General features: G+C 51.8%; 1 protein-coding gene across 2 annotated transcripts; it reads right to left on the reverse strand.

Moving 5' to 3' along the window:
* Positions 1-19,441: 19,441 nt before the first annotated feature.
* Positions 19,442-113,342, reverse strand: GRIK3 (glutamate ionotropic receptor kainate type subunit 3). Of its 2 annotated transcripts, none has more exons than XM_051770921.1 (16): positions 113,024-113,342; positions 65,490-65,666; positions 64,442-64,699; positions 62,795-62,976; positions 60,062-60,115; positions 55,840-56,013; positions 53,913-54,056; positions 51,455-51,562; positions 47,914-48,027; positions 44,560-44,763; positions 37,028-37,251; positions 32,969-33,087; positions 30,918-31,135; positions 25,217-25,439; positions 24,740-24,990; positions 19,442-23,377 (listed from the first exon to the last, which is right to left on the reverse strand). In XM_051770921.1, exons 1-16 carry the CDS (start codon positions 113,136-113,138, stop codon positions 23,183-23,185), a joined length of 2,760 nt encoding a protein of 919 aa, XP_051626881.1. In that variant the 5' UTR covers positions 113,139-113,342; the 3' UTR covers positions 19,442-23,182. The 2 variants fall into 2 exon arrangements, with proteins under 2 accessions (XP_051626881.1, XP_051626883.1); XM_051770923.1 differs by lacking the exon at positions 113,024-113,342 and adding an exon at positions 66,074-66,117.
* Positions 113,343-141,168: the final 27,826 nt, after the last annotated feature.

Below are 141,168 nucleotides of genomic sequence, written 5' to 3' on the forward strand. Positions count from 1 at the left end.
AATAACCCATGCCCCGGGGAGGTGCTCTGGAGCCACGGGCTGGGACCGTGCAGATGTGGCTCCTGTCACTGCCCTGGGTCCCCACTGACTCCCAGAGCCCCGGCGAGCACGGAACTGCTGCATCCTGCAGGCTGTAAAAATCCATGATGGGGAATATCTGAGAGAGCATCAATCTTGATGAGCGAGGAGAGGATGGAGCAGGGGAGTCACGAATGAGTTCTCCTGTCACTCCAGACAAATGGAGATAAATCGTGTGACACCGGCTATTTATTTATACACTTTGCTGGGTTTGCATATGGGTGTGAGCAGGAGGAACAGCTCCTGTCACACCTGTCACTGCTGCTGCTTGGGTCAGGGCACTTTTGGGTGCTTATTGCTGTGTATGGTCACAGCAGCCAAGGATGGGGCTCCGTGGAGAGAGATCAGAAGAGAGCTTCTCCAGCTGCTGCTGTCTGGGCTGGATCCCTTTGTCTCCTGAAGGCCACAGTGCTGTGAAGATTGAAATCTGTAATTCTGAGAGCTCTGTATTGTTGAACAAGGCCCTGATGGAGCGTAGTCCCCAATGTTTCCCAGTGCTTGCAGCACAGTCTGACCGGGGGAGTTGGGAAGCTGCGGGATGTGCATCAGGCACTTTGCATTAAGCATCTTTAGAGATGCAGATTTATTTTCAAATTAACCCTCAGCTCAGTGCAACCCCGCTAATCCTTTCACAAAGGCATGAACTGCTAATCCAAGCGCTGCACTGGGCTCACAGTGCTCTGAGCAGCTTCCCAGATCCCTCTCCATGTTTGTAAGGAAGCTTGTATTATTTGGATCAAGAGTGTGTTGAAATTGGGAGTGACTTTTGCTACTCTGGAGAGGTTTCCTGGGAGAGAGCTGGTATGAAACCGTCCTTCCGAGCTGCCTGAAACAGGGAATGCTGCAGCTGAGTCCTGCAGTTTGCTGGGATGGGGATTCCAGGTGGCTGCTGTGTGGAGCAGGAGGAGGAGGTGTGCTACCGCAGTACCGGGGCTCCTGCTGGGGCAGAGGCTGCAGGTGGGGTCAGGGCAGGGAGAGGCTGGAGTGGAATGGCCTGGAATCCCCGGCAGGGGCTGTGCCCGAGGAGCAGCTCACGGGGACACAGCCTGGCTCCGGGGGCTTGCGTTATCTTCCATCCCTGTGTCCATGAACTGCTCTCATCGGTTCTGCTCAGGCTGACACAGCTGCACGTGGGTCAGGGATGGAATCCAGCACTGCCTGTCACAGCACTTGGCCTGTGGAAGGAGCGCTGGTTCCTCCATTGAATTTTGGTTGGATACCTTTATCTGCTTTTCCTGGAACTCCCGATGGAATCAGGCTGATACAAAATAACGAAGGATCAGGAGATTGGCACTGAATTCGGGCTGCTGCAGGAGCCTGCTCTGCCCCTGCTTGGCCTTGTTAAGGAATGGGAAGTCTGAGTTAGTTTAAGGGTTTGTTTGTTCAGTGACTGATCCCATAAGCTGGTTTCTTTTCCTAAAAAGAAAAAAAAAGGTAATATTTGTTTTGGAATAAATTCAGTACACAAATGTCATCACAGAAAAATATTTACCATGACCAGCACAATCGCTTCCCTGAGCCCTTTGTCTTTATAAAATCACCCGGCCAGGCTGCTTTCTAATTTACTATTGTTTTATTATTTCTATATCATTGTTCTTGCAGCAGTCATTCCTGTCACAGTCAGGGATTTGTGATCCAAGCCAGCCAGCCAAAAACCCAAACCAGTTTGCAAACACCTTACCAGGGGCATTGATAGCCAGAGCTCAGTGCTGTATCCCAGCTGAGGGGGGTCCCTGGGTGCTGCTGGGGGTCGCCCCTCAGAGGCCCTGATCTCCTGTGAGTGATGCACTGAGGGTCCCATGAGGAGATGGTTGGGGAATCCTGCCTTTGGGAAGACCAGGGAAGGATCCCACTGTCTGCAGCACAGAAGTGCTGCCCCTCCTGGTGACCCTCCCCTCGCTCTGTGCATTGAGTATCTCTCTAACGTTTCTGGCTGGGGGGTAGGGGTGTCGCAGTTCAGATTTATTTATTTTTTTATATTCCATGGACACATGGGATGAGACCAAGCTGTATAATTTTCTTCCTACTCCCTGTGTGCAGCCACTGAATTCATCTTAATTTCCTGCACCAGTGCCCCCGGAGGGGGAGCTGGTTTCTGCCCCCCTGAAGTCAGTGATGCTGCTCAGGAGCTCAGGTGATTAAAAGGGGCAGACTCCAGCAAGGCACAGAAAAGGGCATTTTCTCCCCTGTGTTCTCAGTATAATGCAGCCAAAAGCTGTGGGGTTGTGGATTGATGCAGAGGGCTGGAGGGTGCCTTCACATGCCACCACTGTTCTGGTCTGTCACCACATGGAGCCCTGTGCCTCACCACCCTCACAGGGAGGAATTTTTCCCTAATATCTGATCTAAACCTGCTCTCTGTCAGTTTGAACCGTTCCCCCTCGTCCTGGCGCTGCACGCTCTTGTAAAACCATTTAATAGAAATAAATAAAGTGAACAAAGAGTGCTTCATGGGCAACTGAAAGGTCAGCACAGCTCACACCGTATCAGTGCTGCTCCTCCAACATCCTTTCCCGGGTTCTGTCACTCTCCAGAGGAGCCCCAAGTGCAGGCCCCGTGTCCCTGCCGGCCCCTCCGCCCCGGGGCCATCCCTGCCGTACCCTCCCGCCGCAGGGATTAAGTTTTGTTTATAGAAAAATCCATGGGGTTTGAGTTATCAAAAGCTGTGTGCACTAGTGGGAAGGACACAAAATCAATGCTGAAATATTGCCTGATTTAATGGCTGCTGTAAATAGCTCTGTTATGGTTCTGTGGTGGATCGTGGCAGTGCAGGACGGGCAGCGGGATGGGCGGGTTTGCAGAGCCTGGCCAGGGCCCTTCCAACCCCAACCATTCTGGGACTCTGGGACATCTTAGTCCATGGGTTTGCCCTCACCCACAGCCTACTGTCACCCCACGGTGACCCCCCACCACCTGCTTCACAGGGGTTTCCCTTTCCTAGGGAACAGCGCAGCCCTGGGAAGGAATTTCATAGAATCCCAGAATGGTTTGAGTAGGGAGGGACCTTAAAAGCTCATCCTGTTCCACCCCTGCCATGGACAGGGACACTTTCCATTAGCCCTGTCCAACCTGTCCCTGAACAGGGATGAGAATGGGGAGCAGGAATGCCCCAGGGATGGGGCATCCACAGCTTCCCTGGGCAACCTGTGCCAGGGCCTCACGTTTCTTCTCCCTTTCTCCTTTTGTAAGATATGCTTTTAGAAACATCATTGAGACTTATAAATGAGGCTTTTAAAACCGTTTAAATACCTATCATTTTTAATGGTTTGTTTCCATGTCATTGAATGCAATTATCTCCAGGAAAAGTTCTTTCTAGAATGTATTCGGGTACTTTGGAAAACACTGAAAAAAACTTTTGGAAAATTGAAAAAAATTTCCCCCCATTTCTGGAAAGCCCTGAGGTCTGGGTTGGGGTTACTGGGGTAACCCAACTGTGTTTCCATCAGCAACAGTAATTGCTATGGGCAAGAAAAAAAAATAGTATTCCAGGATGCCTGGCTTGAAAAGTCAGAGGAATTAGGAAATCCTGCTCTGCATCGCTCCTTGAAGGTCAGGCAGGCATTGCTCAGTCCAATCACATGAGCAAACTCCGGCGTCTGAGCGCTCACAGAAGCTGATAAAGAGTTTTCCCTGAAGTCCTGCTCAGCCTGGGGGATGGTGCAGCATCACCTCTGTCAATATTGAGCTCTGGGTCAATACAGCTTGATGTTTGGCCTCACAGAACTCAATATCTGCCCAATGCCAGCAGAGTTCTTGCAGCTGGAGGAGCTGCCTGGTGCTGGGGAAGGGGTTCTGGGCTGAGGAGCCACAGGGGTGGGTTCTGCTGCTCCTCAGGTGGGGGAAGCAGCCCCAGCTCTCTGCTCCCAGGTGAGGGCTCCAAAAGGCTGCAGACCAGGATGGGTTACTGGGCTGTGCTGGGAAGTGGGAGCTGAGTATCAGGGGTGAGCCTGAGTGCACGGCCTGAGTCACAGTGCAGGGCTGCAGCTCAGGGAGCAGCAGCTTCTCCAGTCACCTCACCTGTCCCTGCCTGTGCTGGGGCTCCTGGAGCTGCATGGGATGGGATCATGGAATGGTTTGGGATGGAAGGGACTCTAAAGCTCATCCAGTTCCAACCATGGGCAGGAACACCTCACACTAGATCTGGTTGCTCAAGGAGGGGTTTTCTGATCCTGTAAATGTCTGTGAACCTTGGAGGTGCTGCTGGCTTTTATCTGTTTTTCTGTTCTCATGAGGATTCTGCTTGTACCTGCCCGAGGCCCTGAGGCTGCTGGCAGCTACAGGAAGGGCATCACTTCCCCTGTGTCCTCCCAAGCCCAGAGCCATCCCCTCCTCCCCAACCCTCTCTTTGGGCAACAGTTTAGCCAGTGTCAGGGGTTTCTTTTTATTATGGTTTTAATATTCATGACACATGCAAATTAGGAAAAAAGGTAATTGTCCCAATTAACACTAAATAGGTTTTTCTCACATATCTTGAGTAATTTGATGCTTCTGCTTATCTCATAAAAAGTTTCCTGGTGGAACTGCCTATGACTCGATGCTCATACAAGAGCCTGCTGAGCCTTGGTAATTAAGCTGTGATTAGCCAGCTATAAATACACGGGGTGGAATTCAGCACTGCACTCGTAGGGCACCCAGAGATAATAAAGTGATCAGATCAGTGAACACCTCAGGTACCTCAGTAGTGCTGGGAAAAAGCTGAAAAGCTTTGGCTGTTGAGGGTGGGTCAGCTCCTGGGGGCTCTCAGCTGTGGTTGAGTGCTCCACCGAGGCTGTTGCTGGTCAGTCGATTCCACCAAGCTTGGCTCCCTGTCCCACAGGCATTTCTCCCTGGAAGGGGTGGTCAGGCATTGGAATGGGCTGCTCAGGGAGGTTTGGAATCCCCAGCCCTGGACCTGTCCCAGGAAGGCCTGGCCGTGGCACTCAGTGCTCTGGGCTGGGGGACAAGGTGGGCAGTGGGCACAGTTGGACTCGATGGGCTGGGAGGGCTTTTCCAGCCTCAGTGGTTCTGTGAGTGATGGTGAGTTGGCTTTGTGAGGGGGTGACTCACTGAGCCCCTGTGCCCCCTGGCATTTGGGCTCTGGAGGGCTGTGATGAGGGGTCCAACAAGTGAGATCCTCCCACCCAGAGCAGAGCTGGGCTGGAAACCAAGGGCTGTGAGGTTGTATTCCTCTGCTCTCCAGTGAATTCCAGCTGATACTTCATCACACACATTATTTGGGTGAAGAATGAACTGGAGGAAGCCGGGACAACTCGGAGAAGCAAGTGAGCTGTCAGTTCCTGAGCAAATGATTCATTATTCACTCAGCTCTGGCTGCTTAGTGCAATTGCCCCGACTCCTGAACAAAAGTTGGCTCGTCTCAAACCCTGCTGCATTCCCATTTCTCTGCTGTGACCTGACCCGACAGCTGAAATGTTCATGAACACACTTATCTTGTGAATTAGAAGTTCTGTCAAACCTGATTCTGTGAACCACTCACAGGAAATTCATATCAGCTGCTAATTTCCATCCCCTTACGTCTCAAATACCATTTGTGAGCTTTCTAACTCAATGCTATTTCAGATTCAAAAGCACTTCAGGAAAACAACGTGGGATTATTTGGCAGGAGGCAGTTGTCTAAAGCACTGTCAGAACAAGCACTTTCTCTTTAGCAGCCTCTTTCCTCACCATTGCAGCTCCTGCTGGGGCTGGTACAGACTCAGCCCCTTTGGGCCTGGCACTAGAGAAACAATGTGCACAAAATGCTGATGATTTTGTAGAGTTTGACATACTGTCCTGGAAGTGTTCCAGTGGTGTGGATGGGGAGGCAAACAGGGAAGTCTGAAACTTCAGAAGATTGTGCAAGAGCAAAGAGTTGGATGCAAGGAAGTGCAGCACCAGAAAGGGATTGGCAGAGCCCACGTCCGAGTGAGGGGAGAAACGTAATGAACAAGTTTGTGGATATTTTGTTCAGTTCTGATCTTACATAAAGATCCCCGACAAAATTCAGACAAAGGAAAAGAAAGATTCAGAAGGGGCCTGCCCTGTGGCCCGTGTTGTGTGGGCAGATGTGGCGTTTTCCAGGCCAGCCCTGGGAAGGAGTGTGAATAGCTGTGAGCAGTGAGACCCAGGCTGCCAGCAGGAAACTTCCCACAGAGGGCTGGGAATGCATCCCACGTCATCCAACAGCTCCTCCAGCAGCTGCCCTCTGCTCCAGCCCGAGGCAGCGGCAGGAGAACCACGGGGAGCACTAGCAGGCGTTAGCTTTGGCTTGGGCTGTTTGGCACGAAGAGCCGAGTCCCTGTACGTGCCTGTTGAGCCTGGGAGGGGAGATGGAAACGTTCCCTTGCAGTGCAGATTTCTCCATCTGTTTTGTGTCTCTCTCTGTTCGCCCGCAGCGCTGCGTGGGTGCTCGTCAGAGAAGGGCGTTCCAGAGCCCTTGCACACTTTTCCTGGTAAACACGATTTGATAGTCACTTCAAGTGGGGCTTTTGCAGTGTTCTCACATTTCATTCCTTTATGCTCTGCCAATCCAGCCTAGTCCTGCTGCTCCTTTTGTCCTCCTGCTATTCCAGCCCAGCTCTGCCCTCCCCCCATGCCCCCCTCCATAAATGCACCGAGAAGTATTTTTTCCAATTTAAAGCTGCCCATTTTTTGTGTAGCTGTAAATGGGTCCATTAGTGCTGGTCAGAGGAAAGCTGGAGAAAATTTGGCAGATAATTGGGCCTGGGTCCATCAGAAGGTGATGCAGAGCCCGCAGCGCTCTGTGCTGGTGGAACATTTGTGTAAATAGCTCTGCAGCTGAGGCTTCCTTAGAACTGCCCATCACCACAGTCCTCTTAAAGCTCTCAACGCACCAGGGACTGCTCTGGGTCTACCCAAAATAGCAGCTCTCCACTTGGCCAGCCCTGTGCTGAACCCGGGGTCGTCTCATTTAAATGTTCTCAGCTGAAGGATGACCTGAGCCTCTTTGTTGGGCCGTGCTGATGTGTCACAGCCTCCCTCCCCACAGCTCTCCTTAGTCCTGGCAGAGGTGGGGCTGGGGATGGCACCCAGCTGTGTCTCTGAGCTGAGTGTATAATTTTCCAGCCACATCTGGAAAGGGGCAGATGTGTAATTGGATGCAAATGGTCATCTGTCACAGTGAGAATGTCTTTTCCAGGAGGATTATCTTTGAAAAGAAGTGTACCTTTGGGTGAGGAGAGAGTATGTGTTTGGGTAGTGTTGGTGGAACTGAGTGACAATCAGATAAAATCTCTGACTCTTTGCCCAGCTCTGTTCAAACTCTGCTGTTCTCAGCCAGGCACACCCCTACAGCTGTTCTGGGCCCCTCACCACTGTCTCATGCCTGGCCTTGGTTTCCCTGTGAGTGTTCCAGCTGTGCCTGTGCCCAGCTCAGCTGCTGCTCTGGGCTGGACCTGCTGCTGGCTTGGGACACTTCTGCACCCTGACACGTGTCCAGGGCCTAACGCTCAGGGCAGCTCAGAACATGCCTCTAGAACCGATGTGGGGTTTATTTAAGTGACTGTCAGGGGATCACAGCCTTCTCTGAACCAAGAAAATGAACCTTCCATGGGTCCTTAAAGACATTTCACAGTGAGCAGAGATGCAGAACAGAAGAGAGCTGATGGAAGCCCTGAGGCCTCTCTGCCTCTCTTCTACAGGGCACAGTGAGTTCCTCCTGGGTCTCCATCCCCGCTCCATTAGAGCCTGGCCATGCCAGACTGTCCCTGATCTTCCAAAGGCATTGGCTCTCACAGTCACCCACCAGCTGGGCTGTTCTGCTGCTGTTGTCTGTCCCCCTGTCCTCTCCACAAACAGTGAGCTGTGCTGGTGGGTCTCCCTTCCTTGTCCATCACCAAACACTGCCCCGTGCCCGTGGTGCAGCCTGGGCTGTGGGGAGGAGCTGTGGGCTCCCATCCCTGCTGGGTGATCTCTAAGGGACATTGTTAAAGGCTCTGGTTGCACCACTGGGCTGAAGTCAGAGGATGCTGTTGGCTTGCTGGGATGCTGTGCAGGATGAATACCAGAGCAGGGAATTTTCAGACATGCAGATTTGTTTTGTGGATCATCATCTGTTCCTTCTCTGTGCTACTTAAACTGGCTGTTGTTATGCAAATCTCGTAATCTATTTAGGAGTGCTCTCCAGAGATTTCAAATGGCATCTAATCTGGTTAGCAGATCCATTCTGCAAGAGGCTTGGGTAATGTGTTCAGCTAAAGATGAGATATTGGTATTTTATGCATTTGACTAACGACAGAAGCTGTTTTATCCCATTCACAAAGTATTACAGCAGTCTGGCTGACCTGAAACCCGTGTAACTGCCAGGAAGCAGAATAAACACAAATAATGTGAACGAGCCTGTACAACATATTCACAGCTCCTGACAGTGCACTGGGGTCGCTGCAAACTGGGAAACTCAACTGTTCTCCCGAGTTCAGCAACGCTGGGCTGAGTCTGTGCCTGGATGAGAAAGGCAGGAGCGATCCCTGGTGCTCTTCCCTTCCTGAGCTAATCCATCCTCCATGTCCAGCAGCCTCCAGAGCCCAGCTGGCAGCACAGCCTGCTCATTCCTGATCCCGACAGCAGTTCCCAAAATTTGGGCTGGGCTTTCTCGCCAGGGAGTCGCATCCAGGCTGTGCAGAAGGGCTGGACACTCTGCTCAGCATCTCAAATCCGTTCCTCTCCACCTGCACAGCTGAACGTGCTCAGGCTGTGCCTGTACCTCCTGTCTGGGGTCACTCTCAGGGCACTCCTGCCCCGCAGGGCTGTTATTCCAGGCCCCACTGCAGGTTCCCTCTGCTCCTGTTTCCCTGGCAGAGCTCTGGGTACCGGCTGCAGGTTCTACTCTTGGCCCCATCCACTGGCAGCTCTTCCATAGGACACTGGATGTCATTGTGCCTGGTTTGGTTTGCAGACAGGGAGCTTTTCTTGGTACTGTGCCTATTGATGAGAGCTCCAGGCCTGGGCTCCTCCCTGATGTCCTCCCGAGTGTCCACTGCCTCCTTCTCGGGCTGTGGGATGTCCAACAGGAAAAAGATGCCTGTCTCTTCTGTGGCTGATTGCACAATTATTTTCTTGCAAATAAGTACTTCTGTGTTATTGGCTGAACTTAAAACCTACACATATCCACTTGGAATGTTCCACCAAAACCTCTCCTTTCTAGCCCAAATGACAGCCCAGACTTTTTGACCAAAGGGTACTTTAATTTCTGTCAGCTGATACAAACGTTTCTGATTTTTCTTTTAATGCTGCAGCAGAATTGCGTTGAGGGAAATTAACTCCAGAGTATGTCGTTGAAATAAAAAAAGTTAATTGAAAATGTTTTGGCTCTAAAATTAAATTTAAAAGGCAAATGTCTTCAACAAAGCAGAATGAGCGATTGAATAATTTTGATGTACACGAAACACTTTGTCAAATTAATCTTTCATTTAAAGACTATACATACAGTAACATTCATAACCCTGTATTCTGGAAGTGCAGGGTTTGGTGGAGTTCTTGTTCCTGGTTCCGTGCAGGACACGGCAGGGACAGAAGGAACCTTGTTCCCTTCCCCACCATCTGCTCCGTGTCCCTCCCACCCAGAACTGTCCCACGTGCCCTGTAATGTTCCTTGTCAGATGACAGATTTCGGGGAGCTTTAGTAATTAGGAACTCCACTCTCATCAAGGAAAATAATTAGTGTGAATGCACGTGGTTTACTAAAGCAGCTCAATTAAAGAGAGTAACAGGCTTTTTACAGCAACAAAGGAGGGACTAAGCAGGCCTTGGTGAGTAAATAAAGCTGTAATCAGTGTGATTAATTTAAAGTCTCAGGAAGGCATGAATTGGATTGATATTCCAGAAGTCCCATGTGTCCCATGGGATCTCAAAAGAAATCATTCCACATTTTAGGGAGAACATGAGGCCTCATTAATTGTGAACAAGAAGAAGTAAAACCTGACAAATGTAATTTGCTATAAATTTCTACTGGAACGCAGATTTTGGCAAGTATTTTCATGGGGCTTCTGAAAAAAAATCTGTGCATATTCCCTGGCTAAAACAAATTAAAGAAAGGTTTAGGAATGGACTGGCTGGCATTTTAACCATGTTTCTTAAAAACCTCCTTCATCTGCATTTTTTTTTGCCCTGGCACTGTAATGGGAACCCACCTTTGCTGTTTCTGTTGCTCAAGAAATTGGTGCTACTGATATTGCAGCTTCTATACCTGAAATCTGGCTTTCCTCCATAGTTAATTTTGGGATACAGCAAACCCTAAACAGCTGGACGAGAGCTTGGACTGTAAATCACAACCAGTGACTGATGGCTTTATGCCTCTTTACTGCACTTCATAATAATTTAAAGCAGATATTTAGTACATCTATAAAATCTCTTTCATGAGGTTCTGGGGAAAGGAAACTGTATAAATACTCTTCAGGTTTTTTGTTGAGTTACAAACTGTTGACAAGTCCATCTACAAAATAAGTCATTCCTGGTGGTGGAGGAGTTACTGAACCCCTCTGCTTACAGGGAACCTCTGTTTATAGGGCTTTCCCAGTTTTCTCTGATTAAATCCAGACAGGCTTAGTGCTGAAATCAGTCTCTGAACCTGGGAAACATCCTGATAATGTTTCAGTGTAGAAATGTTGTATCAGTCCTAAACCAGACAATCGTTGGCTCTCCTTTTGCTGCAGAACACAATGTTTTAATAAGTGTTGATAAATGTTTTTCATTCTTTCTCATTTTTCTACATGCTCAACTTTTCTCCTCAGTATATTTCAATGAAAAAAGGAAAATCATTTGAGTGTGTTATGACTGATGACCTGGGTGACAATTCCCAGTGGATCAGCACTGGAGGTTGCCGGGTGTTTCCCTGCAGGCAGGGTAGGGTGTCACAGCCCTGCTGTTCCCCTCAGCCAGCACTGAAACCCTGCTGCACCCAGCCAGGTGAGGAGGGGAAACCTCCTTCTTGAAACCCAGCTTGGGTTTGCTCCTTCAGTTGTTTTTCTCAGGGTTTCCTCTTGCTAAATGTGGTAAAATTGTGTCTGGGCTGATGAAAACAAATCCTCCAGCGCTGTGTCAGTCTGCTGGGGCACCCCGGGGAGAGACGCGGCATTTAGAGCAGACATCTGAGCAGGGGGAAGCAAAACAGACCCTAATTGAACATGCAGCTGGATAAAGAGAGTCCTGATGTGGTCCTGGCAGCCACCAGAGCCACGGCAATCCAGAGGTGCATGAACAGACTGTGGGCAGAGACAGGAGTGATGGTGTGTGGCAGGGCTTGGGTGTCCACCAGAGAGACTCTGCTTGGAACAAGGTCAGGCTCCCACGGGAAACCTGATAAAAACTTGCAGAAGAAGGATACTTCTAAATTCTACCTCTAAAACTGATGAAGGTTTTTTGTGGTGTTGGCTGGAGTGGAGGTGGCTCCTGAGATCAGCCTGGCTCTGTGGTGCCAGCTCGTCCTCTCTTGGATACGGATACACGGCACCCTCGTGCTCCTGAGAACAGCCCCCCCAGCTCGAGAGGGAATTTCAGTTTGTAATTCTTCAAGTTTTGGATTATCCCCCCCCAATTCCCTGTAGTGTTATGAATTATTTTAAAATTTGAGTGTTTCTGTGAGCCTTGCCTGAGAACTCTGCAGGAACTTGTATTCTAGTGGGAAAGGCAGCACAGCCTGGGAAGAACCTTTCCATAAATAAATGCTGAATGCTGGGGAGCACCTGCAGCAGGAATGAAAAATCAGAGGTGATGGGGCTATTTCAGCACGTTCAAATTCCAGCCAACCTCTCTGCAGCAGAGGGAAAGGCCGTTTCAGTGCCTCCTGTGCTGTTCATTTGCACTGGAGAAGGATCAGCGTTTGCATTCGGTTCTCCAAAGTTTTGATAACCTCATTTCCCCTGAGGGAGTTCTCGGGCAGGATAATGTATAGCCCCGTGTTGTATGTTCCAAATTCCATTTGCGAGAGATCAGGATTTTATTGCCAGAGCAGCATTTAAAAATTGCTCTCTCTTTTTTTGGCTTTGTGGGAATTTAAGGCCCCCAGAGCGGAAAGAAAAGGATTTTTTTTGATAAGAGGTTGGCTTGATTTTTATTTATTAGTTTCGATGGGAATCTTTATTTACCCCATGGATGAATCTTGCTGGTTACAAATAGTAGTTACTGAAAGTGTCCAACTCCTTCCTGCAGCAGGGCAGGAGCTGGTGTGAGGCCATTCCCTGGCACAGCAGGGCAGGAGCAGGAGCTGGTGTGGGGCTGTTCCCTGGCACAGCAGGGCAGGAGCAGGAGCTGGTGTGGGGCTGTTCCCTGGCACAGCAGGGCTGTGCTGGAGCTGGTGTGGGGCTGTTCCCTGGCACAGCAGGGCTGTGCTGGAGCTGGTGTGGGGCTGTTCCCTGGCACAGCAGGGCAGGAGCAGGAGCTGGTGTGGGGCTGTTCCCTGGCACAGCAGGGCAGGAGCTGGTGTGGGGCTGTTCCCTGGCACAGCAGGGCTGTGCTGGAGCTGGTGTGGGGCTGTTCCCTGGCACAGCAGGGCAGGAGCAGGAGCTGGTGTGGGGCTGTTCCCTGGCACAGCAGGGCAGGAGCAGGAGCTGGTGTGGGGCTGTTCCCTGGCACAGCAGGGCAGGAGCAGGAGCTGGTGTGGGGCTGTTCCCTGGCACAGCAGGGCTGTGCTGGAGCTGGTGTGGGGCTGTTCCCTGGCACAGCAGGGCAGGAGCAGGAGCTGGTGTGGGGCTGTTCCCTGGCACAGCAGGGCTGTGCTGGAGCTGGTGTGGGGCTGTTCCCTGGCACAGCAGGGCAGGAGCAGGAGCTGGTGTGGGGCTGTTCCCTGGCACAGCAGGGCTGTGCTGGAGCTGCAGCCACACGTCTGCACCGACCCCAGTGCAGGCCACCAGCACTGCCAGGCAGGCAGCTCCAGAGGCTGCTCCAAAGGCGAGTGCTCCTCTTTGCCTAAAAATAGCACTTCTTTGAGGTGTTTCAAGTCTTTCCCTTTATTCCTGCCTCTGTGCCGTGGCTGAGCAGCTGCTGGGGCAGCCAAGTGCTGTGCTCAGGACCTCCCTGCAGCTGCCTTCGCACTGCCAGGGCTGTGCCTGCAGGTCCCTGCTGCACCTCCTGCTCGTCCCGGTGTCCTGGCAGCCCCCCTTTGGCTGTTCCTGCAGGTGAATGATGTGTCCCAGAAGCTGGAACAACTCCTCCTCCTCCCAAGGCTCCTTGCCCCCAGCGCTCTCTTGGCTGTGCCCTGTTCCCTGGGACACCTGAATTCAAGGAGCAGGGGGTCTCCAGGAGCTGGTGAGGTCAGGGAGCCTGGGAGTGTGAGCAGACATGGTCCAACTGCTCCAGCTGGGCTCCTGCTCCAGGCCAGATCCATGCTGGGGTGTCTGGGTGCTCCCACTGCTGCTGGGCAGCTCCCTGTGGGCTCTGTCTCCAGCCTGGCAGGTGCATCACCTTGCCCACGGAGTTTCCACGTATTCTTTATTTACCCAGGCACCTCCCAGCACGTCTCCTGCTCACTGGTTTCCTGAAGGATTGAGGCATTGATGCAAATTGTGGGAATTATTTCTGGGATAGCGGTTTGGGCTGTTCACTCCAACCCAGCTGTGGGCTGAGATCCTTTAAATACATGCCTTCCTTTCCTGAAGCATTAACAGAGAAATTCGCTAATTGCTAATTGCTGCTAATTAATCCTTTGTATGGTTTCTCATGTTTATGAGCAGATGAAGTGGAACTTTCCCTCCTTGAGAACATTTAACATTGTGTGGCTTGTTACATCATCCCATTTCAAACTTCCCATTTACCAAAGTCCTCAGAAGCTAACTGGTATCCCTGTGGTGTGTGGTAACTGTATGTTAGTTTTCTAGTCCTGCTTTACTCCATATATTTTCATGTATATTCATGTCATATGGCAAATTAACTCCAATTTCCATATTCTTCTCTGAACGTTTTGAGAGTCACTGTCCCTGTGAGGCTGCTCTCTGAGGTCTCTCTGCCCACATGGGTGATCTTTTAAGAAGTCTTTAGCCCAGCCCTTCTCTCCCCAGAGCTCTGTTCTTCTAACCCAGCCATGGAATAGCAGCACTGGCCCCACAAATATCATCAAACTTGTTGCTTCTTGGTAGCAACACAAGATAAATGGATCTTCCCTCTGGTGGTAATGACAGTTTGAAACGCCCTGTCCTGCCTCCACTTCCTTCATTTGGCAGGTGTTTGGTAATTTATATAATATGGCAGTGATCCTCTGTCTAAACCATGTCCAGCATTTCATGCAATAAACTTAATGGACTTTTCCATCTTGGAACAGCTGAATTCTTTTGGAGCAGCTGCTCTGGTTTATTGATGGGCTCATTAGAGCTCTGCCACCAGCCCAGGAGGGACTCTGTACATATCTCAGTGTGTAACACAAACTGGCATTTCCAGATGATCCCGCTTAGAGGCCGGGATGGTTGGGATTGCAGCAGTGGGGGCTGGGGAGATGGAGGGAGGGTGCAGGAAAGCCAGAGGGCAGGGCTGACTGGAGGGCAGTGTGCTGAGCCCTGGCTGGCTGGCAGGAGTGCTGCTCCATAGCTTCCTGTGGGATCTGGGTCTTTTTGGGGTGGGGGGTTCTGTGCAGAGGCTGAGCTGTGGGTCTGATGGGCCCCACGGCCCTGCCAGGGAAAGGGGCATTCTCTCACTGCTGCATTTGGAGGAAATCTAAACAATTTGAGATTGTTGTTAAATTTTCTTTGGAGGCTTTGTGATGAAAATGATTCCCCCCAAAGCAAGCACATTGCCCTTTCCACCCAGCTCTGTTGTTTACTTCATCCATCATCCTTGCTCGGGAGCTCATTTCACAGGAGTGCCCTGACAGCTTGCTTGGGTGTGAAAATTGAAATTTTGGTTCTTGTCCTTTTCTACAGAAGTCACCTGGACTTTGTCCATCGGTGAGCTGGCCCAGACTGTCTCATCAGGCCTCGATTTTCAAGGCAATAAAAATCCCAGCTTTATTTCTGGGACTGCTCTGCAGCATCCACCTCAGCAACACTGCGATAGAAAACATTCAGGATTGCAATTTGTTTACAGGGCCCTCAAGGGGGACTGGGAACAAACTGAAAAGGTTTCCAAGTCTGGTATTTAACATCTGTGGTCATTTCAATAGTTCTTTAAGTCCCAGTTGGAGCGCTGGGACCCGCTGAACAGCCCTGTCTTTGCAGCTGAGCCTGGAGAAGATGAGAGGGAGAGGAAAAGCCTCGTGCAGCTGGTCTGCAAGGGTTGGGTCCTCCAAGGAGCATTTGGAGCACAGTCTTTGGGATAGTCCTGGAGTTGGGTTTGTTTGAGTAGGTACCAGAGGCTGCTCTGTCCAAACTGCCTCTAAACTCAATGCACCCATGGTGTGCCCTGAAAATCCTCTTGGAAAGAAACAACTGCACCCACCAAGCCGTGGCTCAGCCCTCAGAGTCTCTGACAGTTTTGTTTGCGTTAGTTTCATTTGCCTGGGTAATCGAATTTGTTGGAATTAGGGGTTTGTGCAGATAATAACATTTTCTCCCCCTCTGACAGGGGAGCAGGCTGTGGTGAATGCCGATGTGCTGCATTGATTGGAATAAACTGGCCCTCGATAGCATCAATTACCCACTCCTGATGGATGGCTGTGTGCTGCCAGCTCTGCACTGCACACCAGCAGCCACCACTTCTCTCTGCTAGAAACGCTCTGAAGAAAATGTGACTCCACTGTTGGTGGGGATCTGTGCCCGTGGAGGGGACCCCACGGCAGTGCTGGGGACCAGGACACCCTGTTAGAGCCCAGGGTCCCTGGGCACCTGGCCAACCACCCCTTGGTGGGGGATTGGCTTGCAGATCCTCAGAATTCCTGCTAACAGACAAGCTGTCCCGATTGTATCCCTTACTGTAGCTGTGTGATCTGCAGGATGGATTGGGATCAGCGCTGTAGGAACAACCTCCTGTGTAACCCCAGCGACTCCGGCCTCTGATGCTCTGGGAACTAAAGGAGGGGGGGGGTGTGTCCCCAGGCTCTGCCCCTGTCTGAGCAGACAAAAGTGGCAAAGCCATTAGCTCGGAGCACATTCCTTAATGTGGCATAAGCAGCTAAAGAAGATGTATTTATGCTCCTTCATTTGCAATTGATAATCTCAAGAGTGAGAACTGGTAATAAATTCCCTCTCTGGGGCTCCTTCCCTCCAGCCCCGCCGCAGAGGGGAAGAGCAGCTCATTTGCATGAGATAATGAAACTGCAGTGAAATAGTAAAATTGCAGAGCAACTTTGTTTTAATAATGACAGATGCTTCTTTAACACTTTAATTATGTCTCTCCGAGCTGTTTTAGCAAGGCCACAGAAAGGGAGAGCAGTATTTCTGAAATACTTGTAATAAAACTCCTTCCCTTTCTACAATGTCTCCAGCCCCAAACTGTTCTCTTTTGCTCAAATGAAAGCATTTGGCTTTTTCCTGGCTCAGGGAATGCCTGTTTTGGGTCCTGAGAGAGGACAGGTGAGTGTTCCCAGGGAGTCACCCCTCCCAGAGGTGTGTGGGGGGAGGCTGCAGGCTCTGGGGCCCTGGGAGCTGCCAGGCCTTGTGCTGTCCTATGGGAATTGTAAAAATGGTGCTGATCTCTGGGGTTAAAAACAGCCACAGTGACACAGTGTCAGCACCAGCCTGGATTTCCCCGAGCAAAACCTGCTGTGGAGGTGCTGCAGACACTTTGCTGTAAAGAAACAGCGAATGGGGCATCCAGCAAAGCATGGGGAGCAGGATAAACACATTAATGGAAAAAAAGCCATTATGTGAGTACACAGCATGTGTGGAAAACAGGGAGAGAGACTCTGGGCAGCAGGGGAGGATGAAAATAAGCCAACTAGTGCTGAAGGGTAAAACACCTGAGAGGGGGAGATGGTCTGTGCCTGAAATCTTTCTGCAGCACATCTTTGGTCTCTTCTGCAGTGATTCTCTCACTCTGTGCTCTGCCATGTGCCCCCTTTCCTTCTCTAATGGTGCCCTTTTCCCTTCTGCTGGGGATGGTGCTCTGGTTCCTCCCACCCCCCTTTCATGCCCACAAAGAGATGCCTCTCCAGTCCTGCTTCTCCCTTCAGCGTGTGCAGTCTGGGAGGTGTTACCTGTGTCACAGTCCCTTTGCTAATTTATGACAACCATTTCCAGGCACATTATATCCAGGGCCCATATGTTATTTCACCGCTGCCAGAAGAGTTCTTGTTTACTAAGCTGATGCTTTCAGTGGCGCTCAAAGTGTGCTAAATAGCACCATCCATACTACTTAAAATAAAAGGTGTCAGCACCCCGGCTGCCCCTGCAAATTGCTTGGCACTCTCAGCTCTGAAATGTCCCTGTGACGCCTCCAGCTCGCTCTGGTGCTGGGGCCTGATCCTGCTCTGGTCCTTACCCATCTGCTGTGTTCTAAAGACCCTCCCTGTGTACTCCCTGTCTCCCTCTGAGCCAGTCTGCAACAGGAGGGGGGTTCTTGTTTGAGGCGGGATAATGCACTTTTAATTTTTTAATTCTCCGAATATCTGGAGATGCTGAGGAAAGCCAGGGCCACTTGTCCGCAGCTGCTGGTGCTGGGGGTGTGCAGAGCCCACACAGAGCCTGTCCCTGTCACCCAGGGCACATCCCCGGGGTGTTCCCAGTGCAGCCTGTGCTGTCCCGGTGCTGCTGTGACCCTTCTGCTGATGGACCAGGCTCCTGCTCTGCTCCCCTTCCCTTCCCCTCTGCTCAGGACAACGGCTTTCGGTTTTCAGCTCTCCGAGCCACAGCACAACATTAGTGTACAATTCCAGTCCCGTGGCTGGTTGGATATTTCAGTTTCTGGCAGAAAACATCAGGTGCAGAAATTCCACCAAGATGTGGTGTGGTTTGGGGAGGAGGAGGGAGCTGGACTGGCAGGGAGCAGCAGTGCACGGAGGGGCTGTGGTGTCCCTGCGAGCGGGCACCTCTGACACCCAGGGTCAGGAAAACACCTGCTCACAGATGTACAATTACTGCTTTGAAATGGGATTTTGCTGGATGAAATCCATGTTAAAACCTGTTCTCTGCTGAGCTGGAAATCTAAAATGTCCGAAGGTGCCTGGATGGAACCAGGAGGTGGGAGAATGGGCAGACGCCTCTCACCGTTTCCTGACTTTCTCCCTTTAGCCCAGAGGGATTAATTGATGCTCAAAGGGAACCGAACTGCTGTTTTGTGAGTGGAATCTGTTGTCTCATTAATTATTCATTCGCAGGTGATTGGCAGCTTCGAGGCGGTGGGTCACAGTCAGTAAAGGGTGAGCTGCTGACTGACAAGGTTAATTGCTGCCTGGCGTTAGTGCTGATAACGATTTATGTTGACAATTCCTGGTATTCCTGGCGCAGCCGGAGGTTTGTCACAGGAGTCAGCCCCGTTCTGCCCCTGCTGTCCTGGGCAGCTGGGAGCAGCCATTCCCTTGGCAGTGGGAAGGGGCTTTGTTCCCAGAGCAGGTCTCTCATGATAAGTGATGCACAAGAAGCCTTGCAAAGGCATCCGTTGCTTTTCCCTTTTTCCCTTCTTCTTTTTGCCGTGTTCCCTGCATATTGATCAGGGTTCAGAGCACAGGAGTGAGGCTGGGCTGGGCTCTGCTGGTCCCCCCTCGGCGGGAGCCTCAAAGCTGCAGTTGTCCGGGGGCTCAAGTGAATAGAGATGAGAAAGATTTTTGAGGGTGACCCTTGAAAATAATGAAGATGGGAAGGAATTGCCTTTCTGTCTCCGTTGCAGGGTGGGCTGTGCCTCCGAAGCCCAGAGCCACCCCCGGGCTGTGCCTCTGCCCTGGGTTTGTTCTCCCGGCTGGAAGGGCACAGCTCAGCTCCCAGCCCGAAACCACAGGCGTTCCCTCGTTCCTCGTGCAAGAAAGCAGAGTCAGAGAGATTTCAGACTAATAAACGTTGGCCTTTAGGGTGCCCTCAGCTTTTATCGGGCTAATAAGATTTTTGACGTGCATGGCAGGAAGAGGTAAACAGAGCTTTTATGGCCCCGGCGTCCTGGTCGGGGCTCTCGCGCTCAGGCAGCCCCCAGGCAAACCCAGGGGGAGGGAGTTCTGGGGATGGCTCCTTATGGAATATCTGGGCTTAACTACCCGTCTGATATCAAACTGCTGTAGGTGTGCGAGGGCAGGGAGAGCTGTGCCATCTGAGCTTCGTCCCCTCTGCCCTCTCTCACCGTGGGTTGTGCCTCAGCCTGTTGTCACCACCACTTCCAACTGTGCCCCAACCCCCTCGGGGAGCAGCACCAGCAGCAATTCCCAGGTGTTGGGGTTCAGTTGGGAATTGCTTTTTTCATCACTGGCTTTTATGGCTGATAAAATTGGGGGTGTCATTAAACACTGAGTTTAGGGATAAAATTTGAACAAGAAGGGAGGTGTTGAGTATAAACAGGCATAAGCTTCATTATTTTCTAGAAATTATTTATTTAAAATTTAAAACCATATTACTTCATACAGCAAACTGTGCACTTTGATATATCACAGTGTCTTAAAAAGGAAAATAATCAGAATTTTTTCTTTTTTTTTATTTTTTGGAAATTGTATTTACATCAGCCTAGAATGATCAGCAAGTAACACAGTTACTATGAAACCAAAATTGTTACAAAATGTTTACAAAAAACTATATTCATAGAAATTCTGCATGTCCACAAAGGAAAATCCCCTGAATGTCACGGAGACCATTTTTCCTTTTTCCCACTCTTTTCGTTGTTTTTTTTTTTTATTATTATTTTTTTTATCTTTTTTTGAGAAACATGTCAAAGTCAGGTACAGAGCAGATGCCGATGCCTGGGAACGCTCCTGCCCTGCCAACCCCGAGCACCTCCAGGGACTGTCGTGCCCCACACACCGTGCTGGGCACCCTGGGGTGAGCAGGGGGTGACAGCCACTGAGATCCACAGGGGCCCTTTGCTGTGACCTCTGAGAGCCCCCTGTGCTGGCCCCCTGTGCTGGCCCCCTGTGCTGGCCCCCGGCCCAATCTGCTCCCAGCAGCCCCTCTGAAGGGGAGCAGTGGGTGCCCAGAGATGGAGCTGGTGCCCCTTTGCATATTCTGTCTCTCTGTGGGTCTGTCCCCTCGGCATCGGACCCAGCACACGCTGTTGGTTGACTCCAACAGAAAATCCACCCAGGAAAGCTGCTGGCTGTCCCTGCTCTGTCTCACGGGAGAGCTGGAGGGAAAAAGCAAGTGATGAGGGGATGGTGAGCCAAGGTGACAACAGTTTAGATACAGTTCAATAGCCCAAACCTGCTTTGTCTGTATTTCCTCCTGGATTTCTGTATTTTTCTGTATTTCCTTCTCACTTTTCCAGTCCCTCTGCCCAAGTGAAGAAAGGAACCGAGTTAAGCAGGGTTGGAAGTCAGATGAGTTGTAAGATGTGAGTCATCACTAGTCCCAGCTGGGTCACAGACCAGCAGAAGGCTTTGAGGCTTTGTCATCGGGTCTGTCCCTTCCCAAGTCTCCCAACACATTCTCCTCTGGGATTAACACACATGGCTTTGGGCCCCGGGAGGAGGAGCACACTGGGAGCACGGGAGAGGCTCTGGGCTCAGTGGCCCCTCCCAGGAGAGCTGCCCCAGGGCCACAGGAGGGCTGAGGGCTGAGGCCACCCCATCCCCTCAGGTCAGTGAGCAGGGTGGGCCTGGCAGCTCCCCTTGTTCTGGGTGGTGCAGAACGTTCCCTTGGCATGCTTGTCAAATGCTTTAGTGATCAAAATTTCAACAGAAAACCATAATGTAGATGCAGGAATTTGGCTGCTGTTCGTGGCTGATTTAGGGGTGTAGGGCAGGAAGGAAAAGGCTCATCTGCAGGGTTTGGTCTGGCTGGCAGTGACACCAGTAATTCCAGATGCTCACCTGTCACTGGGACGTCCGTGAGTCAAATCAAATCAGGCTGGTGTCAAAGAGGAATAAATGGAGTTTGTGGTATTACTGATATTTATTTATTTTTTAAAAAATCTGCCAAGAAGCAAAATGAATGCTGTTTTACTCTCTGGACATTTAAAGCCAGTTTCAGGCTTTGTTTTAATCTCTCCTTTAATTGTAAAAATCTCTTTCTAAGAGCTTAGGAATCTTCAAGGAAAACATGAAATCTACTCCTCTGACAAGCCTAGGATTTGCAAAGGAATACAGAAAGTATGTCCTTAGCTTTGGGAAGCTGCCCCACACTTCAGTCTGCCCTCCTAATAGCAAACTGTTAGGAATCTGGTGCTCACTGCGTTGGCAGCTTTCACCCCCAATTTTTCATGGTTTGCGTGAAAAGGTGAAAATGAACGTTGAATTCTTTGCATATCTTCACTTGAGTCAAAGTATGACAAATCACCTGGTTTTGTTTGGGGTCACTCTGTTGCTTCTTTACATCAGGGAAAAAGCAAAACAAGGACAAACTGTGTTCTGTGCTGGGGCGGGGGAGCAGCTCTCCCCCCTCGAGCTAATTTGCTAATTCTGCTCAGCTCAGACAACCTTCCCGACTGAGCACGGGCAGGAACAGGTGGGGAAAAATCCCAAATCAGCTACAAACAGGTTTGTTCCTCTGGGTAAACTCTCCAGAAGAGCCGTGTGGCTCGGGGAGGGCAGACGGGGTCAGTCCGTGGCCGGTTCCCGCGGTGGCCGTGGCACAGAGCTGGGCACTGGCTGCTCCACCCCTGCCCTACCTGCCCTCCACACGGGTGGGGTCCTGCAGGTCACTGTCCCCCTTGCCTGTGCAGGGGAAGGAGGTTCATGTTTTCTACACCAGCAGTGTTTCAGTCAGAGCTCTTAAGCACCTTTGCATCACCGTGTGACATTCTGGGTGACCACGGGCAGAGACATTTCCATTTGTTTAACTTTGAGAGTGAACCTGGAGTGTCCTGCTGGCCCCCACAGGCCCCCGGGAGCTGAGGGAGGTTTACTTGAGCGTTACTTTAGGTCAGCAGAGGGGTCTTTGGTAATTCTGCCTAAACTCATCTGCAGGACCAACCTTCTGGGTCGAGCAACCTGAAAATAAGAAGACAGTCCATGGAAGATTTTCTAAAAACATTTTAGCGTGTGTTTGCTTAAATCCCATGGAGAGGCTGCCCGAGGGGCAGCAGTTTGTGGTCAGAGCAGGAGGACACCAGGCTTGGCACTGGCATTGCTGCTCATCCCAGGCCAGCGCTGGCACCCCAGGCTGGGACTCCTTCAGGTCCGTGATGCCATGGAGAGCGTTCAGTCCTAAACCAGCCCCACAGTCCCCTCCTGGGCTGGAGCTGTGGCTCAGCACTGCTGAGTTCCTTGGAAATGGGTGCTTTTGGCTCTCAGAAGCAGCTCTGCTCCCACCACTGCCAGAGCCCGTGGGCTCAGCTGCTTCCTGCGCTCTCTGTGGGACAGCCTGAGCTCTGTGGGAAGAGCAGAGGAGGGGCTGGAGATCACAGTGTCACCCTGGGCTCGGCACGGGGCGTGGTGTCACTCGAAGATGCAGTATTCCCTGGCCAGGAATTCGGCTCTGTTCAGGCTCAGTCACCCCTTCCAGACAGCTCTCCTTCCCCAGCTGACCTGGGGAACGTGTGTTGCCTTCTCCCACCACGCTCCCACGTGGATATCCAGCCCTGGATGGCCACAGCCAGGACAGCCGCGGGGTGAGGGGCCACCACGAGCTGCTTCAGGAGCAGGCACAGCCTTGACCATCCCAGTGCTTCCCAGATGCCTCTCCCTTTCCCAGACAGTGTATCCAAAATGTGCTGTGAGTGTCGGTGTGGAACAGGTGCTCATTCCTGACCAAGTGTTCCTATTTATTGCCGTGCTGTGGGAGCCGTGCTCGGGGCTCCTCCTCACCCGCTCCGGGGCAGGTTGGCTCAATTCTGCTTCACCTCCTCGTGTTTTCAGTGTGTAAACATCAGACTCCTGGGTGGTGGTTGGATTCCATGAGGCCTGGAGGATTGAAGCTTTAAAAAAAAACAGAAATGAAAAGTAACAAAACCAAAAAACCCCAAGACCCACATTGCTGTCCGTGCTTGGAAGCTGTGGCTCCTCTGTGGTGATGGATGCAGCTGGGTTGCAAAGGCCTTGTTCTTGAAATGAACAAACCAGGCTTTTTTTTCTTTTTCTTTTTTTTCTGTTTCTTTAATCCTCTCTTCCCTAGTTAAGAGTGCATCCAGCCTCGTCTGCCACAGTTCCTTCCCTCCCGCCCCTCCCCGGTCCCGGTCCCTAGGGGAACACGGGTGCCAATCCGGTGTTGCAGGTCAGGTTGTCCTTGCCGGGCAGCCGGCGGTCGTTGAAGGTGTGCATGTTGATCACGGCGTCCGTCTTCACCAGCACGGGGGGCTGGGGCTTGTGCTTGACACGGCGCTGGCAGGTGAGGGACAGCCGGATCTCGTCGGCCACGGCGCTGCAGAAGGAGCGCTGGGGACAGGGACAGACACGGGTCAGTGTTTGCTGGGGACAGGGACAGACACGGGTCAGTGTTTGCTGGGGACAGGGACAGACACGAGTCAGTGTTTGCTGGGGACAGGGACAGACACGGGTCAGTGTTTGCTGGGGACAGGGACAGACACGGGTCAGTGTTTGCTGGGGACAGGGACAGACACGGGTCAGTGTTTGCTGGGGACAGGGACAGACACGGGTCAGTGTTTGCTGGGGACAGGGACAAACACGGGTCAGTGTTTGCTGGGGAAAGGGACAAACACGGGTCAGTGTTTGCTGGGGACAGGGACAAACACGGGTCAGTGTTTGCTGGGGACAGGGACAAACACGGGTCAGTGTTTGCTGGGGACAGGGACAAACACGGGTCAGTGTTTGCTGGGGACAGGGACAGACACGGGTCAGTGTTTGCTGGGGACAGGGACAAACACGGGTCAGTGTTTGCTGGGGACAGGGACAAACACGGGTCAGTCCCACGGGCTCTGCTCCCCCTCCCTGGGCAGCTCTGCAGGGCTGGTTTGGGGCATGGGCTGTGCTCGGCAGGGATGTGTGGGCACCGGGCTGACCCCTCTCCCTTGGCAGGGACTGTCCCTCTGGTGCGTTCAGTCCTGCACAAAGGCAGAGCTGGAGGCTGCTGGAGTGCCAGTGCCGTGTGATCCCTGCGGGGGCTGGCAAGGGTCTGACTCCCTCTGTGCTGGCAGTCAGAGGGCCATCAGATCCTGCTGGGCCTGCCAGTGGGCAGCTTTCCCTCCTCTGTCTAGTCCATCACGAGGGCAGCTCACTTTGATTTCTGGTCGTGCACATAACTGCACATTCCACTTACTGCACCCGAGGAAGAGGGAGGAACATAAAAGCAGTTCTGTTGTGTGCTGAGCACTGATCAGCCACTGTGGGCAGGGTGGCTGGGTCTATGAGGCTGGTGAAGAGTTGATGAGACAGTGTGAAGCTTCCTGGTGGGCCCTGACTTATTCCTTGGGGGTCTTTGAATGGGAGCGGGGAGAAGACACATGTATGTTATGCCTGGAATGCAACAAGATTGCATGTGATGGTGGTGAGTGGATGTAACACCTCAGGAAGGTCCTTCCCAGAGACCTCTGTTGGTATTTTCATGACTTAGGAGTCAGCTTGCTCAAAACTACCCTCCCAGTGTTTGCTGGCCTGGCTGCTGCAGCAGCAGGTGACCGTGTTCAGGGCAGACATGACCATCACAGGGACAGATCAACGAGCCTCAGGGGATGGTGGCTTGGCAGTGCTGGGTCTCTGCCCCCTCCCTGCCTGTCTCTGGGTCAGGGTGTGAAGCCCTCCCTGCTGGGCTCAGGGGGTGCAGGAGGGGACAGGCGGTACCTGCTCTCGCTCCGCCGTTTTGCGCAGCTTGTAGATGAACTCCACCATGGCCACGAAGACGGACAGCACCAGGCCTGCTGCCAGCACGATGAAGATCCCCCCAATGTTCTGGATGCCCAGAGCACTGGCCTCCTTGTTCTCATCCTCAGGGCAGCCATTCCCCCGCCACCACTTCTCCTTCATGACGTGGAGCTTGTCCTCCTCCTGGAGCTGGAGGATGGCGATGGTGATCTTGTCCCTGTACGGTGACCCTGGGGAGGGGAACACCATGGCACACAGGGGGAAGGTGGGACCAAAATCCCACCAGATAGGGAAGGTGTCTGTTAAGCAGGGCAGCTCAGACCTCTCTTCAGCAGGCAGACAGTGTAAACTTTGGCATTTGGAGCTTTGCTGTTGGGAGTGGCTCACATGAATCACCTCTGTTGTGTTGGTGGGAACCAGCCCCCTCGGGGTCCCTGCAGACCCCCCGTCACTTACCCATGGGCGTGCCGATGCCGTAGCCTTTGGTGTCGATGAGCCCCCCGATCTGGGTGAGGTTGCAGTTCCTCTGGGTGATGTACTCGATGGTGGTGGACTCCATCAGCAGGGCGTAATCGGCCGTCAGGGTTCGCTGGATCCCCTCCTCGTTGTTTTTAACCAGCGCCGTGGGTTTGCTGCTCATGAAAGCCCACATTTTTTCAAACGTGGAAATTTTGGATTTCTGCAAAAATGATATCCCCACCCCCCCAAAATAAGAATGAATCTTCAATTTGCTGAAACCTGGTATCTTTTCAGTAAATAATAATAACAGTAATAATAGCAGTTAAGAACGGGTCACAGAGCGGAGCCATCCCCAATCTGACCTTGTCTTAAATACCTCTGTGCTTTTACTGCCCAACGTTGTTTGGTTTCATGTTGTCATAACAAGAGACAAAGGTCCCAGCATATGTTCTGCTGTGCAGGTGCTTCAGGCCCTTGGGTGGAACTGAACCCTTTCCTGGCTTCCCTGCAGCCCCTCCTCGTGTCCCAGGCCAGCAGCAGATCTGCTGAAATGTATAAGTGTCCTAAAAAGGATTTGTTTACCCTTTAACATTTCTGCATGGTTTTCTCTGCCACACGTATTCTATGATATTTTTGTCTTTCCTCAAGCATGGCAAGGAAATATGTCTCCTCTGAGATATGTGCAACTGCCAAACAGATTTAACGTAACCACGTAAACAGAGGCACAGAGATACTCAAGATTGTCTTACGGCTAAAAATAAACATGGATATTCTTTCACTATCAGCAGACATTCTGTTGCAAAGATGGGGAATATGTTTTCTATCTTGCTATTCATGTGAATGTTGTTTTTTTCTTCTACAAAATGTGTTGGGTGAGAAGAAATATGGTTATTTTACATCTTGCCGTAACATTTGAAATGTACCATTTATCTACGAGCACCTTCTGAGTTGTCTCTGCCACTTGTCACAGAAGTCATAGAATCCCAGAATGGTTTGGGTTGGGAGAAACTCATCCAGTTCCACCCCCATGGGCAGGGACACCTTCCACTAGCCCAGCTGCTGGTCAGAAGTGGTTTTAGTTTTGGCAGATTCCTTGGACAGAGCAGTTCCCTCCTGCTGTACCCCTTTGCTGTCCCTCAGATCCGCTCTGTTCCTCAGGAACAGCACCTGGATGTCAAAGCCCGTGTTCCACTGCTGCCTCCTCCTTCAGGCACCGTTCTGCTTTCCTGCCCAGTTCCTTGTTTTTCCTCTTTTTGCCTTCTCATTTCATCAGAGGCAGCTTAGTCAGCCAGACCTGCTCCTGCACCACACTTCTGGTCGAGGCTGGAGCTGGCTGGTGAGTTGGAGGGCTGGGAAGTCCCTGTGCTGTGCCCTGGGCAAGGACAGCTCAGCAGCCACAGCGACTCAGACGCTTCAGCCGTCGCTGTTCTCCCTGCAGGTCTCTGTCCTTCCGTGAGGAAGCAGGAGATGGAGCCCCAGTCCAGCCCAACTGCTGCTGCCACAGCTCCCCCTCATTCTGTCAGTGTCACCCAAAATGTGCCAGCATAGGCTCTTCTGATGGAACCACTGTAATTCAGTGCATTATCTGAAGGTCCCTCGTAGTGCTTCATATTCCAAATGCCTTGCCCAGCCACTTCCTTTTTCCCAGCAAATTTAGCAAAAGTTAAACAAAGGCTCAGGGGGGTGCAGTGCAGTTCAAGCAAAGGCCGTTCCCCTGCCTTTAACCCTGCGGGCCCCTTCTCCTCTCCAAAATGCCCACGGGCTCATTTCTCCTCCATTAAAGCTCGTGCTTATTATAATCCACTTGATGAATGTGCAGCAGAGGATGTATCAGAGCAAACTTCATTCAAGAGGCAGGATAATCTCCCTCACTTGAAAATCTGGACCAGTGCCTGTAAGGTAGATTTGTGGCATCTATCAAACCTCAAAGAGCAGCAAGAAATGTAGCCTGCAAAAGGATTATTAAATACCTGTGCGTTACAATGGGTAATTGAAATGAATCTGGTGCTCGGTTGGCTGATAAGGACCTGTTTAACATTTATATTGTTCAAATCAGAGGCCTCTGGGTTTCCTGGCTCTCCCTTTGACACCTTCTCTTCCTGTGTTTAATGCTCCTTAGGTGTTGACACAGAGCTCTTAACATCAGTGTTCTCCCAGTTTAGAACATAGAGCAAAATAAACAGGCAAAAAATCAATAGGCTGCATTTAGTGAAGCAAATGGGACTTGCATGAGGCACTGGAGCTCTTCAGGCAACTGAAATTCTATGGAAGAGAAAAACCACTTTTCTCTTCTCCTCTTAAATCACCGCTCCTGACCAGCTTGAAAGGACTTGATTGTGTTTGGGAATGCCAGGAAGAGCCCAGATTTCTCCAAGAAGAGTCCAGCTACTTCGAGTCCAGCTCTGAGCATCCCCAGGGCCGAGCACCCCTCCAGCTGGGGCTCCCCTGGGTCAGGGCTGGCCACGAGGATGGAGCTGCTGGTCACTGCTCCCTCCTGCCAAAGGAACAGCCGGGACAGACCGCCGGACACAGGGCCTGGCTGTGCCTCATCCTGCTCACCCCTCTCATCCTGCCAGTGGAGCTCTCCTCGATTTGTTTGCGGTAAATAACACCAGGATCTGCTCTGCTGTGCTCTGCATCCCAATCAGCCCGGGCTGGTGCTAAATGAGATGTGTGTGAGAGCCGAGCACCAGCCCCTCCGATCGCACCAACGGCGCCTCCGACTTCATTCTTCAGAGTCACAGCTCAGGAGCCACCTTCAATAACCAGTGCTGCAGGGCCAGTCACCCACAGCAATTAATGGAATCGTTTAGAGGAGCCCCCATGAGGCACCTTGCCAAGACATATACGCTTTTTTATCAGCCAAATTGGCAAGAAAGGAACTATCAGGCTTAAGATTTTCAATTCCAGCCTGTATGAAAAAATAAATTGATTTTCACCGACTGAAGATACTCTCACTCTTGAGGATTGAACGTGTACAAGTGTCTCTGTGTACACACACACACACACACGGGTTCCAGACTGCACGTGAGACCTGTCGTTGGTTTGGAGCAGCAGCATCCTCTGTGGGATGGGAAGGATTTCTGGCATGAGTTATAATGAACTCGAGATGCTATTCCTAAATTAATTGATCCGTGTTTATTCCTGTAACTCAATCTGCATTGCCAGGGAATAAATAGCTTCTCAGAAGTTCTTTTCATGAAGTCAAAATCTGCCAATACGGTTGGTAAAACTTCTGCTTCCCGTCTGCCGTGGCCAGGTAGCTGGGCTGCCCAGGGAGAACCTTTGTGGGAGCAGGATCCCCCACCATGGAGATGCCCCAGGGGTGTCTCTTGGCTCTGTTCCGTCAGGACCTTCTGTGATGTCCCTGGTGAGCTCTGCACAAACACTCAGGCAGCCTGAACACAGAACTGGTCAGTGCTTTGGGAACCACCTCAGGGAACAGCGTGCAAGGCGTCTGCCTTCCTCTTCCTCCTGCTCTCCACTGCTCCCCGAGCTCAGCTCCCGGGATGGTGCTCTCCTCCTGCAGCCCGGGATGCCACAGGGCCCAGCTGTGCTCGGGGTCATGTGGGAGACTGCAGCTGGTTTAACAGGAGCAGTGCAGGAGCCATACAAGGAGCCAGGCAGCAGTTTGTGCTGGTGATGATCCACGGAGCAGGATTCCTGGTGTGCTGCCCTCAGCCTCTGTCCCGGCAGGGCCGGTGTGCTCGGAGCTGCTCCGTCCCCAGGGCCTCTCCAGGAGCCATGGTGCACAGGAGCCAGCAGGGCTGTGTCTGGGGTGCCCCCTTCAGCAGAGGAAGGGCAGGGAAGCCACGAGCCCTTTGCTGTTCCTCCAGTGCCACCCACCCGAGGGAACGCGGATCCTCAGCCGACTGCCAGCGCTCGCCCCCGGAGCTTTGTGCTGTGTGACAGGTGTCCCCGAGGGGGTGGCACTGCCACCCTGGCTGTGGGAATTGCCCAGGCACTGACAGAGACCGTCCTGGGGGTGGGAGAAATCCTGGCTCTCCTGTGCCCCTCTGGACATGAAGGACAAGCGAGCAGAACATCCCACCCGGGCGCTCCCACTGCTCTAGTAATGGAAACGCTTGTCAGAGGGGACATCCCTGAGAATTCATCTCCATACAACAGTGACAATAAAATACACTGCATCAATAAACCCTGCCAGGGCCATTGGAAGCCTGAAGTACGATTCTGATGGATAATGATATGAAGCAATAAATATACTGTGTCCTGATGATTGTTAAAAGAGACAGTTTCCTTTTATTCCCGTATAAAACTCGTCTTGGAAAGCGCAGTTAAAGCACACAGTTACAGCCTGTCTTTCCCTGCTGGCTCTTCCAAGTTTATATGGCTCTGGAAGGTACCCCTGTGCATCTGGCCCGTGCCACAGACAGAAGCCATGGACCAGCTCCATGGCAGGAGGCAAATGGGCCCTCGGTAGCAAGTGGGCATTCCCAGAATTCATTAAAGGACAAACCAAACTCCCAACCAACCTCTGCTGCTGCCTGTCACAGTAAGGGTGGAGATTCAGGAAGGGCAGTGGCTCCTCAGCAGGGTCAGAGCCCAGAGAAGTTGTGGGACAAGGAGGTTCTTTGTAATTAAAACCCAGCACATTGGCTTCCTCTAATGAGTCTTGCCAATTAAACTGGGGAGGCCTCCTCAAGCTGTGGCACCCTGTGCTGCTCAAACACTGCAGCACCAGGTCCAGCCTGCCTGGTGAAGCCTGGACTGTGCTTGTCACATATTTCCTTCTGCATTAGGGGGATGAGGGGAAGGAGTGTTTCCCAGTGGAGGTGTGCTGGAGCCAGTCTCATTCCTGAGCCAAGGGCTGGAATCTGCCCATGCTCCTCTTGCCTTGCCAGGGTGATAATTCCTTAATCACCCCTCATTTCTATCCCTTTTTTCTCTCTCTTGTTTTAAGTGGGTTTTTACAGGCCAGCAGTGGTTTTAAAGGTCTTTTTACACCTCTCAGTTTCTTTCCATTTTTGAGGCAACAGTGGAATCTTGACTGACTTCTGAATTTAATTAGGCTTTAAATAGAAGAAGTTAATGCAATTTGATTGTGATGTACTGGTGGTGTTACCTTGCCCTGGATCTCAGAGGTTAATAAAACTGGACTGCATTGATATGAATAACTGAAGGACAAGAAAGATATTTCAGCTGTAAAAGGTACTGGTCAGGGAGGGCACTTTGCAACATCTGTCCAGCTGCAGGTTCCATTTTGCTCCTCTGTCCCTGAGGGCTGGCTGGGTCAGCCTCGGGGCTCCCTGGGGCTGTGCTGGCAGAGGCACGGAAGGAGCTGGATGCAGCAGATGTGGAGATTGGGAAGATGCTTTAGGGAATGTAAGATTTTTCTGTAGGGCTTTAATACAAGCCACACCTGTCCCGTTGTGCCTGGCACGTGCTTTGTTTGAGGTGTCTGAGCCAATACTGGATACAGCCTCCAAAGCTGTAAAATCAGTGTCATTTTCTAACTGTGACTTCAGTTGGCAGCAGGGAGGGAGGATTTAGCCTTGCTGGGACTCAGGAAGGCTGCACTGCCAGTCTGCACGAGATGTGAGACTGAAAGAACCCGCCTGTGAGCAGCAGCAGTGGTGGCCTGGGAGGCTTTGTGTCTTTGTGTCTTTGTTCTCACTCCCGTTGGCCTCAGCGTGTTGCATCTCTGCCTGGAAGGTGGAAAGCCTCTGCCTGGTCTCACCTTGAAGAAGGTCATGGTAGCTCCATCCTTCACTGCCCCGTACTCTATTTTTGTCTGCTTTGCCAAGTCATCTGCCGAGTCGATGGGGGACTCCATCCTCTCCACCGTCAGGAAGGCGGCGAGGTTGGCCGTGTAGGACGAGATGATAATCAGGGTGAAGAACCACCATATGCCACCAATGATCCGTGTGGACAGGGCCTTGGGCATCAGCTCCGAGCCTGGGGCGGGAGAGGGGGAGGGCAGGGAGGAAACAGAGGGGAGGGACCCGGTTTATACATACGTATGTGCATTATATTTGTACACATATATATATATATATATATATATATATATATGTAGGATTAAGTTTCACTGTCAAAACTGTAACAGCTATGCAATTAAAGCCAACTGGTTTTGAGGCAGATTACCCAGACATCTTGCATGCGAGGACATCAGTGGGGTTTTTGTAGCATTTGCAGAAAAACCCTCTCCCTCGATTGCTGACCTTGGGTACAGTGCCCAATTTACAGGAAACATCCAAACTGAAGTAATTAACTGGGCTGCTTTTATGAGATTTAAATAGCAAGCTATTTATGAACTTTTATGAGTGTTTTGTTCTGCCATTTAAAAAGTGCTTTGCTTTTATATGGATTATTTTCAAAGGGCTCACTCTGGGGAGTGTGTTCAAATACACAAGGTTTGAAAAAAAATCAAACAGCCAGAGAAAGGAACTATCAGGGTCCAGGGCTTTGAATGCCAGTTAGAAGTGGGGAAGCAGGAGATGTTACAGCATAAAAGGTGTGGTGGGTCTGGAGTGACTTTTATTGAGCAGACACGAAGGGCTAAATGGGATGTGCTATTTTTGTAATCACCCCAAACACCTTTTAAAGCCAGGTAAGAGCTTTGGGTTTGAAACAGCTGCACTCAGAGGATTTATCAGCCTGGAATGTGCAACAAAGATTGGGCTTTGCAAAGCAATTTTAGGCAGTGTGGCATCAAAGCAGAGCTTGGGGTGTAGCTTTGCTCCCATCTGAGTGCAGCAAGGAGGCACCAGGAAGAGGAGGAGCCCTGGATATTGAGGATGCTTTGGTTCTCCTCAAGATCCTGCTCCTTCCCCGTTCCATCTCCTGCCCTTTGATGCATTGGATGCTGTGACATCAGTCCGGCTTTGAAATATTTTTCTTCTTAGATGCAGAATTGAGTTAAAAAGAATACAGCTCTTTTCATTTATCAGCATCTGATAAGGGGATGATTCATCCTGCTAAACCATCTTGCTGGGAACTGTCACAGTCCACGAGGGCAGCCGAGATCCAGGAGGAATCTCTATTACAGGCAGGAGCTCTGTGCCTGCACCGAGCCAGTACTGGGCTGCTTTTGCTCTCTGGGCATAACTACTGGTACACGGTAAATTAAAGTGTGACAAATGTTTGACATTTCCACTTATTACTATTCCTGGATTTTCTGCAATTAGATCAGAGCTGAATTTCGTTCCTTATTCAGAGCTGCTCCCAAGCTCCCCCCCTGCTGCCTTCTGAACGGATTTACTCTATTCATTCCATCTCTCTCTATTCCCTTTGCTCTATTCCGTGCATGCACACGAGTGTAATCCCATCCATATCCCATTCCCAGGGCCCTGTCATGGGAGTGTCTCACACCAGGGACACTGAAACAGTCCCCTCACACAGTGGCTGCCGGGCAGGGGCTCCCGGGGAGCTCCTCACCAGGAGCTTCAGGGCTCTTCACACTGCTCAGAATGACCAGGGCAGGGAAAAAATGGGGACAGAGCAGAGGGCAAGACACCCTGTCTGCTGGGAAAGTTGATTTAGAGCAGAGCGAACCAGGGCAGAGATCCTGAAATGGAACAAAGGGTTTGAATTAACAGAAATAGGAATTTACAGAGCTGTGGGATGTGGCTGAGTTGGGCGAATGAGGCAGCTGAGGGACAGGAAGGCAGGGTTCCCCTCAGGGCATGGTGGTGGGTGCTCAGAGGTTGCAAACAACCCAAATTTTAAATTAAAAAGCCACCCTGGCAGGTGGGTGCTGGCAGGGAGTGGCAGGGGGTGCTGCCCTACCTTGCTGCATCAGCGCTCCCATCCCGAACCAGAAGCTGTTGAGGAGGGTGAAGTTGTTCTCCACGATGTCCGAGCCCGGGTTGCAGGGATGGGCATCGTACCACTCGTAGGGGCTGAACCTGCAGCACAGGGAGAGAGTGTTGGTCGGGGTGTGGTGGGACAGGATCCTAAAGGAGCAGGAGATAAAGGGCCTCAGTGCCCCTGGTGCTGCCGGGCAGGGGCTGCTGACCCCCTGGCAGGAGGCCTGTGAGAGGTTCTGGCTCTGCAGAGGTGTCTGGGACAAACGGTGGTATTTCAGGGATTCTCCCAGCAGTGCATGTGGGAACTGGAGTGGGATTCAAGTTAGTGAGAAGCAGAACTGTCCACTGTCCTGATAGGCAAGAATTCTGCCCAGTCAGGGCACCAGCAGAACAGTGGAATTTGGTGCAGGTTCCCTGTGGATTGCTGTGACACTTGGCCCTGTAGCAGGTGGTGGGAGAAACTTATTCCCTGCAGGGGTGTATTTCCGTGGATGGCCCTGCAGTTCTTGAGCAAAAATGAGATAATTTCCTGTGAACATCTCTGCAAATCCTGCCCAGGATTGGCAGGAAAGCACTGCTGGGAATGAGCTCGTTTAGCCAGGATCTGGGGAGGATGCTCAACAGGAGAGACGTTAATATTTTTAGAGCTGTTTATTTACATTTTCTGAGAGTCCCAAATTTTGCAGAGATTAAATTAAAAACATAATTGGTATAATTGCTTTTGAACCAGGCATTAATTATCATCTCCGCTTCCTTCTGGAATCCCTGGAGATTCACAACAGCCCCTTCTCAGAGCCCAGCCCACAGCCTGTGTCAGGAGATGTTTCCCTCTGTAATTCTCCACCAGATGTGCCACCACCCAAGGAGACAGTTTGTGGCTCACTTCCAGGGGTGCCCTCGCTCACAGAGCTGGATGTGTTTGGAGAGAAGGGCCCCAGCTCTGTGCCAGGTCCCTGCTGGCTCTGAATCCTGTCCCGTGGCTGGAGCAGGGCCAGGCACGGGAGGGTCCGGAGGAGGGACCATCCCGGGGGAGGGACCAGGCTCTGCTCATGCCCTTGGAAAGGGTCACCCTGGGCTCAGCTGTCCCACTTTCTGCTCCTGTTTTCCACGTGCAATGTACAGTTCAACAGCCTCTCCTCTGCTCTGGGTTATCTCACCCCCTGCAACAGGGCCGTTCCCTGCCCTGGGTTGGGGGTGTGGAACCAGAGGTTCTGCTCACCCAGACAGTCCTGCTTGTTCATTCAGGCAGTGGCTGGGCTGTCCTTGCTGCCCACCCACCTCTGCTTTTTAAATCAGAGGAAATCAGCAAGGAAACAAGAACCAGGCTGAACTCAGACCCAGCTTTACATGCTGCTTATTCCTTGTAACTGGCTATAAATCACACCAGAGGTGGATAAAGGATGGCACCTCAACCTTTTCTGTTGGATAAAGCCAGAATTCAGGAATTAGATTAAAACTTTCTTGGGCTGCAAGTGCAACACTATGAAACAGAAAGGGAATGGGTGAGATCAATGAGCCTGGCGAGATGACACGCTGGAGAACTTCAAGGTCTCTGAGCAAAAACCTACTGGTGCTGTTCAAATGACAGGGAAATATTCAGAAATCTGCAGAGCAGCAACAGTCTGAGCAGTGAAACCATTAGTGGAGGCAAGAGGTAACGAAGGAAGGAGGGAGAGGAGCTCACTGACCCCCTGCAGCCAGAGCCACAGTCCATGGGGAGCTCAGGATGCTCCATGGATGGATTCCCAATGGGCTCAGAGGAGCGTTCCATCAAAAACTGTGATTGTTTCTCTGTCTCTTTGGCCTTTTTTGGCAGGGAAATGGAGACATTTCAAAGAAGTTTTAAAGTCCTAACACAAAATACTTCTGAGTCTAAATTGCATCTCCAGAGAAATTTCCTGTGGGTGACCCAGCCCTCAGTGCAATGAGGAGGGTAATGAACCCACTGCCCCGCTGTGCACCCGAGGGGATTGGTGTCACTCAGGGGCTCTGGGAGCCTGAGCACAGGGGGCAGTTCAGGGCACAGCCCACCCCAAGGGTCACCCCCTCCTCAACCTTGGGAACAGGGAGTGTTGAGGCTCTTGAGGGCTGGGGGGTGGGAGCAAGGGCTCCATCAATAAAGGACTGAAAGACTGATTAAAAGGAGAAATGGATCCAATCCATCCTTTGCCTGCCTCTAAATAGTCCCCAGATCGGTTTTAAGTGGCACTGACCAATGGCTGTGGCAGGAGCAGAGGACTCTGGTGCCTGGTTCTGGGGACTCATGGCTTTGAATTAAGGCTTTGCTGTTTTGATTGTGGTTTCCTTCTGAGAATTGAATTCCAGAGGCCTTGCTGGGGTCAAAGGCAGATATTGTTTCCATTACTTCTGAACGCAGTAAATATTTTCCCTGTGAAATCTCTTGCTTTCCATCTCTATGTGTTAAAAGATCATTCCTGCAGAACCTTAATTACCCTGAATACTTGGTGTTCTTTGAAAGAAAGATGACAGAAGAAATGTCAGGAACAAAACATGTGAAAAATAAACAGTAATCGCAATATTTTCTGTGTTGAATTTCAGCCAAAAATGGCCTGATAGAGAAAAACTGTAGTATTTTATTGCAATTGATGTGATGCAGGGAGATGCTGAGGCTCGTTTCAGAACAAAACCAGAGAAAAAAACATAGTTCTCCAGGTTTTCATCCCTCAGCACCGGCAGAGAGCCAAGGCTGGGCAGAGCCACTGTGCTCAGACAGAACATCTGGATGTCCCTGTTTGTGCAAAGTGGTGTCTCATCAGGGCCTGTCCCAGCATTTCCTTCAGCCTTTCCTCAGTATTTGCTGCAGTATTTTATGTGCAGATACAATTTGCACATTTAACATGCTTTGAAAGTGGGGGCTGGACAATTTGGGCTGGATCTGGCCATTATGAGTTGGGAAAAATAAGCTCATGAATATAAAACTGTGTTTGAATTGCCACTGCAGGCTGCACAGGCAGCCTGGTGCTTGGTGGCACTCAAGGCAGCAGTGCTGTGGGAGCAGAGCCCACCCAGCTGTGTCCTGCCCAGGGACAGACAGCCAGGGGCTTTCTGCCACTCATCCCAGGACTTCTGCTCGAAATTGCCTTGGGTCCATTTTCCCACATCTGGTTCTCTCTGGCACAAAGCAGAACCACTGAGGGCCTCACCCTGCCCCGCTGGAGCCCCCACGGTCTTCCCAGGGGTTTCAGCTGGTGGCAGGGAGGGTTCTGAAGGCCCCACTGGTATCAGTTCAACGGGCAGTAGTGAGAGATGAGTGTCTGACTGCAGGCTGGGCTGAGGACTCTTCCCTGGACGTGGTGTGTATGCACAATATTCCATGGGGGGCTGTGTGTGGCCAGGGAGGGTGCCTGCCCCCAGGAGGGGGAGAGTGCCTTGTTCTGGTTTGAAAGGTGGGATCACGGATTGAGAGCATCCCTGGACTGTGTCTCATCAAAGGCTCTGTGGAATTAACAACACATGCAAATATATGCAAATTCTGATTTTAAATATAGAGGATTTAAACATGCTAATTAGATGCATATTAATGTTGTAAACAGACACATTGTCAGATCTGTGGTGATGGCTTCTCCAGTCTTTTGATATCGGGGAGGGTTTGCAGGAGCTTTGCTGGTGGAGGGATCAGAGCCAGGAGCAGCAAACGGTGTGGGAGATGGGGGCTGTGTCCAGGAGCCAGGAGGGTGTGGGAGATGGAGCTCTGTGTCCAGGAGCCAGGAGGGTGTGGGAGATGGAGCTCTGTGTCCAGGAGCCAGGAGGGTGTGGGAGATGGAGCTGTGTCCAGGAGCCAGGAGAGGCTGGGGAGGGGTGTGAGCACTGACCGAACAGGACGTGAATGGAGAATGACACAGAGCAGGAAAATTACCCTTCACGTACCAGGGAGGGGCTGATGAGATGGAGAGGCAGCAAAATTTCCAAAATCATGAAAGAAAGTGCATTTTAAAATTCTTTCCTCCTGGCAGTGTGTGAGAGCAAGCAGCCCCTGGGGGGATCCCAGTGGTGCCACGGGTTTGGTGTGTCCCCTTACCTGGCTATGACAAAGAGCACACAGCTGACCCCCAGGTAGGCGAGCAGGATGTACATCCAGATGTCGGGAGAGAGGGGGTTGAGGAAGGAGAACACGCTGGGGTTGGTCCCGTTGGGTTTCCGGTACAGGATGCTGACCCCCAGGGTCATGAAGGGCTTGGAGAAGTCGATGGCTTTCTCCCGCACGTGGGTGATGGTGAGGGGAGCCACGGCCAGGTCAGCTTTCTGTGAGCAGCACAGAGGGAGGGGACAGGGCGAGAAGGAAAGGAGGAGTTAGAAGCTGAGGTGTTTCCATCTCCTCAGAGACACCCACAGCCCTCACACAGCAGCAATGGGCCACAAAGTGCCCCAAGTGCAGCCTCGGGGTTCCCCCCTCCCGTTGCACTTGGGGACATGTGTGCTGTGAAATACAGATGTGGGGTGTATGATCTGTGCTGTGAAACAGTGCAGCCAAAGGGAGGTGTGACAGCCTCTGCAGCTCTGCTAAACTGGGCAGAAAAATTCGATTTTGTGGTGTTACAGTGTCAGTGACCCTGGCTGTGCTGCTCCTCACTCTGAGCAGAGAGCAGCTGTGTGCAAACCCGCCGTGGCAGGGGTGGGTTGTTGTTGTTGTCCTTCCTTTCATGCTGCTTTACTGATTTCTGTGCTAATTCACCGAGTGACCACATACACCCCATTGGTTCAGAGCTGTGTTCATTCCTCTCACTGAATATTCACCCAGGCTCTTCAAAAAGCCACAAGAAAATAAGTCTAAGGCTTTCTCAATGTCACCCGCCTTGCCTGGGCTTTGCAAGCCACTCTTTGGGATTGTGGACTTCCCAGGAAATGCAGGCACATAAATTATAGCTCTGAAGTTGAGCAGAACCTCCCCCCGTGCCAGGAGCTCGTGCGAGATTTATTTAACATCTGGTTCTGAAAATTAAAATTCTGAATTACCCATGAGTGATAATTACCTAGAGATGGAGTGAATTTGTCATTACTCACAAAGTGTAAATCAATATTAGCTGGAACATGCTTTGCTCCAGCAGGAACTGGGGGTTCACTGTAGGAACTGGAGCAGATCCCTGGCCTGTGCTGGGGGGGGAAGCTCAGGTTAATGGTCTCGTTTGGCCTTCCAAATCTGTGATGAAAGTCAGTGGAATATTTTTAAATAGAGGAATCTGGGCCTTTTACTCTAAGAAGAGTCTCCACAAGAGCTGTTGTCCATTACCCACATGTGTGTGTGTGAAAGGGATCCCCTCTCCAACGAGTGCAGCCTCAGAGGGCCTGAACAGAAGAGCTTCAGGAATTCTGTAACAAGGGTAAAAGGGATGTATTTTGTTCTAACGTGATTATCCAGCTGCACCCTGGTTGGTTCCCTTTCCTTCTCACCTTCCAAATGGAAATAGGTTTTTAAACCAGCTTGATGCAGAAACAGCCCATTTCAGTCACTGGCACTTGTCAAAGCTTGGGGAAAATGGGAACAATATTTTCCAGGTGAGCCTGCTGTGCCACCTGTGGTTGTGGTGACATGGGTGGAGGCTGAAGGACAGGGCTTTGGAAGTGGACAGGCAGTGGTGGCTGCTCAGCCTGAGCTGGGAACGTTCTGCATCCTTGGGACCGTCCTGGCAGCTTTGGAGCTCGGCTGCTCCCCCAACCTCACAGCACACCTGGGAATTTTGGCTCAGTGCTCCCCACAGTCACAAGGCAGAAATGCAAAAGAAATGCAGCGTTTTCCCTCCTCCATCACTTCTGTGTGGGTGTCCTGACTCACCAGGGAAAAGCGAAGGAGATGTTGAAGGATTTGGCTCTGAGTTTTTCTGAAGGAGGGAACAGTTCTGTGGCCAGAGCTCGCTGGCCAAGGGATGGGCTGAAGGATCCTCAGCCAAATTTGTCACAATGGTACAGTGAGCAAAGGAACAGCCTGGAGTTTGTGCTTTGCCACGGAAAATGAAGAGAGAGAAATCTGCATGGACACCCAGGGGTCCAACTGCTTCTAGTGCAGAAATAAAATTTTCCTGTGTCATTCCATCGGTTCCTGAGATGTGCTCCCAGCCCGTGTCCTTGCAGGGAATGTCACATGCAGGCAGACGGAGCATGGATTTGGGAGCCCGGGCTGGGGTGTGTCCTGAGCAATTAGAGGCAGTGCAGGGCTGCAGTTCCATATCCTTTTTATCAATGCAGATCTTTCTGAAGGTGGCCTCTAATTAAAGGTTTGCTGACGGAGAGGATCTAAATCAAACCCACCAAGGATGAAGCTTTGATTTGTCGTGCTCTGACGTTCCAAACCGGGCAGTCAATTACCAGGCTCTGGCTGCTTCCTTCACTCAGCCCTGACTCTTGTGCTGTTGCACAGTCAGGTGGATTTTATTGAAAATGAGGAATTAGAGCAAGTGCCAGTGGCTTAAAGGCCCTTGTCCAGCAAAACCACTTAAGCCCATGCCTCTCTTTTCCTGGAGCTTGCACGCCTTCCAGGCGCTGTACATGTTCTTAAGTGTTCTGCTGAATTGAGGCCAGAAAGATGAATTTTGCCGAGGCAGCTACACACCAAATGCAGACACTTCTCCAGCACACCTCGAAGGGTTTGGATCTCCTCATTCCCCCAGTTACAGCATTTTCACTTGGCTGGAATGGCTGCGGGTTCACCGGGCGTTCAGCACAGGGACAGTCACATTCGCTGCAGAGATATTTGGCTTTTATCAGAAAATGCCAAACCTTATCTCCAAGTTCTCAGCTATCAGGGGGATGTGGCCTGTGGGTCAGAAGAGCTCTTGCACAGCCTGGTCACTGTGGGAATCCTGCAGTGCCCGACCTCGGCCGGAGCCGGGCCGGGGCTGAGGGCTGGTCATGGCAGAGCCCAACAGTGTGAGCACCCAGACAAATATTTATCCAAGAAAATAAGCTGCCTCTGTGCTTATTTTGCCAACCTGCCTTAGGTATTTACATAAACTAATCATGTGTGTGTTGCCTGAGAGACAGAAATAGTGTGTTTTACTGCTTTAATTGTTATCCAGGTGTCTGTCTGGCAGCACCGACACCCTCCTCCCTTGGTCCCTCTTGCTGGGCCTTCTGTGCTGGGTTCCATCTCTGTCCCCTCCCTGCTCTGCTCGCTTGGCTGCCGTGCCCTGCTCCTGCTCCCTGTGCCCAGATGAGGGGCTGCTGCTGGGGAGGTGTGGGAGTGCTCTGTGGGAGCCTGAGCCTGCCCAGGGACAGGGGAGCACTCCAGGGCAGCAGGGTTGGTGTTAACTGTCTGACTCCTCCGGCTCTTAACGGCTGCTCTGGCAATCTCAGTCCTCAGTTAGACATAATTTTTGTCACTGAATTTATTCAATATCAGTGGTGAATTAAGAACAGATGTCGGCAGGGAAAACCTTGCTGTGAGCTGAAGAGGAGGACTGAGAGCCATGAAGTCCTGTTTGGGCTCCTGTAATCTTCACTTTAAGGAAGTTCTTCAGAGCTGGAGCTGCCATTAATTGTACCTGAGGGATGTGAAGCTGAAAGATCCTGGTGAGAGTGGCCATACTGTGAGAGACAAGTCCTATCCTAGGGATTCCTGGCAGATGAACCAGCCAGGGAGAGGCAGGCAGGTCCAGAGACACCTGCAGAGACATGCAGAGAACTCGGGGTCCCAACATCCACTTCAGTGCTTCACCTGACCCCTGAATAGGACCCAGTTATGAATCCACCCAGTTAATGATCTCAGCACAAAAGGAAAAGCTGCTCTGGCTTATTTCCATCCCTTCCCTAATGCTGAGGTCCTGCAGTGTCTAAACAAGAGGTGGAGGGCACTTCATCCAGTGAAATTGTTTTTTCCCCTCTTCCTGGCTCCGTGGCTTCCAAACAAAGCCTCAGTTCACGACACTTGAGATGAACCTCCACCAGTGCAGGAGTGTTAATGGGGAGCTGGCAGTGTGCTGCAATATGTATTTCTGCCAGAATCTGCTGTCAGTAAATGTCCACTTCTTGTGAAAGTGTTAAATCAACCATCAGGAATCGTCCCTAAGGATGGATATTACATCTCCTCTACAGTTACCATTGGCAGGGATTTCCATTAGAGACCCTGGTATTTTCCATACCTGTTTTATTCCCACCTGAAGTTTCAGATTGAATGGCAATTTGATGTGCACCGTTTCAGCAGAAGACAAGTTTTATTTGTGAACAAGTTTGTGCAAAATGTCCAGAACAACTCATTCTGCTGGTTTTATGGGATCCTGCCCACAAACAATAAGGGAAGATTTGCAGGCGTTGCTTTGCCAGACAACTGGAATTTATAAATCAGAACGGATGGGCCACGGTGTGCAGTGGAGCTTTGCTTGTATCAGTAATAATTTCTATGAATAAACATCAATAGCAGTTCACTGCTGCTGAAAGGAGGAGGTTTGGCAGTCATCAAGTTCCCTGTTTGTTATGGATAAAGGGCTCGGGAGCTTCTCTGCATCACCTGGGTGCCCCAGACCTGCCTGAATACCCGAGTTCAGCTCTCACAGCCCTTCTGATGGTTTCTCTGCAGGAATGGCCAGAGCGGTGACAATAACCAGCAGACTGGTGAGGGGAGAGGTTAGTTCTCCAGGGAATGGGCTGAACTCCCTCAAAACAGGGATCTTTTTCTGCTGAGGACGAGCAGCAGATGAAAGGCAGCGGGGCAGGGCTGTTGCGCTCAGCTGCACGAGGCACCTGGCAGACAGGGTCGTGCTGTGCCTGCTCTGATTGCTGTTGCTTTTCCTGTTTATGCTTAAGGCCAGACTAGAAACGCAGGGATTTTACAAAGGATCATAGCCCAAGGCATCCCTGCCTGTGGCCAGGCATGTCTGGATCACAGAGCAGAGGGGAGGGGGGATGCGTGACTGCGCCAGCCGAGAGCCCTCGCGGGGTAAACACCTCTCCTGCATGGGCCTGATTTGCCCTCTGGGAGCCTGATTTACCCCCTGGGTGATGGCACCCACCTCTCAGACACTGCTCTCCTCACTCCCTGGGCTGCCCCTGCCCAGCTCCTCTCGGGTGCCTCTCCCAGCCCAGCCAAGGCCATCCCTAGGCACCGGCTGCCCCTTCCCTGCCCATCTTCTCCAGGTTTCAGCCTCGGATCAGGCTATTCCTGGCATGCAGAATCTGCCACTCCCAGGGCTCCCAGGCTCTCTGAGCAACAACAATCACCATTTCAGCCTCTCATTGCACCCCAGGAGGACCCCCTGCTCTGCCCAGACCATTCTGTGAGCCCAGCCCAGCTCAGCCCACCTGCATCCCAGCAGTCCTGGGGGCTTCATCTCCTGAGTTAGGTGGGTCTTCAGCACAGATTTAATCCTGGCCTGGCTGTTTGGAACTCACAACATCCTTCCTGCTTTATTGTCCCACCTGAAGGATCCCCATTGGTTTATGAGAAGGGGGCACTGAACATGGAGGAAAGCCAGCCCAGATAACAAATTCTCAGTGTGGGCAGCCCTGTTTTCATCACCACAGCTCTATTTGAATGCTGTCTGCAACACTTTTCCTCCTGGGTGTGAAACAAACTTGAACTTGCCCGTTGCAGTGTCCATGGGTTGTTCCTTTCCCCACACCATGGGAAGATGCTGTCGAGGAAGGGCCCATCTGGTTGCAATTTCACTTTTTAAAGCTTTACATAAACACTGCTGTAAAAAGCAATGACATGCAGATCAAGGAACTAATAGCTTCTTGTGGGGCCTCAGCAGTGTCATCAGCCCCTGCAGACACACTCAGCCTCACAGGACAGAGAGCAGAGCTCCACCTCTGTCAGAGTACACCTTACAAGAAGAGGGAATTTGGTCCTTTCCGGCTGCTCTGTGTTAATCTCCTTTTTAAATAGTTATCCAAGAAACACCACAGTGCAGGCTGACCATAAATTTTGTGTTAGTTAATGAGGTTGTTCCCAAACCTTCTGCTTCATTTGGCTGACCACAGCTCTGGGAATGGCTGAAGCCCCCAGGGCCCTGTGGCATCTTGCAGGACAGTGGAGGTGACACAGTTTGGGCTCAGTGACTGTCTGGCTGCTATTCCCTGTATCTTGTTTCCTGCTTTGGAGGGATTTGCTCCTTCCAACCCTGGTGCTGCAGCCTCTGCAGTGAGAGCCCCATCCCTGCTCTGGCAGCGGGTATGGGGTGGCAGGAGCTGTGTCCGGGGGGCTCTGCCAGGGGCACAGTGGGCACTGGGCGTTGGCTGGGATCTGTGTCACACACATCACCGGGAGCACAAAGCGCCAGCCCTTCCGCTGGGACACTGTCGGTGTGACAGGCAAGGCTGTTGTGTAAGAGGCTATAAAATCTGTATTTTCAGCTGCATGGAGCTTTCCAGAAGCAGACCCAGCAGGGCAGGTTTGCACAGGCGGTGGGATATTCCCCTGTGGGGCAGAGTCCTGCTCCCCAGGGCTGTCCCCACGTGCCCTTGCCATGCTCCTGCTCCCCGGGCGAGCGCTGCAGTGCCCACTGCAAACTGACTGTCACCGTGTCCCTGTAAGGGACACAGTCATTAGCATCTGCATTTTACAGATGGAGGAAGCATTGCACAGAAGCAACTTGTCCAATGTCATTTAGGGCAGATAAGGCAGATCTGAAGCCCAGCCCTGCTCCCGAGCCAGCCCCAGCTCTGCACACAGTGACTCACCCAGCAAACACGTTCCTCCCCCAGGAACTGTACCCCATGCTATGGGCGGGGGATTATTTTTCTGTCTTTGCTGCCTAGGCCTTGGGCTCAGAACGTAACCAGGAGCTGGAGAGGTGGTCCAAGGGCTGCCCCAGTGGAGCAGGACTTTGCCATTCAGGAGGAGAGCACAGTGTTACAGCTCTTGCCCTGCCTGTACTGTGGAGAGGAGAGAGGAATTTTGTCCTCAGCTTTTCTTCCAGAGACCTTCTCTGGGAATCAGATATTCATAAAAACCCCAGCTTTCCTCACCTCCCTAACTGGACTCCTGGGATCACAGGATGTGCTGGAGGCAAGATATCTAATTAGGGAACTGAGCAGGCTCTGGCTGTGAGTGGTGGTTTCAGCCTCGGTGACGTTGTGGCAGCTGCGGGAGCGAAGCTGTCCCTGCAGGGTCCCTGCTGTTTAATGGGGTTTTGGAAGTGGCCACAGGAGGAGAAGCACAGCTGCTGTGTGGCAGAGGGAGCTTTGTGTCCCAGGAGACTTCAGAAAATAAGTTGCTTTTATAGAAAATAAGAAATTAAACTGTCCAGTGCACACCTGCTCCTGCAGTCTGGATACCTCCTCTGGACTGGGCTGGCCTGTGTCTGGGACATGCCCGGGGTCCCCAAGCCTCCTTGGTGCTGTGCCCTGGCCCATGTTTGTCCTCGGGAGCACAGAGCCCATTTCTGAGCAGTGAGAATGGCTGTTTTCAGGAATTCCAAAGGAATGTTTGGAAGAGCCAGACACAAAGATGCTTTCCTGACAGCTGATGTGACATGGAGCCAGGCAGGGTCGGAGCTCTCTGTGGGTGTCCCGAGCCAGCGAGCAGTGCTCTGTGTCCCACCCCAGCCAGCCAGCCCTGGGGCCAGCCCTGGGGCCAGCCTGGCACAGCTGCCCCTGGCACTGCCCTGGGGCCTCACTCACGTGGTCGATGAGCTCCTTGATCATGCCATTCCACTGGCCCTTCTCGTCCTGCGCCCCGTACTTCCCGTCCTCCACCAGCCGGATCTCGTAGGAGAAGCCCAGGATGATGGCCAGCTCCTTGAGCAGGTCGATGCAGTAGCCCTCGAAGCGGTCGTTCCCAAACAGGGCCGTGTCGGACTTTCGGAACATGACAAAGGGCTCCTCCTGCACCAGGGGAGGCAGAAAGTCCCCATCAGGGTCAGCTGGAGGCAGGGCCACCCCTGTGGGTCAGCCCGAGCCACCGGGCACCAGCTCTTCAGGCAGGGCTGGCACCGTGACATGTCGAGAATAAATTAACTTTGCACAGCACATCAGCTAATTAGCAACCTTGTTTACCCCACAAAATTTAATTTTGTCTCTCTGAGCAGCCAACTGTTTTCCATTTGGTAGGATTTCAGGGAGAAAAATAACCATTTCATGCTCTGAAAATGAAGTGTTAGAAACAGTAAAAGAGGGGGAGGACAAACTCACCCCTGAGTCCTGCACCCAGGAGCTGCAGTGAGCAGGGGGCTGGTGGGTGAAATTCGGGGTGAGGGGGCTGTGCATGGCTGGGGCCACCCCAAAACGTCCCCCATTCAGCTCATGTTGCTCTGTGCTGGCACCACCTGATGGACACAGGGCCCTGCTGCTGCCCAGGGAAGCTCTGTGCCTGTGCTGCAGGTACAGCTGCCCTGGCAGGGCTGGGGGTGCAGAACCACGGCAGAGCTGAGCCCCCCAGCACAGGGGAGGCAGAAGTACTCTGTGACCTGTGGGTCTGTCCCCTCCAGCAGGGGCACAGGAGGGCACACAGTGAAGGCCAGAGCCCGCTGGTGACTCTCAGGCTTGGGCAGCCACCGAGGACGAGGGACACTGGGGAGCCCGAGGGAAAAACGTGTGGAGGACAGATGGAAATGGGAAAGGATGGTGGGCAGCAGGCAAGGGCTGGAAGGCAAGTGGAGGGTAAAGCATCTCCAGCAGTGAGACTCAAATCAGGGGTGTCTGCAGGGCTCCTGCCCTTGCTGGGGGTGGCCAGTGTGGGGAGGGCTCGTGCTTTGCTCTGGTGACCAGCCCCTGTGGGATTGCTCAGGGATGGGGGGCTCGAGGAGGTGGGAGAGGAGGTCTGGAGCCCTGGTTAGAGCTGGGCTTGGTGGGGGTGGGCATCCTGCCCAGGGTGTGCTCCAGGGAGGGGCGCAGGGCCCAGAGTGGGACTGTGCCAGCCTGGAGGCTGCTGGCTCTGGTCACCTGCCAGCCCCCCCCCCCCGTGTGCCCCTGGAGGGGACAGGGGGCCCGTCTGGCCTCGCAGCAGGGTCAGGGGGGACGTGGGAGTGCCTGGACCCACTTGCAGAGTTCTAAAGCCCGACTGATCTCCTCAGCCTGGCACGCGCTGCTCGGCTCAGCCCCGCTCTCCCCGCCGCCTCCTCGGCTCTCTGCTCTGGAATTAGTGCTTTGTTTGGGAATCAGCTGAATCCATGGATCCTGATATAAATACGCCGGCTCCAGAGCAGCCATAAAGCACTATTAATTTTGGGAAGCGCTGTAGGGATTACATACATATTTAACAGCCGAAGCACTGAACATTAGGACGCCACTCGCTTCAGTAATGTATCTCCAGGTCTCAAACATTTCCTAGGGGGTAATTCTGAACTCTGTGAACCACTTATTCACGGACTATTTCACAATTTATTACTGAAAATGGCCAGACATCCAATTCACAAGCTCTCTCGGTTTGCTAATCGATTTCTCAGTGAAGGTGCCCTCAATTTCATAACTTCACAGTTCCCATATTGCTTGGGGAGAGCAGTGCTGGCTGCTGGGGTAATATTTCTCTTCCAACAAGTCACTGCAATATGAGCAAAAGGGGAAAAAATAACCTTTCATGCTTTTCCTTTTAGAGGCTCCTCCTATGGCTTTTCTCCCGTCATTTACAGTAGTGCAGAAGTACAAAGGGGTGTTGCAAATGCAAATAACATTTAGGGTTGTACTTTATATTTTAGACACCAGTATACGAAATGCAGTTACTGCAGAACTCAGGTCTGAGCACGTTCCCTCCTCCTGCAGGCACAGGGATCCCAGGGTGGCTGGGGCTCCAGGGTGGGTACCCCATGGCACGTGCCCAGGCCCACAATTAATGGGAACTGGTGTCACCCTGTGCCTTATGTAATTTGTACAAGCTCACAGAGCACGGGATGGAAATGCTGCCTGAAAAAAGCATGTCCAGGGCAGATGGCTGACAGTCCCCTCCTGGCCCCATCCATGTGCATTATGGTGTGGCCTTTGAGGTGCAGGGAGTACCAGAGCCCAGGCCCAGACCTTTCCACAGCCATGGAAATGTTTCATTGGAACAAATGCCATGTGGTGGATGGGAAGTTTGTTAGGAGGAGTGACTGATTTGCAAGGAGAGCTGCAGCAGCATCTGCCTTTGGCTCACGTTCTGCTTCCACTCTGCTCACCCCTTGCTGAGGGACACAATACCTCTGGTTCCAGCCCTTCTTCTGCCCTGGACCAGGTGTTCCCTTTCTCTATTCCCCTCTGGGTACTCTCAGTCCTATTCCTTTCACAATACAAATCCCCACTTTATCAGGTCACATCCTCTTGGGAAGGGAAGGACGTTACAAGGGATCACACTGCTCCGGACTGGGGAATGCATTCCCACTGGCTCTGTTCTGTCTGTACCTTTGTGTTCCCTGAAAACATGGAACATAAAAGGGCCAGAAAATTTCCCAAGGCAAGCCTGTAACTCAGCCCCATTTTGGGGCAGGTTGGCCAAGGGCTGATGTGTTTTGTTGCTTCCCAGTGACAAACCACGAGCCATGTGGGACCCGATGCCACCAGTCATAATTCATTAGCTGGCCAATAAAACCTCATTGTGATCCAATGCCTGCTGTCAGATCCAATAGTGAGTGGGAGAACAGAATGCAGCACGACGGGGAGAGCGGGGGAGACCCGGCAGTGAGCTGGATATCCCTGATATCCAGGGACAGGGCACCTCAGTGCAGGGACAGGGCACTCTGGTGCAGGGACAGGGCACCTCAGTGCAGCAACAGGGCACCCCAGAGCAGGGACAGGGCACTCCAGAGCAGGAACAGGGCACTCCAGAGCAGCGACAGGGCACTCTGGTGCAGGGACAGGGCACTCCAGAGCAGGAACAGGGCACTCCAGAGCAGGAACAGGGCACTCTGGTGCCCAGCTGAGCCCAGCCCTGTCGGGGCCTCTCCCGTAATCTGTGCTGGGGGCTGCGAGTTTTCAGAGGGGTTTTCAGAGGAGTTCTCAGAGGAGTTTTCAGAGATATGGGGTGTCCCTGAGGGGGAGGACAAGGACAGGAGGGCAGTCTCCTACCAGGACTGTGGTGACAATCAGAGATCTGTTGCTCAGCGAGTCCGTGACGTTCGGGCCTCGTCCTCGGGAGATTTCCGTGATGTTCAAACCGTCGGAAGGGCTCCAGGCTCCCACCTGAAAGAAACCAAACCAACGAGTGAACCCCCTCCTCACCTTCCTCAGTCCCTTTCTCGCAATCCTCGCTTGCTCCCAGCATCCTACTGGCCTGGAAGAGGGAACTTCCTTCTTTCATCTACAGTAAACAGCAGCAAAGCTGGAATTACCGTCTTGTCTCACCCAAGAGAACCAACCCTTCAGCTGCAGGTCACTCCAGTGGCACTGGGGCTGAATGAATGAACAATTTGCAAAGGCACTGCATAGAGCAACAGTCAGACCCCACTAAAGAGTCAAATCTGGGCAAGGGTAAAGCACCACAAATCTGAGGTCATTTTCTTTCTTCTCTGTTACCCCACCGCTTTGCTTTGGTGAGGAGGATTAAAAATGACTCAAACAGCTCCACAGATCCCTGGAAGGAGCCATTCCTGCCCTCTGTGCCATCTGTGGGCATTTCTAACACATCCCTTATCAGGGCCCTGGGCCACCCTTCAGGGAAATGCCTCAGTCCTGGCAGCACATCTGGAGGAAGGGATGGCAGCAGCCCTGCCCAGGCACGGCACAGGCACACCAGCTCCATTTCAGGTGCTCTGTTTCTCTCAAACTGTCAAATTTAATAAATTATTAGACTTTGAAGAAGTCTATTGATCCAGAAATGCCAAACATGTCTCTATTTACCAGCAGTGATCTGGGCAGTGCTCAGCCTGTTAACCTGATCTCTGCAGGTGCAGGGGAGGCTCTGGGACAAACTTTGAAGGCAGGAGGGGATGAAGGACTGTGACGGGGAGAGAAAACATCAGGAAGGCTGGAGGGATGTGGGGCTGCTGCCAGCAAACAGAGCAGGGTGGCCACGGAGCCAAACTGACAGCGAGAAAAAACCAAACCCCACCTGGAAATGGGAACAGAACGATCCATCTGTAGGGTCAAACTGCGAGGTGGGACGCGCAGAGAAGCCAAAGGCAGCCAGCTCAAACCGCCGGGGAGCCAGCAGCTTCCCATCTTTTATTTATTGCTGTTTTTAAGATTCTTCAGCCTCTTCAGCAGTCCAAGGGGAGAACTTGGTTTTACTGCATCCCCAGAAAGAGACTTTGTAATGAGCAATGCTGCCTGGCAAAAAAAAGTGTCATAAATTCTAGAAGAGTTTCCACGAACTTTGTGAAAGGTTTTAAATATTTCAGGTAAAACTGAAGCAATCCCCCATCTCTGCCTTGGATCACACAACAGCTGCAATGTCAAAAAATTATTATTATTGTGAATGGGAAAGGAGAAGCAAGTCCAAGAGGCCCCAGATTGCTGCACTGCAGTTCCAGACACCTCTGCCTTGCTACGTTTTCTTTAAGAAAATTAAATACATGGCACTTAAGACTGAATTAATCAGTTTAAGATATTAAAAAAGGGAAGGAAAAGGAAAAAAGTGCATTAAGAGAACTGCGCGAGTCAGATAGTCAAACTACACGTAATTAGGTTTCGTTAATACTCCTGTAATCCCTGGAACATCCAGGAGCTATGAGGGAATCAGGGGTTCAGTCCTAAAGCTCAGCAAACATAAGCTGTGATACATAATGCACAATCCGGGTGGGATTTGTTTGTGGGCTGGTGTTTTGTTAGTTCAGATTAACTATTGACAGAATCCCTGCTTCAACAGAGATTTGACATCGATACTTTAAAACCCCTCTGGAGCTGACAGGAAGCTTTCAGAGAAATAATAGTGGGAGCTGTGAAATCTCTGAATTATTGGAGACAAAAGCTGACGGGGTGTGCAGGGGCCGCGTCGGGGTTTGGCGGCTTCCAGCGGGTTTGGTGTGACACAGATCTGCAGTAAATCCAGCTGGTGCCAGCTGGGAGGGGAGGGGGTTTGACAGGTGATGCTGCAGCTCTGCTGAACCTTTGGGTTCACGTGGTGTCAAGCACTGGCACGTTTTCTATTACCTGACCAACAGAGCTCTGCAGAGCGTTGGTGCTGCTGGACTTGGAAAAGGCCTGGTTTATTTTTGGTTTAGACTCTAGGAACAAGGCTGCAAAGATCAGCTCTTGTGAGATGGTGGCATCTTCCCCCCCTCCTTCCTTGGGGGTCACTGGGTTGATTTGAAATGTTTTCTTTATTCTGTACTTGACACCAGAAGCTCCCCACCCGCAGAGGGCCGTGGTGACCTTGTGCTGTGTTACTGAGGCACGGAGCTGCTGCTGTGGGGGGAGTGTGGCAGCAATTCCTGCCAAAGCCAAGGAAAACAAACCGGGGGGAAGGGGATGGGGCACAGGCTGGAGGGTCCCCGGGAGCCTCGTGGTGCAGGATCCGTCCCCTCCAAATGGAGGGTTGACCCATGGCTGCCTCCAGCCCCGGGGCTGCCTCCCTGTGCCGAGTGATTAATTCCCTGGAAAAGTCACCTGTGCTCGTGGTCCATGTGCTGCAGAGTTAATTGAAACCCTCCCTGCTCCCAGCCGGGTGTCCCGTGGACACAGAACCTGTCACTGCCCAGAGGTGACAAGCCCAGCACTGTTCTGGCTGCCAGAGGCACTTTGTACCTGTTGGAAATCAGACTCTGCTCTAGAAGGGGCCTTGCTGCCCTGCCAACTTCCTCCTGTACAGGTGCGAGGCACCTGTGGCAGAACAGGGACACAGAGTCATCACAGAGGGGTCAGAGCAGAGAATTCCTTGGGAATCACACTCACTGCTCTCTGTCTTCAACCAGCTGATCTCACCTTGGAACCCACATTCTAAGGGCTTTAAGGCTTGCATGTTGCCTTTTTCTTTTCTTTTTTTTTAAAGTATTTGAAGAACAGGAAATTAAATCCTCAGGAACACCCGGGATCAGATTTGTGCATCAGCCTCGTATTTCTGTGCCCAGAGGAGATTTGCACTAATTTGGAGGATCCAAGGCTGCAGCCTTTTTGCCCTTGGCCCTCATGACCCCCCCAGCCAGCCAGGCAAAACCAAACTTTGCTGTTTTCCTTATTGTCCCTTAGGCAATAAAATAAAATACCCACTGCATCCTCCTGCGAAATCCAGGCTGGGATCAGCCGGTGCCATTCCCAAGCCTTGGGCAGGGTCACGGTGGGAATTCACACCAGGTGATGCTCCCCAGAGCTGTGGCCTCCTTGGCAAGAGCCAAGGGTTTGTGAGCCAGGCCAGCAAGAGGGAGTGGGACAGGAGATATTCCTGCCTGGCCTGGGCAGGGAAGGGTTACTGGATGCTCAGAAAGTTTCTTCTGCCTCTGTTATCCCAGGAAAGTGCTACAAGCACTTCTGCAATCTGTAATCCCACGCTCTGGCTTCAGGGCGAGTGAGTCATGGTTGAGGCGTGGAAAGGGATCTGAGAAATCCCACAAAGTGAATATCCTTTTATATAAACCCCAGAAACCTGGAATCAGTACAACGCCAACCATTTCTCTGTTGCTTGAGCACCAGGGTTTAGCCTCAGCCACATGCAGATAAGACAAGCCCTGCCTACCTTTTCGAGTCCGTCTTCTTTGAGGCTGATGATATCCAAATCAAAATCTGTCCGTAAACCACTGGTTTTATTGAAGACGATTCGTCCCGTTAATCCTTCCCACTGGGCCTGTGCAAGGGAGAAAAAGTAGCAGGGCTGTTACTTGGTATCATAAATAATCTTTTGCCCTCCACTGTATGTTCTTTTAATTAGTCCTTATGCTGGATCTTTCTCCCTAAAGAGCCTGATTAATTAATAATCCCCCCGTCACTGCTCAGGCTGCAGACGGAGCTGGAGATTTTCTTAACTCTCTTGCAGTCCTTGCTACAATTTCTGTTCGCACCTTTTGTGTTCTCCAGCTGTTGCAGGATGTGATGACTCAGTAGAAAACACTGGTGTTTATCAGGGCATCCTTGTGGCTCTGTTTATCCTTGTGGTGCTGATAAAGGCTGGCTGCAGGAGCCGGCTCTGGGGCAGCTCCCCTCGAGTTCAGAAACAACCCCTTTGTGCACGAACCTACTGCTGCTTCCAAGGGGTGTGGAAGCTGAAATGGCCTGAACGCTTCCCTCTGTCCTTCCAGGTGGACAGTGGAGCAGAAGGGGCCAAGAGCTTGTCCGTGCAAGCAGGCTCTGTGGTTTGGAAACGGGCACAGGAGTCTGGGGTGGGTGCTGCCCGAGTCCCTGGTTCACTCTTTGGCAGCACAAGGACGAGGCAGGTGCCCAGTGGGGCTGGAGACACCCTGTTCCTGGAGATTTTCAGTGCTTGGCTGGCCAAGGTCCTGCACAGCCTGGTCTGACTGGGGAGCTCGTCCTGCTTGGAGCAGGACCTGGGGGTAAAGATGCCTAAATTTGATTTAACCAAAATTATTCTGGGATTCTGTTTCTCTCACACTGTAGACTTTGCAGCACCCCCAGAATTAATGTCTCTGATTTAGGAGGTGAGAGAGCCCCTGTACCAGCTGCTCCCAGTACCAGGAGGTGTGCAGTGCCTGTGCTGCCCAGGACAGTGCTGGCTGTGCTGGAGCACCATCCCGAGGGGATGCTCCCGTGGGAATGCCAGGCTGCTGCCACGGTTTGCTGCTCTGTAATCACATCCCCAGCTGAGCCTCGAGCTGTCCCCCCTGCACAGCCCCCTGTGCTCCCCTCGCTGGGAAACGTGTTTCCTTTATGGGTGGGGGAGCTTGAAATGTCCCGTGTGATGGAAGTGGCACAGTGATTCTCGGGGGAGTGACTGGCGTGTCTCCCAGCAGATCCGCTGCTCTGGCTCCCCCTCATCAATTCCTGAGGAGCAGTGACAGCCTGCTCCCAGCCTGGCCCCCCAGAGTCCCGGGAGGGCTGGTGTTTGCTCACTTGGGCGTGCAGGTGGTTTGCCTGTGGAGCCCCCCGGGAGCCAGGGCAAACACGGAATGTTTGCTGTGCCCGACTGGAGCAAACACAGCTGTGTGTGGAGCCCGGCAGCTCTGCGGGGCTGCACAGCCCGGCTGAGGACCCAGCCTGGGGCTGCAGGACCAGCCTGGGGCTGCTCTGCCTCGGGAGTTTGGAGGGAGCAGTGCCGGTGTGGTTGGTTGCAGCAGGGAGGAGGCTGATCCCTGCAACGGGCTGACACGGTGCCAGAGAGGAAAACAACAGGCAGGCACTGGAGTGTGAGGCACAGGGTGATTTGCAAAAGGAGCCAACCAAACAAATTATTTACACTCTGTTTTGGCAGCCAGCTGGAGTGATGCTCTGCAGAGGGAACAAAGCATGGAAAAGGAGAGAGAGGCAGGGAGAGAACAGATTCCATCCTCGGTGCCTGTTAAGGGAAAAGTTCATTCTCTCTCTGCAGTGGGAACTGTTCTCCTGTTCTCCTCCCTTGGCTCTGTGTGCTCCATGTACAGCTCTGGCAGTGCTGGGGTGGGCACAGTCTCATGGCACCGATGGCTCAGCAGGTGACAGCAGCCAGACCATAGTAACGACTGACAGTGTCCTCTGCTCTTCTCTTGGAAAACTTCAGAGGGTTTTATACCCAGCCTATAAATGTGGCCCAGTCACACACCCGACACAGCAGCCAACCCTTGGCTCACCATGGGAAGAGCCACAGGCGCCGAAGTTTAAAAAGCACTTGGGGTAAATAAGGGGTTTATCACAAAGAGGGCTCTCAGGGTGTCCCTCCCTCCAGCTCTGCCTTTGTTTTTCCTTAGGTGAGGGCTTGTTTTTGCAGACTGAGTGTGCACCCCAGGGCCAGTCTCAGTGACACATGGGAGGTTTCAGCTCCTGGGGGATGTTTTGGTGTGGCTGCATGGGTGTTATTTTGAAGGCAGAGGTTTTTTCTTTCCGGGTGCCCTGGTGTGTGTCTGTGCTTCCACCCAGCTGTACCTGCCCGGGCAGGGGATGTTTCCTGACCCTGGACCCGCCGAGCCTCCTCCCCCCGTCCCCGTGCTGGCCCCCCCAGCCAGGCCCCTCCTGCTGGGAAGTGCTGTGGTCCCCAGCCAGGCTTTTACCTCCTTGATGAAGTTCATGAAGCGGCCGCCGAACCTCCAGGCCTTGTGGCGGTGGCACTGCAGGGAGTTCACCGTCATCTGCGGGGCGCGCTGGTAGCACACGGACACCACGTGCACGGCGTCGTACAGCAGGGCAGCGTCTGTCTAAAGGGAGGGCAGCAGTAGGGTGGCCATAGTGGCCCCCGAGCCAGGGGGCACTCGGGGGGGCCGTGAGGTGTCGTAGGAGAAGGTGGAACCCTCCCTGAGTTACCTCCTGCCAACACCCACAGACCCCAGGGTTCCTCTGTCCGTGTCCCACCGACTATCCCTTGGCTCTTTAGACCAAAAACTTGTAAGTTCTGTCTAAAATCAGTGATTTTTAGAAGTGTCATTTGTCTGTGAGCAGCTATTCTGGTTGTTTCTTGCACATTTCCTGCTGTGGTGTCAAACAGGGAGGCAGCGATTTCTAAATGTAGAAGATAGTAACAGAGTTTTCCTATTGAGTCTGTTTTGTCTGAGTGCAAAAAAAACCCTATATGAGAACATATTTTCCACACTATTTTATACATGGGAAAATAAGAAACAGGGATGTTAAATGGCTTGTTTATGGGCACAGAATTTTTCAAAAACGACCCAAACTGTCACCAAAATCAGGACCTTGTGAATTTGTAACATATTTCAGCATTTCAGTGATTTCAACTAGGGGGAACTTTTTTTTTCTTCCATGTAATATGATGGTTTTAGATTCAATTTGAGATGCCCTATCTCACCTCCAAACACTGATCAAGAGAATTGGATTTATTTTTCACTCCAGTGTGGTAAGACCTCCTAGTGGAAATGCATTATTTGCTGGCTTCACAGAGCCACAAAACAGATGCGAGTGTAGCAGCATCATAATAAACCACAATAAACCAAAATAACATAGCAAATAACTGGGCAAACATCTAACAGGACGTAGCCATGGAGAATATCCTCCAGTGCTGGCAGCCATCCCCGTGACCTTCCCTTCCCTCAGCACCCGAGCATGAAGAGCAGGAGCCTGACCTGCCTCCGTGGGGGGGTGAGGGCCACAGCAGGGACAGGCTTTGTGAATTTGGGGCTGGGGAAGAGCGGGGCAAGGACATGTCCAGGCAATTTCATGGGGAATTACAGACTGCAATGCCCAGCTGAGCCCTCGCCCTCGCTGGATGGACACCTGGCAAACACAAATCCAAGGCAGCTCCCTCTGGGGGAGCACACGGGGGCTGGGGAAGGAGGCAGCACTGGGGGCTCAGCTGGGGCAGGGGAGCCAGGGGGCTGTGTGGGCTCCTCCAACAACAAAGGGAACAGGAGGGATCCGAGCAGCCATTTCAAGGTGAAGGTCTGGGAGGCTGTGCCGCTGCCGGGCTGGTGCTGGCAGAGCTGGAGGGAGGGAAGGAGGGAGCAGTCAGCAGTCGCGGGGTCGGGACGGCCTCGCAGGGAAGACAGATGGGTGAGCAGGTGCTGTACCTTCCGAGCAGGAACTCGGCGGAGCAGAGCTGCCATCAGCCCCTAAAAGGAGTCATCAAACTGCAGCACAGCCCATCTCTGGGCAGTGCTCTGGTGCTTTGTCCCTGCACCAGCCTGAGCACTGCCCTGCTCAGCCCAGCCGGTGCTCCCAGCACAGACCAGTGCTGCTGCTCCCGGGGCTGAGGGGGGCTGGCACCCCTGGGACAGGCCTGGCTGCCTCTGCTGGGAGCAGATCTGTTGGCAGCTGGGGCCGAGCAGGAGCGTTAACACAGCAGTGGGGTTCGGGCTCCACTGCCAGACTCGCTGCTCGGAGGGGCAGTTATTGCAGAAGGCAAGAAACTACCTCGGGGCAGATACCGGGGGTCAGTTCTTACTGGTGCAAGAGCCAATAAAAGTAACATTTAGGTCTTAACGACTGTTCCTGCCTTTCCTACCCCCAGCCCCCCGTGCCCTGCCGTACCATCATCACTCCATCGAGCAGCCCCAGCTCCGCCTTGGGCGCCGACTGCAGCCGCTCCATGGCCCACTTCTCGATGATGGAGGACACGTGGGGGTTCTCCACGTTGAGGATCCGGAAGCCGGTCAGGTTCACCCCAGAGTAGCGATATGGTTCTAGGTCTAATGCATAAAGATCCTTAAAAGAGAGAAACCGGTTTAAACATTTTGTTTAGCTTTGTTTGGTTTGAGTTTTCTGCGTCGGTTCGTGTCTGTGTTTGGAGCGAGACAGCAGAGCCCTCAGAAGGTGGGAGGGAGGACACATCCCTCAGGAATTCAGAGGACTGTGCCGTCTGTTGCCATCACTCTCTGCTTGCAGAGGCTTGGAGGTGTTGGTGGAATTTGGGTGCCGTATGTGCAGGTTCCCACACACACAGCGTAAGGGAACTCCTACCAAAGAGCCAAGAACTCGCTCTCTGCTTGAAAGAGACAAATAAATTGTGGGGAGAAAACCAGAATCACTGCCTGTGACCCTGAAAAAAGAGATTTGCGACCCAGGGAGGGAGGATAAGGCAGAACTCCTGTATCTGAAGCTCCCGGGGGCCTTTCCACGAAGGATTTGCTGGGAGTGCTGAAGCCCACGGGGTGCTGTGGATGACAGAGTCACTCTGAATGCAGAACACCAATTTGCAGACTATCAAAGAGGAACTAAGACGCATTTCTTGACATTCCGACCAGCCTACACAGTCTGCAGATGAATGAGGGTGCCCTTTATAGGATGTAAAGAGCCCAGAGCCAGGCAGTGCTCGGCTCTGCTGGCTGCTGGCCCGTGAGCATCGCTTGGCAGGCACTAAGGGGGCACTGGGGGGGCACTGGGGGCACTGCTCTGGTGCAGCTCTGGGCTCTCCACATGTCTGAATATCAGCTTCAGTTCAGGGATTAACTGCAGTGCTCAGGAGCTAGTCTGGGTAGGCTGGGGTTGGACAGCACGGCAGGAGCATGTCCAGCTGCTCTGCTCCCCAAATCCAGGCAGCTCCCGAGGGGCTGAGCCAGGCAGTGAGTGGAGACAGCAGGCAGGAGATGTGTAATGGCTTTGTTAATGGGAACATATTTAATGGGACATACTTAATCAGGGCTTGCCCTGAACAACTTCTGCAGGCATTTAATAGTAGTAAAAAGGGGGGAGGCGAGAGGGCAACAGCACTGTCCTCTGTGATGGGGCGTGGGGTGAGTGTGGGAGAGACATTCACTGCTCTCACAAGGGCCTGGAAAAAGAGGTGAAATACAGCACGAGGGGCTGTGGCTGTGGCTGTGCTGTCTGTTGGGGCTGTGCTCTGGGATGGGGCTGTGCTCTGGGATGGGGCTGTATTCTGGGATGGGGCTGTGCTCTGGGATGGGCTGTTCTCTGGGCTGGGCTGTACTCTGGGATGGGGCTGTGCTTTGTGTTGGGGCTGTGCTCTGGGATGGGGCTGTGCTCTGGGATGGGCTGTGCTCTGGGATGGGTATGTACTCTGTGTTGGGGCTGTGCTCTCTGTTGGGGCTGTGCTCTGGGATGGGGCTGTATTCTGGAATGGGGCTGTGCTCTGGGATGGGCTGTGCTCTGGGATGGGCTGTGCTCTGGGATGGGCTGTGCTGGTGGACACAGCCATGCTGTGGGACCACCCGGCCATGGCATCCGTCAGCAGCGAGCTCTGCTGTGCCCATGGAGGGCTGGAGGAGTCCCACACACGCTGCCCTAAGCAAAGCAGAACAACAGCAGCTCTTGCCAGCAACTAAGACTTCATTCTCCACGGGGGAGTGAGGGTTCTCACGGCTGTTTTGCTTTAATAAGCTTTGGGGGGTTGATCTTTCCCGTAAGCCTGGCCTGGCCTCGCTGCTGATGGATGCAGTGCTTGAGCCTGCAGGTGCAGCGGGACCGAGTCATTAATCACCTCACAACAGAGGTCAGGCCTTGGCTGTTTGTGGGGTTTTTTCCCTCTGAAAAATTGCAGTTCAGACTTGCATGTTCTGTTAAAGGGCACTGTGAAAACCAGGCTATGATGGTGACTTTTAAATGACTTAGGGCAGCTGAGGGCCAATACAGTTGTTTGACCTCAGACAGGTGCTCATGTCAGCTGGCTGTGAGGGAGGGCAGCATTCCTGTGCCTGACCCACTGGAATAAATCTGTTTTTTCAAGATTCATAACTTTTAATCAGACACTTCAGTTTGTATTCTGGCCATCTCTTAGATCCTGCCAGTATTTTGGGTGCCCTCCCTGCCCTGTTGCTCCCCACTGACCCTTCCTTTCACCAAGTTCCTACAGAAACCAAGCTCCCATCAGATCACTTCTGGGTTCCACTTTAAATCTCAGCTGCAGCCAGATTTATCAGCTCCTGGAACCAGAGGATAATTCAGAACACCGAGTGTCAGGGTGTGGGGAGGTGTGGAGGAGAATCACCAGATCAGTTTCTTCTGGATTTTCTGCTCCTGCACAGCCACAAATTGAAACATCTGGTTCTATTTTCCACCTCATCTACATTCCCTTTCACTCATTATTTTCTGTGCTGCAGATTAATTCTCCCCTCACACCCTGTATTTCATTCCTGGTGTTCCTGTGATGCTCTCCCCCCTCCCCAGTTAACCCATCCCGGGTTCCTCGGGGGTGGTGGCAGTGCTGGGGACTGATCCCCACCACCTCCTGCACCCACAGGCAGAGGTGGAAATAGGGGTGTCCAGGGAGGGCATCCCGGTGTGGAGCCCACGGGGGAGGTTCCCCCATGGGGGAGGAACAGCTTTGTCCAGGGGGCTGGGAATTGGCACATCTGCCAGGACTCACTTCACAGGCTGCTGAGACACCCCCAGGATTTGCAGCTTAGGGGTTCTCCCTGCAGGGACCTGGGTGTCAAAGCTGTGTGTGCCAGGGATGGGGGCTCAGCAGTCCCAGTTCCTCCTCCCTCTCCTCCTCCTCCTCCTCCTCCTGTGGAAAAGGCTGATGGGGCTGTGCCGGAGTCAGTGAACTGTAGTCGTGCTGCCTAGCAAAGTGTTGAAGCATTTCATGCCAAGTGTTGATACACTGTGCTCAGTATTGACTGGGGACCTTTTAGAAACATTCAGTATAACATAATAGACTAATTCATTAGCACCCCATGGGTCTCGTACTGGGGAAGCTGAAGCACAGGCATTGCAAGCTAGGAAAACATTGCCTTAAGGAATGACAGATTAAAATATCTTTCCCATGATATAACTGTTATTTCAGGAAAGTGGCATTAATTGTGATTGCTTATCTATTAATTTATTATAATTCCTCTTTTCCCACCTCCAGGCTGTACCTACACATGAAATGTACTCCAGGCTCAGCTGGGGCTGATTAATAGGAGGTTATCTGGGAAATGCTTAAAGCTGCCTGGAATAGATAATGGCAGCAGGGGTAATTAAAATGTCTTTTGCATTTGAAAAATAAATTTTGCAGTTTTTAAGGGTTAGTTTAGTCTGTTTCTTTCCTAAAGGCAAAAAGATAAATTGGATTTTCAAAATCACACAAAATTCAACAGTAGACTAGACAATAGCATCTTAAATGGAGACACAAGTGGCCCTGCCAGGAAAGCCAAATGCCTCCAGGAGCCAGAGAGGAACTGGCCCGTGTTTAACAGAGGGGAGTTAATGTCAGGCTGAGTTCATCCTTTGCAAAATAAACCTGCAGGAATGAACTCTGGACCACAGCAGGCTGCTCCTGGCTCTGCAGGGAGATCTGGGAGGGCACACAGTGCTCATCCTCAGCTCCTGCTGAAACAGGGTCCCACCAAACCCCGTGTGGGGGCTGCAGCCTGGCACACTGACTGTGCTCACCCCAGTGCCCAGGGAGCTCAGCCTGGCACACTGACTGTGCTCACCCCAGTGCAGCCTGGCACACTGACTGTGCTCACCCCAGTGCCCAGGGAGCTCAGCCTGGCACACTGACTGTGCTCACCCCAGTGCAGCCTGGCACACTGACTGTGCTCACCCCAGTGCCCAGGGAGCTGCACCCAAACCAAAGGGACTGGGAGGGGAAATGAAACCAGAACCCACACCAGCCAGAGCTACTCCGTAGGAATGACCCGTCCTGAAGGAGGGGAAGGAAGAACTGCCATCTCTCAGGTGACCCCAGCCCTGCTCTCCCCTCTGTAGGGTTCCCTTGCATTTCCCACCCCACTGCAGTGCCCGCCTGGACTGGACCCCCACCCCACCCAGCAGGGAGGGTACGAGGTGTGTGCACAGACAGATACTTTACCAGGGTGGTGAAGATGAAGTGGTAGTACTCTGTCATCATTCCCATTGCCATGGCCTTGAGGAGAGGAGGGAAAGGAGGTTAGTGAAGTAGATACAAGAATATAACATCCCTTCCCCTTCAGTGCCCACCTGTGTCATGACTCTGCCTGTCCCTCCTCCATGGGCATGACAGTGGGATCCTAACTGAGTGCCTGGTTTAGAAATGGGGCTGTGAAGGCACAAGGATGAGGAGTGGGAACATCCCCCATCCCTCATCCCTCTGAAATCATGTCCCAGACCCTCGGGCCCTTGGCCAGCCCAGCTCCAGGCTCCTGCCAGCCCCGGCACAGAGGATGGCTCGTGCAGATTGCTGGGCTCTGCATAGCTGAGCACTGCAGAGAACAGGCTGTCCTGTGAGCTCTGCCAGAGCACAGGCGTGGGCTGAAGGGGCCTTGGCTGGATGACCATGTCCAGACCCTGCACAGCACAGGGGAACACGTTTGAGTCTATGAACAAGGTCACCTTGGAGCTGGTGGCTGGTGACTGGGAAGAGATTCCCATGGGTTTGCCTGGGATGCTGACTCTGTGAGCATGTTTTCTGGAGAAAACACATGCAAGAGCACTTTAAAATCCCCACTCATGGGAAAGTGACTTCAAGTCCCCGCCGGTAACATTTGCTTCCCTTGGATTTTGTTAAAATTACTAGGGCGGAATTTAGCTCCGAGGAAGGAAGTGACAGTCTGAGAAGAAGTGAGACATCAAAAAACAGGGGAAAAGGAAAGGCTCTGGATTGTAAGCCTACATACTGTGACTCCAGTGTGTGATTTCACCCAGGTTTCCTGCTCTGGGAGTAGCTTTCAGAAGGTCTGGAGGCTGTTGCTGTGTGGCCACGTGCTGTCCTGTCCCGCTCCCCCCATCCCTGCCTGGCTGGTGGATCTGCTGGGCTGCATTGTAGCTCCCTCCCTGCTGCACACCCTGGTGCAAAGAGCTGGAGCAGGGAATGGGACCTCAGTATGGGAAGCATCAGTTAGAGATGGGAAAGCAATCAGGAGGAAATCATGAAATTCCAGTTCGGGTCCATTTTGGATCATTTTGGATGTAGGTGAGGAGCCCAGAGCTGCTGTAGGAAGGAGGCTCTGGCTCCCCAGCACTGGCAGCCCAGGGCAGGATGCATCTGGGTTTGTGGGGAAATGAATAAATGATCCTGCTGGTGGATAAGCCACGGGGTGGGAGCAGCAGCTCCTGTAGAGCTGCCAGGCCCAGCTGTGCCCTGCAGGGGCTGCTCAGGACAGAGCTGTGGGGGAGCCTCAGAGTGCATGTGGAGTGATAACCAGGGACCAAAACCAAGGAAGGCTGGAGAACCTGGGGCAGGATGGGAAGGACTGACTCTCCAGGAGATGGATGGCTTTGGCTTTGCCCAGTTTGTACTTTGGGTGTAAAAGTGCTGTTCCACAAGTGAACGAGGCACCTCTAGGTGTGCATTTCTTGATACAGGTAGGAAGGGGAGGAAAATATGAGGTTTATAAGCTTTCTAATCTTGAGCAGCTGTGAGTGACCTGCAGATCATGGCTCACTGCTGTGAGCCTGCCTGGTGCTGCACACCAGAGCAGACAGGTGTGCAGAGACTGCTCGGGCTGTGGTTTGGGTTTGTGCACCTTCCCAGGCTCTGAAAATGCTTCACAGTATTTCCCTCAGTAAAAATAACCCTGTATAGTGTTGTTAAGCTGAAATGCACAGCTTCAGGTCCTGACAAAAACCCAACACACACATAGAACCAGCCAGAAGGACTTAGAGAGACTTGTCTCCCCCTAGTCCCCCCTCTCCTCCATCTTCCTCACTCTGCACTCGCAGTGATGAGCAGAGCAGATGGCACAATAAACTATAATAAACTGCATAACAAGTGAGCAGCACCAAACACAGCCAGCATGGGAAAACACAGGCAGGAGACAATGAGCCCCTTCTATTGCTTTCCGTAATAATCCCTCCCAGGCTTTCCAAGTTCTCTGAGCACTTCCCTTCATTTTGCATCAAGCAGGCTGCAGGAGGAGGCACTTGCCTTGTGCTCTCTTTCTCAGCCCTTCAGGGGATTTATTTAGTCTGTGTGGTGGTGTCGTGCTGGGCTGAGAGGAGCAACACTTCCAGTGGCTGGCTTTTAGTATCTTTGTGAGAGTCTTTGCCTCATATTGACCCCAAAATCCAAAGGCACTTGGGAATGAGGAGGAGCTGGGGTGAGCAGCAAGAATGCCAGTGGAGGATCTCGTGGAGAAAGAAAGGAGAGCCCAAATGAATGGAAAATCACTGACATCTGGCTTAAAGTCCAAGAATTGCAGACCGTGCTGGGGAAGGGCCAGAGGATGCTGCCCTCCAGCTGGGCCTGGCTGGGAGAGCCACGAGCGCTGCTCTGGCTGGAGGAGGCTGGGGCTGGGGCTGGGGCTGGGGCTGGGGCTGTGCAGCTGCAGAGAGTCACAGAATTGTCTGGCACCAGCCTGGGCTCGGCACCGTGTTCAGCACAGCCCTTTCTCCTCCTGCAGCCTTTGTTCATTCTTACCCACAGTCGCTTTTCGGTGCTTCCAGTTTGTCAGAGCAAACTCCATGTTCTCTGGGAACCCACCAGTATCCTTGAAGGATGGACCCGGAGCAGCTTTTAGTGTGGCTGTGGATGGGGCCGAGGGGAAGCTGCACCCCAGTGGGGCCACCCCACACCCAGGGGCTCCTCGGTGGCCCCTCCTGCCCATCCCGTGGCCCCCTCCCTCACCTGCTTGAGGATCTGAGCCGCCATCAGGTGGCTGCAGTCGAAGATGATGCGGAATTCCCGGCCCCGCTTCATCTCCTTGAGCAGCGGCCGCGCGTCGTCCGTGTCCAGCGGGAGCTGCCGGATCTTCAGGCGGATGTTGTAGCGGGACGGGGCCATGATGAGCTCCTGCAGCCGGATGAGGCCTTGGCACCACAGAGACAAACCCACAGCGTTACAGGCCTGCCCTCCCCGCGGGCCGGGCACGGCAGCTCAGTGATTCCCTGTTCCCCTCAGCAGCTCCATGCTTCCCTGTTCCCTGCAGCAGCTCCATGCTTCCCTGTTCCCTGCAGCAGCTCCATGCTTCCCTGTTCCCTACAGCAGCTCAGTGATTCCCTGTTCCCTTCAGCAGCTCAGTGATTCCCTGTTCCCTACAGCAGCTCCGTGCTTCCCTGTTCCCTACAGCAGCTCCGTGCTTCCCTGTTCCCTACGGAATGAGCTCAGGACCTGCCTCCCTCCCTCCCTCCAATGGCCATTGCTGGAGGGTGTCACAGCCAGGGTGTCACGGGTCAATCACGAACCCCCAGATATCTCCAGAGCAGCTGTTCTACCACCCAATGGCTTCTCCTGCTGGTTCCCTGCTGCCCTGCAGCCAGGAGGGCTGGACAGGGTCCCTGCATTAGGCAGGAAGAGAATAGCAGGCCGGTCCTAACCTTTGACACCTCTGGGATCATGGCAAATTTTCTTAAGCAAATGTGCCCTTGAGAAAGGACAGGATGTGATAATCAGCTACACAACAAATTAAAATCTGCATGTTTACCATGCACAGCAGCCAAAGGGAAAAACGGGCATGGGCTTGGGTTTATGAGTCGTGTAGATCGTAACGGTCACTTAATCACAACTCGTAACTTCTACTGCCCTCAGAATTCATTTCTGTTTCCTGCACTAGGCACAAAGTCATGCTGGATGCATGAGCAGAGCAGGAATAGTTGGAATCTGGTGTTGCAAGGAGAATTTCAGCAGATGCCTATTGCAAGGGGGGAGAGAGCAGCGTGTCCCTCTGCATAGCACAAGAAACACATTAGAATATGCCACGAAGGGAACATACTGTGACCCACATTTGCAAAACAGGAATGTCAAACTGTGTTCTCATCAGCCCTCCCCTAAAGAAACCATTTGGTTTAGTGGAATTAGGTTGGACAGGCTATCCAATGTGGCTTTTGTTTTTGGGAGTCTATCTCTAGCGCTGGGCAGTGCTTTGCTTTGTTTAACCATCAACAGCTTCCCTTACGTGACGAAACTTTGTCAGCTCTGTGTTACAGAATTAGCCAGAAAACAAAAAGCTTTCCAGAGCTGCTTTTGCTTTGGCTGGGAACTGCCCCCTCCGTGGCAGCCACGGCCGGGGCTTTGCTGGTGCAGAGGGGAGCTGTGGTGCCCAAGGAGCTGGGCTGAGCTGCCCATGCCAGTGGCAGTGAACCCCCCCCAGCTCTGGGGCTGGGAGTCCCCCATTCACTGAGAGCTTTGGGAGTTAAACGCTTAGAAAGATCCCAGGGGCTCCCATCACTGCACAGGGGGTCATTTGGCCCCTGGAAAGGCTCATTGGAGAGACTCCCAAAGAGACAGAAAATCTCCAGGATTCCTCCTTTAGGCCCCTCCTTTCCCTTTCCCTACCTGTGCTGTCGTCGTACACCACCGTGGCTGACCTCCACTTCAGGTACTGCACCAGGTCCAGGATGGCGTGGCTCAGGGAGGCATAGTCGGGGTACAGGTTGACATAGAAAGTGTCCTTGTTATCCAGAGGGTGGTGCTTCCATCGGAGCTGTATGTGGGGCACTTCCAGGGCGTTGCAGATGGACTGGACAGCGTTGGTGCAGGAGCCTTGGGAAGGTCCGAATATCGCGACGACCCCCAGGGCGAGCTGGTCACAGGCTGGTGGAGGGAGGGGGGATGTCAGAGATGGGGCAGCACTGGGCACAGACAGCTGTGCCTGCCCTGGGCAGGGGACAGTGGGTGAACAGACATCCTGGGCTTTAACAGCTCTGATATTGGGTAATTACAGCAGTGATGAGTCAGAGAGAGAGAGAGAGGAGGGGTTATGGCAGGTGGGGTCTGCACCCGTGGGTAGAGTCACAGAGTAGTGCCAGGCAGAGCTCTGAGGGAACCTCCACCACAAAACCAGCTGAAAAGGGGGTCACTGGGCTGGGTGGGAGCATCCCAGTGATGTCCCTGTTACAGCCTCAGGCTCAGGCAGCAGGTTTCCTTTCTCCCAAACCAGAATCAAACTCCATGAACCCTCAGGTCACCAGTCCCCCAGCCCTTGCTGTGCAGTCCCATTTCTTCCCTCCCCCTCAGTAATTCAAGTGGGCTGTTTTTATCCAGTAATCAAAACTGACTGTTAGTAAGAGAGCAGAATATCCACACCATGGATGTGAACACTGCCAGGGATACAGTGACACAAACACAAGCCTGGCCTCCAGACCTTCACTCAGGATTAGAGCAAACGCTGTGAAAGGAGTTTTGTGAGCTTTGCAGAGGGAAGAAAAAGTACTTGTTCTCCTTGTATTAAAAGGCCTGTGGAAGGTCAGCTCCAGGAGGAGTTCTCACCCAGATCTCTGGTGAGAACAAGGCAGAACGAGCTGCTGGGTCTCCGGTGAAACCAGACCTTTCTTGTGCTGAATAAATGGCCACAAAGCTGCTCAGAAGTTTGCTCTGCTCTTACCTTTCTTAGTTGCTTCAAAGCTGTCGTGGAAGTGTATCCTCTGGATGTCATAGGTTAGGGTTGTGTTAGGCAACAAAGTTCTGTTCCTGTTAATAATGTTGGCGGAGAATCGGAAGGCTTGTTCCTCAGCACTCATCACCTGGGTGTTGGGGCCATCCGCGTACTCAAAGATTCCTCCTGCAAGACAAAAACCCCACCTTTGAGACACGTAAAGTTTGATTCATGATCTTAAGCAGCAAGGGCGAGAAAACTCTGGGAACATTTGCAGGTGCAGCAGGGCTTGCTCCTCGTCCTGTCCTGGACTGAAATGAAGACGTGGAGACCCTCGGGTTTTTCGTTATATGCTACCCTGTGAGAGGTTCAGGGTGGCAGCTTTGTGGGGCAATGGGAGGCAATTTAGAGTCTTGGAACATGTTTGTGAGACAGACGAGTGGCTTCCCATAAAAGTTTAGGAGCAGACTTTGGGAAGTGCAGACAGGCTTACTGCCCAGCTGCAGGGCTGCTCTGGGTCTGTGCTGGGAGGAATGGCTGGGCACAAAGCTGGCACTGCCCTCCCCTTGCACTGCTCCTGCCTCATCACCCACCTCCTCCTGGCACGGGAGGCAGGTGGGGCAGTGCTGCCCATGGAGATTTTTAGTGCTGTTCTCAGTGCCCTTCTCCTCTTTTACTGCTCCTCATGTTTAGTTCTCCAAGTTCTTAATTCCGACCAGCAGAGATTTGCTGCCCTGCAGCCCCTGCTCAGCACTGCACAGCCCGGGTGTGGCTCTGCCCTGTTCAGAAGCTGTTAATGCCATTACACCTCCCCAGGGGCAGCGAGCTCATGGCACAGCATCGCTGGCTTTCCTGGCTCTGTGAGCCCTGTCCTCAGTTCCCACTGACAGCCACTCTAATTGCAGTGACTGGGTGCAGTGTGGGTTGTGTAACGGCGTGTCCTTGGCTCTGGGACGTGGGATCCGTCCTGCACCCCTCGCAGGACCTTGGGAGGACACAAACCCTGTTCTGTCTTACTAAAAAGTAAACCAAAATATTTAATGGATGAGCGAGATAAGCAAGTACAATTGGTAACAGATGGTCTCGGGGTTCATTAGCAGAAGGAAAATCTTCCTCTTCAATTTAAGGTAGTCCTCAAATGTTTTGTGGTAGACAGCAGATGTCTGCTCAGCCCTGCTGGCTTTCAGGCAACAGCATTAATCCTTCTTCAGGAGCTGAGCACGTTCTCTGTGGTTTTGTGGCAGTTTGGTGCTGACCAGGAGTGCCAGTTTGGCCGGAGCCAAGCTGACATCTCTGCTGCCAGCTGTGCCCTGGGTGTCCTCCTGGGAGCCCGAGCAGAGCACGAGACTTTGGTGGAGGTTTCACAGCCAGGGAGCTCCAAAGGCCTCTGACTTTCTGCTCCCCTTGATCGTGACAAGTCCCTTCTCTCCTCTTCCTCTGCAGCCTTTGTGTGTCCCTGTCCCCAGGTGTGAAGGGAGTGTGGGCATTAATTTACATTCATAAATGCCCAGAAAAGTTTGAGCTGTTCCCTGCACGTCTCTGCTAGAAAAAAATACTGAACTCGTTGCTAATTTTGGTAATGGGGGAAAGAATAAAGAAAAAGAGGCTGAGTGTTTGTTCTGGAGACTCATTCAGTCCCCCGTGATTTTCAGCCCGTCGCTCATGACCAGGTTTTCATCCAGAATGCCAGGCAGTGTGGGCAAGAGCACAGCAGAATTGTCCACGTGCCTCATTCTCACTGCATCATGACAAAACATTTGAGTTTTCACTAGAGCAAAGAAAATTATTCATCCACATCAAGGTTTGGACGTGCTGGAAGCTCAGTTTAAGTTTCTTAGCGCAGAGAAAGTTCACCCACAGCATTACAACAGAAACAATAACCAAACCTAAAGTGAGTGTGAGATTCATCCCCATCTTTCCACTCAAAGCTGCACTGTCCAGGCCATTTTAGGAGGGGATTTTTTGTTCTGTAGCGTCTCCTGAAGTGATAACTGGGTTCATGTTACATTGATTATCCACTAGTTGGCCTTAGGCTTTCTCCCAGCCCAGCACTTTCAGGGTTGCATTGGAGCATGTCTTATTATGAGAGAATATGGAAGGGCTGGGTATGTGGATTATGGGTGTTTGATTCCAAATAAATTCCCGTTCCAGACAGCCAACTGGATATAATAGGCTTTTTGACAGGAAAGAATTTTCTGTGCAGCCACCCAGTACCTTGAATTCAGTGCCAGGCAGGCAGAGAGCACAGGCAGCAGTGATGCATTTTGGGTTCCACTGCTGGCAACACACGGGGAATACACTGGGACACTGGGAATGTCCCACAGGTCCTGGGTGCTGAGCACAGCCTGCTCTTTGCTCAGAGCCTGGGGGCACACAGGAGTGCCTGCTGTCAGATCCCCATCCCGTGGGATCCCGAGATCCTGCTCAGAGCCTGGGGGCACACAGGAGTGCCTGCTGTCAGATCCCCATCCCATGGGATCCTGAGATCCTGCTCAGAGCCTGGGGGCACACAGGAGTGCCTGCTGTCAGATCCCCATCCCGTGGGATCCTGAGATCCTGCTCAGAGCCTGGGGGCACACAGGAGTGCCTGCTGTCAGATCCCCATCCCGTGGGATCCTGAGATCCTGCTCAGAGCCTGGGGGCACACAGGAGTGCCTGCTGTCAGATCCCCATCCCGTGGGATCCCGAGATCCCTCCCTCCCGTGCCTCCTTCAGGGACATTCATTCCCATTGTTATTTAAAGGGCCTAATAACTGGCTTGAGACAGCTGATTAATGCATAATCTTCATCGTGATTACACAGCATTACTGGCATTAATTTGCAAAGCCAGCTAATTATGAAAATAATGGTTGCAGTTCTTCCATTTGAGCAAAATGGAGACTATTGGCTCGTGCCACTGAGAGCACGAGGGGTGTGACATCAGCTACTGATGGCTGGGCAAGGGGACCCCAGGGGTCCTGTGCAACCCTCAGCAGCAGAGGGGGAGCCATGCAGGGCTGGGCACTTTGCTGCTTGGGGCTGGACACAGCCGTGGTCAGGGATCCCAGCAGGTTTGAGCAGGAGCCTCACCCGCTCCACTCTCATGGACGAGAGTCAGAGGGTGGGAAAAGTCCACAACAAAACAGTCTCCACTTCTATCAACTGCCTAACAACAAATTCCACCTGAGAGAGTAAAACTAAAGGTCTCTTAGTGTTGCTGTCTCTCTCTGAACCATTCCTGCCTCTGCCCTATTTTTGAAGCTAATTCCAGTGTCTTGGAGATCTCTGGATGCTGCTCCCTGGTGCCAGTGGCCTTTCCCAGTACTGCCTGGCTATGCAGGTCCCAGCTTCCCATTCCTTCTTTCTTTCCCTCCTGTGGCTTGGCAGAGAGATGAAGGACAGCCGGGACGAGGTCTGTCCCGCTCGGTGACATCCTCCTGGGGCTCACCAGAGGATTTGCTGCCTGACTGATCCAGGAAGGGACCGTGCTGTTCCCTGACCAGTCAGTGCAGCCCATGGTCTCCCCACTGCAGTGCCATGTGTTGTTCAACACACACTGGGGTTTCATAATTCAGGTTGAATTGGTTTGCATAGATGTTTTTCCCTGGAAACCTTCTCTTCCTGCCTTGTTTGTAGGGCATTTGGTGCAGAGGCATCTGGGACTGGGACTCAGCCTTGTAGAGGTGCCTCACACGAGCTGTTGATGACAAGGCTCAAAGGCTTTCGACCCTTACCACTTACTTTTATATATTTTTTTGATGGAGTCATCCATTATTATATCTGACTTCTTGGATTTTAAAATCAATCCCAGGCAGGTTAAATAATTATTCAGTTGTCTTTTACTCTTAAAGCAGACTAATTGCTCTCCAGAGAGCATCAGCCAGCGTATGGGAAAACACACTAATTAGAATCAACTTATGTCAGACTATTTCATGTTCTTTTATTTGATGACCCCACTGTTGCTTCTGAGGTGGGGAGTTTTCAGAGGTGGAAATGAGATTCCAGGGTAAATGCCTGAAGCTCCCCTTTGGGTCTAGAGCAGAGGGCAGGGCTGGGGAAGGAGCCTGGCCTGGTGCAAGGACAGATTTGGTCACAAAGCACAGAGGGTCTCACTCAGAGTAGCAGAACTCGAGCCTCTCCTCAGGGTAAAATCTGGATCCCAGGAACACCCAAAATCCCACTGATGCCAGTCAGAACACACCCAAGTCTGCCTGCAGCCAGCAAAGCTGCACCACTCTCCTCCATCCCCAGGGATGGTGCTGGAAGACCTTGGGAAAGGCCCCAGGATGGAGCCAGAAAGAGGGCTGGGAACCCTTTTCCTCTGCTCCTGGGCTGTGGCTGTGCAGGCTCAGTGCCAGCACAAGTTATTTTTAGCTTTGTCAAGAGCTAAGTCAAGAAAGTCAAAGTATTTTAGGTTTTTGCTTTCTCCCCTCTTCCCCTTTTTACCAAAACAAACAGCTTCATTCTCAGAAAGAAAATTCCAACAGCCCTCAGCGTGTGGTGTGATCTCTTATCTTCTTCTCCTTATAAAATCACGGAGTTATTTAGCTTTGAAGAACAACTATTTCTGATAACACTTTTCTCTCCCCCGCTGACAGTGTTGTTCACACATTTAGACAGCTCTGACAGCCTCTTTCCTTGTCACATCCGGGAAGAATTACCTGGTTTGAGACAGCTCTTGCCGAGGATGGAGCTCCTCAGGGACACGGGAGCTCCTGCTCCCTCTCCCAGCCCTCCTGTGCCCAGAGTTGCATTTTCTGGGGTTTTTTTTCTTTTTTTTTCTTTTTTTCTCTGAGGTTATAAAATGTTTTTCCTGTTGAGCATCAGGGTTTGCCAGTTGGGGCATGGATTTGTCCCCTTCTGAGGACAAACTGCTCTGTTTTGGGGGCAGTGTCAGCAAACCCAGTCAGGGCAGGTACACAGAATTCAGAGCCTGTTCCTGCAGGATGCCACTTGGCAGGTCCCCGAGGCTGGAGAGTCCTTCCTCACAGACCTGCCCCCCCAGGAACACTTGGAGACCTGATGCTGCTGCTTGGCTGAGCAGTCCAGTGAAGAGAATCTCCCTGCCCTGGTCCAGCTCCCCCAGGGCTGGGGTTAATGCCAACAGAGAGAGATGAGAGAACTCTGCTGGGAAGGGAAAGAAGGTTCCCTGGAGCAGGAGGCTGTGGCTGGGAATGGGGCTACAAGGGCCTGCCTGTCCTGTGGGACTGTGGCAGTCTCAGGTGCAATAATAAGGATGCAGTGAGAGCAGCAGAATCCAGAAGGCAATAAATATCACAAAAAGAAGGGGGAAAGCGATGACAGATTTATTCACACAAAATCTCCCCTTGCACCTTCCCCCAAGGAGCTGCTGCTGTGAAATGCTCCATGAGCTCCTGCAGCTGGAGGGGAGCCCCCAGGTCTGGTGTCAGCTGGTGCTTCCCAAACAGAAACAAACCCATCCTATAAACTGAGGAGGGAATATGTCCTATAAACTGAGGCAGTGCCAGGAACGTGGGGGCTCCCACCCTTCTGGAGCCCTTGTCACTCGTGGGAAGCCCTTGCAGCTGAAGGGGCACAGCAGATCCCCCATCCCAGCTGTCCACAGGCTCCCATGGAGCTGCAGTGTCAGATGGCAGCGTCCCGGGATGTGCCCTGTGGCAGGACCACGGAGCTGCTCCATGCCAAGGCAGCGAGCAGAACTTGCAAACTGATTGAAACAAACCTTCTGGGAAGGAGCTGAAAATAATTCCCGAGGTCTGTCAGCGCGTTCGTGGGTTTGACAGAGCGGCAGGATCTGAGTCCCCATCCCCTTCAAGTGCTGCTGATCATGCACTGGCCCTGTCACTTCAGCGTGGCGCTGCCTGATGTGATGCAGCACAGCCACGGAGCCAAAGCAATTTCAGGCTTCATCAACACACATCACGCAGGAGAGCCCTGGCCCTGCCCACGGAGCTGCTCACTCTGGATGCTGATTGCTAAAACCCCAGGAGCAGGATGTGCCTGGAGCACAGGGAGAGGATTAACCTCGAGCCCGTGTGTCTGGGTCGCTCACGTGCTGCCCGTGCTCACTGCACATCCTTTTGTAGGAACTGAAGAGGCTCTGGCCTGTCCCTGAGCACAGGGTGCTGCTCCCACCCTGGCAGTGTCCCTGGCTCTCAGGTCCAAGGCATTTGCAGCTGGTTTTTCGTGCTGCCCCCATGGGCTGACAAAGCCCACGATGTCCCTGCCCACCGAGGAGCTTCCCCCGTGTCCACGATGGAGCCAAGTGGGGACTCAGCACAGCCCTTCTGGGCTCAGGTGCTGGAGGCTCCTGAACTCCCTGGCATTCCTGACTGGATTCACCCCCAACACCCTTTGGAAGAGGCAGGACGAGGGGCAGGGCAGCTTGAATCCCCCAGGAGCTCAGAGGAGGGACAGGCACAGTGGGGTGACCTGTCCCTGAGGTGTCGGGAGTTCCCTGTGCCCCCAACACCCCCAAAGAGGAACAGGAACATTTCAGTGCAGCTGCTGTGAACCTGCAGCACAGGATTTAACATGAGTGGGGAGGGTCCTGCTGTCACCTCCCCACCCACAGCCCCACCCTGTTCACTCTGGGGTGTCCTGGGGATCCCCCAGTGGCTGGTGGAGGAGCCAATGGAATGAGCCACATTCCCAGGGCCTCTGATTCCACCACATGGTGCAGCAGGAGGAAGAGCCAGGTACTTGCTGAGTAATGCCAAGAAAATGAATTCAAGCAGAAAATCAGATACACAGAGCGGGAGCGTGTCCCACAGGGAGGGATTTCCCGCCTGCCAGGGCAGAAATCCCATCCCAGCAGGTCCATCCATTCCCAGGAGACAGTGTCTCCCTCTTTTCTCGTTTTGTTATTGAATATGCAAAATCCTATTTCATTTGCTCTGAATTAGGCACTTCATGTCACAGAGGGTGACATCCTTCTCCTGTGTGTAAGCTGCTTAACAGATGAGTAGTCAAGTGGCAAAGAAATACATTATTAAAGCTTCTGGTTAAATTACTGATTAAAAACACTGGAGCTAAAATGTATGTATCAGCACTTTACTCGCACTAAATGAGGAATTAATGGAACATGGCAGGTTGTGTTTTCAATGAACAGCAGATAGGGCAGGTCTGGAAAGGTCTGTCCCTGCTCACAGGGGTGACCCAGTGCATCCTCGGCCGGGCCGGGCGCGGCACCGCTCTGGTCCCCACGGGCCAGGCACGGCCAGGGCACGGCAGAGAGGGCTGTGGCTGCTGGAAACAAACTTCTCCTCGCTGCAAACCCTCCCCGTGTGGCCTAATTGGCAGCATTTCCCCTGCCACGCTTCGAACAAGCTGTTGTGGTGTTGCACGTTTGACTCTGAGGCGTAACCCCGGCCAGGCGCGGATCAAAGCGCTAATCGGAGATCAAAAGCCTTCCGTGGTGCTACAGCAGAAATAAATTAAGTTAGCAACAGATTTCTTAATGATATTTAAATTTGTAATTTGCATAATACATGATTAAAATGAAATGGGCTTGCTTTTTTTTTTTTTTAAGCTGGCTCAATGAATTGAAAAAAAAAAAAGAGAGGAAGCGGCATCATAATCTCATAGGAGCAGATTCCCATCAGGATAAAGGCAAGGAAAGTGCCACGAAACTACACAGTAAATGCAGATCTCCCCAAGTGACCCAGGAGCTGCAGCCTGAGAGCTCCCTGAGGGGCTGATCTCCCAGTGCCACCCAGTGCCACCATCCCCTCAGCACTGGCTGGGAAAGGCTTCCCCAGGCTCTGCAGTTTTGCTCACAGGGCTTTATTTCTGTGCAAAAGGGAGATCTGGCAGCCTGACCAGTTTGGGACTCCCCTGCCCATCCAAGCAGGTGAATGCTCTTCCAGTTCTCCCACTGCAAACCAGGTCCAAGTGGTTCACTTGTGAAGATTCACTGTAAACTGAATACCGGGTGTTGGAAACCAAAACCACTTTTTTGAGGAAAAAGAATTACCTTCCCAGTTAAAGTGGAATTTGCAAATCTCTGGGCTCTGCACTGAGGGAGCCCGCTGGCCATGCACAAACCCACCAAACTGAATTAAAATGCCAATTATTGCATGTTAATTAAATTCTTCTCAAATATTCATTGCTGAGCTCCAGCTAAGAAATGGTAATACCCACCTGGCATGTAGCATATAATATTAGACTTAAGAAATCTACATTAAATCTCACTCTCCATCCACAGAGTAACCAAACACCAGCAGTCTCTCACTCTTGCATTGGTGCCTCCAAAAACCAGGGCCTTGATTAAGATGATGCACTGAATGGCAAACACAGTTCTGCAAATATTATGACATGTTGTTTGTCATCTGCCCTAAATATTTAACAGTTCAGTTTTACAAGGGTTTTGTGCCACATGCTGAGTATTTGGTCCTGCTAGATGTTGAATTTGACTGATGGAGTGGATTCCATTCAGGAGCTGAGAGTCCCAAAGCCTTGTTAGGGTCTTTGCTGTTGGCATCTTCTGTTTGAAAGAAAGCAGAGAGGGGGGGAAAAGCCCACAGAGTGCTCTGGGAAAATTGTTTCTGCTTAATCCCATCCACTCTCCACAGAAAACCCTTTTTGTAGGAAGAGATCAAAGGTCTGTAATAGACTTCAGCAGGTCTCCAGGAGCTGTGGGATGCAGAGGGAGCACAGGGCTCCTGTGGGATTGACCTGCCTGTGCTGCTGGCAACCCAAGGTGCAATTGGGAGATTCAGAGATGCATTTTAGCCTCTTATCTTCCTATTTTAATGTTGTTAAGCAGAGGGAAAACCAGACTTTGCCAGGATGTGGTGCTTGCTGGGCACAGGAGGTGAGGGGGAGCATGGAGGGGCTGCACTGGGACCTGTGAGGGGAAAAAGACGCTCAGGATTTTTTAGAAATTCCTTCACAATTTACCTAGACTGCAGTCTTTTGTGGTGGGAAAGGTCTGCCTGGGGTGGGTGTTTTGTAAAACCGTGATTGATGTTCAATATTTTTTATGAATGGTTATTATTCCCCTCTTCCCCCCTCCCCATTTCTTAATTTTCAGTTCTGAATGCCCAGGGTAATTACAGCTGAGAGATTTGCTGGCTTAAAAGCAGCACTTTATTCCAGGGAATGAAAGAAAAAAAGGGAATGACAAAAGGATCTGCCCTGAAAAATGCTTTCATTATTTCCCTGTCATGTGTACTCGGGGTTTACAAACAGCCACACACAGAGCAGGGCGTGCAAAGGGACAGGCAGCACAGCTCCAAGGGGGTCCACACTCCCCAAAACCAGCTGGGGGGGCTGCTCCAGGGGGGATCCCACTGCCCACAGTGACCCCACTGCCACAAGGACCCACTGCCCACAGTGACCCCACTGGCACAAGGATCCACTGCCCAGAGTGACCCCACTGCCACAAGGATCCACTGCCCACAGTGACCCCACTGCCTGAAGGATCCACTGCCCAGAGTGACCCCACTGGCAGAGGATCCACTGCCCAGAGTGACCCCACTGCCACAAGGACCTACTGCCCACAGTGACCCCACTGGCACAAGGATCCACTGCCCAGAGTGACCCCACTGCCTGAAGGATCCACTGCCCACAGTGACCCCACTGGCAGAGGATCCACTGCCCACAGTGACCCCACTGGCACAAGGATCCACTGCCCAGAGTGACCCCACTGGCAGAGGATCCACTGCCCAGAGTGACCCCACTGGCACAAGGATCCACTGCCCACAGTGACCCCACTGGCAGAGGATCCACTGCCCAGAGTGACCCCACTACCACAAGGATCCACTGCCCAGAGTGACCCCACTGGCACAAGGATCCACTGCCACGCTGACAGAGCTGAGTGTCTCGGCAGGAACTGAACCACGTGTGTGCTAATGAAGCTGAATATTCATTATTATGACTGTACACAGTGAATCACAAATTAAAGTGGGGAAATTATTAGTTGGTAGCTCAGAAAAGGGGGAATTTGAAAACCATTTAACTCTAGAGGAGGTGGAAGAGGAAAACTTTATTAATAGATCCAAATTCAAAGTGCATGTAGTCACTGTGCAGTGACTGCCCACACAGCTTGGTCCCCCAGGACAGGGGGTGTCACTGTGGGCTCAGCACTGACCTGTCACTGCTCACACCAACCCCAGAGCTCTGCTGTTCTTTGGTAATTCTGGGATTCATCATCATCATCACTGTTTATTTAACACTAAGGACACTGTTTCCTCTGCCCCAGTGTTATGAATTCCCAAGGATTATGTGTTCAGTGGCTCCCATTAAATCATGCAGAGCTAATTAATGGGATACATCACCCTATCATAAACATGAGCAATAACTCATGCCTCGTTAGCAAACTGCTGCAGGGAGCAGGCAGGTCTCTGGAAGGGTTAATGGGAGAGGATCTACTGACTGAAGTGAAACTTCTTTATTTTTCTGCAGTAGGGTTTTTTTCTGCCATTCCCTACGTTTTAGGTGTGTTGATATCTTCTGTGTGATGGTGGTGTGGTATAAACTGGGAGCTGTAAACTGGGAGTAGTATGAAGTCAGTGGTAAAATAGTTTGAAGAAGCTTGGGAAAAAGGGATACTGGTGAGTGGGAGATGCAAAAGGAGCTTAACATGTAGCTGAGCTGAATTTGATTTTAATTAAAAAGCATATTGAAGGAAGAGATTTCTGACAGGAAATCTGAGGAATGAAGGGTTTCTATTTCCCACTCTATTTATAAACCAGTGAACACGAGCTGGCACCCTCCTCTCACAAGGGCCCTACAGCAAGCAGATTGTCTGGGGGGAAACCACATGAAGTTGGGCAAAACAATCCTCCTCCTCTTCCTCCCGTGCAAGGGACGAGCAGCCCTGGGGTCACTGCTGTGCCTGGGCCACGGGCCAGGGCCCCTGAGTGATCCTCTCATTCACAGGAAACTGGTGCAGAACCCCAGTAATATCTGCAGTTCCAGAGCTAAGTGAGAGAAACTGAGGTTAATGAGTAGAACAGTCCCTGGGAATGCAAACGTGGAGAGGCTCTGCAGACACTCCCCTGCAGGGCTGAGCCACTGGTTTGTGCAGCACTTCCTTCTTGAGACTTGTAATACATTTAAAGGCTGGTTGGAAAAGATGCTTCTGGCATCTCCTGGCCCAGCAGTGAGTGGGACTGTGCTGGGCAGCAGCACGTGAGGCTGAGGAGCCAGACTCTGGTCACTGCCAGACTCTGCAAACCCGTCCCAGGGGCTGCACTGGGGGCACTGGGCTGGGCAGTGCAGGGCCTGCCCCGAGCTGGGCTCTCCTGCAGCAGCTGGTGTTGAGCTGGGCTGCTCTGCCAGGGTGGGGGGTGCAGGCCCTGTGCTCTCTGGGATTCCCTTCATTAAGATAATTGGTCAGCACTGGCTGTAATGAGGGTACAGGAGGCAGCCTTAGAAATCAATGCAGTATTTCTGCTCCTGCTGTGAACCTCGCTGCTGAAATGTAGGAACAATGCAGGACAGATCTGAAACTACAACATCAAGTGACACAGGGTCTGACCTGGCCCCCTCCCTGCTGCCCCAGCAGAGCCTTTGTCTTTGGGGCAGGGGAGTGGCAGCTCTGAGGTGTCCCAGCCGTGGAGGTCACCTTGCCTTCTCCAGAGCAGGGAGCAGTGTGGATGGATGTGCAGGCTTTGCTCAGGTCTCTCTCGGGCAAATCCTTGCGAGAAATGCAGTGTGAATTATTTTACTTCTTAAATACTGTTTATGGAAGTACTTCAAGGCCTGACCTAAGTGACGCCTCAGCAGACAATGAGCTGGGATAACCCAACTGCTCCCCTTTGTAGTAGAAAGAGAATCCAACAGCTTTATAGTGCAGAGAGAAAAACCAGACACCAGCAAGAAGGCAAGGGGAGAAGGGACGTGACTTTTAGAGCTTGCAGGTGGTAGGATTAAGGCCCAGGAAGATGATTCCTTGCTCAAGATCTGTAGTGAGTTTGGGTCCTGGGTACCCTGGCTCAGCAGGGATCCTCTCCCTCCTGGCAGGTGGGAAGGGGTCCAGGCATGATCCTTTCCCATCTTGCAGTAATAAAGTGCTTCTTCCCCAGTAAACAGGAGTTAATTTTGGTGCATTCGAGCTCTGTGTTCAGTTGTGCGGATTTGGGAGTCTTCCTGGAGCATTCATGTTGAACTAACAAATTTTTATTAATGCTTTCAAATGGAGATGAAAATGATGTGTTATCTCAGAGATGTCAGGCTTGATGAAGCCAGAAATCCCCCAGCTTCAACCTTTGCTCCCCCTGCTTTGTGTAGCTGAGCCTTAAAGCAGTGATGATCCCGCAGTGCCCTCGAGATGAGGACAGCCCCTGCCTGGATCAGTGTGGAGCTGTTCACTGCAGCTGGGCTTGCTCTGCTCGCAGGAGCTGCTCTGAACTTCATTCATTAACGTGCTGCAAAAGCACATGAATGGCTCTGAGGTATGAGCTGCTTCTCTCCCTTCTCCCATCACCCAAGGAAACCCACAACTATTTATCCCCTCTGGTGAAGTGATCCAGGCACAAATCCCCAGAGCAGCCACATTCATTGATCTCTTTGGCAGTTGAGGCTGGTCAGGGAGGTCCATTGGAAGGGTGGGTGTTGGGCTGGGGCAGATACTCCCTTCCTCTCTCTCGTGGCACTGGCAGAGTGAGCTCCCTGTGCCACTTTGGGGACAGGTGGCTTTGGGGCTGCAGCTCCCGTGTCCTTTGTGTGGGCAGGGACCACGAGGACGTGTCCCCAGGGCTGGTGGCCCTGCCCAGGCACAGTGCCGAGGCTGTGGAAGGGCCACAGCAATGTGTGCAGCCACGAGTGTGCTCAGGTGTTGCTTTGTCTTTCTCAGCACATTTTACTGTTAATAATGCTATTTTTAGCTTCCCCTCCCAGAACTCATCCAAGCAGGGTCTGTTGATCTCAAGTACACCTTGCTGGCAAATCTGAAACCTGTTCTTACAGGGTGTATTGCATGAATATAAGAAACTTATTTTTTCCTTGAGAGTTCTTCAAGTAATCCTTGCTTTGAAGTGCTGAAACAAAGATGCACAAAGGTCGGGCAGGAGGAACGTAAGTGAAAGGTCACAGGGAGAACATGAGGGTTGTCTGTGGAGCTAAAGGGATAAACACAAATGCCTTTCTGAACTTCCCTCCTCACTGGAAACACTTTTCTGGAAGGAGAGGAGGAGGCTCTTCACTGTTCTGAATCTTTCTGCAAATTTTCATTTTTTAAGTGGAATCAGACACTAATAACTGTGCCTTTTCCTGGCTTAATAACAAGGAATCTTCCAATGTCAAAGCAGTATTAGAACCAATGGGGCCAATTCACTCCCCAGGTTTCCCTGTGACCTTTCAAGTCTGCACTGAGCTACACTTTGTATAAATAGACTAAAATAATAGTGAAGGATGAGGGTTGGTTCTTTAGTTTAGAAGCAAAAAAGGCTTTGCTTAGACAAACACAGCAAGCACGTGCAGAAAGGTCAGAAACTGAGCCCTGCAGCCAGTGCAGGGGCTGGAATTAAAACGTGAGCTGACCTCTGAGAGTCCCCCCAGCCCCCCAGGCCAGCCCTGGGCTGGATTTCAGCCCCCAGCATCTCCTGGGCTTTGCCCTCAGGTTGGGTTTCCCCCCAGCCCTCTGGGCCGAGGCAGTTCAGCTCTGCAGGTGAGCAGGGCAGGTTCTCAGGTGTGCCCACCCTGTGCTGGGGGGGATTGTCCCAGCCAGGACCTCCCCGTGCCCTGCACAGCTGTGTCCTACTTGTGTCCCACTTGTGTCCCCACTGCCACGTGCTGCCTGCACAGTTAATGAGGAGGCATTTTAGGGCACAGCACCAGGGAGCTGGTTTAATTAGCAGGTTACAAGGTATTTGTGCTTAAATTAACTTTGGCTCCGTTTTCCTTCCATTGCACAAACTCAGTTAAAGTCCAGGCAGTGGTGCAGCCTCCTGACGGGCTCTGGGGTGAGAGGCTGTGGCTTCACCCACAGCCAGCCCTGGGCTGGTGTGACATTCTCCGTGGGTGTGTAAAAACAAACACATCCAGTGTCCAGTCAGTGCTTCTGTGCAGGCTTTGGGCGGGGGGCAGAGCATTAACATGGCCATAAAATCATCGTGACATCACACAGCTCAGTGACAATGTGTTGTCTGATTATGGAAAGCTCAGAGACATCCTCCAGAAGATATAAAGTGGAAATGTAGGTCTGGGGATGGATCCAGGATGAATCCTGAGCAGACTGGGTAAAAGAAGTGGGTATTAATGAGCAGCGCAGAAATAAGGACTTGAGGAAATTCAACCATAAAAAGATGGGGAAAAGGGATTGTCTGTATAACTAGGAAAGAGCTAAAACAACAGACCAAAAGGGAGACATAAAGCTGGAAATTGGGTAATAAATCTCTGCCCTCATCAAAGAAGAGACAGTTCTATTGGAAAATAAAAATAACATTCTAGAACACAACAAAATGGAATTTATAGTCCAATTAAAAATGCACGACTGAAAAAAACCAAACCTCAAATACTTTAGTTCTTGTTTAGGTAGGATGCAGTGAGAGCACAGCACATGGCAGGGGTGGGGGACTGTTGGAAATGGCAAGGAAAGAAAAACTTGGATGTATAAATGATTCAGGGTTGTGTCTGCCTCTGAGAAGGTTTGCAAAGCCACAGGCTGACCCCGAGCCCAGGGAGGGGATGGGCTCGCCTGTTCTTGGCTCAGGTTTGCAGGGGACACCTCTGCTGAACGGGGCAGGACAGTGTGGGAATCCTGTAGGTTTAAACCTAGTGCTTTAAAACTCTTGGGAGATGCAGCAGGAGACTGGGCATGGGATGGAGGATTGTACCTGCAGTGGTGCCAGCACAGGAGGCTGTAACAGGGGTCAGGAGCAGCCCTAAGGCTCTCATCCCCCGAGGAAATGCTGTGCCACAGCATTAATGTGGCTACAAATCCAGCAGAACAGCCCAATGACAACAGATTGTCTCATTATAGAGCCCATGAAGACATCTGTATGCATCATAAAAAGCAGAAGTGCAGATCTGAGGATGCACCTCTAACAAACCCAAGAACATGGAAAAGGGGGAGAACCCTCAATGTGCTGCACAGGGAGGGCACATCCCTCTGTTCAGGGCTGTGCTGGCACTGGGGAGGAGAGAGGGGTCCTGGCAGAGCTTCAGAGGGGAGAGAATCCCCACGTCCATGGAGGGAGGGAGGGAGGGAAGCAAACCCTGTTACCATCACAAACACTCCTGAAAACTCAGAGCAGCTTTTGCATGAGCAAGGAAAGCCACACTGGCCACACAAACCATCTGGAGCTCCCTGTGGGGATTCAATAAACTCCTGCAAATTGCTTCAGACATTTCCCACTCTCTCCACTCATTTTATGTGCAGAGTTCAGCGAGACACTGTTTCCTATTCAAACACCACTTGTCACTTATATTTGGGTCGTTTTTCTTCTCTCTGCCAGGACTTTGTTTTTCAGGCTCTTGAGTTTTTCTCACGTCCTTCCCCACCAGCCCTCGGTGTGGAGGGGCTGTGAGCCCTGGCACAGCTCAGGGCAGGGCACTGCAGCCCTGTCATGGTGTGGGGGGCACCCAGTGTGGGGCAACCAGTGTGAGGTACCCCAGTCGAGATACACCAGGGTGGGGTACCCAGGGTGAGGCACATGGGTGTGGGGTACCCAGTGTGGGGTACCCAGGGTGAGGCAGACAAACAAGGGCTGCAGCACCACCCGTGTGGTGTCCCAGTGACCAGCACTGTGCTGTGCCCCCCTGCCTGCCCCTTCCCTCCTCTCTCACACAAATACTGATGTTTTCCCTCCTGTCCTGCTCCGTCCTGCCCAGCTCCAGCCCTGCTGCAGTGCAAGTGGCCTTGCCAGCAGCACCAGCTGGTCACCACCTCCTGCCTGTCTGCTGCTTATCAGGAGTCCAGCCACAGACACTCACACTCCAGCCATGAATTATGATATAAAAATAAGCACAGGCCTGATTATTCCCTTTGTCTGCTTTTTGCAAATAGATGCTCCGTTATTTGTCGAGCCTGTTCTCTAACTGCACTGACACGTGTGGGGTACGGGGTATTTTAGATTTGCAGGCACTCTTGTGTTTTAATTTTTAAAGTGCACCCTTTAAAATGCCCAACAGATGCATTTGGGGTGTGCTCTGTTCCTGTGACCTCCTCCCCCAGGACAGTGCCAGCAGAGCTTTGGTTCCCAACCCTGTCAGGGACGTAGATCCCACCACAACCTTGGGTGAGGCAAAGCATGTCGGGGTTACTGCAGCCTTCCCACCCTGTGCTCAGGGGTTCTTCTCAAGGAAGGAGAAACTTTGCTGTGCTGACTCAGAGTCTGACAGTTTTCTGCAGACAGTGTGCAATGTGCTGCAGGAATGGTCACTGATCCCTGGTTGTGCCATCCCACAACCTGCAGAAGGCTGAACTCTCAGTGAGTGCCCCCGTGCGTGTTCTCTGCTCTGCTGAATGACCCAGTATGTGTCGTGCCTGTGTTCATTGCTCAGCTGCAGGTTTTCTGTGACTGGAGGAGTTCACAAATGACAAAATTAGCTCGTGTCAGACATTCTATCCCTTGTCTCTGCAGCCGCTGCCTGTGTATGGCAGGCAGATCCATTAGAAAAGTGAGTTTTACACAGGGAATATTTGGGAATGTTGTGCCTACCAGGGTTGTTTTGCACACACAGACAGAACAGAGCCCCTTTCTGCTCATCCTGCTGCTTGTGGCATTCTCCAATCTCAGCCCTGTCCCATCTACCAATGCTGCAGGAGTGTGTCCTGAATAAGGGGATTTGGTGAAGTTCTGCAGCACTCAGCAATTCCAGCTCCCGGAGATACAGAGCAGCAATTTCCCTCATGTTCCTTGTCATTTCAGGTTTCATTTCTGAAGAAACTTGAAGGAAAATTTAGCCCAAATTACTCTGTATTTGCCTCCCATCAGAGTGAAATTGTATGATAGCTTCTATTTGATTTCTGCATGCAACCCCGTGTCTTTGTTGAGTACTTTTTGGATGGATCCCATTAAATAGGAAGGAAATGCAGGTGTTTGAAGGGGTAAAATCCAACTCTGAATCACTCTTGTCAAGGCTGGCTCACTCCAGCTCTCCAGCCAGAGGAGATGGAGGACATGTCCTTTCTGAAGTCCTTCCAGCTCCAGTCAGAGCTTGTCCTGAGCTGAGGGGGCTGTGGTGCCTCTCCAGAGCTGCAGCCCCACAGCACTTGGCCAGGAGATGCCTGTGCAGGAGCTGTGGGAATGGAAAAAGCCCAGGCAAGGAACACTGACCCAGGACAGGCTCTGTGCTGCTGATGCCAAATCTAAGCTTGTTCTGCTTCTAAAATTATAATAGAACAACTTTTCTAAGGATCTTGGTGCCAGACTTCCCTTCCCCGGGTGCTTCAAAGCAGAAAGCTCCTTTGCTTCAGACCTCGCTCAGGTCACTGAGGCTCCAGCACAACAACACTCCCTGGCTTTCAAGAGCATTTCCAATTAACACCAAACTCTAATGAGAGCCCGTCATCACAGGTGCTCGACTGCCACGGGACCGCTCGGAGACGCCTTCAAACATCTGCTAAAACTGGCTAAAAAAGCCTCTTTGTGCCCGTTGGTCTGCGATGGGCCTGCCTTGTGCATTCACCAGGGGGGCAGTGTCTGCTTAATTCTGATGGCAGAAGAAACCACTGTGCCCTGTAAGGCTGGGACTGGTCCCAGCCAGCAGGAGTCAGGCACCAGTTGCTGTCCCATCATTCCCTCATCCCTTGGAAGGTCAGGCAGCAACCATCCACTTGGTTATTTCCCTTGGCCTGGAAGACTTTGACTTCTGTAAATCAAATGGAAGTCTTCTAAACTGTGTGCAGATCTGCATGGCTGGTGTTTCTTTGGTGTCTGGTTGGGAGGGGAACTCCAGCCTCTCCCAAGAGCCACAAATCACCCGAGTTGGGCCACTTTTGTTGCTTTTGCTAGCCAGGAAAAAAGTCAGTGCAAATTCAATAGTGACCAGAGTTCGATAATCATGTATTAGATTTGTGCCCTGGAAAAGCAAGTAAAAGAGGAGCTTTTATTATTAAGTGTCCCTACAGCACAGAATATCTCAAAGTGAATTCACTGGGCTTATTCAATTGGAAATAATGTTTTCAAAAACAAGATGCATCTGTTCTCACCTCCCCTAATGCAATTATTTAGTGCCCTACTATTATACTGTTGCAAGAAATAAGATTCACTGGATGCTAAAAATGGCACAAAAAATTGATTCAGGCAGAGGAAGTGTGTCTGGAGCACCAGTGGTGACCCGAGCAGCTGTGCCACACTAGCACACTTCATGGGAACTTCTTTTTATAGCAGCAGCAGTAACTGCTCCACAAATGTGCTGCTCCTGTTTTGTTCCCAGGCAGCTAAAGATGTGCATTGTTTGGAGCTCTTGGTGCAGGAACACGTAGGACCTGTCAGTTCCCAGTGATGGGGAGGGCTGGGCTGGGGGCAAGAATGATTAAACCAAATAAAGCAGAGAAGAAATAGCCCTTGAGTCCCTTTTCTTCCAGAATCCAATGTCTGCTTTTGGTGTCCAGACCCATGGGGGTGCTGGCACTTTCTTTCCACTGTAAAAAACAGAGACATCATCCCTTGCTCTCAGAACTGTGTGAACTCTCCACCCGTACCACAGACCCTCCGAGGTGATGTCATTCTAGGCAGGCTTCACAGGCTTACAGTGAGATCTTTTTTCTCTAAAATTAGACAGGAAAGCAAGAAATGCCAAAGTGTCCCTTCAGACCCCTGGCCTGGGCCATGCAGGCCCCTCCAGAGGCACCTCAGAACCTTCTGTGCCTTTTCCCATCCTCCCAAATGGCTTCTCACACTAATTTATGGCTCATTCTCACCAGTGCTACACCCTGACTCTGGATAAGAGGCTGTATCACCCGAATCCCAAACCTCATCAGAGAGCAAAGTCAGATTTATCCTGTTTTCCATGGAAATGTGTGGAGCAGCATCACGTTACTGCTCAGCACTTCAGTGATTGACTTTCCTGTTGGCTCTGCCAAACCTGCATTAACGGGCTCATCCTGCTCTCCTCTCCTTCCCACCTCGCTGTCCCCACTCCTGGCAGTCCCTGGCTCTCACACACTGTCTTGGAATCAGCCCCTGCACCCAGTGCTGCTCCTGGCCACCACCAGACCCTGGGGAGGAATGCACTTCACCATCCCCCAGTGGCACTGGATGTCACTTTTCTTGTCGTGTAAAGGATCAGAAAATCTGTTTGAATCCTTTCTATGTCCCCTGTGCACTGGTAACAACATCATATTCCTCTAATAGTAGATTTAGTAGCATTCCATAGTGTTTCACCTATTCTCCTCTGCCTTGCTGGCTATGGATATTCTACCACGATGCTTTTAGATTTTCTTATGATTTTTTTACTTCTAATTTGTCTTTATTGTTACCAATTTGCTATTTTTCCTTTTCCTCAACAATGCTTTTTGTGGTTTGTTTCTGCCTTTTAATTTCATTACTGGCTCCAGTTCAGCCCTGAGCCAGGGAGGGCTCCCAGCCAAAGCTCTCATCCTCTCTGATTTGCCAAAGAAAATGTGTCTCCATATTCTGGTACATTCTCCAGGACCGGGGGGCTGCAGTGCCCTGGGCAGCAGTGCTGGGGAAGGGCTGCTCAGGACCAGACTGAGAAAGATTCACCAACCTGATGTGCTGCATCTCCCCCTGGGAGCCTCAGTGGTGGCACAGCGATGTTCAGCTGACAGTCTGAGTGCTGCACTGCAGGGAGGGGGTTCTCCAACTCCCTTCAGGCCAGGGCTTTTCCTGGGGTGCCCGTCCCTCACTCCAGAGCCCAAACACAGCTCAGGGGAGGAGAGAGATGCCCTTTGGCTGACACAAAGAAGCAGCTGCCTCTGTGGCTCTGAAGCACCTAATGCAGACAGTTTTGAGCAGGTTCTTCCTTTAGCCAGACAGGAACTGAGCCAAGCCAGCCCCTGTCCACGCTCACAGGAGTCTGACCAGCCCTGTCCACACTCACAGGAGTCTGACCAGCCCTGTCCACGCTCACAGGAGTCTGACCAGCCCTGTCCACGCTCACAGGAGTCTGACCAGCCCTGTCCACTCTCACGGGTGTGTGACCAGCCCTGTCCATGCTCTGCCTGTGCCTGGATGGAGCCCACAGAGTGTTTGCCATGTGCCCATGGAGCAGGCAGCCCTGTGGGTGGGGAGGAGGCAGCTGGCAGAGCTGATGCCAGATCCTGGCTCGGGGGGGTGCAGGAGCATCCCTGGGCTGGCAGCTCAGCACTCCCACCTCAGTGTGTGTCCTCCTGCCACTGGCACAGGCCTGGTTTTGCTAATGGGAATTATCAGTCCTTTCATCTGCTCTGCTGGTGGAGCTGCTCAGCAGTCCCAGTGCTCTGGATGATGCCCAGCTCTGCACCCTGCAGGGGACACGGGCCCAGCAGGAGCTGCTGGCACAGCCAGCACTGAGACTCTTCCCTGTGCTTTCTGCAGGGGAGTCCTGTCTCTGGGGTCCTGGGTTAGTGGAGGGCAGCGAAGCACCTCTGAGAGCCTGCAAAAGCATCTGTTGTGGTCCAATTTCTCCTCTTTTAAACCTCCTCCAGGATGCCTCCAGCATTTCCTGCTGCTTAGTGGGAGCTGCAGAAAGCTTTCAGCAACGCGGTGAATCCCGAGCCCTGGGATGCAAAGGCAGCGGTCGCGGGGCCGGTGTGCCTGGCTGAGAGCAGCTCCATTTGCTTTGCTCTCTGCCAGCCCACTCCAGCAGTGCTGTTCTGAACAACACGCCAGTTCCTGGAATTTCAGACACAGGCTGAGATTGCAGTGTTTTTAAGACATAATGAAAAAGGTAATTTTCCAGCCTCCCTGCAATCTTCATCATTGGGGAGGTATTTTGTGCAATTTTCAGTACTAGCTGTAATCACACTCCCAGATGAGAGCGCTGGGGGTTCTTTGAACCCTGCCATGCTTTGGACCCTCAGGAAAAGGAAAGGAAAAGGGAGCACAGCCATAGAGGTCCCATCCCTGCTGGGGCTGCCCTTGTACAACCTCCAAGCTGAGGGCTCAGTGTGTCACCAAGGCAAAGGCTGGCACAACACCCAGATGTGAATCTCTGCTCACAAGATGAGAAGTTAAAGAAAGCAGAGATCAAAGGTGAATGGATCCCTCAGAAGTATTGGCACACAGAGCAGACGTCCCCTGAAGGGGACACTGACGTGTCCCTGGTGACACACCGTGGTCTGTTTGCTCCTCTGCTGTGCTGCTGCTTCAGGGAGAGCCCCACAGCTCTGAAGGGATGGCAGGGGTCATCATCATTGTGGCAGGATTAGTTGCTGTGCAGTGAAGGGGACACGCAGTCCTCTGATGCCCAGTGCCTTTGAACACATCATGGGGCTTGGAAAAGCTTCTGCTTGTGGGGTCTCTGTAGCACTGGCTTTGTCTGGGATGGATTTGCTGGAGCTGAGGGCAGAGGGGGAGCAGACCAGGCTTTATGGGGGAGATGAGGGCTGGGATGTGAGGTGCAGCTCGGAAGGCAGCAGAGCTACCTGGGTGCTGTTTCTGGCCCTGGTTCTGGCAGTCCCTTTGGACAGTGTGGGGTCAGGAAGGTGCAGGAGCAGTGCTGTGGCTGCCCCGTGGGTCTCCAGGGGCACGAGGCAGCTCAGCTCTCACCCTGCCACTCTCTGTCCCCCCCAAATGGGTCTGTTACACCCGCAGGCTCAGCCTCATGGAAGAGGATGTTCCAGACTTGTGGGACAAGATGTGAGAAGAGCTGTGAGGAGCAGGTTGCTAATGTCTGAATATGTATCTGTGTGGGGTATTAATAACAGAACAGTGCTCCAACAGCAGCTCTTTAGTCAGGAGCTCCCAGCAGCCAGGGAGGAGCTCCATCTCCTGACACTGCAGTGCTGACTCCATGGGGGCTGCATTTCACTCCCTGACTGCTTGTGCCCGTGAGTGGGATGCTGAGGGGTAACACAGAGCAGCACAGGGCCTGTAAAGCACTTGCAGCAGCAGCAGCTGATGGCAGGAAAGTGTAAAGTTGTGTTCCTGGCAGAACAGAGCCCAGGAGCCCAGGCATCAGCCTCATGAAATAAAAACAGGCTCTTGTGCTACATGCCAGGAGCCATTAGCCAGAGAGCAAATGATCCACAGAACGGTCTGTGAGGAGAGCACAGCTCAGAGGGGGGTGCAACAGCTCATCTGCCATCAGTCACTTCTCCAGGACGTCTCTCACAGCCTCACTGCCTCGTGCTTCCAGTGTGAGGGCTTGTGATAGATATTCACAGGCAACGGGACGCAAACAAGCTGTAATGCTCCATCAGATGATGTTAAGGATTTCAAGGAAAACAGAAATGAAAATGTCAAACCTGTTAAGCTGTGGAGTGCTTTCACCAGAACGTGGGCAGAGGGACTCCAGGAGGTTGTTTAAAAATAGGAGCCAGGGGAGATTGCTCTCACAATGGCACCATTCTGGTGCCGATGCCCCACTGGGGCACGGTGCACTCTGCTTTTTATAGATCTCTAAAGAAAAAATAAATCATGTGATGCTGAATTTATGAACCCACTCAAAAAGCACAGGCTCAAAACTCAGCTCAGTCATCTGAAGTTCAGCCTCGATAGTGTCTGTGTCATTGCTCTGAGAGCCTGAACAAAGAGGCAGACGAGGGGAGGTGAGACACAGGCAGCCTCATCCAAGGCCTGGGGCCTCTTAACGTTGTTTTTACCTGGGCAAGGACAGCGTAGGACACTTATGCCTTGGAAAGCGGCATCTTACCCCTTTCTGCATCTCTTGAGTACAGATCTCTATGGCAGCACTCAGGGAACAGCAGCTCGACTGCCTGTGCTGCCTCTGAGTGTGGCTCAGCTCAGAGGGGATGCTCAGCTCATGGGGGCTGCTCGGCTCAGAGGGGCTGCTCAGCTCAGAGGGGTTGCTCAGCTCAGAGGGGATGCTCAGCTCATGGGGGCTGCTCGGCTCAGAGGGGCTGCTCAGCTCAGAGGGGATGCTCAGCTCAGAGGGGATGCTCAGCTCATGGGGGCTGCTCAGCTCAGAGGGGCTGCTCAGCTCATGGGGGCTGCTCAGCTCATGGGGGCTGCTCAGCTCAGAGGGGCTGCTCAGCTCAGAGGGGCTGCTCAGCTCACAGGGGATGCTCAGCTCACAGGGGATGCTCAGCTCACAGGGGATGCTCAGCTCAGAGGGGCTGCTCAGCTCACTGGGGCTGCTCAGCCCATGGGGGTTGCTCAGCTCACTGGGGCTGCTCCTCGGCTGCAGCACAGCACAGGGGAGAAGCTGCTGGGTGCCTTAAAGCATGGCAGGAGCAGTGAGTACTGGGAGAAGTCTCAGGAACTCTACATGTTACAGTACCAGTGTGCCCTGAAGAGATCAGCAAAGGTCACTGAGCACGGTTTTAGCCCACTTGTTGCAAACAATCATCCCGAGGCATGGAGCACAGGAGCACTGTCCCTCCTCCCTCCCCTTCCCTGCTCAGGGATGTCTCCACTCCCCAGTGCCAGGGAGGGGCTTGCCAGGGCTCTGTCTGGAGGCTCTGCCAGGAGCTGTTTGGCAAATGGAGCTGATGGACCGGGAGAGCAGATACAGACACCAGACACCATATGGGGACACGGGCAGAAAAACCATCACTGCCCGTGTCCTGCTCAGCTGGGGGGTCTCCCCTTTTCTCCTCAGCACCAGTGCCAGTGCCTGGCAGTGGCCTTGGTGCCACAGGAGCCCGTGGCTCCCAGCCAGCCCAGGTCATACCCAGTGTCTGCACTGAGGTGTCACAGGAGCTCAGGGAGGCTTTCCTTTGGCAGCTCTTTCAGGCCACCAGGATTCCCTAATGGTTACAGCTGCTCTGGTAACATAAAAGTGATTTGTTCGAAGCCTACAGATACAGAAACATTTTGCCTACCCCATTTTTCTTCTTGCCTGAGAGGAGGCCAGGCTAATACATCATCACCAGGTCTGCAAAGCAGCATCACAACCTCAACTGATGTGTAAAAGTGCTCTGAATCCTCTGTCCGTGGCTCCTACCACAGGCTGGGGACTCCCAGTGTCCCTGCCCTGCCTGTTCCCTGTAACTGTCCGAGGCTCCTGCCACACACAGGGACACTGTGAGCACACCAGGCAGGACCAAGGGCATGGCAGAAATAGTCTGATCTGACATCCAGGTGTGAGAAGGCAAAACCAGGAGCAGCCACCAGAGCCCGTGAGTGAACTGTGGTTCAGCAGCACAGTCACCTTCTCCATGGGCTGCTCCATCCCTGAGTGCCTGGAGCACAGGATTTCCATCCTGCCAGCAGGGAAGGGGCTTCCCCAGTGGGGCAGATTGCACCTGCTTGATGCAAAGTCAATATGAGCATTAATATTAATATTGATGGATGCTGAGGTTGGTTTCGTGCCGCCCCCATGCAGGAGGGGAGCTCAGTGAGCACCCGACTCTGGCCACCCCGAGGCAGCTGTGTGGCTCTGAGCTGGATAAAAAGCACCTCCTTGTGCAGAAATCCCAAAGGAGCAGAACCCAGCCCTTCTCACTGTGCAGGGAAGTGCAGACTCTGCAGATCCTCAGCAGCTGCAAACCCCCAGGGCTGGGGAGTGGGGATGTGCTTCAGTGCTGGGAAAGGCAGGGAGACAAAAACTTCGGTCCCATAAAAAGTCGTAACATTCACCTTATAAAACACACAAACTCAATGATTTAAAGGGGGGAAAACTACTATTTGTTTCCAAATTTACAGGCAATAACACTTGATTTAGATCCCTGTCTGCCTCCTGTATAGACTGCAGTATAATTTAAAGGACAATAAAGTCTGAGGCCGTAACACCATCACCGCAATAAATCAGGCCAGCTACCACCACTCAGAACAGAAATTATTAATCTGGGTTCCAAATGATATGCCTGCATATTGCTTATTGGAGCTGTTTATGCAGAGAGCTGAGGTAGCACTTTCCCTCGTTATTATTTTTTACTTTTGCAGTGAAATACCGTCTCCTCCTACCAGTGGGGCATTTATTACCCAGTGTATGTGGGGGCAGCCGAGTGTGTTGTTGGAGCATCCAACACTACACGACTTCCCAGCGTCCACACTCTGCCTTTCTGGGATGTTCTCAGCGCTGAGGGCACTGACTCATCCTCAGCTGTCCTGTGGCACTGCTGTGTGGCACTGCTGTATGACACTGCTGTGTGGCACTGCTGTGTGGCACTGCTGTGCACCGGGCAGACTTGCCAGCTTGATTGGGAGCAGTGTAATTATTGATGTGCCTCTGGAAATGTTGCCCAAAACCAAACCTGTGCCGAGACTGCGCCCGTGGGACCCGCTGTCACCTCCATCCCACACCAGTCCAGGCTCCTCAGACCTGCTCCTGTCCCACGGGGTTCCTGCCCTGTTGGGTGACTGCTGACCCCGTCCTTACACCCCACACTGGGACATTTTCTCTCTCCTTGTTGGAAGCAAATGCGTCCCTAATAGTGCAAATTGCTGCAGGAGTGTTAATGAAACACGTCGCAGCTGCAAAGTCGTAAGAAACCTGTTACTGTAAACTGTGTTTCTGTTTCCCTATTTCCAGTCAGACTCAGGGGTCATGTGTGTGTGTGGCTTGTCAGGAAGGAGCTTCACAGTTAAAATACCAAGAGGAAGAGCTGTTTAATTGTTTACTCTGCCTTTCTCGAGGGAAGGCACGGCGAGTGGGAAAGGTCTGCTTGGGCTGGAGGTGTCTGTCTGTCTGTGGACTCCTCATCAGTGGCTTTCTTTCCCCAAAATCCTAAATATCCCTGTTCTTAAACAGGGAATCTCTTCCAGCAATTAAATATTCTTACCTCTAGGAAGGTTTTCTTAGTTCATAATTTATATCTCATGTGTTTCATGCTGTAGGGTGGATTTAAAAATCTACATTTGTTGATGACAAATGTTGAAGTGAACTACAAATCCTGTTTGCAGCTTCCCTCATTCTGCCATAGGAACTTTCCGGGGAGGAAACGTAAGAGCCACAAATGTTAAGACTAAAAGATCCCTGTAAATGATGTTTGATTCATCCTTCCATCATTCCTGGAAAAAATGTACTGAACTGTACCAGAGTTTGCTGTCCATGAGGCTTTCAGAGGAAATCTTAAAACACTTAAAATCTGTTTTGTTTCTGGTAGAAACTGCAGGTCAGATGATTGTGCTGAAAAAGGTATTTTGTCACCTGGGCAAAAAAGCTCCTTTGATTTTTAGAAACCCCATACTCCTGCTGTGGAGATGAACAGTAACTGTGTGGTAAAACAGTTTGGGATCCCTCAGCAGGCAAGGTCTGTGTGTGTGTCTGATCTCCCACCACTTGGTGCCAGTGGAGATGAAAGCTTTGGCTTCTCCCATGCTGGAATATCTCATTCCTCCTCACAGCTGTTTTCCCCAATTTATTCCAAATGACAATGGGATTAACATATATAATGGCAAGTGAAAATCTGATTTAAAATGCTTTCCATAAACTTCCTGTCCAAAAGATTCAACTCTGTCCCTTCCAATTAGCTTTTTGGTTTTCTCAGAGTTAATTGCAGAGTTGTCACTGTGACAGTCTGTGGTACAACAGGGAGGAGACTGAGGCAGCAGCCAAAGGAAGTGAATTATTTAGAGATGTGCATTTCTCCAGGGGACCCAGGTGATGTCTGTTCATGCCCAAGACCTCAGAAGACCCAGAGAAAACTTGGGAGTCAGTGCAAGGCTTTCAAGGTCTCCCAGCCCGAGATGAGGTTGTGTCCCTTAGCAGGTCCCTGTTCCCGTGCCCAGACAGGAACAGCCCAGGCACACACAGCACTTCATGGGTGTTTAAAAGCTGCTGCTCTGCATCTCCCATCTTCCCCTTAGCCCAAACCCTCCCCTTGCCCTGCTCAGCTCAGTCCTGCTCCTGCCCCACTGCCGGGCTCCACAGCTCAGCTCTGGAGAGCAGAGTGTTGGTGGCTCTGGGGACAGGGCACAGGAGCTGTGGGGACACACAGGGACGGGCATCAGGACCATGGATGGAGCACTGAGCACTGCCCAGCCTGCTGCCATGTAGCAGGATGGAATCACAGAACCACTGAGGCTGGAAAAGCCCCCTCAGCCCATGGATCCCCCCTGTGCCCGATGCCCACCTCGTCCCCCAGCCCAGAGTGCCACAGCCAGGCCTTCCTGGGACACCTCCAGGGCTGGGCACTCCAAACCTCCCTGGGCAGCCCCTGCCAAGGTCTGACAGCCCTTTCCAGGCAGAAATTCCTCCTGATGTCCCACCTGAGCCTCCCCTGGCACAGCCTGAGGCCGTTCCCTCTCCTCCTGTCCCTTGTTCCCTGGGAGCAGAGCCCGACCCCCCCTGGCTCCCCCCTCCTGTCAGGGGGTTGCAGAGCCAGAAGGTCCCCCCTGAGCCTCCTTTTCTCCAGGCTGAGCCCCCCCAGCTCCCTCAGCTGCTCCTCCTCAGACTTACAAAGGATCCCAAGCTGTCCCCCAGGGCAGAGCAGGCTGTGGGTGAGGAGGAGAAGGGACAGGACGGAGCTGCAGCCGCACCGTGCCCGCTCTGGGAGCTGGGTTTGGGAAGACTCTGAGCCCCATCTCTCACGGGTCACCTGCCAGAGCCCTGCAGGGCAGTGTTCCCCATTACAGGGCAGTGTTCCCCATTACAGGACAGTGTTCCCCATTCCCTGCTGGGGCCCTGCAGGGCAGTGTTCCCCATTACAGGGCAGTGTTCCCCACTACAGGGCAGTGTTCCCCATTCCCTGTTCCCCATTCCCTGCCAGAGCCCTGCAGGGCAGTGTTCCCCATTACCTCACAGACTCGTGCCTCGTGCCTTTGTTATGCAAATGTCCCGGCGCCACACAATTTAAATAGCACTTCCAGAAAAATTAAGTATGTTCATTGACACAGTGAAATGTTTTCACCCTCCATGTAACCTTCACAGTTTCTGTACAAAATCTATCAGTCAGTAAACTATTCATCTGCGAATGCTTACCAATTATTATGCTAATGCATTACAATACATTACAGTGAATTCTTTTTAAATGCCAGGAAATGCAGCTGTCTGGCATCCTACCTCGCCCGTATTATGGAGCTATCAATAAACAGCAGAGCATTTGCAACTGGATTTTGACTGCTTTGTCAGAACTCTGCAAAGAAATCCTTATCATTTAATATTATGAAGGAATTCTGGAATTAAAGTGGTGTAATGTGTTCTGCAGGCAGGGGGCTCAGGAATGGCACAGCACTACAGGGCCGTGGCAGGGGTGTGCTCTGAGCCAGCCTGTGCAGGGACAGGGGCTGTGTGGCACAGGTGTGGGGGCCGTGGGAGCCCAGAGGGGCAGCGTGCTCTGGTGTGTCACTGCTCCTGAAGTCTCACTGCTTTTGGAACTGAGTAATCCTAAAACTTCAACCAGCATATGGAGACTGGATGGAGATAGCAGGTTATGGCTGGAGTGTGGCATATTAGTAGTTCACACTGAGATGATTCCTTCCCCAGACCATGGGAACTGCTTCCAGGTACCAAAAGGAACTATCTCTCTTTTGTTGCCTGACAGAGGAAATATTCAATATTAATATAAATTTGGCTGTACTCTAAATCACCCAGGGATGATATGATAAAAATCCCAATTTATTATCTAGAATTACTCTCTCTTGTTGGAAAGATGAAATTGCTTAGTCTGTGTATTTTAGATTTCATTGCATTTTTAGTGCCCTGCTTGTGCTGTGTGCAGAGCTGTGAGCACCCAAGTTTGCTTTCCCAGCAGCACTTTCTGTTCCCTTCCCTGAGAACATGTGCCAGTCCCCACCCAGCCCCTTGCAGGGCTGTGCTGTGTAGGCTCCCAGAAATGTACCTACTTGGTATTTTTAAACGTTTGCAATTGCATAATACTTTAATGAATTCATTTATTCCTCTGTAGCACGGCAGAATGTTGCAGGGACTGTGCAAACATCAGTGCTGCACAAACCCTCTGGGCTCCGAGGGGCCTGACCAGCAGGCTCTGGATCCCTGGAGGACAAGCCAAGCCTGGCTGCACTCAGGGCTCTGTCAGATAGGATAAGCACACCCTGGAGGCAGAGGAAATCTCCATTTTCTCAGAGGAGGTGACTCCCTGGGCCAGGAAGTGCTGCCAGAGCCTGGTGTCCCGTGGAGCTGAGCTGGCTGAGCTCAGCCCTGCCGAGCATTTCCCAGCTGGCAGGAGGTGCTGGGTGGGAGCAGAGCAGGAGCACTGGCACTGCCACAGAGGCAAACCCGTCTGTGGTACCAGCTCCACTGTTCAGCAGCACTGCCTCCCCTCCAGGGAGGGCTTTCTGCTCCAGGGGTGCTCAGGTGGAGCGTGTCCTCATCCCGGGATGTGCAGCTCCTGCAGCACCCAGCAGTCAGGGATGTTCTGCAGGAGCCCCCCTCGCCACAACCCCGGGGCTCCTACCCTTCCTCACCCTTTCAGATTAAGGGGAGTTGTCTCAGTGTGGCAGATGTTTGGGAAATTTAAATCAAAAATGCAAAGAAAAAAATTGCAGCTAGAGGCACCCATCAAAACTTCTCTGGTTCCTCTGTCTGTCTTTTCTCAGAAGCTAATATCCATGAATTTGGTTATTAGAGTCATAATGTTATAATTATTTCATTTAATACTCTAATTATCCCTTGTGATTAATCCTGACCATAACAGGAATGTCTGTGAGTCTGGAAGGCATGTTCCAATAGATTCTGCATTATGAATGTTAATTTGAGTTAACAAGTATGAGAGCCAGAGGAAAAGAAACCAAAAGGCATGAGGACTCTTTGCTCCTGAGCCAATGCTGGGTCTTTTCCTGCCCGTTTTTGGTGGTAACTGGGCCAGGAGCCCCAGTTTCTGCTGGCCTGGATTCCGTGACTTTGGTGTAGTTTGGGAACTGTGTGTCTGGGGGGGGCTGTGCAGATGTGATGGGGGCACAGGTGGCACAGGCTGTGACAGTCCGTGTGCTGTGTCCATGTGGTGTGTTGCTCCTGCTGTAAAATGTCCACAGGAGCAAAGCAAACTCTGCACTGGTTTTTTTCTTACACACACAAACTATGAGGCTGCAGAAAAGAGCCTTTCAAAGTGAGAGTTGTCTCCTACCCCCCAGCCTGCTGAGACTCAGGCCCTGCAGGTTGCTGCTCCACCTGGTGCTGAGCTGGACAGGGAATTCTTGCTCTCTGACTTGCTATTTCTTAGAAACCGTCGCTGCTCAAGGGGAAGGAATTGCTAGTGGTGACACCGTGTTGTCCTGAGTACTGCCCATGTTTTATCAGCTGCCCGTTCTCCTGAATCCATTTGCTTCAGTTGTTTCCAAAACAAGCTGTGTTGTTTTGCAATGAAAGTTACCAGGGATAGACAAATTACCAAAATTTACTAAATAGTGTAAACCACCTGCGTACACAAAACTCACTTTTCCTCTAAACAAAGGAACACCTGACAGTGTCTGGCTTTTAATGGTCTGCAAATGCTGTTCTTTAAATATTTCTTCAGGTGCTTGCAGACTTTTGCACATCAGGCTCCCTAGAGCTGGGAACTCTGGGGGTGCAGGGATAGAGCTCAGTGTCTAATTTTAGGGACTGAAACGTGAAAGATTGAGCCAAATGTGACAAAGTCTCCTGTACAGCCTGCGGTGGGAATTGAGGCTCAGGAGAACCTCCCACGAGGTTCCTGTGTCCCCTGGGTGGCTGAGGGCAAACAGGGAATTGCCTCGGGCTGTATTACAGATACATAAATTAATGTTACCTGATTTCTCCCCTGCTAGTCCCTGACCCACACGTTTGTTCACAGTTTAGTTCCCCTTGTGGTGAGCCCTCGGTGACTGGATTTGTCACCTCTGTCCCACTGCACTGAGCCCCGGTTCCTGCCCACTTGCTGCAGCAGGTCTGTGCACCCCGGGCTCCTGGCCTTCCCCCCCCTCCTCCAGCAGCATTCCAGCTCCTTCAGACACAGACGTGGGTCTGCGGGGCAGTGCTCCCGGCTGGAGCAGCTGGGCCCCTTCCAGGCTGTGCTGCCACCTCCTCCTCGGCACGGACAGAGCCAGAGGGAGATCCAGATGCTGAGCAGCTGCAGAGGGCACACACAGCTGCTGCAGGGCAGGCTGCTGGGAAGAGACTCTTGTGCAGGGACAGACGGGCAGCTCCTGGTCCCTCCCGAGCTCTGCTCTGTGTTTTCCTGCCCAGGAGTGCAGCCCTCAGCTGTCAGAGAGATGATCCCGTTTCTGCTGAAAAGTTCACATCTGACAAAATACTTCTGCTGGGCTGTCTCGGGTATCCTTGGGCTTGTGGAAGCTCTGCAGGAGCAGGGAAGGCTGGTGGAGGCACTTGCTGCCTCGGAGGTGCTGTGAAGGATGTGCTGGGCAGCACCTCTGAGGGAGGCACTGCAGATGCTTTTCAGATGGAGCCCCATCAAGTTCCCCAGAAGGAGCAAAGCTCCTCCTCTGTGAGCAGCACCATCCCCTGGGCTGCCCATGAGAGCTGTGGGGAGTTCACAGTGAGGAGCCCCAGCGAGGAACAGGCAGTGGGTGACCCTCAGCCCATCCCAGTCTCCTCCTGGAGTCTCCCTCCCTGGACACAGTCGCTCACACCTCGGAGCCGAGGGAAGGAACTGCAGCCTGGGCACGGCAGGAGGGAAACACCCACAGGGCCTGTTCCCCCTCTCTCTGTGGGCAGGACGGGCAGGACAGGCAGGTGACACAGAGGCAGCAGGAGCTGCAGGAGCTGCAGGAGCTGCAGGAGTGCCAGGGCCCAGCAGTGCCCAACGGGCACAGAGGACTTGGCTCCAGCAGGAGCCCCTGCCCAGAGCAGCCACGCTCGGGGCAGCCAAGGCCCCTCTCCCGTGTCTCTGGCAGCCAATTCCTCATTTCCAGTGCGACAGTCTGTTCCTCATTCAGCCATTCAGGGGTTGTTGAAGGAAATAATGCAGCAATGTCCTCTCAGAGGGAGTCTCGGAAACAATATTCTAAGAGACTGGAGAAAATTAATGCAACAGCGTGGTGTTTACCAGCCCCTGTCACTGCCCATGCCTGAAGGACTGACTATTAACACCTGGTCAATAAGAAGGTCTTTCTCTACAGGTTTTTTTAAAAGGCATCAAGGATGATATTGAGGAGCGTGAAAATAATCTGATTAGTATGATGTCTCCTTGAAACATTTCTGAAACGTGTGAAGTGTTACTTTTACTGCAGGGTACTTTCCTCTGTCACAAAGTGAAAATTGAAGTGCAGAACAAGACAAAAAGCAGAGATCCCTACGACACGGAATAATGAGGCCATAAAACCAAACAATAAAGTTAAATAATTTACCATAAATATCGAAAACTCTGAAATTATTCTCTACATTAACCGTCTATGTTTAAAATGATCTTTGCATTCACCATGTCACAGATGGCAACATCAGACAAGAGAGTCCTTGACAAAATCTCGCTGTAATTATTCTTTCCACAGCTGCAGTTATTTTAATGCCTTTTCAGTTAAGCTGAAAGAGACGCACACGTTTTATAAATAAGGGCTTTTAACCAGTTTGACAATGAAGCATTTGAAACGTAGTGTGCAAAAAAAGCACCCACCAACCCAAAAACTTTCACTGCATCTTGAAACCTGGGAGAGCAACTGTGAGGACTCAGAGCAGGAAGACAACTGGTCTTTCTACGGCAATATTTAGCAATTAAGGCTAAAATTATATTGATTGTGGTGGCCTGGGATAGCTTTTACTGGCAACTTTCGGAGTTGCTCAGATACAATCCAACAATTTGGTTTATTTTGGCTGGCAGCTCAGAGGAGCACTTCCTCCATTGAGAAACTGCCTCTCAAGGACAGACAGGGACTGACTTCAGGAGGAAAATACAGCTTGGATGAGGTCAAGGTTACACACTGCTCAAGACCAAAGTGCCCGCTGCAGTCCAAGTTATGTTGGCTTTTCTTATTTGTTTTGGCTTTTCCCAAAGTGCTTTAAATCCCTGTGGAGGGCCCTTCTCCCCAGGGAACATCCCAAGCCCTTGGCCTGTCCTGCCCCGAGGGGCTCTGGCCAGCTGGCTGACCATGGTGGCTTGGCTGTGCTGCCATGGCCAAGCCTGGACACTGGAGCTGCCCAAGAGACAAGGGTGAGCTGCCTGGACAAGGATGAGCTGCCCAAGAGACAAGGGTGAGCTGCCCGGACCAGGACTGTGTCCCTGGGACAGTCTGCTCTCCTCAGATCCCATTGCTTGGACACCTCATTCCCCAGCCCCATGGTTACACTCCTCTTGCCCCCCATTCCCTTTCCCTGCAGTGCCCAGCTGGCACTTCCTCAGCCTCGCCCTGCCCTGCCACTGCTGTGATTCCACTTGGGATGCAGCTCGGAAAGCCCCGGAATATTGCAATAAAAGCAGGCTCACTTTGGAGTGATCCTGCATCTTGTCATTCCCATCTGCTCAGAGGAGTTGGGGAGTTTGGGATGTATCAAACAGCACAGCTGGGGACTCCAACAGTGATGAAAACTTGAGCTGAAGCACCACAATCTCAGTTCCCACAGAAGTTTGTGGAAGTGCAGCCAAGGACAGCAGCCAGCAGGGCTCGGAGAGACCTTCACTCCTGCTTCCAGCTCCCTGGGAAGCCTGCAGGACACCTCTCCCCTAAATCCATGTTGCAGGAGCCCGAACAAGTGGCCATATTCTTTAAAGCTCTGAGCACTCAACAGCTCTTGTGGAAAACAAAAGGGGCTGAATCCTCTGGAAGTGAAGTTCCCCGCTCCCAGCGAGGCACAGCTGCTTTTTTCTCCCACCATAAGCTGTCGGTTAGTTTAAAAGAAACGTATGGAGATGCAGCTAAAGCCGTGGGAGCTGTGCTGGGAGGATGTTTTCCCGTTTAAACCAGCTAAAGAAGTAAATGAAAGAGCGGGAGATCGGTGGGAGGTTTTTCTCTGTGGGATCCTGGCAGGCTTTGACGTGCAGGGACGTCGCGGTCCCCGGGACTCGCGGGCTGGGGGGGCTGATTAATGCAGGTTATTGTCAGGGAGGCCTGGCTTTTATGCTCAACACTGAAAGGCACCAACCCTCAAAGTATTCAGCATCACACAATAACAGATTGTGTGCAGTTGGCCTCAGAAAACAAATGTGCTCTCTCTTAGATGGGATTATAGAGCATCCATCAGTGGCTGGCGTTAAATACCACCGAGTGTATGTAATTACCCATACATGAAATCTAAACATCATTCTAAAGGAGCTGCAACAGCAAAAACAACCAGGAGGTTCCTCTTTCCCTTTCACTTGGAGCATCCTCCCTCTCCTAACCGGGGTCCAGGTACCAGCCTCCTCCAGCCCCTGCCTGGGAGGAAAGGGCCATCCCTGACCTGGATTTCCCTCCCACAGCCGGGATGTGGCTGCATCAGTCACCACTCCCAGGACCAGGATGGTTCCCTGTCAAAACCTCTGCTGATCCTCTTATTAGATTTAGACTGAAAATGAAATACAACTGCATAGCTGAGAGGGGAAAATGGGATTTTTATGAGACACTGTGCCCTGGGTTCATGGAGAGCTCATAAACCCGGGCTTGCCTTGGAATCCCCTGCAAAAACCCAAGAGCTGCTGCTCACAGATCCCTGTGTGCTTGTTTTATCCGTCTACAAAAGGAACCAAGGGTGTCAGTTCTCTCCAGGAGAAGTGTTTGGTTTGCTCTGGGGTTCCTGCACCAGGTGCCACAGTGAGAGCCTGGACAGTGACCCTGGGGAGCAAAAGGATCTCTTATCCTGCCCTTTTTTTTGCACTGCAGGATCAGCCACACAATTAAGAGCTATATTTAAGCTCTCGAATAAACGAACTCTCCTCCTGAAGGAGACAAGCATGCCTCGTGGGGTCCTCATGTTCCTCAGTTTGGCATCTCAGGCTGATAATTAAAAGCAAAAAAATCACTTATAAAAATTAACTTTACATCCCGCCGTGGAGCAAGCACAAAGCTGTTGTCACTTCTCATTTAAAAAAGGCTGGAATTAAAGGGGGCTTGGATAGTTATTTTTTATTTGAGAGAGGCAGAGCAGTCACTCTGTGGGACTGCTGGCTGCAGGTGGATGTCTGAGGGCCCTTGCACGGAGCCTGCCCGTGACAGCCTGGCACAGGGCAGGGGGATGGCACGGCCATGGCACCACGTGAGGAGAGACCAGGGCAGAGCAGGGCAGGCCGAGTGCTGCTCAGGCACCCAGCAGGGAGGCAGCAGTGCAGGGGTTCCCAGGTTCCCAGGGACAGCAGGCAGTGTTTTGGCCTTGGTGCACCATCCAAGGTTGCTTCTCCACACCAGAACTTGTGGCCAAAAGGGGCGGCAGAGCTGGAGGTGGCTCCTGCAGGGAAGGGCCTGGTGCTGCTTCCCGTGGCAGTGGTGAAGCCAGAGCTGCTGTGATGGGCAGCTGCTTCCAAAAAACATCCTTGACCTGGGAACAGTCCAGTCCTGGAGAGCTCTGGCATCCAGGAGTGTTAAGTATCCGTGGCCCGAGCTCTCTCCAGAGCACCCTGGGGTTGAAGCCATCCCATATGGGGCAGGAGCAACCCCCAAGGCCTGAGAGCCCTGTGGGGTCACCCCTGCCCTGCCTCCCCCAGCCCCACACGGACCCGGGGTGCCCTTGGCACCCACTGATGCACAGAATCCTCCTCGTGTGGGTCTGGCTGAGGAGCCAAACCATCAGGAGCTTATTACAGCCTCCCTTTTAATTAAGTGTCTCAAATAGGATGCAATTGGGATGTAATAGCACACGCTATTGTATGTTAGTTAAATACAAAGGGATTATTAAGAGTATGTTTTAAAGGCTTTACAGTCCCGGATTGAGTAAACAGTTGTTAAATTTCGATAAATAACTTCTAAAATCTACATTAAACAAGCAGTTAAGTGTATTTAGGATACTCTTTTTTCCCCCAGAACTGCTCCAGTCAGAGAGTCCTGGGTTGTAATCTCAGTATTTCACTGGTAATAGGGTTGTGCTTGCTCATATCTGTTTGCTCTGCCGTGGTGCAGCAAGCTCAGCTATGACATCCAGAGGCTTTAAACCCTCCCCATTCCCACAGCCCAGAGGAGCTGGGAGTGTGCTCAGCCCTATTTTACAGTACAGAATTAAGGCACAGAAGAGCAAAGTCATTTGTTCAAAGCCACGCAGGGAGTCTGTAACGGAGCAGAACAGGAAGCAACGACAGATCAAAAAGTACTTCTCTAAAAACAAGGCTTTGAAAATCCATAAAGGAAATGCAGCTCTAACAAACTGTTCTGTTACGATCAAAAATGCAATTAGTCATTGCTGACTGTGGTAATGAACGTGCAGGTGTCCCACGATCTGCAGTACCTGACCAGCATCCCCATCCTTTGCTCCTTTAGCCCAGGGGATGCCAGCTGGGCTCTGGGGGGACAGCAGCGGGTGGGCCCCTCTGAGCTGTGATCCCTGGAGGCAGCAGCACCAGGAGGGGCTGTGCAGGGTGGCACATCAGAAACAAGAGGTGTCATCACCCTGGGAACCCTGGCAGGGAACAGTCCAGGGCTCCCCCTGGACCTGTGCCAGCCCGTCGGGGAGACTCAAACATCACTAAAATCTTGCCCCTGCTCCCACCTTCTCGCCCAGAGCTTCATGTTCCTGCTCTCCTCCTGGGACACAACCTGAACTAAAATACTCCTTTCTGAATTAAGTCACCTCCACTGCTGCGCACTGTTGAACAGGTAACACTAATGAAGGAGCCCAGGAGTCGGAACTCTCCAACCAAGTGCTCTGAAAAATTAATGAGAAGCTGCAGAAGAACATAAATAACCCGTGCTCCCCATTAGAGGTAGTTAGCACCATTACAGTGATCCAGGGAAAACCTGCCCAGGCACCACCAGCCATTCCTCCTTGGAATCCATCACTGTCCCATGGGCTTTGTCAGCTGGAGTCAAAGGACAGTTAACCCTTTAACACCCAGGCTATTTTGAAATAGTTCTTGTTATTATAAATCAAAAGTGACGGCGTAACCAGTCACAGAAATGGATGTATATAAACCAAAACGAAGTCGCGTGGCCTCAGAGGAAAAATCATTAGCTCCCTGGTGGCTTTACAAGTAATTTGCCAGCAATAAAAATGCAAAAACACATTTTGGTGCGCAATGATCATAAATAATCCTTGGACAAGAATTCTTTCCAGGACTCACAAGTCCACTCCCTTAATGGCAAGCTTTATTACCCTGGTTTCTCTGTGTTCTCTTACAAAATGTTGCTGTCAGAACAATTTACAAATTACAGCCTTGTTGGTATCAACTTCCATAATTCATATGGAAATTGGTTTCCACACAAATACTCACAGAGCACAAGAAGTCGTGTAACCACACAGAATGACCTTAGTAATGCAGTCAAAAACCAGAGTCAGGGGCCTGGGCCAGCAGTAAATATCAGCGGGCACCAGGCTGGGGGAAACTCCTGTGTGTGGAACCAGTGGTGTGGTGGTGAGCTCAGCTGGGTGTCACCTGGGCTGGTGGCACTTCTCAGGATCTTTGGGAAACCAGGAACATTCCGAGGGTTTTGTTTCCAAGCACTGCCAATAAGCAGAAGTCCCACCCAGCTGCTGAGGAAATCTCTGAATGCAGCTTTTTCTTAAAATAGCAGGAAGTACAGCTTGTTCAGGATTTCAGCTGCCTTCATCCCTTCCCTCCACCTTGGAGGCCTGAGTGTGCAGAGGGGAGTTACCATCCAAGAGGAGGATCACAGAGGGGAGTGGCCCTGCCAGGGCCCTGGGCCTGGGATTTAGGCTGGACTCAGTGGCACGTTACACCTGCCAGGTTCAGTCCTAGGATTTGGTTATAGCTCACCCACGAGGATGAGTTGCTGCTTCACTCCAAGTGTGCCTGTGTGATCCTTGGAGTAAGAGAGAGAGGGAGAGGGAGTGACAGTCAGTTAGGTGAGAATTGGCCTCCAGAACATTCTCAAAGTAAATGCAAATCCATGGTGCAAAGAGCAGGATCTGAAGCTCAGGCTGTGCCACTGCCCTCCCTCCACTTGGAGGGAATGGACCCAGCAACCCAAAGTGCCCCATCTCACAGTGGAAGTTACTCTGCAGACAAGAAAACATTTCATGTTTTCCTCAAATAATCACCACTGCATTAATGGATGAGAAAATGAAGTAAATATGGCTCTGACTGTCTTTTTACTGATCCTTCATAAATAGATGGGCACATGCCCAAAGTCAGACTTGGCTATTGGAACACACCACAGGGCTGAAGGTAGCTGCTAGAAGAACTGAGAGTTCCTTGTATTCAACACTGTATTTGTTACTTTAATATCAAGTGAATTTGGTAATCTGTGCAGGGACAAACTCTACATTTTAAAAAAACATTATCACCTTCATCTAAGATCTCACAACACTTTTTCTGGACAACCCTTTCCCCGTGATGTAGATGAATAGGAAAGGAAACTACAGATCCTATTTCCAATCAAATATTATGAGCCAAGCTGAGATGCCACCCTGAAGCAAAACATCCAAGGACTCGTTTTGAATTTTGTCTAAGCAAAGACGACAAAACCTGATTTTGCAGAAATAAAAATTCATAAGAAGAAAAGTGCATAAAATGAGGAAGAAAATGATTTTCTTTCCCTATAAAGGAAGAGCAGATCTTTAAGGTTTTATAGACCAGAGATTTAAACCAAGAGCCTCCTTTTTACGGGTCCCTGTTTCAGCTTAAAATGGTAATGGTGTTACTGCAAAACCGATGGCACGGTGACGGAGCTGCGGGAGGTGCCGGGCTCTGCATCCCGAGACGGGGGGACGTGGATTTGCAGGATGCTCCTGCAGTGTCCTCTCCCTGCTCCCAGCCCAGGGACGCTGTGCCCTGTCCCTGGGTGTGCCAGCCCTGGTGGGAGCTGTGGCTGCAGGAGCTGTGGCTGCAGGAGCTGTGGCTGCAGGCGCCGTGGCAGCGCTGCCGTGGCGGTGGGAGCAGGACAGGGGCCAGCGGCTCCCGAGAGCTCCACGGGGCTCTGCCATGTCGCCAGGTTTCCAGTCTCCAGTTAAGCTCTGAACTTTTTATGAGAGGGTTCAAATCAGGAAAATCCTGTCTCTGTGCCAGACAGTTAAAACTGCAAGTAATTAAGGGAAAATCTTCTCCCGCACAGAAAGCCCTGAACATGTGGCAATAGCAAAATCATCGGTGCTTCTGCCTCCTAAGCCCACAAAACAAATTGGATTTTGAATGAAGCACATGGAACAGTGACCTCTGGATACAACTTATCTTGAACTCAGAAACTAATGGCATTTTGTCTCCAATTCTGCTGCTAATTGCAAATGCTGAATTCTGAATATGCACATTTGAGATGGATTCATGGCTTGACTGTTTCAGAAATCTGACGAGCAAGATGCTGTGAAGTTCCTCTCCTTGTAGGGACAGTGTTTGCTGAAGTTCCCAGACCTGTTCTTGGAGCAGTTTCCTGCCCAGCCCAAACAGAGCTGACTCTGGCAGCAAACACCCAGCCTGTGGGAGGCTGAACCCAGGCTCCTCTTCCTCAGCTAAACCATCCATAAGCTTCAGGCTTGACAACACTGATTTCTCTTACTTCCCACCACGGTTCATTTTCAGCCCTTTCCCAGCTCACAGGGGACAGACACACTCTCTTCCACGTACCCAAGTCCTTGAGCTGCACACGACCGATGGGAGGGGGAATTACACCAACCCCGGGCTGAGCCCCCTCTGCCGGGCCAGGCACGGCCCCGAACCAGGGCAGAGATCCCAGAGCAGATTAAGAGCAGTTAAAGCAGCCCATAATGCAGAGCAGAGACCAGGGCACAAGTGACCTGCAGCATGATTTGCAGTGAATGTCTTTCCCATAAATAGGAGAGACACAGTGGGACGATTACGCGCCCAGATTTATCTCCCCGGCTCCGTGTATTTCCTCCTGCGCTTAAAAATGTCTCCCTGCCCTTTGCGTTATTGCCTTGCCCTTTACATTCATCGCACATAAACCTCTCAAGTACCGTAAAACTTACAAGGTGCAACAGAACGGCGGGGTTTTCTTTTACACACCATAAACAAAAGTCACCGGAAAAGGAGCACAGAGAGGGAGACGTTGTTTGGCCCGACAACGACACAGGAGGAAAATATATATACAAGTGCACATACATACACTTAAAATCCTGAGCTGGATTGATTATCTGGCATTGATGGATCACTTGAATGTATTACATAGATAAGGAAATTGATTATTCAATAAATCACTGTCTGCACTAAGAATCCAGGGCTCAAAAAGAAAGAGAAAATATTATAAAACTGTCTCGTACAGGCAAGGAAAAAGCTCAGGCTTTTAAGGTTAATCATGATGTACCTTTTGCTGCACATGCGATGCAGGAACATCACCTCGGAGTTCTAAGGGCCCGGTGTCCTTCCCAGAGCTCCTCAGGAAGGGAAGCTCCCTGTTCCTGTGGGGCTGTCCCTGCAGAGCCATGCCGGCAGCGGGCAGGGTGACCCGCAGAGCCCATCCCTGGAAGTGCTTCAGGGCCAGGTTGGATGGATCTGGGAGCAAACTGGTCTAGTGAAAGGTGTCCTTGCTCATGGCAGGGGGTGAAACAAGACGAGCTTTAATGTCCCTTTCCACTCAAACCGTTCTGGGTTTCTATGACATCCAGTCTCACATCCTCTGCTGAGCAGGTGCTGTGGCTGTTTGCTCCATTCAAAACAAAATCCACCCTGTTCCTAACACGCAATTTCTGCTGCAGCCAGGGAAGAGCCCCCTCAGCCCGTGTGCCCAGGCAGGCGCGGTGTCTCACAGGGGGTGGAATTCAAAATCACTGCTGTGACTTCCCTCAGAGTGCTCTGAATTTACTGCAGAACTAACCAACAAGTCTAACACTTCAGTCCCAATAGACAGCCGTAGCTCAGCTAAATTTGTGGGTTATACCAGGTTTTATTTACTGTTTCATCCTGAGAGAAAAGCAGGAGCTGACAGCCGTCTGTTCATTAGAGTGAGGGGAGCCGCCCACGGTTCTCTCCCCGCAACTTCCACGGCTCGGCTCGGGTTTGGGTTTTGCAGTCCCAGCTTTGTTATTTTAAGAATGAGGTACGTTCCTACTCACCTGGGGGCTGGTGAGTTCCGAGAGCTGGTCTGTTCACCTCCCAGTCCCCAGTGTGAACAGAGGACATGCTGCAGCAATCAGATGGCATTACCAGCTAATGAGTGTCCGGTGGCCTCTGCCAGAGGAGCCAGTGGCCTCACCCCACTCCTCACTGGACATCGGAACCACTGTTTCCACCAAGCTGCTGCAGGGGCACCCCTGATGCTCCTGAAGCTGCTGCTTGCAGGTGTCAGGGATGGAAGGCAGATTGAAATCAGTCTGGCTGGAAAGGCTTCGTGACACGCTGAGTGCTGCGGTCACAGGGGAGCTCGGGGGGGTTCCCAGGTGCCCGGGTTCCAGAGCAATGTGCAAAGTGCAAGGCCCAAAATCAGGAATTCATCTGAACACTTGCGTAATTTTAAGTCTTTGTTTTATGTCTTTTGTATTGGCTGGTTTGTCTGTCTGCTAAAGTCTTCCCCGAAGGCACCAACACAGTCCGTGTCCTTGAAGGCCAGTCCTTCCTGCTGCTTTCCAGGTCACGCTGCTGTCCTGAGCGTCCCAGGCACAAGGAGCTGACATGGAATGTGCTGGTTCCTCCCTTACCACTTCCCAATTCTGATTTTTTATTCTGTGAATCTGTCCCCATGCAGGAGGGTGCTGGTTGTTGGCTGGGGCACAGCTACAAAACCCAAAGTCTGGGTTTTGGGTCCCTGGGCTGAAGTATGAAGTTGATACAGACACTGTGGTGACCTCTCGAGAGTCGGTGTTTGCTTCCCTCTCTTCCTGCTGGTGCTGCAGGGGCTGAGCAGGGTGGGGGAAGCTCAGAGCTGGGGTTGATCTGATTTTTTTGATGCTCTTCCCTCTCAGCAATAAGAGCCGTGTTTGTGTATTCCTGCACAGTGTTTGTGTATTCCTGCACAGTGTTTGTGTATTCCTGCACAGTGTTTGTGTATTCCTGCACAATGTTTGTGTATTCCTGCACAATGTTTGTGTATTCCTGCACAGTGTTTGTGTATTCCTGCACAATGTTTGTGTATTCCTGCACAATGTTTGTGTATTCCTGCACAGTGTTTGTGTATTCCTGCACAGTGTTTGTGTATTCCTGCACAATGTTTGTGTATTCCTGCACAATGTTTGTGTATTCCTGCACAATGTCTCGCTGCAGATTTAAAGCACAAGGACCCGACATGGAGAAAGTCTCCTGGTGCAAACCTGAGCAGTGAAGCTGTGGGTTCCCTGGGGCAGCACAGCGAGGGGGGCAGGAGGAGGCAGAAGGGATTAACAGAGGCAGCCACGAAGAAAAGCTGGTGCAGGAGCAAAGACAAAGCAATGAGCTGAGCCCTCCACCTGCTTTAAGAGCTCTGGCTTGTGCTAAGGACCTGCCTCTATTTTAGTCTTTATTGAGTGTTAAATACCGGCACGTTATCCCTGTTTTCACTGTTAACAAATACCAGTACCACTGCACGAATTCCCATCCCATCTGAATCCCCTCTGCATCAGCCCAAACCACAACAATCCCTGCCTGGTGAAGCAAGCTGGAGCCTCTCAGGGGCACAGCACTCCTGCTCCACATCCATCCCCCTGGCAGCAGCGCCGTATCGCAGTTCTTATCCTCACATTCAGCTCCTCTCAACATTTGCCTCTCTCCCCCCTCGCCCACGGTTCTGGTGCTTTCAACTCACTATCTGCCTTTCCCAGAGACTTCCACCGCCCATCTTCTGATGTGCAAAGGGAAAAGGCGTCTCCACAGCAGCGCGTTGGAGCTGCAGCCAAAAGGAGGGGAAGGAGGTGGCACAGCGGGGCTGGAGGGGACACGCAGTGAGCTGGGTTGGGGGGCTGCAAACACGGGCTGGGCCGGGGGATTTGATGTCCTGTCTCCACGAGAGACTCCAGCAGTGCAGCTCTTCTGGCACAGGGACTCCGAGCTGGGAAATCCGTGAGGATGATGCTGGCTGGTCGAGGATGATGCTGGCTGGTTGTGAGGATGATGCTCCCACACCAAAGGGGGACACACGTGTGTGTGTCAGCATGTCCTGGAGTGTGTCAGTGTGTTCTGGTGTCAGGCAGGTGCACCTGAAGCCCACACAAGGCTCCTTCACCCCTCAGGCTGTGCACACCCCACTGCCCCCAGCACAAGGGCTGTGCCCCCCTGAGGCAGCAGCCCAGCACTGAGCAGGTCTGTCTGGTTTGGCGTCTCTCCTGCCCTGTGATGAATGAGAATCTATTCTCTTCTTGTTTGTGGTTTGATCTTAATTTCCTGTATGAAGTTCTCAAGAGGATGCCAAGATCAAATAATTAGACTATTCTGCGATAAAGAGTTAACATTGTTATTCAAATGTATTCAGAATTAATTTACCACCAAACAATTTACACTGCGCCCTCCTATCCTGCTGAAATTACCAGAATGTGTTATCTGACACACAAAGTATCTCGTGACCTGAAATAACTTTATCAACCATTAAATGCTTAAGCAGTGGATGTGTGGCCACAGAAATGCCCACGGGAGTGCAGGAAAGCTACAAAGGCAATAGAGGGATTTAAAAACACCCTGGGCCATCCTACCACCCTCCCCTCACTCTGATCACCGGGTACAAGCTGAGCAGAAAAGCCCTCAAGCTGCCTTTCCAAGGATTCCTACTTCAGGACCCACATCCCCCACGGCCATGCAGCTCCCAGCCCTTGGGCACTGCCTTTCCAGCCTGGAAAAGCCTGCTTTTGCCTTTATTTTTAAAAATACAACTTTATTTGCAGAGTGTGGGAAGGTGGTTTCAAAATAAAATTCCTGACAGGCATAATCAGCCTCAGAAAAACCAATCACACAGAGAAGGATAATTATCCACAGAATTTGTTTTCTATGTATTTATATAAAATAATCAATGATATTTTTCCCGCATAGACTCCAATTTGATTGTATTTTCTGTGTTACTTGCAAATCATACAAACAATCAATGCCCTGACCCCTTCTCTGTGCAAACAGAGCTTAGAAAGACACTACAAGAAATAAAATCCGATAAATTCCTCATGCAGGGCTGTTTGTTTAAAAGCTTTGCTGGAGACTGATCCTGCTCACAGTGACTTCAGCGACACAAGTGTGGGACTGACAGACATGCCTGAGGTGGGATTATCGCCACAAATATCAGCAGAAATAGTAAAAATCCCATCACAAAAGCACAGACCCGGAGGTGAAGGTGATTCCTTTTAAAATGTAGAAAGGAAAATGGCCCCACTCCCTGGCCCAGCACACTCCTTCTGCAGAAGGGCAAGGACAGCCCACGGCCGGGGTCGGGGTGACCCAGGGGCAGGGTGGGCTGGCACCCTGCCTGTCCCCTGCCCACACAGGGTGCCACGTCGGCAGGAGCAGGGTGGCCAAGGGCAGTGTGGCTCTGAAGGTGCCTCCTCAGCAGCACCTGAGCACAGTCCCACCCAGCCCCAAATCCCACAGTCCCAAATCCCACAGCCCCAAATCCCACAGTCCTGCCGGGGCCGGGCTTTGCTCCTCGCAATGTACTGATCCCAGTCCGCCGGCTCTGATCTGCTCCGTGTGTGCTAACACATCATCCATCAAAATAATCACTCCCAGTAATTTCTGGTGATGCTTCAGCAGAGCAGGTGGCTGGAATGGGTCTGCTGGAGCCGCCAGTCCTTCAGGCTCCACCTGCGCCACCCATTCCAGTCATCCCGCCCTGCTTTGTCAGGGACGGTGCCATCAGCTCCACAAAATGGCACCAGGCTCTCTGTGTGCGTGGAAGGGTGTTACTACTGCCTTTTAATCCAGTGAAAGGTGAGATAAATGGGCTCACTACAGCTCACCTCGCGCTCGCTGCTCCTCAGTGCGAGGGGCAGATGTTGCACATCCTCGGTGTCCCTGCAGCCCGTCAGGCCAGGGGAGCTCCCGGAGCTCAGCCGCAGGGAGGGCTCCCTCCCACACCCCCCAGTTATCCCTCTCCATTCCAGAGGGACTCCGAGCTGAACTGAGCGCCTGGAGCAGCTCTGGATGGTGTTTCTGATACCGCCTTTTCAAATATTTAACAGATTGCGTAATAACCGAGCAGCTGTTCAATAAGCTTCAGATACAAACTCCTGCTTAAAAAGAAGCCATCCAGCAACGAGGCACAGATTTTCTTTGTAGGGGTACATGTATAGATTATGTTTAGATGTGTATATTAAATATTTATATTTTATTCATGAGAGAAAGAGCGCTTTTGGCTTTTCCTTCTCTGTCTTAGATATCTCTCCCTGTATTTATTTTAACAGTCAGCTTCACAGGGGAAAAAAGAGAGCTTTGAGAAGTTACCTGCTTTCTCCCTGGTTTGATTTTCAGTGCTAAAACAATAGTTACTTAAGTGTTCTCCACTTCTTGGCATAACCTAATAATTAAAATAATTACTTGAAAGCCAGAGTAGCTTTGCACAAATTAATGCAGGGGAAGAAGCTGCGGTTTTCCAGTGGGCTGAAAAAGAGGTCAAAATGATGCCAGTTTTAGCTGAGAGAGAAGGTAAACACTGATCTCCCTGCAGCCCCGATTAAAGCCTTTTTCTGATCTTTTACGTTTCTTATTTTCCTGATCAAGGAGGTGTCTCGATGAGGGGCTGACTGTTGGGGGATTTCTCAGCAGGTGAAGCCAGGCTGTTCCTGCAGAAGGCACAGTGGTGCTGGCAGTGGCACAGTGCTACTCCTGCACCAGGCAGCCCTGCCTGCCTCCCTGCCTCCGTCCTTGCCCGCCTGGCTCCATCCCTGCCTCCCTGCCCGCCTTCCTGCCCGTCTGCATCCCTGCCTTCCTGCCTGTCTGCATCCCTGCCTGCCTTCCTGCCCACCTCCCTCCCTCCCTGCCCACTCGCCTGCCCGGTGAAGGGGAGCAGAGCTGCAGCAGACCCAGGTGCCTCGTGGAGGGCTGGCAGCAGTCTCTGCACTGAAAGCTCCTCTGTCCTTTTATGCAGTTGCTTTGAGCCTTGTCTAGAAAACCCACTTTCAGGACAACTGAGGCACTGAGACTTGAGACTAAACATCTCCACAGAGCCCCAGGGATACTCCTGGGCCTGAGTATCCCCCATGAGCCCTGCGGGTATTCCCGGGAGCCTCAGCACCGTCTGCCCTGGCAGCCTCAGCCCGTTCCCTGCGAGCATCTGCCACAGCTGCCACAGCCCCTCGCCCTCTCCCCGGAGCCTCAGCCTGGCAGCAGTCGGCCCTGGCCACCAGGAATCAGGTCTGGTGCTGCCACGCTGAAAGCAGGAGGAGCTGCCAGCCCAGAGCTGCGACAGCCCCCCGGCACAGGGCTCAGGGTGCCCGTGGGGATCCGTGCCCTGGGACCCGCTGGGAAGGGAACACTGCGGTGCTCCCGCCAGGGACAGGCTGGGGACAGACAGAGGGGGGGTCACACAGCAGGACACCTCCTCCCTGCCTCCTCCCTGCTCCTGCAGTGGGGCTGGCAAAGCCCAGCGTGCCCTGTCAGCAGCAGCAGAGCCGTCTTGGGAGCGGGTTTCTATGGCACAAAACATTTCCAGCTGTTCCAGGCGGAGGCTGAGCATGCCAAACAGCTTGGCTCTAGTGAAAGTTCATCAGCCACCAGGGCCCAGGCATCAGAGGCAGGTCCATTAACCTCTTCCACCAATATTTCTGGCGCTATAATGTGCACAGGACCACATCTGCCTGGAGCACCCCGTTCACAGAAGTCAAGGGCAGAGCAGATGTTCACCCTGCAGGTATCGAGCCCTTGTCCGTGAGACGATCTGGGCCATGCAGTGGCTCCAAACCATGCTGGAGGTGACAGTGTTTCACTTCAGAAAGCACCTGTCCCTCAGGACCAGCATTTTTCTCTTTCTGGCTTTCACATTGCTGCTGTGCAGTTGCACTGGGATAAGTAAGACCCGTTTTTTCTACTTTAAAATATTCACAAATCTATTCCGTTTTCACTGGCTTCTTTGGGTTAGAATTTGAACCCCGAAAAGGCAGGTAAACCCGTCCTTGTAATTGTACTGGGCACACAGCAAATCCCTGGGAACATGTACCGATAGCAAAGTGTATGGGATGTAACAGAAAATCAGCACCGTTCTTTACATGACATGCTTAAAACAAGTATCTCGTTTAATCAGAAAAAGAAAGATCGCAGACTCGTTCCCGGGCTGTTATCTGTGCAATTATTTTATGTAACATTATTAAAAATTAATTTTCCCCAGAACCTCAGCAATTTAATGAAACATGCCTGGTCCTCAGCAGCAGCCGCGGTGTAACCAGCCCACCGGCATCCTCCAGGCAGCGCGGCTCGGTGCCGCGGGACCGACCCCGCGCTGTCTGTCCCTTGTTGTGGGCACATCCAGCCCCGGGTCGGATCAGCTCTGCACAGCACCCCTATTGCAGCGGGCTCAACACCCCTCCTCGCACCGGGTACCGCAGCCCTCCTCGCCGAGGCTCAGCATCCCCCTCTCCGGGGGCAAAGCATTCCCCTTCTCCGGGGAATCAGCGACCCCCTCTCCGGGGGCACCGCATCCCCCTCTCCTCCTCGCACGGTGCCCAGCACCCCCATCGCTCCGTGCCCCGGGCGGGCTCTCCGCTCCGTGCCCGGACACAGCCCCGGCCGCGCCGTGCCCGCCCGCCCCGGCCCCGGGACCCTCCGGCCGCGCCCCGGACAGCGCGTCCCGCACCCCGGCACCGCATCCCCCAAGTTGTCCGCGGCCGCCGGCCCTTACCGATCCGGATGACATGCGGCATCCCGTGCGAGCTCTGTCCCCAGAAGCCGCCGACCAGGAGCGCTGCCCAGTATTCCCAGAGGACGCGGCGGAGCGCCGGCCAGAGATGGGGCATCGTTGGGTCGGGCGCGGGCCGGCGCGGCCCTACGGCCCCAGGGGCAGCGGGGACTCGGGCGGCGGCTGCTGCCCCGGGCTCAGGCGGAGCTCATGGCACATCTTAGAGCGGCCGCGCCGGCCCGTCCCGCGCCGAGCCCGCGGCTCCGGCCGTCCCCTCCCGCGCCGGGCCGAGCCGAGCCGGACCGGTTCCGCTCCGGGCCGAGCCGCGCCGTGCCGGTGCCGGTGCCGGTGCCGGTGCCGGTGCCGGTCGGGCGGCACCTGCGGAGCCGGGGCTGCCGGTGCGCCCCAGGAGCGGCTCTGTCCCCTCCTACCGCTGATGCGCGGCTCGCGCAAAGCCCCGGAGTGGAGCGTGCACACACCGACACACTCACACCCCCGACACACACCCCCCGACACACTGACACACCACTGACACCCCGACACACAGCCCGGCACCGACACGCACCGGCACCCGCCCGCTCCCCCGGGGCGAGGGCAGCGCCGGCGGCGGGCGCGGGGCGGGAGGCGGCGGGGACCCTCAGCAGGGACCCTCGGCAGGGACCCTCGGCAGGGACCCTCGGAGGGACCGCGGGGAGGGGGCGCGGGGGTTTCGGGAGTCCTGGAAGCCCAGGGGGTCCCGGTTCCCTTTGCCCCTGACGGGCCCCTGTCCCGCAGATCGCGGGGTGCCCGGTGTCCCCCGAGCGCTCGGGGGTCCCTTATGACCCCGGGTGTCTCCGCGTCCCCTCCGGCGGGTGCAGCGAGGCTGGGGCCGGGGCAGGGGCTGGGGCCGGTGCCGGTGCTGGGGCTGGGGCCGGGGCTGGGGCTGGGGCTGGGGCTGGGGCTGGGGCTGGGGCCGGGGCTGGGGCTGGGGCTGGGGCCGGGCCCGGTGCCCCGGTGACGGGCAGGGCCGGGGCCGGGGCCGCTGGAGCGGCGGTACCGGCGGGCACCCGGCCCGGGCTCAGCAGCGGGGAGTTTAATGACCTCGGTGACAGAGACAAAGGGCTGCCCATGCCGCGGACCGGGAGCTGCTCCGTCAACATGCTAGGCTAGGGCGAATTTCTTTTTTTCTCATTTAAATAATTTGATCTATTCCATCATTTCCAATCGCTCCCATTTGCCAGCTGTCTGCTAACTCCAGCCTGGAACAGCTGAAGAGCAAATCTTTAATTTTCTTACAAACATACTATCACTCCGTATCGGCTCATCTTTTTAATTTTCCTTGCCCGTCGCTCTCCCCAGCAGCAGGCTCGGCGTGCTCCGTGCTGGCACAGACACCAATCGCCGTCCTGCGCTCCACAAACCCATCCTGGAGCAGCCTCTGCGAGCCGGGCTGTGGGCACTGGAGGAGGGGACGCTGCAAATCATTACTGGTCTGAAACTCAAAGAGGAGTTCCCGGGTGTTGCCTCTGCCAGCGGGCAGCGCAGGCAGCGACTGCTGCAGGGAGGCAGCCGGGGGGATCCCCCATGTGCCCATGGCAGGGGTGTGTGGTGGCTGGTGCCCGTGGCAGGGTGTGTGGTGGCTGGTCTCTGTGCAGTGGGGGATTGGCCAGGGTGTCTGACAGCCGTCAGCAGCACGGAATCATCGTAAGGAAAAGCCCGAGGAGTCTCTGGGGGATCTGCACACCCGGGGCAGGACCAGCCCCTCCTGGAGGTGCTGCTGTGCCTTCCCCGTGGTGTAACTGGTTCCACCCACTGTGGTGTAACTGGTGCCTCTCCTGAGGCGATGGGCAGGTGCCCCTGAGCCCTGGGGTCTCAGCACTGTGCCACGGTGGAGGGGTCTTCTTACTCCTACCTAAGCATCGAGCCAGAGGTGCTGCTCAGCCTCCTCCAGCACCAGGCACAAGCTTGGTCTCAGAGATGCTTGTTGGTGTTGATTGAGGGCAGGGCTGAAGCTCCAGCCTCCAGCAGGAACCTTCCTGCCAGTGCCAAAGATGGATACAGAAAAGGGTGGCTTGTGTTAAGGGTATTTTTATCCCTCCTGACACCAAAATGGATAAGATTTAACAAAAGGGCATAGAAGAAAATTTCTTTACTTACTGCTTAGGCAAAGGACAGCTGTTTCTGTGAACTTGTTATAAAATTAAATGTCACAACCTGGTGAGTCTTTGCACCTGGAGATAAAAAAAGTCCCACAAACCTATGGGTAGGGAGCAGGTAGAAAGGGCTGTTTCACCTGTGGCTGTTCTTTGCAGACTCTAGCACATAGAGAAGAGGTTTGATTTTGTGGAGTGTTTAAATTGAACTGGAGCTGGGATGAAATATTCTGTACTTTGCATGCTGCTGCTTACCTTTCTGCTGGCACCAGGCACTGATAAGGCTTCAACCTGTGCTTCAGCCACTGGATCCTGCTGCAGGGCCAGCACAAATAGTTTATTTTGTATTATCTCATTTGATTAATGTCTGATGGGTTTATGGAGGTCATGGATAACCCTAATCTTGTGCGTGTAGGTCAGAGAGAGCAGGACAGGAGCAGTCCTGTCCCAGGAGTTACCAAAGCAGGTGGCAAAGGAGCACTGTGTGGCTGCACATCCCCTCACTCGGGTTTGTGTGGCCTTTCCTTGCCAGGGCAATCCGAGGGCATCCAGCAGGACAGCCCATCATGGCTGTGTCTCCCTTCCTTTGTGTTGCACAGTCCCCACACTGTCACCCAGCCTGTCCCTCACGTGTGATGCTGATGTTCCTCTCTCTCCCGGCAGCATCCTGGGGATCCAAGGCTGTTCCGTGGCAGGATTGCAAAGAGGGCATTTTTGAAACTGCTCTAAGGTGTTGCACCATAGTGCAACAGAGAAAAAAAAGTCTTTTTTTCTCCCCACACAAAGACTGTTTGACTTCACCTGTTGCTCGTGGTCGCAGCTCCAGGCCCACACCTGTGAGCAGTGACTGGCAGCCCCAGCCCAGGCTCCCTGCTGGAGCCAGAGCCAGGTCGTTACTGGTAATTACAGCACAGACAAGATGGCTGGGCAGGAGAAGGACGTGCCAGGGATGGCTGGGCAGGAGAAGGACGTGCCTGGGATGGCTGGGCAGGAGAAGGACGTGCTGGGATGGCTGGGCAGGAGAAGGACGTGCCTGGGAGGCTGCCAGAGCCCTGGCTCAGCGCTGCTCACGGGTGAGTGCTGCCCACCCTGCTCGGGGGGTGCTGGGCTGAGTGTGGGGGCCTGGGGGTGGGCTCAGCTGGGACTTTGTTCAGGAACCTGTGGATGTGCCTTGCTGAAGGAGGATCAAAGGTTGTGGAAGGGCTTTGGCATTGGACAACTTGTTACAGTGATGCTAAAAATACAAGATATTTGCCCAGTTGATAAGTGCTGTGAAAATAGCTTTAATGTGGTAATTCATCATTTCAGAGTGTATCAATTAGTGCAAGCTCTCTGCTGTATTTATAACTTGTGAACATGGTGTACCAGTGAGGAGAAGTCAATTGGTTATTCTGAGTTTGTTGTGAGGATATTTGGATGTGTTAGTTTTACGTGCTGCCTTTTTACAGTGAATACAAGTGGTGTTTGGAGCTCCAGGTATTAGACAGGTTGGACTTGTAATTGTGTACATCTTAAGGGTTTTTTTATGCACATAAAAACCTCAGTCCCCTCATCTGCAAATAAAGCTGTAGATTTATGGATGTTCTGAAGACTTGGGATGTAAGAATTCTTATTTTTGAGTATGAGAGGGAATCAGATTGCAAAAATTGAAAAAATGTTGAGATTATTAATATCTAGAGGAAAACACTGATTGACGAAAGACGTTTTCAAATCAGACTAATGCTTTAGAGCATCAGCAGACATATGAACTGGCGGAAAGAAACACGAGCATTTCTACAGCTACGGCGTTTTTCAATACTAATGAAGAAAAAGAGGCTTCTCTTTATTTTTTTTAATGGTATCTAAACTGGCTCGTTTGGAATTAGCTCCATCCACATGTGTTTTGTTTAGATTTATGTGCATCAGGTGTAATAGAACCACAATCAATGTGAGTTATGAGGCTCGGTGCTCGCATTACCGAGATTCATGTGCTGGAGTCCTCTCCTAAAATACCAGAGTGAATATACCTGGTAAATGCAGATTTCTGGGGCTTGAGTGCCCTCTACTGAAACCGTCCCGGCTCTGGCTCTTTGCTGCGACACCCACAGCTTGATTGATGGGTTGCTAAATTAAATTGAAGCCTGTGGTTCACAGATCCATTATGAAGGATCCCTCCTTTCCTTCCTCCCCAGTCTGATCCCGCACTTGTTTCTGCCTCTCCAGCACTCTGGTTAATTCTGGCTCCTCCTGCAGCTCTGCCACAGCAGATTTTCTGGTTTAAATGGCAAGTTTAAGTGCTGTAAGGAAGATTCCTTTGGCCAGAATCATATGGGAGCTATGATGGCACTGATGAGTGCCAAGGGCTGTGTTGGGCTGGGTGTGACAGTGCTGCAGAGAGAAGCTGGCTTTGCCCAAGGATCTTGGGTCTGCTCAGTGCCTTTTCCTGGGAGAGGCACCACGTCCATGCCAGCAGCCGGGATGAGGTGACGCTGCCACCCACACTCCAGCACTCCAGCTCTTGCAAAAGCAAACAGCAAGAAACCACGTTTGCCCCCGCAAACTCACTGTAGTTTGTGTTACATTTCGCTTGTTGTGGGGAGAAAGAGGAAAAATTTCCACTTCCTACTCAGCATTCCATCTGGGTAGGGGTTAGTGCTGTGTGTTCCTGTGGCCCCCCTGCAGCCCGGGCAGGGTGTCTGTGGTGCAGCAGGACATGTGGGCTCTGCTGGGGTGTGGGTGGTGATGGGGGCACGGGCGGTCCTGCCGGGGCTGAGGAAAGCACCAGGAACTGCCCGTTTGTTTTGGTGCTGGGCAGGTGATTGGAACGTGTGGGGGTTTCCCACTGAAATTTTTATCAGGTTTATTCTCTCTGAGTAATTCCTGCTGCTGGTGCTGCTGCTCTGGCCGGGGCAGGTGGGGCGGGCAGGGAGCCGTGGGGTCCCTGCGATCTGTGATGCTCACAGAAGAGTCGTTGCTGCACTACACTGCATATATTTGTGTTGGAACATACTGTGGTGTAATAGCTGGTTTGAAACGTATCCAGTTCTGCTGAATATATTATTGTGAAAGTCAGGCGAAGGCACGGGGAGAACACGAGCTCCTGTCAAAGCGAGAGCGGCGACGCCCCGCAGGAACCGAGAGTGGGAACGGGGCCGGGACCAACTGCTGCTCTCCCTCCTTGGCTGGGGGGCCGGGCTGCAGGGAGGCTGGGACTGGAGCCCTGCGTGGGCCCTGTGTCTGAGCAGATCCAAAGGCACTGTCACTGCTCTCTGGAGCAGTTGGCATCGCCCACCCCGGGCAGACCCCCCGGCAGCGGGGGCAGGAGCCGGGGCTGGGACCTGGCAGGTCCTGCTGTCGCCTGGTCGCTGCCAACAGAGCTGCTGGGAGCAGGTACTAGGTCTTGTCCCAGTGTCCCCAGGCTGGCAGGAGATGGGAATTGGCTCTTCCTGCCCCAGGTGGTACTTGCATCACCAATTTCTTCCACTGCCCCCTTTCCACACCAGCAGAGTCACCCCAGGCAGCAGGAACTTGGGATTATGTGGAGACCTGCAAGGCCTTTTTGGGTGTGACATGGTGGCAGCGACCAGGGATAGAGCTGTCCTGGCACCTGGAGGGTGACAGCATCCCAGGGGGTGGCAGATTCCGTGGGATGTGTGGAGCAGAACCCCATGTGCTCCTGCTGCTCGTCAGCCTCGTACAACAGCAAATTTGTACAATTGCAACGTGTCATGTGGGCTGAAAAGGGCAACAGGGAGCAAATGACTAAGTAAGACCAGTTAAAATTATTACCTTTATCACCTCCTGTGTGTCATCCCTGACAGGAGAAGCTGTTTTGGCCAGTTGGCTCCACCAAGGTCTCCTGTTTCTGGGCTGAAAGATGATCTCTTTGAACTAGGCTGAGTGAAAAACACATATCTGTGTCAGACAGCCATTGCATGTGTTTTTCATCCTCTTTCTGCAGTGGTAGGAAATCATGTGTTTTCTCTTTCTTTTTTTTTTTTTTTTTCCTTTTAAAAAGAAGCCCTCTATCTTTAGGATTGGTGGGAGAAGCCATTTGCAACTGATGGGTGTAAATTACGCCTGCTTAGTCAGACAAGAAAATTAGAGACTGCAGAATTAGTCTCTGCTTGCTATTATCTTTACATGGAACCAGTTCACAAAGAAACTTGGTTTGCTCCGTGGTAATTCTGCTCAGTCCTCACGTGACGTGCCTGTGACCTGTCAGCCCCAGCACGTGGCCCATTGTGTGGACCCAGCCAGGGCAGCTCCTTTTTCTGCTGCACAAAGGTACCAACTGGCCGAGCAGAAGGTTGGGCACTTGCCAGCCCGGGAGTGCACAGGGCTCTTTGCTCCCCACATGGCTAATTACCCATGCAAAGATTGGGAATGAGTTGTTAATACCTTTTTTTTTTTCCCCTCTACACATGCAAAGGGCAGGAAAAGAGCACATTATTTCCAATGCCTGTTAAAATCAGACTTCAGTGGAATTACGCTGGGAATTAATTTGGCCAGCTGCAGCCAGTTGTTCAGCCCAATCCCTGCAAACTCCGGCCTGATTCCAGTTCACAGCAAATGTCTGGGTTGTTCCAGCACGTTCAGCTCCAGTGTTGGGTGGGGAGCTGTGGGTGGGTGGGCTGTACCTACAGAATCAGACCTGAGTGGGCCCCTGATGTGTGCCTGCTCTGACTGTCCCTGGCAGTGGGGCAGGGGCAGTGCAGCAGGTGAGGAACCACGAGCAAATATCCCTGTCTGGGTTTTCCAGGCTGGCATTTGTGGCCAGACCGTGTCCAGTGAAGCCCCAGTGCCTGTCTGCCAGCGGGGCTGCAGGGCACAGAGAGAGGGGGAACCTCTCCGTGGCAGCTCTTCCCTCCCAGCTCACCTGGTGGGATGTGAGGAGCTCTGGAGCAGGGATTTCCAGGGGCCTTGTGTTTAGCTGATGTGAGACTTCTCCTAAACCAGACCTTAGCACCAGTTAAACCCTCATCCCTCCCAGCTGCCTGTCTGAGCACCAGGTTAATTTTGGCGCTTTTCAGCTTAGCAAGCAGTGAACAGGTTCATGTTCTCTGCTGTGGGAAGGGCATTGTGAGCAAGTGGGATTTGTGGATTGAAAGGGGAGTGTGGGAGTCTTCCTGCGTATGTTTCTATTCACGGGCAGAGAGAAATGCTGCTTTTTATTATATTTTTTAAAATCTGATGTTTATTTGGCATTTTAACAGTGTTAGGAAAACACAGAAAACGAATTTCTAGCGATGGAAAGCGAAGTGGTTTTAAAAAATTGTGATTTGTGAGCTGCTTCCTGGTTTTCCTGGTTCTCCCAAGTCACCCCAGGACAGTGGGGATGGACACACCTTTCCCTGCAGCAGTGGCTGGTGCCACCCAGCACCTTGGGCAGCTGCTGATGTCCCCGTGGAGGAGAGGCTGGAAGCTGATGTGCCTCAGGCCATGCTGAGAGTGGCTTTTTTTGGAATCCTTATGGCTGTGCAGCAGATGCAGGGCTCAAAGGTCCCCCAGCAGAGGCTCAGGAGGTGCCTCATACAGGACAATTTCTTGTCGTGGCTCTAAATTGGAATCTAAATACCTTCATTTACCTTTGCTGCTGTTTCTATGTATTGTTTCTTTTCGGTGATGAGGCAGAAGAATAATACTTTTAAGCAGCTCTTAGCACAAGGCAAACGAGGCTTTGTTTTACCCAGTATATGCAAAGTCTTCACTGGATTGTGTCTGTGCACAGCCCTCCATGGTGGGAACATGACTTGCATATTGAAGCCTGGTGTGAAAATCCCTTGGAAAAATAACGAGCCTCTCTTCCTAGTTTATTTCCATAATTTCCATGGGAGGCATTTGCTTTTTTTCAAATGTGAAGAAAAAGCCAGAACTGTGTCCAGTGAACATCCGATATTTAAAGTGTTTGTACACAGAGAAGCACTTTGTGTTGGCTCTTTACAGTATAAAAGCAAAAAAGTGAATAATTTTGCATAACTATTTTTTGTTTTACAAGCATTCCCTGGGGGAAGGGAGAGCAAGGTCTTGCCAAAATTATCTGTACTCTGCACAATTTTTATTTTTTTTTTTTTTTATCCCTGAGGCATTTCAGTGCATCTGCAGCTTGGCTGGGGGTGGTGGTGCCTGCTCTGTCCCAGGCCCTGGGGAGGCTGGGTCTGGGCTGGACTGAGTGGCTGTTTTTAATAAATGAAGGGCAAAATCACTCGTAATCGATCCATTAGCACTTGTCTGCACATCACACCTGAGGGACCAGGGATGTCAGGTGCCTTTATGCTTTGATTGGAATTGAAGATATATCTTTCCAGGAAAGCCATCACAGTTCTCATATAATATTTCAGTGAGATACAGCCTGAAAGGGGGGGCAGGTGGAACATCCCAGCTCTGCCCTCCCGGGGCTCGGCTGCTGCCTGCGGGGGACGTGGCCTGGAGAGAGACAATTACACACCCTCATGTGGCAGTTTAGAGATCAAGCACAGAGTGGTTTGACTAGAGATTAAATATAAAGATACCCATTTATGAATTGGGAGAAGAGAAGAAAAAGCCCTCCAAGTAGATTAAAGTCTTGCAGAACTGACTAATAAATCAGCAGCTGGCGGAGCGTGGCAGCCTCGTCTGCCACTCCGAGTGGCTGAGGACAAGTTTAATAACTCTTTACACTTCAGAGGCTAAATGAAGAGCGAGCAAAGAAGGAGCAGCACTCCCACTGGCTGAACACGAGGGAAGGGGACTCGGGAATGGGCAGGAGCCTTGGCTGGGGGTGGGCAGTGTGACCCCCAGGCTGCTCCCCCTTCACCTCGGTCCTTCCAGCCGGAGGGAGAGCAGCGAGGGGAGCGCCCTGTCCTGCAGGCTCTGGGTTTTGGCTGGGCCTCCTGGGTGAAGGAGAGGGATGCTGTAGGCATCTGGGATTAAAGGGAAAAGCCTGGAGCTCTGCTGGCTGGTGGTGGCTCGTTACTGTGTTGTGGTAATGAGCAGGAGGAGAGCTCAGAGCCTCCCCCAGCAAGGGAGACAGTGCACGTGGAGTGTTCTTGGGGTACTTGAGATTGCTGGTGCAGACTGAGGACTGGACTAAGGCACAGTCAGCCTTTTAGTACTGGGCTTCCAAACAGGGTGAAGGGACATTCCTCTCCCTAGGCAAAGGCACAGTGTGCTCTGTGCTGGGGCTGGGCTTGGAAATAAAGATTACCCTGGTGAGAAATGGGCCTTCCAGAGCAGGTGCAGTACCACGAGGTGAGACAGGTCATTCACTCCAGCAGCAACCTATTGCTTTTACTGGGTGTACACTTCTAACAACTGAGCCTTAGGGGCCAGGAGCCCATGGGATTGATTGCTGGCTCGGGGAGTGAGTAGCTCTAGGTGAAGTCAAGGGTGATCAGCTTCAGCCAGACAGTCAGTTCCCAGGAGATGCTGTGTGCCAAGGGTACCTCTGGCTATAAATTGCTTTGGATGTTTGAATATAGACCTCTTGTAAACCCAGGCACTGCACAGGACACTTGTGTCCTCGCTCTGCCATCACACCCTCAATCACTGTCACTTGTTCAAGGTCATAAGAAGAGTCTGTGGTGATCCAGAATTAAATGCAGTTTGTTCGACTGCCCTATTTTTGTCTTGTCTTTGCTCAGAGTTTTCCCAGTTTCCAGGATGTTTTCCTGTTGTGTCCTGGGGGGAGCTCCCGGGTCCGGCTCGTGCTGACACATCAGGGCCTCCTGAGCAGCCAGGGCTGGTTATCCCTGCAGGGTGCTCTTGGAAGCTGCTCCAGGAGGGAGCACGGCGCTGGGAGCCGCTGGCAGGCAAAGCACTCAGGCCTCCATTAGAAACAGCAGAACAAGTTTAATCTCTGGGTGGCAGGGAAGTTTGCATCGTCAGCAGCGTTTGATCCAAGTTTTCAAGGCAAAATTGAAATCATTCTTCACCAGGCTCAACACATTGATCTCTAGAAAAGAGTACTTGTAAATAAGCTCCTTGAGAATGTGTCACCCTCTTTCTCCTCCAAAGCTACTCCTCCATGAGGAGGGCAATCCCCGAGGATGCTCTGAAAGCAAGAAGGAGAATAAGCAGAAATGGCTTCAGGGAGTTTCTCTCTCTCTCGTTCCTCCTCAGTCCACCATGGCATGCACACATCACATGCTCCAGATCACAAGCCATTAAAATTTTTATTTCTGAATTAGCTCCTGGTAAACTTTGAGATGGTTTGTTGAGATGGCTGGGAGAGCATTGCCCCCCCTGCACGGTGTGACTGTGCTGCTGTGACTGGTGTGAGTGCCATAACGTCTGTTGGAGCTGCTGCCATGGATGTGGCCTCTCGTGGGCTGTGGTGCTGCAGGATGCTGAGCACTTCAGAGCTGATCTTCAAGTATCTTTGACTGCAATAAGCTGATTCATTAGCATCAAGTTAAGAACATGTTCAAGTGATTTGCAGAATTGAACCCAGCCAGTATGATTTTCAAATTAGATACATTTCCGTGGGTCTTTTCCCTTGGGTTTATTGGATTTTAAACGGGTTTGAAGGGATTCTGTGGCAGTTGCTGTGACCTACTTCAGAGCAGGGGCTGGGGAGTCCCGTGGCTCTGCACTAGCAGTGTCTTTCTAAATGTGGACTCAGCCACTTGAATGTGATTTTCCTGGGGGTGTGGGGAGGAAATCAGTGTTGTGTAAGTGGGGCAAACTCACAGGAAAAGCAGTGGCAGACATCAAATTCCTGCTCTCCCCTGAGTGAGGAGGTTTCCTCCCTTGCCCTCACCTGATACAGACAAATCTGCCTGAGCAGGGACAGAACCAGGACTGTATTTGCTGAGGGTTTCAGTGGTGGCACACAGCTCTGGGACAGGAGAACCCCTGGCTGTTCTCAAACCTTGTGGAGAAAGGAGCTGTGGGGCCACGTAAGGATGGGAGCGAGCGGGGGAAGCGCAGGCAGGGGAGAGAAGAATGCACTGTTTGGAAAGGAAATGAAGTCATCTTTAATGAGGCACTTCAGAAACAGCTTTGTCACTTCTGCTCACAAAGGAAGTTACTGTGGTGAAGTTACCTGAGCAGCAGGGCTGGTTCCACCATCTGTGCCCCTGTGGGAAGGGACCGGGACAGGCTCCGGGGCCGTGTGGGGGTGGGTTTGTGACCCGGGGGGGCTCGTAACTAATGGATCCGAGAAGTTTAGAAGCCAGCAACAAACTGAAGGCATTAATAATTGCTGCTTTCCAGTCAATGGGATTGATCAGCAAATTCCCTTTATTTCTGAATGATCATGGCAGGAAAGTGGAAGGCAGAGCTCGGCGAGGGACGTACCTGCAGCAATAACACATGATTGCAGGCTGGGCCGCAGAGCCCGGGCTGGTGACACAACAGATCATTCATAATTGTCAGCCAAATTGCACAGCTGGTATTGAGTTCTAAAAAATGAGCCATAAGAAGCATTTTACATCGATTTCAGTTTCGTTAGAAACAATAGAAGGCTGCCTTGAAGAACCGAGCACAGGCTGCAATTGATTCTCTTTCCTTTTGAGCAAATTCTTGTAGAATTTGATATTGGATATTAATGGAGGATTTATTAATGCTTTCTCTCTTCCACTTCTCTGTTGTTGTAGGAGAGGTTGGGAGGCACGGGAGCTGAACTAGAACTTGGGGAAAGTTGATGCCAAAGGGCACAAAGTCCATTGAAACTGGATATTCCACAGATCCTCCTGGCAAGGGGGAAAATTAAATCCAGAGTCCAACGTGAAGCTTGCAGGCCAGAGACTGCTGATTTCTGGCAGGCAGGCAGGGTGTGCTGCCACCAGCTCCCCCATTCACTTCTGCTTCTCCCCCAGATATTGAGATTATTGCCAGTTCCTCACTGTCTTCCTCTGCAGTGAAGGTACTGCCATTAAACCTTTGGTTTGTGACATATTAGACCTGTATTTGCAAACAGAGCTCAGATGGCTTTGAGGTGACAATGCCCTTCCTGTGGCTGGAGCTGTTCATCAGGTGTTGGCTCCACAGGGGTTTCCTGAGGAGTCCAGTGGCAGACAGAGGCTTTCCCTCCCCAGTGCCACATCAGTGTCACTGCACCCACGTGTGGAACTCAGCTCACCTGCTGTCTTCTGAACAGACCTACCTGCTCTTCCATTCCCCCACTGTGGGATAATAAATACCAGCCCCCCATCCATGAAGGTCACACATCCATCCTTCCTCCTTGGAGCCTCAAACGAAGCCTGTAAGATCTAATGTTATTTAAGGTCCTTCTTACATGAAAATGAGATGTAATCACCCTTCACAGGTGAGATATTCCGAGGGGATTCATTTCACATTATTCCACATTAAGCTGTATCTAATCACTGTAGGTTTTCTGTGCTGGCTGTGAGGGGTGAGCCAGGTGTGCTGTCCTGGTACAGGTGTACACTGCTCCTTCTCTGGCCTCCTGCAAAGGGTCAGAGAGGCTGCAGAGATGTTTGCAGCACTGGTCTTTGAGGTAAACTAAACCAAAGCAACAGGTTAGAGTAACTTTGAAAGCCTTTTCCTTGTAAAAGAGTTCCCTGCTGCCAATAGCAACACGATATGAAACCAGATATTTGTTTTCCTCTCCTGGTATCACTTGCAGGGTGATGTGGCCCTGTTTGAGGGGAGCCAATTGCATCTGCCACTGTGCTGGTTATCAGAGGGTTTATGTTGGGGCCAGTGGTTGTTTCCTGGTGCCAGGGCCAGTCCTCGGGGTCTGACTGGGTATCAAATTCCAAAACTAAGCAATGTCTGTGTGCTTGAATTTCTTGGAATATCAGATGTGCTTCAGCTCAGCCCTCGGAGCAGCAGCTCCTCTGAGAGAGCACTGCTTTGTAGGGGTTGGTTATTCACCCCCTCCTGTTAACAGCAAAGATTTAAAACTGCCAAAATAATCACTGGATCAAAGTTACTCACAAACAGGTCAAGGCCTGAAGCTGCTCAAGCTGGTCAGATTTACATAGATCATATGGCTAAATAATTGGAGCTAAGCAGATTAGCATGTTATGCCTCTGAAATGATCCCTGAATCTGCCATAGCCTCGTGCCAGGGCATTATGAGAGGGGGGAAAATCCTTGATTACTGCCAGTGACATTCAAGTGACAATGAAAACCAAAAAACACCTGGAGCTGTTGCTTTTATAGATGCTAAAAAATAAAAATTAAAAATGTAAGAGTCTTATCAGGAGCCCAGGACGAAAAGACAAATCTGTTTTTTATGCTCTGAGGTGACGTTTGTGGCTCTGGGGAGGACATGTGGGAGCTGGAGCTCTTGGAGAGGGGGCAGGACTCGGGGCCAGCAGAGCCCCAGACTCCAAGTGCTGTCTCAGGGGCTGTGCAGATGTGCTGATGTTCCCGTGGTTATCGTGGCTCTGGCATCTCCACAGATCCAGAGATACACACGGCACCAGCACAGAAATCTATTTGCATAAATTACTGATGAATTCACCTCAAAAGCCAAGCCCCAGCTCCACGATTAAAAATAGTGACAGAACTTCAAAGGGGCAATAGGCATGATTTATTTTTAAGATAATGTGGATAATTTCAAGTACCAAAGGAAATGCTTATGCTGCTTTCTGTGGTGTTCTGCATAATCTGCTGTGTCCAGCTAAGATTAGATAAAAACCAACACAGGATCTTTTTTCCCTTCCAGCTTTAACTGTTTGAATTCTCTTTATCCAGAGATGAGGTCTCAGAGCTTAATGTGCAGGATGCTCCTCTGGGCTCCAGACCCTGCTTCCAGATCAGACTTTTGGGGGTTTTGTTTGAGTGTCTTCCTGCTTGTGCTGCTCATGGTTGTCCCTGTGTGAGTGCTGGGGGCATTGCCCAGGGCTGGGAAGGTTCTCAGCAGAGTCACAGAATGCTTTGGCTTGGAAGGGACCTTAAGGATCATCCAGTTCAGCCCCAACCATGTCCATGGAAAACAGTGTGTGTGGTCACATTCCTGCTCCCTGTGCCAGCCATTCCTTGGATCAGAGCTGCTGGCCAGGGGCCTTCCAGCTTCACACTGCCTGCTCATTTTCATCTGAGCCTTCCACACAGACATCCCCAAAGCTCATTTGTGTGCCAGGTGTCTTACAAGTCCATTTGTTTCATCGGGCTTCTAATTCTTTGCAAATTGTTATTACTCAGGCTCAAAAGGGAGCAACTGCTTCTGTAAAACTGGTGTGATCTGGTGTCACTCTTCCTACACTCCCGTGCTTCATTTACTTTTGTTCCCAATATCCTGGCAATCTTTCTTGCTTTGGGAGCTCCCAGAACACACTCGTGGTGCTGGTGAGTGAATTCCCACACCAGGAACCTGCTCCAGGCCACAGAGTGAGCCAGGGTGACCCTGCAGGTCCTGGTGGAACATCAGGGCACTGCCGATGCATTCCCGAGTTTCTGTGGGATGGGATCCAGTGACAACGAGCTGGGCTTTCCTGCTCCCTGGTCCTACACAACTGGTTTGTTATCCCATTTGTATGGTAGAATTCTTCAAAGTGAAGCAAAAAGAACTTTCAGGGACAATGAAAGTGTTCCCTGGTGCCTCTGTGGGCACAGCTCAGCCCCTCCCAGAGCCAGCCCCTGCTCGTCCTCCCACTCCTTCCCTTCTCAGTTGTTTGTGGCAGCAGAGGGAGGATCGATGCCTTTGGTGTCAGGGCAAGACAATGTCTGTGCGTCCTGGCCATGATATTGACAGCCTGGCTGCTTTTCTTGTGCCTTCTACACTTCATTTGTAAGAAGCACCGCAATTATCCCCTGGTAGTCATTTCAGGAATGGCAACAACTTGAAAAGAAAGCAAAATGGGTACACCCGACTGAAAGAAAACACTTTAAATATTGAACCATTTTTCTAAATGGTTCAATATTTTCAATTTTGTTCAATTTTCTATCTGCCTCCGCACTTAGCATCTGCACAGTCACTTTGTCTGAGCCTTAACAATGGACATTTTACATAGAGGGTGTTCAGAGCAGCAAAAATAAAGAAGGATTCATCCCCCACACCCTTTGCATCTCTCCTTCCATGCGCTCCCAGGCAATTTCTAAACTCTTAAATCAGTCTTTCCCCCCCCCCCAAATCCATGCAGTCCTACCCAGCCTAATTGTCAGTCTGTCTTTCATTAAGCCAACTGCAGACTTTTGATCTACTTCTTTGGAAGAGCTTTTGTGCTCAGCATTCGAACGAACCAGTCCCCTGTTTACAAGATTTACATCAAAATAAGGTTTCTGGAAAAGAAAATGCAGCTTAGCAAAATAAAAAAAAAAATTGTGCAAAGCCCCGGGAGAACTAATTCATCTGCATCTCAGCAATAATAATAATAATAATAAAAAAGAGCGTGAGCCAGGCTGGCTCAGTGCAGAGCTGCAGCAGTGCTGGGGTGTCCTCTGTTCTCCAGCTCCCGGGCTCCTGTTGACAGATGCACCAGGCTGGGAACAGCTGCAGCTCTGTGGGATGAGGTGCTGCACCCCTGTGCCTCCTTGGTTTTGGAAGCTTTGTCGACCTGACACCAGCTCCTTGGGTTTTGTGTTCAGGGAGCCCCCAAGAGCCCCGAGCTGGAGGAGGGAGCGTGGGCAGGGGGTTCCCTGGGCTGTGGTAACGCTGGGCTGTGGGGATCTGTTCAGCTCTGGGGTGAGAGGAGCGCTCCCCGTGCTCTTGTTCTAGACAGGCACCCTGTCACTTAGGAAAAAATCAATTTAGGAGCTGACAAAAGCTGGAGAAAACTGCAGCAGTTAATTAATAGCCCTGTGTCTCGCACAGTTGGCTCCAACAGCAGACTCCAGTGTCGGAGCTAATTGGGAAGTCAGGCCAGATCGTCTTCTACAGAACAAGTTCATGTTAATAAGTGATTTCTGTATTCAAGGATAGTTTTTGTTCAATTTCTGGTACTTTATTTTGACTAGCGAGTCAAATATTCTTGAAGTATCAAAACAATCTTTGTAGCTGTGTAAGAGGAGCATGAGGATGTCATTAAAACTGAGCCCAGCTTGATCTGGATGCTGGCAAAACAACTTCAAAAGTATCCCAGTTATTCCGGGGGAAAGGAGCCGTGTTCTCTCGGGATGAAAGGATCCACTGGAGGGTGGTTTAAAGGCAGGCCTGGTCCCCAGCACAGGGAAGGCTGTCTGGGGATCCTGCCTGGAACCAGCCTGAAAATCTGAGCGTGGATTTCGGAGAGCCTGTAAATAAGTGCTGGCTGCAGCCCCTGAGCTCACACAGACACAGGTGTTGCCTTCAGGAGGAGAGTGGGAGCAGCAGGACCCTGTGCAGAGGATTTTGAGCTGGTGCTCTCCATGGGCTGGACCCGTGGGTGTCACCGGGCAGCTGGGGTAGAACGGAGGGAAATGCTTGTTCTCAGAGCATGGAGGTGTTTGCTGCTGGATGCTGTGGAGTGAGGAGCAGGAATGGGAAGGAAAGGAGATGGAAGGAATGGGGGATGGTCCCTGGGCAGCAGATAACCCAACTGACCAGGAAATTCCTGACACTCTGCCAGAGCTGGGAGCAGAGAGAGTGGGAAATGTCACTCTGCATGTGACATCTCTTACTCTCCCAACACATCCTTGTCTGCTGCTGTGCAAACAGCAGTGCCAGGACTCTGATTTGGCTCAATTTTTGGCTCAGTATTTTTGTTAAAGTTGTGGAAATGGTACTAATGATGAAAGACAGGGAAGTCCTGGAGGGATCTATGGAGAGTCCATGTTACATCATTCAAAGCTGTGTCGCTTTGGGTTTGACAGAGAAGCTGATGAGTAGAACAAAAGAATTAATTTTTTATTGGGTTATGGATAGTGGGATTCTCTGCATTCCTTCCATGTTTTGGGGCTTAGGCTTGGTTTTCTTCCTGGAGTGTCCTTGGATTTAAGCAAGAGCAGGGCAGGTATTTAGTGGCTTTTCTTGCCCCAGCAGAGAGGAGCAATGCCAGGCAGGTTAATTCAGCAGACTTGTGGGTGAGACATTTCACTGGAAAACTGTTAAGGAATTTGGACTTAAATTTCCTCATTCTGAAATGCTTGTCTGGCAGCATCCCTGTATCCTTATAGACCTCAGCAGGTAACTCTGGGATCCCTCTGCCCCACCAATTGCAGATAAACATGTCTTTAATTTTGGGGTTGAGGCAGCGAAAGCAGGTCAGGATGAAGTGCATTATAGGTTAACAGCACCTTCATTTACGAGGCAGTGGAGTGAAACCCCAGAGGTGTGAGAAGTTGGCTCAGAATCTTCATTTCCCCCAGTGTTTATCTCACCACTGTAAAACCTCATCTGCATCAGCCTGAACAGTCGTGCAGTTCTCCCAGAAGGTCAGTGTGCAGTGAACATGCAACACAAACTATTTCTGCATATTAAACAACAACAACAAAAAAAGAAAGAAATGGAGATATTTTTCTCTTTGCATGCAATTTTTAAGAAGCTGAGAGCAAAGAGCCATAAAGTTTCCTTTTATAGATGGAGGAGACAGCAGCAGAGTGCGCTACAGCGAGCGAGGAAAACCCAAGGTGACATTTAATTTTAGTGATAATAAGCAATGGCAAAACTCCTCTTTTTAAAGACCTGAGGCAAAACTGTTCAGCGTGTGAGTTCTGGAGCTGAGACACCACAGGGAGCAAAGGGAGACGGGGTGAGACACCTTGAGCAGGATTCAAAGAGCCAGGCTTTCATTTTAGGGATGGAGAATTTGAGCATCTCTGCTAAGCAATGAATGAATAATGCCTGTTACAGCGGGGTGAGCTGTTCTGCCTCACACAGTAGGAATTCTCCCCTGGATAAGGAGAGGCTGCTGCTGAGGCTGGGCTGGAACAGTGTTCTCCAGCTCACGGCCCCCTGAGCGTCCCTCTCACAGCATGTGGGAGCCATCCGAGGGGATTTCTAGCCCTGGGAGGGCTGGGAGGGAGCTGCAGGCTGTGAGTGCAGCACTGAAGGGCCAGAGTCCTGCTTGGGTGCTGCTCTCTGGGTCCAGAGACAGGTCCTGAGGGGCCAGTCCAGCCAAATTATCTTCCGTGCTCCTGGAGACAGAATCTGCCACCTCTCATCTGAAAACCTCGCAGCCTGTGGATGGGGGAAGAGCTGGCTCAGAATTGGAGCTGACAGGTAGACAGCATCCAGGGTGAAGTATTTGCTTTAGCAGATGACCAGCCAGCAGGCCCGTGTCCCATCTCAGCCTTGCTTTGCAGAAATGCCCAGTGAAACCCCAGCTGCAAAGTGAGAAGAGACAGTAAGTTTGCTTTTACAGGTTTGGGGGTGAAGCACCGTAATTCCCACCTTGTGTTCTGCTCCAGTGCACAGGGGTGCAGTTGCTGGGGGCTGTTGATGGAGGGGGGGTGTCATGAAACCCCCTCCCTGCTCCAGATGAGCCAGTTTGCTGTGAGCACGGAACCCTGGCTCTGCCCCTCCTGCTGCAGTCCTCTCCAGTTCCCCTTCATTTGCTGTAAGTTCTCCTGACTGAATGTTCCCAGAGGGAGGAGGGATCCTTCGATAGGTCTTTCTGCAGATGTTGATTCCTGGTGGCAGCTCTGTCTGCAGGTAATTGCCCAACACCTATTTTGGCAGCACTTTCTAGAAAAGAATTAATAAAACCTAATAAGGCACTTAGTTGTGCAGCTGCACACCGAGGGTGAGACAGCAGCACATCCAGTCCCTGCTCCTCCAAGGGCTCCCAGCTCCGAGCTGGAGCTGCTCCTCTGGCCATGGCCCTTCTGGAGCTGTGCTGGGAGCAGGGCTGGTGCAGGAGCAGCCACAGCAGCGTTTGCTGGTGAGCCCCAGGTGTGTTTGTTAATGGAAATTAGACCTAAACACCCTGTGTGGCTGCTGCATGGGAAGGATTTTGCAGATTTTCCATCCCTGTGCCTGTTCCCCTGTTCAGTGATCCTGTGATGGTGCTGAACGTTGTGCTGAGGCTTTTGGTCATGGTTCCAGAACTGGCTCACTTCTGCTTTGTCTCTGTGGTGCATTACTGCTGTAGGATCTTGCAGTGCCCTTCAGCAGAGGCAGGAAGACATTGCTGGCACCTGTAATAATTTACCTGTGTGGTAACTGTGATCTCTGACGGGCCAGACAGGCACCTGAGCAGGGAACAGCTGCTCCCAGGCAGTGCCTGTGCTGTGGTTTCCTTCCCAGGGGTCTGTGTGCTGTGTGGGGGCTGCTCGGGGAGCCCAGGAGGGAGAGGGGCCGTGCACAGCCCTCAGTCTCCAAGAGTGATCCTCTTCCACCTCTGTGGCTGTGGAGAAACCAGTGACACTCCCTGGGGCTCGCAGCAGAGTCTGCAGGTGTGACCCTCACACTGACCTCAGATCTGTCTGTGCCCAGGAGCATTTTGGACTTGCTCTCACAGCCCTGCAAGGTTTCATTTGCTGGGGCAGGACCCGGCTCCCTTCTGGGGGCAGAAATGGAAGGGGCAGCAGGGCATGACCTGGGACTTCCCAATGGGGAGCATCTCCTTCCTGTTTCCAGCTGGCCCGGGGGAGGAGATGGGCTGGCTGGACCGACAGCTCCTGCCTGGCTGCCCTTGGAGCTGCACTGCAGGGGGGAACAGCATGGTGAGATCAAGCACTCCCAAATCCATCCCTGAATCTCCATCTCATCCGGCTGGATCAAAGCAAGGCTGCCTGGCCCAGACTGTCCTCTGGATCTCTGACATAGCAAGTCTATGAAAGTTAGAAGAAGGCAGCAAGGGGCATCCTGCTGACCAGCAGCTGCTGGGCCCTTGGCTGGCTGCAGAGCCAGCTCTCCCTGCCTGTGTGGGCGTGGGTATAAATAGCTGCAGAGCTGGGAGGGTGAGCGGGTTGTACAATGAACCTCGGCGGTCTCAGAGCCAGAAATACCTGCAGAAATGATGGGCAGTTTGAATGACATTTGCAGAAGGCTGCTAATGGCAAAGAATTGCTGCCATTTGAGCAGAGTCCCCTCACAGTCACTCTGTGACTCTCATACCCCGAGTGGTGCTGGCCCCACACTGCACATTCCCTGCACATTCCCTGCTCCCTGCTCCTCCTGCTGCTGCAGGAGGGATGGCATTGGCACACAAAAGGGTTCCAGCCTTTCATGGCACCCTCGGCCTCGCAGCTCAGGTTTCAGGTCAATGTTATTTTCCTTTTCCATTTTGCAGAATGACAGGAGGACTGATCGTGCTCACCTTGGCAAGGCAGCGAATCCTCCCTTTGTTGCTGGATAATGAGGGACAATAATTCTCAGAGAGGGAGCGGGAGACAGAGTTTTTGTGAAATGCTTCCATTCTGTATATAAACCTGTCTCTATTTTTCAATCCTAAATGGCCCCTGAATTGAAATCCCAGTGTCTGAGCTGTCTCCATTCAGTGTGAAAGCTGCAAAGAAATGGAAACTGTCCTGAACTGCTCAGCTTCTGGAGAGGGGACGTGTTTCTCAGTGGGTGTCTGTAACTCTGTCTTGCCATGGAGCTGTGATGATTTTATGGTTGTGAGGTTGGGATGAAGGGTATTGAGCCTGTCCTGGCTCCATCACTGACTCTCTGTGGCCTTGGGCACTGTCAGTGTGACCTGCAGCCCCAGCAGGGTCGGTGTCTGCTCCCCTGGGTGCACACCAGGGACCTGCCTGTGGGTGGGCAAGCACAGCCCCTGCAGCTGCTCAGCACCAGGCAAAAAACAGGCTGTTTCTCCTCTCTCCTCTCTTGGATCATGGATCCTCTTGGATATGGGAGCTGAGAAGATGAAAGCGCCACTCAGGGAATGAGTTGTTAAAATTATTGCTCTCCTGGGGTGTGTGCAGTGTGTTCCCCTGGCTGTGGCAGTGGCCACAGGGAGGGTCAGGGGGTAGGGGTGACCAGGCACCACAGAGCTGAGCTGTGCTAAAAGCAAACAGCAAAGTCCCACACTCATTCCAAAGCTGACTCTGAGTGTTCTCCAAAAATTCTAAATTAAACGCGAGGATGGAAATTTCCACCCGTCTTTCAAGGAGGAAGCACCCAATGAGAACTGCCTCCTTAAACTCCACCCTGTGCAACTCCAATATCCTGTTTATTTTCCTCCATTTAGGGTACTGAAATGCTAGTGGGCTCCCTTGGTTGTGCCCATTCCTTCAGAGCTCCTCCTGAGCTCCTTCAGAGAGCAAAACCAGCACCGTGTCCCTGCCTGCTCCCAACCCTCCCAACTGCTCCTCTAGACGTGTATTAGTAGTTGCATGACTCAATTGTACGAGTTGTTGCATTAAATTACATGGTACTACTCAAAAAGAATGTTAATTTAGTTTTCATACAACTGTGTTCAGCTTAATTTTTAATCAGATCTGACAGCAAAAATTTAAATCAAGTGCTGCATCTTGGCTCCGAGAGGAGCGAGTACATGGTGAAGGTAGGAAAGGATCAGGACAGTTTGCAACACTGATACTCCCTACACGTGGGCTTGGCTGCTGGGGAGGAGGCAGAAATTATCCCTTCTCTCCCACCCAGCAGCAAGAGCTGCTCCAAGCTCTGGGGTTGGGGTCTGGAGTCAGAATCAGGGCTGTTCAGGGCTGAGGCGCCGTGTCCCGACACAGCACCTGTGTGCTGGGGTCCCACAGCAGACATAAAGCAAAAGTGGTTTAGAAATGAGGCTTCAGTTCTTTTCTCTGTCACTTGGACAGTGCTGCAGGCCAGGAGGGAGGAACCAAAGGCAGTTTGCAGCCAGAGCGAGGGTGGAACTGGAGGGGACAGGAGAGTTTTCTGGGCAGCTGCAGCATCACTGAACTTGTGCAGTGAAAGAGCAGCTCCCAAATGGGGCCAGAGAGCAGCATGGCCTCTGCTGCACTTCCTGCTCTGCATTCAGGAGATCCTGGAGATAAAGGACAGCTAATTAGGAGAGGTTGGCTAATTAAAGAAAAAATAAACCACTAAACTCCTGGCAAGCCAGTAGTCTGTTAATCACAGTAATATTCTGGGGGGAATTCAGGGAGCCGTGCAGGTCCTTAAAAATCCCAATAGAAACACTTCACTGCTCCTCCTCCCCTTCTTTGTTGAGATCATGGCATTTAAAGTGTGTTAATCTGCTAAAAATACCAATGACCACTTGTCCAACTGCACAGGAAGGGGCAAACATGAGCTTGTGCTCTGGGTTTCTCTCCTCATTCCATCAGCAGGCAGGAAAGGGTTCTCACTTTTTGGAAGCAGGCTGCATCACTGTGTGTCTTCTAATAGGAAAAGCAGGATCTGTATAAATTCATAATGGTTGCAGTAATCTTTCTTCTCTGTGAGAAGCTGGTATTAATCAGGAGTGTCACAAACTATGAATTTTATTGTGGTGATATTCATTATATGTGATATACAGAGGGAAAACGTGATGCAGCAAGTGCAATTAATTGCATTTGTTGCAATGACTAGAGCTAAGTGGAAATAAATTAAGCGTGATGTGTTTTAGGAGGTTCTGTATTCTGTAGCAGGTATAAAAAAATTGCCCAAAAATGTTGATATAGAAAAGATTTCTAAGGTGTAAACAGAGCTACAAACACAGCAATGGAAAAATAAATTTTTGGATGCACAGAGACAGATCCTTTGCTGTGCACTTAGCAGTGGGCTGCAGAAAGCAAATATTCCTTCTGTTCTAGAAATTTCCAGAACCAGGATAATTGCTACCTGTGGTTGCTGTGGGAACCAGAACTTTTCAATTCCAGATTTTAAGAGCATGAAATCTCAGCCAAATGTGCCACATCAATGTGAGTGCTGCCACACTGCAGGAAATGGGCCAGTGTGTGGTTGACACAAACACGTTGGGAAGGGAGGATTTTGTCACAGGAGAGGCTCAGTCCGTGGTTTTTTCACTGGAGAAAGCCTGGGATTTGGCAGCTGGATGGAGCCAGGGGCTTTATTGAAAGGCAGAGCTGTTTGACCCCAGGCTGCCTTTCCTGCCCCGGGAGGAGGGAGAGGAGCTGTTGGCAGCTGGGAGTGGGGCAGAGCCACCACAAACACACCTCCACTGGCCATGCCTGGGCAGGTTTGCTTTTTAAGGGATGCTTGAGAGAGCCCGTGTAAAACCCACCCCAAAACCCCCCAAGGCAGAGTGAGTGTGGGAGCTGGGATGCAACTGGGGTGCACAGCACAGACCTGTGACAGCCTCTCCAGGACATGTCACCTGAACTGAGCTGAGGAAAGGAGGCTCCGGCTCGGATCCATCTGCAGTGATATTTTACTGAGTGCATGAGACCCTTCAGGCAGTGCTGCCTGCACTGGTGAAGGAGGATTTGAGGATTTGGGTTTGTTCCCCAGGATGTCACTGTTCCCTGGCTGCCATGCTGCCTGGAATAGTCCTCCTGATTTCTTTTGTGCAGGGCTACAAGCTGCTGGAATAATCACTTTAAAATGTGGGTTTCTAGAAGCAGCCAGGAGGAACAGAGCCATCCAGCTACAGCCAGAGTTCCTGCAGCAACGTGGCATTTCCCTCTGCTGGGAGCACTGCCCAGGAGCTGCTGGGGTGGCACATTTGGGCTGGGTTTTACCAACTGGAGACCCAAACATTCCTGTGTAAAAACCCACTCCAGAGAGCACACAGTGGTTTGTGCTTCCTCATTCTCTCATTCCTACTTCTGGAACAGGAATTGTTGTGCACAAACAGGATGAATTAGAGGGAACACTTCAAACTTCAACACAGAAAATAAGGAAAATAAGTGACATTTAAAGTAGAAGTAAAGAGGGTCCTGTGTCAACACAGAGACAGTCTTGATGTTCAGGAGTAAAATTGGAAGTAATAAATAGTGTGTGTTCTTTCCTGTTCTGTGTAAGCAAGAGTTAAAAAGTGCAGCACATCTCTTAAATTTGGTTTTTATTGTCTGCAGAGCTTTGATAGAGATGGTTTATAGAGACAGTGGAACTAAAACTGATGGACTATTTGATATTTTTTTCTATTCTTTTCAAGTCTCTCAAGTGCAGGTCTGGCAAGTGGCTTTGTTACAGCCAGAGGCTTCCCAGGGAACATGGGATTGCTGCTTGGGGTGCCTGGTGTGTGCACGTCTGGGGCCAGGGGCTGGTGTGTGCCCAGCTGGCATCGAGGGCTGAGCTGAGCAGTGCCCAGTGATGGCTCAAATTGCTTCTCTGAGCTGCTGTTTCAGTAACTGGTTAAGAATGCAGTTCCCACCCTTAGGGAAGACTTTGGGCTTGTGAGTTCACAGACAGTGGAAATTCTGGTGCCTCAACCATAAATCAGTGTTTGCATAAAGAGCAGGAGTTACTCTCCAAAAAAGACAATTTCTGTCCTCAGCCCCCTGCCAAGCAAAGGGGGCTTTTACCTATGCTGAATAACTGTTCTCATTTTAAAAGGAAATAAATTTGGGAGTTTTTATAGTTACTTATGAAAGATCTTATAGCACAATTAAAATATTGGCTTTTGCTTAATCTGACTGAGAAACAACGGGCTGTTTATGGAGTAATGTTGTCATTTGGGGATTCTCTTTTCTGAGGAAGGAACAAACCTGCCCCTGCACTGGAAATGGAAAGTAAAGGTTTATCCCAAGACCATTGAGACTGGAAGTCAGACAACTTGCATCAAAATGGCTTTTTCATTTCAAACATCTTTACTGCAGAATTTTAAGAAACTCAGACTTGATGTTTCCTTTAACACTTTCATTAAACACTTTTCTTAAAAACAGGTTTTGGGCCAAAGCAAATGAAATCAGCTTGGGTTTGGAAATCTGGTTTGGATTTTAAACATGTGATAGTACAACTCTTTCCAAATTCCAATTAACTAGAATTTTTTCTTTGCATTTTTTTTCTCCATAAGCCTCTATTCTCTATGCATCTTTAATAAGCTTTATCCTGGGAAAACATGAGAGTGCTGACTGCAAGTGAAAAGAATAAAAGCAGTTGCTGCGTCGCTCTGGAAATATGAGAAGTGCTGGCAAGCTCGGGGGGCAAAGCAAAGGAGTGAGGAAATCTGAGCTCTGTTCTTATTAGAAACTGTGAATGGAGATAAAACCTTTCACAAACCATGTCTGGCTGAAAAAAAATGCAGAGTAACAGCAGTAGCTGAACCTGTGAGAAGGCTCATGTGTGTGCTGATAGCAGAGTCAACGGCAGGAGACCTCGGTGGCCTTTTCTCTCCCTGAATTGCAGAGCCCTGAGTTTAGGAGTGGCTGTTCCCAAGAGCACCACAGCCCATGGCTAAAGCTGGGGTGCTGCTGTGGGTCCCAGGGATGGGTGCAGGAGGCTGCAGTGGGAGCAGGAGGATCCCCCTCGGCTCCCCAGTTGTCCCAGAGCTTTCCCAGAGCCAGGAGCAGGAGCAGCCTCCCCAGGAAAGCTGCAGACCAGCCCTTTCCCCGTCAGAACTAATCAGCATCAGACGAGCTAATGGGGAACACAAAACCTATTTAAAAGCTACATTTACCACTTGGCTGATTCCATTACATCGTGTAATAACCAGGTGTCACATTTCCTCTCCAAATGCTGATTTTAATGCTTTTCTGGCCTGCTGGGCTCAGCCGTGTGACAGTGTCCTCCTGCTGTCCATCCTCTGCCCCGGGGCATCCAGGGGTGGCCAGGGGAGAGGGGCCCCGGGCTGGCACTGGGCTGTGGGGCTGGGGGGGGACAGTGGGTGCTCAGCCAGGTGCTCCAGGGGTGGGGATGGAATGGCAGGGGCTGAGCTGGACAGGACACTGCCAGAGCCGAGTCCCCGCAGTCCCAGGGACAGGGAGCTGATGGGGACGTGCTGGAGTCCCTCAGGTTTCCAGGGCATTCCCTGGACTTGGTCCCCGATGGCCTCAGCTCCCCCCAGCAAAGGCTTTCCAGGTGGAGGCTCTTGGAAGAGCAGCCCCCCGCTTATTTCTGAGCTTTAAGGGCTGAGCACGTTGGGGTTTAAGGTCTCTGTGTAGCCTCCCTGATTTATGCATGATCCCTTTCCCAACAGGAATGGGTTTGAACTACCTGTATTGGTTGTTCTTTAAGGGGGACACCTGTCCCTGCCCCTCCTGCCCTGTAACAGTCAAACTGGGGCTTTCTGCCCCTCTGTGACCCCCACAGGGATGGTGACACAGCATCCAAGGCCCCCCAAAGGGCTGCCTGGGGTTGGTTTAGTGCCTCCCCATGTACTGCTGCCCTTCCCATCACAGTTCCAGGGCACTGGGTAACTGGAATCACCTGGAACAATGAATTCCTATTTTGCACTAATTCTTGTTTTAGAGCAGATATTTTTGCAAGGATTCAGGTGCTTAGTGAAAAGTAAATATCATTGGTACTGCTCACCTGACTTCCCACCAGGGCTGTCAGGAGCAACTTCACCCAAGCACAACACAACACACAAGGTATAGACACCAAACAAGTTCTGCTATGGGACTAGAATAGGCCTTGTCATGTTAAAATGAGATTTTTAAGTGGTAGACAGTGCTTCCACTGTGCTGGATTTCTCCCAGAGTGAGGACAGTATTTTTTCAGTAAATTAAATGCTGTGCACACCAACTCCTTGAGCTTCATCACCTCCCTGTACTTGTGAAGCAGAAATTCCTTTCTTAGCTTTTCCTTTTCTTCTGTTTTCCTCTCCCTTTGGGTCCTGAAATCTCACAGATCTGCAGTTGTATCAGTAAGTGTATCTAGAATAAGAAGGAAACCTTCTCTTCAGGCCTTGCTGATACTTTCTGTTCTTAGTACACAAGTGCCAGAAAAAAAGCCCGTGAGTTTGCAGCTTGCACTCGAGCTGTCTTAGAGGGATCTGAAATTCCTGGGAGTTCTGAAGCTCCTTTCTAGGTGTCTCTAGTCAAGCATCAAAGATCGCTTGTCATTTTTACTCTCTTGTTTGTGTTCGTGCTCTGGTATGTGTTACCCGTGGTTTTATCTGTAGCTACAGTTTCATAGAACAAGATTAGGGCTGTAATTGCTTTCTTTGATTCTTAACAAGATCAAACAGAATGACAGAAGCACCAGTAAAAGGTTTGGTAAACTGCTGGAGCAGCAGTACCTGCCTTCACAGCCGAAAGGTGCAGTGGCTGGGGGGGATTCTGTGGGGAAGGAGACAGAGAAACCCCAGGAACTGCTGCTGACACCCAGATTTGGCCAGAGCAGGGTTTCTTTTCCAAGTGCTTTTTAATGGGTCAGAGACTTCACGTGTCCAGAGTATGGCATTGCTGGACACGGATCCTCTGGAGAGGGACGGGAGGACTGAGGGTGCTGCTGAGGACAAAGAATGAAGTTTAGCAATTGGGGTTTTAGAAAAAGTCTGTTTGGATGCTCTTAAGATTGCTTTGTGGTCCGTGCTGTGATGAACTCACTGTGCAAGTACTGACAAATAGTGTTAAAATCCTGGAGGAATGCAGGAAAAGTATCGTGTTTGGTACACCTTAAATGCAGATATTCAAATAAACAGGAGAGGAGAAGTGTGACAAATGGATGTAAAAGGAAGCTTTCTGGGTGCAGGTGCAGAAGTAAAGAGAAGGGAAGGCACAGGATTTTGTTTTCCTCTTTGAATTATCCTTTGCTCCTCTGAGATACAGGAGTGATAAGTCTCTGAGAAAGAAAAACCTTCTTCTTGGTGACCTTATGGATTTAAGATCTATTTCTAACCCAAATTTTCATAAAAAAACTTGCCACACACAGTCCCCAGATTAAACCTCGTTTTATTTTCAGACAGACATGACCTTTCCTAGCTTTGGATATTAAATATCACAAAACCTCCTGCAATTTAAGCTGAGGATTTTACATTCAAATAAACGTAACTTAAAAGCAAAAGTAACTTCTCTGCAGAGCACAGGGGATTGCAGGGCCAGGAGGGAGGAAGCACTTCCCTCTCTCTGTGCCCTGCCCAGCCCAGCCTGGCCCACGGGACCATGCCCTGAGTTCTGGGCTCAGTTTGCTCTGCTGTCAGTCACTGTGGGCACTGCTGGGAAGGGGAGAGGGCACTCAGGGGATCCTTCCCACTGCATGGGCAGTGCTGCTGGGGTGGCCAGTGCCATCACATGCCCAGGTAGCCACTGCTGATGGGCTTTGCAAAGAGGGAAGAGGAAACACCACCTGGAGTGAGAACACTCACTCTGTTGTGCTCATCTTCACCAAAGATGCATCATTATAGGGGGAAAATGTGCTGCCATCAGCAGACTCCCTCTCTCTCCCTGCTGGAGAACATGTACTCAGTTGTAAACCAAAGTTTGGCTAATTTGCAAGAACTTTAAGCTTCAG

This window comes from Manacus candei, unplaced genomic scaffold (genome assembly GCF_025592945.1).
Source record: "Manacus candei isolate 608988 ecotype Guabito, Panama unplaced genomic scaffold, ASM2559294v1 h1tg000127l, whole genome shotgun sequence".
In the NCBI taxonomy this organism is placed as follows: domain Eukaryota; kingdom Metazoa; phylum Chordata; class Aves; order Passeriformes; family Pipridae; genus Manacus; species Manacus candei.

Excerpts from the sequence above, each read along its gene's own strand:
- GRIK3 (XM_051770921.1), bottom strand. The coding sequence starts at position 113,138 with ATGCCCCATCTCTGGCCGGCGCTCCGCCGCGTCCTCTGGGAATACTGG. Across the intron at positions 33,088-37,027 it reads GTGCTCTTTGTCATAGCCAG|GTTCAGCCCCTACGAGTGGT; the intron begins GTAAGGGGACAC and ends CCTGTGCTGCAG. Across the intron at positions 31,136-32,968 it reads GGGAGCGCTGATGCAGCAAG|GCTCGGAGCTGATGCCCAAG; the intron begins GTAGGGCAGCAC and ends CTCCCGCCCCAG.